At 38.3% G+C, this 138,776-nt stretch overlaps 4 protein-coding genes and 1 long non-coding RNA gene across 17 annotated transcripts in view; 2 read left to right on the top strand and 3 right to left on the bottom strand.

The window, feature by feature from the left end:
• Window positions 1-20,441, bottom strand: part of YAP1 (Yes associated protein 1) — an 86,573-nt gene extending 66,132 nt beyond the window's left edge. For 3 of the 8 annotated variants that reach the window (XM_027677354.1, XM_027677348.1, XM_027677349.1), the window contains exons 1-2: window positions 19,839-20,438; window positions 16,578-16,825 (exon numbers count right to left, since the gene is read on the bottom strand). In XM_027677354.1, the coding sequence (XP_027533155.1) occupies window positions 16,578-16,825; window positions 19,839-20,162 (572 nt within the window). In that variant the 5' untranslated portion in view covers window positions 20,163-20,438. Of the gene's footprint in view, window positions 1-16,577; window positions 16,826-19,838 lie in introns of all 8 variants that reach the window. The other 5 variants (XM_027677352.1, XM_027677353.1, XM_027677351.1 and 2 more) reach the window with 4 other exon arrangements.
• Window positions 20,442-20,972: 531 nt separating this feature from the next.
• Window positions 20,973-42,085, bottom strand: CFAP300 (cilia and flagella associated protein 300). Of its 2 annotated transcripts, XM_027677355.1 has the most exons (7): window positions 41,942-42,085; window positions 41,346-41,427; window positions 39,665-39,737; window positions 34,298-34,464; window positions 31,937-32,109; window positions 25,602-25,668; window positions 20,973-21,351 (listed from the first exon to the last, which is right to left on the bottom strand). In XM_027677355.1, the coding sequence occupies exons 1-7, from the start codon at window positions 42,049-42,051 to the stop codon at window positions 21,220-21,222; spliced, it is 804 nt and encodes a 267-aa protein (XP_027533156.1). In that variant the 5' UTR covers window positions 42,052-42,085; the 3' UTR covers window positions 20,973-21,219. The 2 variants fall into 2 exon arrangements, with proteins under 2 accessions (XP_027533156.1, XP_027533157.1); XM_027677356.1 differs by lacking the exon at window positions 25,602-25,668 and having other exon boundaries at window positions 20,977-21,351; window positions 41,942-42,076.
• Window positions 42,086-65,044: 22,959 nt separating this feature from the next.
• On the top strand, window positions 65,045-72,080 carry LOC113964735. Its single transcript, XR_003533276.1, has 3 exons — window positions 65,045-65,161; window positions 70,432-70,507; window positions 71,839-72,080. It is a non-coding gene; the product is annotated as an uncharacterized LOC113964735 (long non-coding RNA).
• On the bottom strand, window positions 69,273-104,960 carry CEP126 (centrosomal protein 126). Of its 3 annotated transcripts, XM_027677358.1 has the most exons (11): window positions 104,857-104,960; window positions 104,048-104,173; window positions 95,980-96,125; window positions 94,471-94,576; window positions 90,656-90,851; window positions 80,043-82,170; window positions 75,923-76,047; window positions 75,550-75,637; window positions 74,829-75,038; window positions 72,364-72,427; window positions 69,273-69,494 (listed from the first exon to the last, which is right to left on the bottom strand). In XM_027677358.1, coding segments are annotated over exons 1-11 (3,285 nt in total). In that variant the 5' UTR covers window positions 104,952-104,960; the 3' UTR covers window positions 69,273-69,493. The 3 variants fall into 3 exon arrangements, with proteins under 3 accessions (XP_027533159.1, XP_027533158.1, XP_027533160.1); XM_027677357.1 differs by lacking the exon at window positions 69,273-69,494 and having other exon boundaries at window positions 72,360-72,427; XM_027677359.1 differs by lacking the exons at window positions 69,273-69,494; window positions 72,364-72,427; window positions 74,829-75,038; window positions 75,550-75,637; window positions 75,923-76,047 and adding an exon at window positions 78,757-78,861.
• A 112-nt stretch (window positions 104,961-105,072) lies between these two features.
• ANGPTL5 (angiopoietin like 5) lies at window positions 105,073-120,952 on the top strand. Of its 3 annotated transcripts, none has more exons than XM_027677717.1 (10): window positions 105,073-105,347; window positions 107,347-107,436; window positions 108,408-108,453; window positions 110,189-110,336; window positions 111,301-111,404; window positions 111,985-112,078; window positions 113,025-113,125; window positions 117,265-117,385; window positions 118,381-118,566; window positions 119,770-120,952. In XM_027677717.1, the coding sequence occupies exons 1-10, from the start codon at window positions 105,181-105,183 to the stop codon at window positions 120,087-120,089; spliced, it is 1,377 nt and encodes a 458-aa protein (XP_027533518.1). In that variant the 5' UTR covers window positions 105,073-105,180; the 3' UTR covers window positions 120,090-120,952. The 3 variants fall into 3 exon arrangements, with proteins under 3 accessions (XP_027533518.1, XP_027533520.1, XP_027533519.1); XM_027677719.1 differs by lacking the exon at window positions 105,073-105,347 and adding an exon at window positions 106,159-106,380; XM_027677718.1 differs by lacking the exons at window positions 105,073-105,347; window positions 107,347-107,436 and having other exon boundaries at window positions 108,310-108,453.
• The last annotated feature ends 17,824 nt before the right edge of the window (window positions 120,953-138,776 follow it).

Raw genomic sequence — 138,776 nt, forward strand, 5'->3', positions numbered from 1 at the left:
GTATTGGTGTACTTGGAAGAATCAGTGTGTCACCCTAGTCCAGTTTCTATGCAAAAGGGAGGTGGTAACTCTACACAGATGGCTGCAATAAAACTTGAAGTTTACAAGCCAGACAAACACAAATGCTTTTTAGGTTTTTTTTTCCTCCATGTGGGTCATTAAGAACTCCTTTTCCCCATTATTTTCTTGCTGCTTGTGAAGTTCATATTAAGCTACACATTAATGCATGGGTTTATTTATTAAAAAGAAACCGAACAGAAAACGCCAACAACAACCAGCCCCCCAAATCCCCATCTAAACCAAAGATTTGTTATACCAACTTATCTGTACTTTTTCCTCTGTCCCCCACTGATGTACCTCACATTCAGAGCAGAAGACTGGCATTTTCAGACGATCTTACACGTTTACTACTCCATTCAGTGAGATCTGTGCTTCCATAAAGAGCACAAGCATGCACATTCCACAACAGAAGATGCTGATCACATATCTACAGGAGCTCAAACACAAGGGTTTTTTTGTTTTGTTTGGGTTTTTCAAACCAAATACCTCAAATTGTAATTTTAAGAGTGAAATTTTGTACACTTTTTAAGCCAACCTCTTGAGGACTGCAGTCAATCAGCTCTCTGAATTTTAGATTAAGAACTGTTATATTTGTTGAGCATCTACTTAGCTAATATGATGTGCACAAAGATTAACTGAAAAACCTTAAGGTCCTCTTTTCTGTAGGTTCATAATAGAATCTGAATTCAAGACAAGAATGTTATGCCTTATTAATGGCTTACTCTTGGAATGACTGTTTAATATTCACAGTGAACTGCTTAGAAAATTCACTCAAGAATCAAAAAGTAACATTTCAATAAAACTTTTAAAAAATGTTTACATTGTCTCTCCTTTAAACGTAGGTTTATCATTCAACTTAGTCACTATAAGGTTCATCAAAATATTGTTTGAGTACATCATAGTATAAGAGAATAAAAACAGGCATCAGTTAAATCTAAAATATATTTATTGCAGACAAAACAAACAGATCAAATCCTGACTGAAGCTGCCCAGAACAGAGCAATATAAAATCCACCTATTTGTCTACAGGAAATGGTAACCATATGATTTTGAACTGCAGAGAATGGTATTGACAGCAAATGTGAAAAATAAACAAATTATATAAAATACACACAACAGACACTCTCCCCCCAAAACCCCTAACCAAAAACCACACCCTATTACATGACCAACAAGCTGCCCCTCTAAATCCCCAATCCTTTTCAGTATATCCCAAGTGTAAATGAAAAAGTAAAAGAAAAGGGCTCCAAAATTGTATTTGGTCTTCTAGTAAAATATTACTAAAAATGTGAAGGGATAAATAAATAATATTTATTAACTGATTGCATAATTTACTAGTTCTGCTAAAGGTCAGCAATATTGTACAAATTATTTTAAAGGCTCTAAGAACATAAAATATTTGGTTTATGATTATATTGAATTTTAGATGAACAATACTAAAACCCATCAGAAATGCTTCATGGAATAGTGGCTTGTTTTGACAAAAAAGTAAAAACAGATTCTGATGTCAGATGGAATAACATGCAACTCTCTTCAGTGGCATCACTGAATTAAGGCTTAATTAATTCTCAGGAAGTGTCTATCTCTATTTTCTCCTCTGAGCAATCACACCATGACCTGGGTCAGAGAACAAATCCAACTGATAAAATATCATCACAGAGAAAAACTGATGTATGGCTTATGACAAAACTACACAGGAACTATGCCAGCAAAGCTTCAGCTACAAAACTCAGAGAGGCTGACCTAAAGTTTATAAACAGAGCTTGCTTTTACTCTTCAAACGCAACCTATTATAACATCTTCAACTTCATCATGCTCTACTGTCTTCCCATGACTTTACTTATTCACACCCCTTGTGCCATGACAAGTTGTCCAACAACTGACTTACAGGGAAAAATTAAGAATAACTGTAGCAATAAGAGCCAGGGAGTACCACTGCTGACAAAAAGTCTGTATCTGTGTATCAGCTCATGTTATAGGCACACTACTGGAATCAGCTGGGAAGTTAGCACTCTAAGACTTCTTTCCAAAACCAAACTACATTAAAAGACACACTTTCCCAATGGAAGTATGTTTCTCTCTGTTCTATCTACCTCTCTCTTCTTGTTCTATCCTGTTCAGAAACCTGTAATTACAGTACACTGAGAGTACAAATATGGAGGATGACTTCATAGACAAGCAGCAATTTCTTCTATTTGAATAGGATTCCCTGCTATTATGACTTAACACTCAGTGTACAGATCATTTAAGGAACCATGTCATGTGCTAGCTGAAAAGCAGTTACTGTACTGCACATCCAGTAGCCTGTCACAGCTTCATGCAAGTTAAAAGAAATTGCATAAATATGATCACAACTGTAAGCAAGCAATAGCCTAGAAAATTGATATACATCAACCAGGTATTCCAGGAAGGCAAATCGCTGGATGAATTACTGAATACATGCAAGACTGTAGAGTACAGCACAGTCATTTGGAGAACTTAGTGTAAGATGGTACATGGGATGTCACAACACAGGACTAACTTATGCATATGAAACAGACTGAGAAACTGTGGTGGGTTGACCCTGGCTGGCCGTCAGGTGCCCACCAAAGCCACTCTATCACTTCCCTCCTTAGCTGGGCGAGGGAGAGAAAACATAACAAGAGGCTCATGGGTTGAGGTAAGGGCAGGGAGAGATCACTCACCAGTTACCGTCACAGGCAAAACACACTTGATGCAGGGAAACAAGTTTAATTTACTGCCAATCAAATCAGAGTGGGACAATGAGAAATAAAATCTAAAAAACACCTTTCTCCCACCCTTCCTTCTTCCTGGGCTCAACTTCACTTCTGATTTCTCTACTTCCTCCTTGACAGCAGTGCAAGGGCACAGGGAACGGAGGCTGCAGTCAGTTTATCACACCCTGTCTCTGCCACTCCTTCCTCCTCAGGGGGAGGACTCCTACTCCAGTGTGAGGTTCCTCCCATGGGACACAGTCCTTCACTCACTCCTCACGTGAGTCCTTTCCATAGGCTGCAGTTCTTCATGAACTGTTCCAGTGTGGGTCCTTCTCACAGTCCTCCAGGAACAGGCTGCTCCAGCGTGAGTCCCCCCACATGGTCTTAAGTCCTGCCAGCAAACCTGCTCCAGGGCTCCTCTCTCCATGGGGCCACGGGTCCTGCCAGAAGCCTCATTCAGGCATCCACCTGCTATGGCATGAGATCCTGCAGGGGCTGCAGGTTGGTCTCTGCTCCACGTTGACTTCCTTGGGCTGCATGGGCACAGTTGCCTCACCATGGTCTGCACCACAGGCTGCAGCGGAATCTCAGCTCCAGTGCTTGAAGCACCTCCACTCCCTCCTTCTTCACTGACCTTTGTGTCAGTATAGTTGTTTCTCTCACATATTCTCACTCCTCTCTCCAGCTACTGCTTTCTGTAGCAGTTTTTGCCCTCTTCTTAAATACATTGTCCAAGAAACGCTATCACTGTCAGTGACGAGCTCAGCCTTCGCCAGCAGCAGGTCCATCTTGGAGCCAGCTGGCGTTGGCTCTGTGAGACACAGGGAAAGTTTCTAGCAACTTCTCACAGAATCCACCCCTGTAGTCCCCCCCCCACGTGACCAAAATCTTCACATGCAAACCAACACAGCAAGTTTCTTCACTGCTCTTTTTTTTTTAATCCTAAGAAAGCTATCTAAAGCATGACATTCCTTTTTTTTGGCTAGTAGAGAAACTTCAGCCCATTTACAAAATCAGTAGGTGTGAGCTGTCCATCAGGAGCAACATTAGATATTTTGCTCTGCTGCAAAGAAACCAGCTTCTGAAGGAGTATATTAATAGGAAGGGAGGGTGTGGTTATCTCCATCCTTGGAGGTTTTCCAGACTTGGCTCAACAGTCAATTCTGACTTGATTTAGCTTTAGCAACATTTGTGCTTTAAGCAGAAGGTTGGATGGATAACCTTCACTAAGTATTATGACAGCTAGATAATAAGAAAGACACCAACAGCTGTGTTTATGAAAAAACATATCTAGATCACCAGGTAAATTCATGGTCCTTTGAACTTCCAGTCAGCTGAAGATCCTAACAATCCTGAAGATCCTATGCACAATTAATTAATCAGCCTTGACTGGTAGGAGAAGAAAGCTTCCACTAAGCTAACCACTCAGGTGTTTTTCAGACTCAGACAACTGTCCCTTATTATCCATTAACTAATTGCTACATTTGAAACAATATATACAATATCACAAAATCAGTTACAGCTGGTTGACAAACTTTCAAAAAATCCTAACTTTGGAGAGCCAAATACTTTTCTTTCGGTTATTGAAGTGTTGTGATATGTAGATATGCTGCACAACACAGGAAATTATAGTGTAAGCATCTGATACTCAGATACTAGGAAGTGAAGCATGGTATTGGCAGAAAAAAATTTGTAACAAAACTTAGTAAATATGAAATTACAGTTCCAAAACAGGGTTGAGATGGACATTCTTTCAGCATCACTGGAACTGAGTATATGAAGAAACAAACCATCTTCCAAATATGCTGCCACTGCTTACTTCCGTAATCATATATCCATTCAATTAAAGACCTGCATACATGTGTACTATCATCCACAACATATTTTGTTCTAGAAATTAACCTCGCTTGGATTTTTTTTAAAACACATACACATCATTTTAGCACACCAGCATACTTCCATGTTGTTGGAGCAGCTCCCAAATATAAGCAGTAAGCAAGTGCAAATAACCTCTCTCTTTCAAGGTGAATGCATCAGCAGAAGTATTTGCATCCCAAAGTTCATACAGAAGGCTCAACTTCTGAAGACACAGCAATCATAGTAGACATTAAGTTCCAGAAACCAATGACCACAAGATCTGATCAGGAACACCAAGTATTGTTGGTTTTTACAAAAAAAAGAAAAACAACAAACGACATGAACAGTTACCAATAAGAAATTAAAAACAAGAAAATACACCACTAGAAGAGAGGAATTAGCAGCTTTTGCACCTGAGGTAGGACTCTGGTCAAATTCCACAGGGGCCTATACACTAGGATCTATCTAAGAAGGAGGAGCGGCAGCATCACAGTTTCCCAATGATACAAATTTGCTCTCAGTCAACTGCTAACTGCAAAGATTTGGGGGGGAGCGGAGGGGAGGCTATATAGAGTAGAAAGACAAGCAGCAGAAGGAATAATTTGAGTATTTTTTAGGTGAAAGGTTCAGAATGGCAAATGCTGGAAAAAATTCCTAACCTTTCATTTCCTAACCTTTCATTTGAAAAATAACAAAAACTGGAAGAGGTATGAGTTAATGATATGAAAAAGAAGGGTTGCAGAGATATTTGAAAAAACTTTCTATCCCAGGAAGACCCAACAGGTTAAGATTCCTCAAGTTTCAAAAGAAATAATTTCCCAAGGAAAAGATATCAATTATGAGCAGAACAAATATGCACCAACTATTTATTGTCACTTCCAAAGTAAGAACTGGGCACCACTGAATGTAGCTGCTGAGAGCCAAGCTTAGAACAGATGAAAGGTGCTTCTTCACATAGCAGACAAGACAACCAGTGAGACTCCTTGTCAAAGCATGCAGCAGATGCTAGAAGTTTCTGTGGCCTCAAGGGGAGACAGCACAAGTCTTGGAGGACAGTTGTAAGAGTTCTCGGAGAAGAATATCACATATGCTTGCCCTGTTCTTGTCTTTCCAAGAAATTTGCTCAAGACCACTACCAGCAAGCAACGAGATACTGATCTGGACAGGCACTTGGTTTGAACCAGTATGGGCAGTTTAAAGCAATGCTGCTAACAAGCTCTCTTACAAAAACAAAGCTGGCATTGCCCAGCAGCTGTTAGGTTTTAAAACTGAACATCTTATCAAGAACAGCGGATGAAGACTTAGGAAGAGTACAGCTACTTCTACTGCCTCCCTGCTGTCATTATTCCTATTTTTCATCTCCATATCAACCTCACATCATCATCTGAATTTTTTCCTTCAACTGATCATTGTAAGTATACTTGAGACGTGTTACTCAGAAAGATAACTATATGAAACAACACAACACTATCATCTGATCGTGCAGTTCAGCTTTGCTGTAGGATCCACTAGAGCTGATCTAGAATGCTGGGCAGGAGCATGACCTTAACAGCCTAATAGCTTTGACAAATAAACATTTTCCCTTGGCAGAAATGTTGCCTCAAATGGTAAGCAAGATTTATACCAACCTAAATGGAAAGCTACCAATCCTAATGAAGTGCAAATGAAAGGGCTGTTCTATGAAGCACAGTGTGACAGCACCAATTGCCACTGCACTGCAGTCTGTATATATTAGTTCAGTAGCACTTTTTGGAGTAATCAGTTTGATTAAGTAATTGCTTACAAGAATTTGCATGTTACTTATTTTTCTGCAACTTACACGACACACAGATTTTTAGCTGGAAGTCAGGAATTGAACTGTATTATATATAATAAAAGAACACCTTTTACTAAAGGTGTATCTTGCAGTTTGACTAAGGAAGAGAGACAATATGTGCATATTCACCTACATATGGTAGGTGGAGCTGGAAAATTTTAGTTGACAGTGGGTATGTAACTGAATGATTACATTCAGTTCATATGTACTTCATATCACAGCTGCTGGTAAGGGCAACAATGATCAAATATATTTATCTATAGAAATCAGAGATAAGTTAGGTATTTCAACTAGTTAGGAAGTAAAAGAAATGTGCATTAGCAATATTGTACGTTTGCTTATGTCTTTCATAAAAACAATTTTACAAAGTTATAGGCAAATTATGCACAGATCCTGGCAAAGCAACAAGCATCAACACCAGAATCTGCTTATTTCAAATAAATTTCATACAAACATATATGCATGTTTGCATGCACAAAACAAGAACTCAGTGGCTTCTTGTAAGGATAATAGACTTCTTCCCATAAACTGATTTACATAAAATTTATCCATTATAATTTTCACTTTATTGCAACTCCTTCAACTATTTGGTAAGTTAGCTGGTACCTTGGCTTGGAAACCATTTAAAATCCTCCCCCTTACATTTCACAGAGCAAGCATTTGAGGACATTTTGAAAGGGCAAAGCTTGGCACAAACCAGAGCCTACACTCCTACTCCAAAAGGACTGCAGAGCGAAGGAATCAATTAAAGTTCACACACAATCTCTGAGTTGCCCACCATCACAGCATAAACAGGGTTCAAACTGTAGCCCTCAGCAAAAGCCACACAAATAGTTGCACCAGAAGAAAAAAAACCAAACCAAGTCTCCCTTATGTTCCCTGCTCCCTATTCCAATGCAACCTTAAAAACAAAAGTTGGAAAATGGGTACCACAATTATGAAACTGAATTAAGATTGTTTTCCTGAAGATATTACCACATACAACTGAAATTTAATTCATTAAGAAAACAATGAACTGTACAAGTTCCTCAACAAATTTGTATAATACAAAGCTGATCATGTCAGGACCCATCTGACAGCATAATAAAAAATGGGGACAATTTTGAATTGCAAACTATTTTTTTAAAGTATGTAATTAAGACTTCCTTTGACCTTGTTAACAAGGATGCTAAAATGTTAATTCTTAACTAACTGTTTATGCTAAGGTCTGTTTCACATTTTCTCTTCCTTATGCATAACCAATGCCTAACTTATCAAGATGGTGTGATATATCCAACAGTTTTTCTTCCCAGTTATTAGTCATTATGGGAAGAAGAAGGGAAAAAAAACAAAAACAAAACCACACAACAACAAACAAAAAGCCCAACAACAAACCCCCACAAGCACAAATATTAACAGTTCTCCCAGTACTACAAATCTGAAAGTTCTGCCCTCTGTAATATAGTAATTTTTTGCTTCCAAAAAATTAGGTCTGCTTTAGAATAGTTTTAGAGTTAGAATCTCATAAAAAGTGAAAACCTGACATACCAATTATGAAAGGGCCAGAAGTGATACACACAAATAGAAATTAAGTGTGCATGCGTTTAGGGACAGAAGGTATGAAAATGAAACACAGTTCCACACTGTTGGTTACATAATTATGTCAACAGCAGCATAACAAAAAGCTCTCAAAAATCTATCCATACAGTAACTAGAACACAGGCAGTTTTAGCTTAGTCAGGCCCTTGTGTACAAAGCCCTGTAACCATGGAATGTGCTATTAACTGTTTTCACTGACGACTGGAAGGATTTAAAACATTTTATTGTTAAATGAGTATAATTCATCCTGACCCAAAGACCATCACAGAAGTCAACAGCGACCTAAACTCCAATCAAACCACGTTTTTCTACAAACATGTTTTTCATATATATATATATATATGTATTTTTCAAATACATATACAAAAATGGCCTATAAAGTTGGGCATAGAACACTCTTCCAAGTAACTTTGTAACAGCCTTTTATACTTCCGATCACATCTTTTTAAGTATATATCATTTCAAACCCTTAACTCATGCAAAGCTGCTCTCAGAATGACAAAGATTTTGTAAATAAAAATATCTACTGAATTACAAGTTCATTGGACATTTAGATCTATCAACTATATTAACCATACCATCAACATAGTTAGAAAGCACAGAAAGAAATTTCTCTTTTACTCTGTATTTCACCATTCTAAAGAGACTATATAAAATGCTGGAATCAAAAAAATTGCAAAGGACTTGTCAACCAAGATTTTCAAGTAGGTACAACAAATTAGAAAAAAAATAACTGAGAAGTGAGAACCACTTCAGTCGCATTTCAATTGCAATAGGTAATCAGAAAGGGAAAGGCATCCTTAAAGTAGCAATACTATTTAAACAAATCTGTATAGTGTGGACAGACTTTCAATCAAGTTCTCAATAAATCAGAACTCATTGAAGATAAAACAGCAATAGTAAATGACCTTTAGCTGACTTTCCTATAAAACAGTTCAGCAGAAAAAAACTGGCTTTGCAACCTCCGTGTAATAATCAGTAACTACACTGAGCCACTAACACCGATCTAAGTTACCAAACAGCATGTCAGAGACTCAACAAAAGGGATCTAGTCTTCCACTATGATGCAGCAAAGTCTCATTAGCCAAATTAAAGCAAAGTCCAAGACTGTTTTCAAGACAGCTTTGTTTCCTTGGCAACTGGCATGACTGACAGGCAGTATACTGGTAAAAGTCTTACTTTACAAGGCAACTTTATATTATTAGCTTGATTTAGCCAGCAATTTAGGAAAGCTAACTATACTTGCCTGAAACACAGTCTGAAGTAACTTAGTTAAAAGCCAAATAAAACACCAGCAAAGTGAATCCCAGAAAACAGACTCCAAGAAGCACTTCAGGAGGCCATGAAACAGCAACACAGCTTAGTCACACCTAACAAAAACTTTTGTTCTCCAAATAAAACTCCAGGGGTTTTTTTTACCAAAAAATAGCTATGAGGTACCATTTTCATATTAAAGACAACTTCCCCCCATACTGCAGACTCCTATTCAAACGCTTAACAAAAAATACAATTCATGTGGTAAATTTCCCAATAGAGACTGACATCAAAATGAGGTTTAACAAACTGCTTGGGAGAGTATGTACAGCGAGTACATGGCATCTACCTGTTAACATTCCAACAGACAGTCTTCTCCCAGGAATTTGTTTCCCATTATGCTAACCCCCATGCTATCAAATTTTCCCTATGGACAATTCTGTCTCTCTCTTGGGTAAACTACATGGTACCCTGACCATATCCCAGGGGCACCTGCCAGAGAACTGCTACTCACAGAAATCTCCTGTAAATTTCCTGCATTCAAGGAAGTGAAATTTTCTTTAGAATTTACATGAGAAACTGAGTCATGTAAATATTGGCTTTAACATAATCACTCACAGCTTGCTGGGGGCGAAAAGGAAAAAAAGAAAAAAAAAAAAGAAAAGAAAAAAACCACACTGAATAAAAGTGAACAATGTTTACTCAAAAAGTGACAGTTCCACAAATAAATGCAAATATGTTGGAATGTATGAAAACACAAGGACACAAATTAATAGGGGAACCGAGGAGCTATCAGTTTTGAAAGGTTAAACTAAATCTAATTACATCATCTGAATTTGTTCCCAGCTACGAAGATAAACACATGCAGTGGTCTGGTCACATATAAAAAGAAGACAAACATCCCTAGTTTTGGCTGGCAGATCTCTATTGCTGTTTACCTCATTTTTGTTTTTTTTCTTTGGTTGGTTGCAGAGGGGAGGTGTCAAGAGCCTGAAAGAAATTGCTGGTAACTTAGACTAGTTATAACAGTTAATCTTCTACCTCAACCCTGAACAACACACCTTGGTCTCCTGGGCATCGTCCCCTAAGTGCTTAGGTCTGATTTGTGAAAATGTTTCTTTGAGAGCAAACTAAGAACTCTGCTTTAATTTTAGATGTGACCCAATTTAGGTCCTGCAATTATATATTTCGGCATTACCAGTGCTAATAAGTTACTTTCTCTGAGAGTCTAGTCTAAAAATTGATAAACTGAGTGAAAAATCCACTTTACTTGCTGTGTCAGCTTTTAAAACTTTGTAGCTGTTGTGCCACAATTGCAGAGGGAAACTGAGCAAACTGTAAATGGAGGCTTTATATTTAGAATTTTAAAGCTACCCTTTTTTTTCATTTCCAGAAAGGAAAGATAAGACAGTGAGAGATGAAATTTGTAAAAGTGGGTATGATTTTATTTACATATGCCACTGATCAGTTCCATTCCATTTATCCATTAGGAGTTTTTTGCAAAAAAATGGTGGGGTAGTGCCTGGTCTTACTTTCATGGGAACTTTCAAATTAACATCGTTTTATTATTTTACTGCTTTCTGTTGAGTAGGAATTTCCATGATGTGACTGATGGGTTACAGATTACCCTATGCTACAAATCAGATGACTACTAGGAAACACACAGTTCTTTGCCATCCTCAGCATGCAGAAGAAGAAAGGCAAAAGGATAAGAGTTCAGAAGAAGTACATCTTGAAATATCAAATTCTTGTTTGTCTTTGGAAGAAGTCAAGACCTGAGAAAACAAAAGTGGTTCCATAGCAGTGTAATTGCACCCATGGAGCTTGATGCTAATACTTTAAACCAAATATAACCTGACAAAATATTTAATATGCAGAATGGCAGAAGCATCTCTTTTTAAACATGAAATTCTGATTAAACCCGTATCCAAAGCCTCTTATTACTGATCAGAGACTTTGGAATTTTTCGTTATAAAAGACAAGTTAATAGATCTTGGTCACAGTTATTGCTTTCAACATAATGCAAAGTTTTCAGATCACCAGTAAGATAAAACTGATCTCAAATTTGAGGCAGGAGATAGGAAAGCATTGCTATAAAACAGCATGAAGCATTCACAACACATAAACTAAAAATCAGGCATTATAAAGCACAGAGAGTATTTTTATGAGAGATACATGAAAGACAAAATCTGTGGGAAAAAGAAAGATACAGATCAACAGCTAATTTAAAAAAAAAGTCCTAGGAGATAATTTAATTATTCCAACTAAGTGCCAGAGATTCTATATTTTCCCCAGTTCTAATTTCTTCTGAAGATAATAAATGTCAAGATGCTTATAAATAAGAGAAAAATACATTAGCGAAAACCACAAGATATAGTTCTGGTTTACCTGAAATCACATCTATAAAACATCTATTAAACTGCTTTTGGAATTAGCCTTATAAAATCACCTTGTATGGTAGGGTATTGAATGGATGGATACCATAATTTACAATTTTTCTTAACCAAAATAAAAACCAAACACAAGCAAAGTACTGTGTGCAATTGTTTTCACTGATGCCCATCTAGTAAGCTGACTGCAAGTTCTCTGAATTCATACTGGGCTGAGAATGTACCTTCATCATCCTCCGAACTCAGTCTCAGCACTAACACGAATAAGGCAGGTTTGCCCTTATTCTTCCTTGGCCCTTTTAAAAATAAAGAAATCCTCAGTACAACTGCAAATTCCAAATAGCTTGTGTTACTGTTCTTTCATAGGACTCTTCGAAGTAAGAGACAGAAGGAAAAATATACACTTGGTAGTACTATGACTGTCTTCCAAGACAAAAAATCCCCCTTAAATTCCCAAAACTATATTACAGCACGCTTTACTTCAAAAGTGTTTTAATAATATTTCTTTTCTTAAGCTATGTTCCAAAACTGACAGTGCCCATTTTTTTCATGGCTTTTTTTGGGTAGATCTTCGATTTTACATTTAACAGTCAAATCAATATAAAAATGCAACTAATTTGACATATTACAAATAAAATTTAGCAAACAGACATCTTCAACTGCTTTTCAGTACAAAAAGCATGAAAAAGTGGAGAAATCCATCAAAACCAGTGGTTGCAGTTTTGGTTTCCAACAATACTGCTATTTTACTGACCAACTAGAGTGAATTATAAACACAAGAACTTACATTAACTGATGAATCTGAATATGCATTTCCCCAATAAATTAAGGTATTCAATAAAATAAGTAACTGTGGATGCAGCTTTTCCAATAAACATCTTCTGTCCTTGAAGACTAAGATTACTTTGGTGAGGTGTGGAGGAGGAGGGGAGCAGATGATATTGGTGTAGTGGGTGGCTCCAGTCAGGTGCAAAAACAGGATGAAAGAGAAATTTAACAACAGCACTGTGTATTTTTCATGTGTGACATGAGGAAATAAAAAAAAAAAAAAAGTAAAAGCACAGCAACAAACTTCCCAGTTGTCTTAAACGATCTGATTTCATAATGTCCAAAGCCATACCTCTGCATGGAGCGCATAAGAAATGTGTAACAGAAATCTATTTTTAAGGTTTCTGCCAGATGGGTAAACACCTCAAACACACCCACAGATACTAATGAAAACCACCTTGGCCTCCTTCAGGAAGTCATTCAACACTTCATAGGAAAAAAAAATAGGAAGTTGTTGATAAACTGCTTGCAAGAACTACTTCCTGTAGGAAAAATAATTACAAGACTTGCTTGCTGGACAATCAGTTAACTTTTCCTCACACTACAACATAAGAAGCAGTATTACACAAGCTTTGTAAGAATTAAATGCATAACTAAGTTAAAATGATACAAGAGTAACTCTAAAATTAATCAAAACTTATTTTTCTTTCAGCAAGTAGTTGCCTGCTACTCCCATGGCATATTATCTTTTGCCTAGAGAGCGATCCCCTATCTTTTTCCATAGTTCACCAAAATGTCAACCAGCAGCTGGCTAACAGGAAGTGGTTAAAAAGCAATGCAATTGACATCACCACACAAACCAAGCACAGCTTTTAATACTGCATGTTTAAGAATGGGCTAAAGCTACCGCACAGCAATGCTGGGATGAGTCAGATCTGACCAGTTACTAACTAGGCAAGTCTTAACTGATGAGTTCAATTTAAGGAACAGTATCAATAAAAAAATAGGATTAGTTTTACCAGCTGTATAGTAGTGGCCTTAACTCACTGCTCGAAATCATCACTAATGGAAAATTATACTCAGCAGAACTGTTCATAACAGTGAGATGAACATTAATGAGTGGAATTCTGGCAAATCATATGTTGGGCATTCATACATAAGGGGGTCTATTCATCTAGCTGACTGACTAATTTATAAAAGTAGCTCTGGTTCAGACCCTACACTACCACTCTCACCCTCTTTTAATATTTATGGATATGTGGGGCGTGTACATAAAATACGTGGCCAAATAACTCTGTGCATGTATCTGCGTGTATATGCATACACACACACACAGGTGATTAAATGTTTTCTCTCCCACATACACTACTTTCATTTCTTTGCACAAACTACTATGCTTGCAGTACTTGACCCATCGATTAGTGGAAGTGACTGTAATTACAAAGTGTATTAAGTATGATACTCAATTTTATTTTATTCAGTTTGCACCATAGTATATTATGATAACTATAACCATAAGGCTTACTGACATCTGGAAAAAATATAACATTGTTACCTATTCTGCAGAGATCTGTCTAGAGCCTGGTTACCAGACTGTTCATGGAGTGGTTACAGAACAGAGCAAATGGAAACAAAAAGCAGTGCAGCCAACCCAAAAAAAAAAAAAAAAAAGCTGAATACTTGGAAGAGACACCAGAAATCTGCATATGGTAGAAGGAATCACTCTAAATGTATTTAGAATCAGAAATTTTAGTATTCACATTTCAAGCAAATGTTTAAGGTATAACTAAGCAAGATGTTAGTTTTTAACGGGCTTGTAGATCTGAGATAGAACTTATCACTCAACACTGAAAAAACCTTTTAATATACAAACTTGCTACTCAAAGCTAATTCTTACATTTCTTTAGACTTCCTACACATACAGAGCAAACGTTTTGCTAATACTTGAAATGATTTTTACAAATCTTCGTGAACTCCAATGAACTCGGTGGATCTCACCTGTAGATAGCGTTAAGCAACCTTTCAGGAACAACACATGTTCTTCAAGTGTGAACAGAGCCTTCTGAACTGTCCTCATTAGACTCTCCCATACCACAGCATCACCCAAGGAAAGCCAAAAGAAAACAGCCTATTACACTGTTTAAAATCTCCCAGGGTCAGCATGTGACCCAGCAGGGAGAGGTTCAAAAAGTACAGCCTTTATTTTTCTTCCTAACAATATGGTTTGTTTCCACTCCTTTCCCCTTCAAGACACATCCTTCACAGCTAGCAGCTCTTTCAATCATTTACTTTGGACGTCTGCTTGAGAACAAACGATCTTGCTCATGCAGATGAGTTTGCCAGACTTGTGTGTACTTTCCACTCTCAGGCTCTTTATTGTTCTTGCTGAAACCTGACCCTTTGAAATGGATACCAGGACACCAAGAAAGGACAAAAAAACTTGCAGAAAAAAGGAAAAGATTTTTTGCGGCAATAATCGAACTGCAGAAAAAGCTTTCCAAGAACACATATTTCACTCTGCTTTCACCTGAATGAGCATAATTAAAAAAATTTATTACAAGAGCATGAAGACGTTTTTTGTCTCTTAAACTGTTCCATTTTTCTGTAAATTTGACAGCATTATCAAAAACAAGCACTTGTGGCAGAAAAATTTAAAAATCAAATATCTATTTTTTGTGCTTCATAAGCTGCTCTTTAAGAGCTCTCACTAACACAGTCAAAACAAAGTTTGCTTTTCATTTCAAAACAGGGTCTGTTCTTTCCTCAAGGTCCAATGAGCTACAGTTCTCAAACGGCATAAACTTACACAGTTCAAAAAAAACTTCTACTTGTGCCTGCTGCAAAGTTCACATTCTAGAACATGCTGATTTTTTAGAAAATATCCCACCTTCAGGCTCTATAGCTAATGCTTATTTTCGTGCTTCTAATAGAGAATGATTATTTTCAAAAAACAACCTTCCGACTCAAATGTCAGACAACTACTGCAACCTCTTTTTGGTTAAAAAAAAAAAAAAAGCTAATTTCTCTGCATGGAAACACCACCCTTACAGGAACAAAACACATTTTTAAGAAGTTCTGCAAGTTCCACTTTCATTGCAGACAATGTAAATTTGTTTTTGAAGCTACAGACTCAATTACTTCAATCAGATGCACATATAAATGACAATGTCTAAGCAAGAAAGGTAGGGATAAAGATGTTTTTCTTGGCTGAAACAAGTTTTACATAAGTAACACAGTGTTGCCTATCCCGGCCCTGAAAATGACATATAATGGGTTATTAGAGACTTGCAGTTAAATAAAAAGTTTAAAATACAATCAAAATATTTGAGGGCAAATTATGGTCTTGGTGGGCACACTTTCAGAAAGAGAAGGACAAGCTCCTGCTGTTTTAGAAAACTGCGCAGAATAAAAGAAAATGCTCTCTGATGGATTAGGTGTCAGATGGCTGGCATGTGTAACCTCTCTTCAGTTACAGAAAAGGTGATACTAATTTCACTGTCTGAAAAAGCTACAGCTGTAGGAACATGAAACAGTGTTACAAGTTCTGTTAATTTCCATTTCACTGCAGGAAATGTAGAGAAGTTACAGACCCAAATACTGCACTCAAACACATATATTAATTTCCTCATGAATAGAGAGTAGGCAAAAACGTTTTGATTGTATATTTACACAACTGTTCTAAATCAAGAGATAAGAAGTCTTGATATACAGTCACTAGAACAGTTTCTAAAGTTACTCTATATTTTTACATCTGTATTATAAAAATAAGGTAAAATGTATCTTGACCTGCATGACAACTCTGACGAGATTCAGCAAATCCAAAACTCACGTTGTTTAAAAATCACTACATGCGCTTCACTGATTTTTAGTAGACAATATAACCGATAACATTCTTCAGCTAAGATTAGGGTAAGATGAATATTCACAGAGTATCATAAAGTTTTTAGAAACAGCAGAGTTGATATTGGAGAAGTACGAAAGTGGTAGGCTCTCCTACTTAAAATTAGGAGCATATTTTTAGAAATACATATTTTAAACACAATGAAACTTACTAAAATTCAAAGACTGTAAAAAAAGTATAAAATATATCCCAACAAGCACCAGATATACAGCTAACTGAAAAGAAATTTTACTTACTTAAGAAAGTATCTCTGTCCAGACGGTGTCTTAGCCATCTCCCAGCCTGGTGGCAAAGGTACATCATCAGGGATCTCAAATGAAGACTGGCGGAGATGTTGAGAAGATGGAGCTCCAGGTCCAGTCACTACTCCAGAGGGTGTGAGCGTCCCTGGAGAAACAGCTCCCAGCTGCAGTGATGCTGGAGAGGAATGAGCTCGGACATGCTGTGGGGTTAGGGCTCCTGCTGTCCCTGCATCAGTGCTAGCCTGCCAGGAGTGAAATTACCCCATTAAAATTCTTATATTTCAGCAGAAATGCAGCTGTCAAATGACATTTCACTTTAAATGAATCTTTCAGGAAAAATTCGTAAGTCAGTCATTCTAAATTCTGCTTATTTTCCAGTTGCTGCTGTTCAAGAAAGCCTCCAAGTAGTCTGGTTAATTAGCATCACAAAAGCCCTAGTGTAAGTCAAGACCTATTACCACTAAGTATGTGCTAAGCGCCCTTAGTTTTACCTTGAAAACTACAACTCTTACTCCTTGGTGCAGGGTTCAGAAAAAAAACTGCCCGCAGTCAGCAGACCTCATACACTATTGAGTGCTTCATTACTGGACTGCACCCACTCACCACCATCACACCCGCTTTCTGCTGGAGGAGGTAATTTCCCACTCTTCTTTTGAAAGAGGGGTGTGGGGGTTCAAGTACACCCACACACACCCCCTCTGAAGGCTTTAAATGATTACCCAAACAGAAAAGCAATACAGAAATGCCAACTGGCAGCAGTGAGTTCCAATGGAGGAAGACTCACGAATTCAACCACAAAGAAAACATATACGAAAATACTGAACACAGAATTTCCTAGCAATCCACGCTTTCGAGGGTTTAAAAAGTCTGTCCATGCTTTATCCAAAGCAAAGCTTCAGGAAATGGTTGAAGCAGTCAATCAGAAATGACTCACAAAACCATTCACTTGAGCCATCAGTTACAAGCACAAAGAATGTCCTTGCCAGTAGTAAATACAGATCCACCATCGAATAGAAAAGGCAGCTCTGAAGACTTGATTGAAGTAAAAATGGCTTTTTAAAATATATTTGCCAATTAACTGGTTTTATAGATACAGCAGAACAACATGGATACCCATAACGAGATGCATGTATCAGCCCTTGTCACACCTCTCTACACAAGGTATTGCACCATATGTGAGGTCCCACTTACACACTCTTATGGAGACTGACGATTCTGCTTCACTCCATCTATATGCAAGGACACGTGAACTTCCACGTATTCAACTGGAAACGAATTAGCTTGCATTTACATTTAAACAAAATAGGCTAGTAGCAAAATCAACTGAATTTGTGGCATCTTGATTCCTGAGAATCAGGGGAAACTGCAGAAAATTAAAGACCTTTTCTTTAAACAGAATGCTTTTGTGGCACAACTAAACAAAAAGGAAAGTGAAAATAGTCTTATTTTAAAAGTTCACAGTGAAGTAAATGATTCTTTGGCTTCAAGTTTATATTTTAACAACCGCCGAGTGGTACAAGGAACAGTGATCCAACTAAATATGCATTACAGATGAAGAGTAACAGACACAAGGAAGATAAGGCTAAGCTTAAAAGTGCAAGCTGTAGGAACATCACAGACATTAAGTGCATTTCAAACACGATAGCTATTTAACTGCTGTTACTGTATTTAACAAGACACAACACCAAGTGTTAGATGAATGTCTACCTATTCAGATTTGTACACAATGGAACTGCGATAAGATCTGCACAAGTTGGAAAAAGACTGTACATAGAATCCTTTTTCTTTGCTAGAATTCAGTATGTTATTAAAGGTCTGCAACTCAGAAGCTAGCAAAATTACAGAAGCAACTCAGCTCCACTCCTTTCAATTTTCTTTTCAGTCTTGCTGTATGAAGGCCAGACTGATTTTTCGAGTATTTGGAAAATGAATTAACTCCTAGGCTGGGAGAGTACGTGCCAAGGTTCAGCCTGGAATGAACTTCAGAAGTCAAGTTATAAATCCTTCAAAACAGAAGTTTAATAATGGAAATGTTGACAGACCCTTAACAACAAGGGTAGTAGGCACCAGTCCACACAGCGAGTTTCACTTTTACTGGCTACACAGATAAAGTGACAATAGCCAATAATAAAACCTATTTTATAGCTTAGCAACAAAGTTCATTACTTAATAACACTCGAGTAGGTAGGCAGCCTCCTGCCAAAAAATTGGTAACAGCGGCCTAAACGTTAACTTTCAGCCGTATTTACACCAGCATTTAGGTCTTGGCACAAAGTCCCTCCGCTTGAAGACGAAACGCTCCCGGAGGCCGAGGGACGACCCTGCTCCGTATCCCCCACCGCGCTCCTCCTCGGCCCTGCCCCCGCATCGCCCCTTCCCCCCTCGGCCCTGCCCCGCCCCGCCCCGCCCCCCCTTCCCGGCCCTGCCCCGCATCCCTCTCCCGCTCCCTCCTCGGCCCTGCCCCGCATCCCTCCCTCCCTCCCTCCCCCGGGCTAGCACGGCCGAGGCCCCACAGGGCCGAGTCCAGAGACTCCCGGGATGCGAGAGGTGCACCCGGCCGGACCCTGGACGCCGTCAGACCTGATATCTGGCTCAGTTTGGAATTAACTTCGGATGTGCGTGCGTCTATATGCGAGAGGGTTAATTCTACTCTACCCAGCGCAGTGCCGAAATGGTGGAAAAGCCACATCCATATTGTCTGACGGGGCGGGGGGGTGTAGGTTTGGCACCGCCTCATCACCCCCCGCTCCACGGAAGGCAGGGAATTGGACCGCAGAGAGAAATCCTCCCCGTCTTCCAAGCAAAGCGTTTTCACCCTAGTTTTATGGGCTCATCCCCACCGCCGCCCTCCCGGCGAAGCCGAGAAAGCCAAGGAGCGGATGTGGAGTCCGAGGCCACGCCGGACACCGGGACGGGGCCAGCGCCCGCCCGCCCGCCGCGGTCCCGGCCCCGATCCCCGTCCGGATCCCCGTCCAGGACCCAGCGCGAGAGGCGCGACAGGGGCCGCACGGCGCCCCCGCTCCTGGGGAAGAACCAATGAAGGGATGGGGGGACAGACTCCCCCGGCGGGCGGCACAGAGCGCCCCGGCAGCCCCGGCCGGGCGCCCTCCGCCCTGCTCGGCCCCGCAGATTCCCGGCCCCCTCCCCCACACGCCTCGCTCGGGAGGAGCTCGGCGGCGGCGGGGAGAGGGAGCTCGGCCGGGCCGGGCCGCCCCCCGCCCGCCCGCGAGCGGCCCCTCCTCCGCTCCCCCTCACCTGGCGGGAGTGGGCCTTGGGCTCGGGCGGCTTGAAGAAGGAGTCGGGCAGTTTCCGCAGCCGCATGGGCAGCGTGTGCGGCACATTGGCGCCCTTGGGGTTCATCACGGCGTTGAACAGCGCCTCCAAGTCGGTCTCCGAGTCGCCCCGCACATGGACGATCTGGTGCCCCGCCGGAGGGGGCCCCGCGCCCGGGGGCTGCACCGCGCCGGCCGAGGCCCCCGACACCGCGCCCGGGGGCTGCGGCGGCGGCTGCTGCTGCTGCGGGGCCGGGGGCTGCGCTGCCTGCGGCGGCTGCTGCGCTTGAGGCTGCCCGGGATCCATGGCTCCGTCAGGACCCCCCGGCGCTTCCCTGGCGGGGCTCGACGGCTCAGAGCCCGGATTCCCAGCCCCGCATGCCCCGCTCCCCGGGCCGCGGCTCGTCCTTCTGTCGCCGGTACTTTCTCACCCTTCGGTCGGAAAACCGACCCGGCCGCGGCAACTGGCAAAACAACTTTGACCGTGCGGCGCTTCCCCGAGCCCGGCCCAGTCCGGCCGGCGCCTCTGTCCCGGCGGCGGAAACTAACTCACACAACACACCAAACAAAAGTTCGCAGTTACGCCCGCCCGAATCACTTACTCTCCGCCGCCGGCCCCGCCCCTCCTGAGCCCGCCCGCACCGTATCCGACAGAGGCAGCCTGTGCCTCGTCGCGCTTCTGCGCGCGCCCGCCCGCACCGCCTCTCGCACGGGAGGCTCCCGGCGCGGGAGCCGCTGCCCGGGACCCCCGCACCCTGCGCCGGACCCGCACCGCTCCCGCCTCGGACCGCGTTCGGCTCTCACCCCTCCGCCTCTCCCTGTGCGCCCGCCTGCACCTCTCCCGGCTGCCGCCCGCCCGCCCGCGGCCGACACGGAGCGGTGCCGCCAACCAGAATTTTTTTCTCCCTAACTTCTATCCAACTTCCAAGAGGCCGCTCCGCGAGGGGGTGGGGAGAGGCGGCCGTGCTCCCCTCCCCCTCGGCCCGAAACGGGGCATCGGCCTGGGACATCCCTCCTCGGATCGGCCCCCTCCCGCGCTTTCTCCCGGTCTCGCAGAGCCTGCCCCGCAGTTACGCGCCGTGGGTCTGTGAAACTGGCTCATGAAAGGGACGGGACCTCTAGGGAAATACTTTTTATTAGATAAGACGTGTGAAGGGAGGGGGGCACTGCCAAGAAAACAGCGTCAAGAACTATAAATACAGGAAAACTTTTGTCACTAACTCCGTAGTAACATCTGAGTAAACGTGAAGCGCTTCCGAGCCTGTAATCAAGGAGCACATCGTTCCTCGTCAGAAAAGTATGCATTTTCTACCTGAATCCATGCAGAGAGAAGGCTACCTCCATTGTAAAACTGGGGTTTATAACTAGTTAGCAAATACGCCTCCACCGAAACAGTGATACAGCGTATTCACGTGTCGCTTGCAGGGATCCACAATCAAGTAGGCAAAAGTCTGTTCGTGGCTTTTGCTTGAAGGGTAACATAGGCCATTAGCATCCTGCGAGGAAGTAAAAAAAAGAAAAAACAAAGCAGTATTAGGGACAATATGGATACCCATGAGAAAATTAAGAAAATCTGAATGAAACTGATAATTTGTTCCCATTGTAATAGTTTATTGCATAGCAAAACAGAACAAATACACCGTAGTTTATTGAAACAACATTATGTCTCCATGAGAATCCCAACACTACAAAATGCACAGTAGTTCTGGCTGAATGTTTCAAATAACCTTGAGGTAAATGTGATATTAATATAAAATATAAAAATAAACATGTAAGCATGTGTTTACACAATTAGAGCCCAAAATACAAATGATTAAATTTACAACAGCCCTATCATGTTTCCTGTGAAAGAGAAAAAAATCAGACTCTATATTAACACATAAAACTGTTCCATCGTTATAAATTTTTTTCATTTAACATTTGCTGATGTATCTGTTCAGGTTCAAATATTTGCATTTATGCAAAACCCGCATTACAGCTCTTATTAACAATTTAGGACAGTTATTGAAAACATTTTGTGTGCCAGTCCTCAGAAAGGGTTTGAAGGGAGTCTAGGCACCTAGCTCCAAAATACTCATTCTGAAAAAACACTTTCAGCTGACAATCAGCACAGGAACTGGGCTCTTCAGTTTAACATCCTACGTCTGTATGTCAATAAAAGCTTCAGTGTGACAGAGCAGCATAGTTTGACACATACTTCAAACCCAGTAGGGATCCAGAAGTTAGATGGGGGGATTTTTGAAGAGTTGATTTTTTTTATTCAGTCAACGTGGTAATTGAACATCTGAAAGATCAATAAATACGTAGGGACACTTATTTTCTTTTAAAACATGTAACAGTTCCCTCCTGCTCCCCAACACCTTTATGCAAGAGTTGAAGAGATGTAAGTTCTGTTCCACTTTTTTTGCCTGAGGGAAATTGCTATATTGCATTTATTGCCCATTTTGTCCAGGAAAATTTTAAATTCCCAAACTATACCAGATTAGGGTCACATGTCTCACATTCTTTTGTTGAAGCTTCCTTTGAGTCTTCCTTTGCATAAAATAATCCATCTCAGTGGTTAAGGCAGTCAGGTTAGAAGGAAAAGTTTTGGGTCCCTGTTTCTGCTCCAAGGACCATTTGTGAATTTTATCCATTAGCTGTTACTGGCACCCCATTTTCTCCTGCTATTTCAAAGAGGATGAACCCCCTGGTGTCTTTCTTTGGGGGATTATTCAGACTCCTGAACCTTAAGTTAAGCTAAGCAACACCATAAAAGCACTGTTTAAGACAGGTAGAGATTTGATAATGTTTATTCACAGCATTTTCCAATGGTAGTCAAATGCCACAAGCTAAAAATAGTATTCTATTTTTAAGCCAACGCAGCATACAAGCTCTGTAGCTCCAATTGTAAGATGCCTAACTCTCTTCAGGTGTTTTTTAGGGATACATATGTAACAAACACTGGACTCTCAACTGCAAGTAAGGAGAGGAAGTTTTAAGATTTTACAGTGCTCATCAGAATGCCTTTGGAGTTTGATCCAAAAATAACCTAAGCTCATGCACAGAACTGAAGAAAAAAAAAGTAAGAGTAGACCAACATGAAGATCTGATTGCTAGTTAAAATCGTTTCCCATTGCTACCAAGGATCCCACTCCTGCACTCCTTATGGAATCGACCGATGCCAGTTGACGTTTTGGCTGTTTAAAGGCAGTGTTAGCCCACTAAAAATTTTTTCAACAAGAACAAAAACTAATTAAGTTCTGGTGATAAGGCATCTCAAGAAACTCCAGAATATACCAAACTTGGTATGAGGAAAATAATAAATATAACTTAATTAAATGAAAAGGGGTTTAAAATTTATTTTAATTAGTAAAAGAGGTCATAAAAACCGTAAAATACTTGAGCATAAAGACTCTGAAATTTACATTCATGCATGTACACAATTTAAGAACCATACCAATTCCATCTGCAGTGTGGACTTTGGTTCAGACATCCAGGGGGTGTAATGATTGATTTATTGATGTACTGTATTTTTTCTTTGTAGCAACACAGATAATCAGCTGATGATTTAAGAATACATATGCACAGCATAATACAGAAATAAAAATACTGCTGAACATTCTCAAAACTGTATAATTTAATAAACTTTTTTTTAAAAATACTTCTTGAATAAATTCTGCATTATGCTGATTTCTAACACTGCCACAGTTTGGGTTCAGGTAAAGAAAGTTCAAAAATATCAGTGAGCATCCCAATACTTTAGCTGTAACAGCATTTCATTATATGCAAAGCCCCAAAGCTTTCAAGGGTATTTGGAGTTCAAGAGAGTACTTTGTCACAAGATCTAAAATTATTTCTCTTGTGGTGCCCAGGTCTATCAGGTTTTGATGCTGAACATCACAGCTGCTAATCACAGCTCTACAGACATTTATAACTACACCTTAATACCTTGAACTATTTACATCTCTAATAGTGTGCTTTTTTAGATATTGTTTCCAAAACACAGGCTTCTTAGCCACATCTTAAAAAACAAACAAAGAGGAAGGAATGGTGTCTGGATGGTGTTACGTAAAGTTCTTAATTCCTCATTCCATTTATACTTGTGCAAATACACATGTATATTTATTTGTTCATTTGTTCATCTTGCAAAAATATGTGTTCTTCTAACTTCTTGTCTGCAGAAGTCTTTTACCAGAAGAGCTTTTTAAAAGTTATTTATTTATTTATATCAGGCTAAGAGGGTAAGTCCCCTTCTTCCAGATACAAAACAAGAAAACTGTCAGCTCAGCATAAGGATTCTAATAACACACTCTACAGTTACTTAGCAAATGAACTCAAACTAAATCTACTGCAGAAATGTAGTTATCTCCTTGAGAGAAACTTTTCATCACAAGCATAAGACATTTGTGCTCCAGTAAGTGTCCTTCCTGTAAGTGCCGAGTTGAATAGTTTTGATCCACACAGCCATCAAACAGTCTAGACATACTGTTTAAGCCTTTCTGTATTCCAAGAGAAAATTCTTCAGGATGTTCTTACAAACCATAATTTCAGAATTCTTCACCTCACAAATTTTCAGAATGCGTAGCAATGCCCAATTTTCCTCCAAGGCTACAAGGAGCATAGCCTGCTCTGCATTTACACTGGATTTTCTTCTGTCCATACACATTTTTGTTTACAAAAAGTTGCTTTTTTTTATTCCCTAGTGGTACTTAATGTGTGTCTAAGACAGTTAGGGGAACTCTTTAATGTCACCCATCTACCTAAACATAGAAATCCGCAAAGTTCACATCAATGCACTTGATTCAGAGGTGGGTAAAAAACAGTAATAACAGAAGAACATTAAGTTATCAGGGGTTTGGTTTTTTATTTTATTTTTATTACAGTCTGCAACGTAGTAGAAAGATAAATTTTAATACACCCAAAAAGTGTTTCTTTTCGAAAGTCTTTATGAATCACATATAGTACTTAAAGGTGATGACCCACAGATGAACAACTGTGTTATTGTCAACCTACAGGGAAGTTTGTGCAGTCTGATATGACATCAGTTACTGCTGTTGAAAGGGGGTACATTTTCTGACATTTAATTATTACATATTCTGGTTACTCAAGAAGAATTTGAAGTAGTTAATTCTACTGTAACAGATGACAGATATGCTGAAACTGGTAAACATGCAGCCAGTTCTCAAACTTATCTTGATGGTAAATATATGATTTTGCAAGGGAAACAAAGAGGAATGAGACTTGACAAGGGAGGGCAAAAGAGGTTAGCAGTCATGTCCAGCCTTTTTGTATACTACACTTCCTTGCAGTCTTTAGAGAAACAGATGCAATGCAAGCTATTCAGAAAGCTCTAGCAACGTTTCTGAAAACAGAATACATGAAGTCAGGAGTGCATTCTTAATCCTTACTGCTATCTCAAGTTTTATTATTATCTAAGCCCAGAATTACTCAGATCTTTTTTTTTTCCCATAAACTAGTTTCTGGATGACTATTATGACTTCAAGTGTAATCCAGTAAGCCTATTTTTAGTGAGCTACCAAACAAAACTTTAGTTAGTAGTTACTGATGAAGAATTAGTATAGAGGACGAGAAGGCAGGATGAGATCAGGGAGAGAGTTCATGAATAAAAAAATGACAACTATGGGAAAATAACCCATTACAATGGAATATTATGTTTTCTTTGTCTTAATTTCAATTCATTATTTTCATGCTGTGCATGTAACTTCCAGTAAAATCCTGTATCCAAAACATTATTAATACTTACATATGCAGACACTCTGAAGACTGTAGAAATAATACGTATTTCTTTTGTTTCAGGATTCTTTTGAACACTGAAATACAGGGGAATAATATGTACTTACTATACACTGTAAGTACTGATGATTAGAATCTTTCATTTATTAAATACATTTTAAACACTGCGTCCTCACTCAAATTTTATGAAGGTCAAATTCATAGTTAAAATCAACTTATGTCACATTGACCATGGAAAGGTATGTGGCCATTGCTAGATAACGTGGCTATTATGACATTTTACTGAAAAATATTGAGTATATCTAGTCTGAAACTGACTTGGTTTTAGATATATAATCACAGAATATGCCATGCTGGAAGGGACCCACAGGGATCATTAAGTCCAACTCTTAACCCTGCACAGGACCATCCCCAAGTCACACCATGTGACTGAGAGTATCGTCCAAATATTTCTTGCACTCCGTCATGCTTGGGGCTGTGACGACTTCCCTGGGGAGCCTGTTCCAGTGCCTAAGCACCCTCTGGGTGAAGAACCTTTTTCTAATATCCTACCTAAACCTCCCCTGACACAACTTCAGGCCATTCCCTTGGGTCCTGTCACTGGTCACCACAGAGAAGAGATCAGTGCCTGCCCTTCCTCTTCCCCTCATGAGGAAGTTGTAGACTGCGATGAGGTCTCCCCACAGTCTCTTCTCCAGGCTGAACAGACCAAGTGACCTCAGCCACTCCTCATACAGCTTTCCCTCAAGGTCCTTCACCATCTTTGTTGCCCTCCTTTGGACACTCTCTAAGAGCTTAATATCTTTCTTATATTGTGGTGCCCAAAACTGCACACAATACGAGTGAGGCCAGTGCAGAGCAGAGCGGGACAATCCCTTCCCTCGACCGGCTGGCGATGCTTTGCCTGATGCCCCCCAGGACACAGCTGGCCCTCCTGGCTGCCAGGGCACTGCTGACTCAGAATCAACTTGCCATTGACCAGGACCCCCAGGTCCCTTTCTGTGGCACTGCTTTCCAGCCACTCATTCCCCAGTCTGTATGTACATACAGGGTTGCCCCATCCCAGGTCCAAAATCCAGCACTTTCCCTTGTTGAACTTCATATGGTTGGTGATTGCCCAGTCCTCTAATTTGTCAAAGTCACTCTGCAGGGCATCCCTGACTTTGAAGGAGTCAACAGCTCCTTTGAATTTTGTGTCATCTGCAAAGTTGCTTAGCATCCCTTCCAGTCTTGCGTCCAAGTCATTTATGAAGAGGTTGAAGAACACAGGGCCCAAAATGCAGCCCTGCAGAACCCCACTACTTTTCACAGTTTTCAGCTAATAAATCACAGCAATATTACCCAGACGTTGATGACTCCAGTATAGTTTACATTTTGATAGCTATGAAAAATTATGCAGCTAACTATTTTGTAAAAATCTTTTCACATATTCTTTGAGATAGAAACCTGCAAAGTGAAATGCATCTTAGTACAGACCACAAGAAATAGCAGCAGTACTGGTGAAGAAATGCAGTCTTTAGCTCATTTTTAACTAGTATGTATAGTTTAGGATAATTTTTCTTCCTTTGGAATTTTGTATACATAGTCAGCTATGCAACTTAGGATGGGATTAGTTCCGAATTTTTATATTTCTAGTCTGTGTTATGAAGACTGCTATTTCTTTCATCATGTTTAAAAAAAACCACTGAGATATCATTGCGAAGAATCCAGGCATCTCAACATATTTTCAATTTAAGTATTTTTAATTTGTCATTTTTCCTCAGCTCTGCTTTAAGTGATGTTACATTTCTTCAGAAATTAGATCATGTAATTGCTATTAATTTATCTAATTTTGCAGGTTCCTATTTACATTAACTCACTATCGAATAGTTGAGGCTTATAACTTCCATACTTACACACTTCCAAGAAATGCATAGCTCAATACCTGCCTTGTCACAAAAAGGTTCCATCCCTGGGAAAGGTCCCAATGTAGACAAGTTACTAGAATGTATGTTAAACACAGGCCAGTGAATCACCACACCAGGTCCAAGCTGTGACAGCAGTCCCCTATTACCAGTGCTTCGGCAAAGCTTTTTTTTATAAGAGCAAGTGAATCCCAAATCAACCAACATCACCTTTGTTGATTCAATCTCTCCAGCCAATAAAAGAAATTGACTCTGCGATTAACTGACTTCGCCTGTGAGTACTGACGCAGTCATGTTTGAACCCATACTGTGAAGATCATCTTCCCTGTGGCGAGTCAGTAACAAGGCTTTCTCAGAACCTTTTGTTGCATCTGATATGTTGATATACTCAACAGTGGATTGAAAAGCATTGCTGAAATTGGTACTGACCCCAGCTGTCTGCCTTCCCAGCCCTCCAGAGATGACTGTCCCTCGCAGGGACAGCTCAGCTTCTGAACCACTGCCGTTTACAGACCAGCATATTAAGACAAACTAACATAGATGTCAGTTTATGCTAACATACTAGGCTGGAAACTACAGCATTTCAGAAACTGTTTAACCATCTCTGTGGAAAGAGTGACAACTTTCAGAACAAGACATAGAGAGTTAGTGGGGTTATGGCTTTCTACCATATATTACCACCCCCAGTTACTCTGTCTTTAGATTCTTCTCTGAAAATAAGGCTACAACTTTCTGGTTTCATATATCTAGGATGCCAAAGTAAGAAGTGACAAAGAATAAGTTTTTCTATTTATTTCACTGCCTTGAGAAATCTTCTCCTTGTGGTTAGCTTCCTGTAAGTAATTTTTCAGAATGAGTGTTTATTTCTAGCACTTTGCTTATTTTTTTAAGGCAAAAAATTGTGTCTATTAAAATCAGATAGATTCTTCATTTGTTGACTTGAAACAAACCAGGACATTGCCTTTGAGCAGCGCATTTGCCCCATTTCTTTTTTTTTTCCCTAAAGGGTTTTAGAAAAAACCATGTTGTCTTCTTGAAGAGGACAGTATTTCCTTAAAAAGTGTTAATAGCCCCATGTTCTTGCGAATTGTAAACGTCTAAACTATTCATTGAATATGGTAGTTCATCACTTTAATGTGCATCTATTCTATTTTTATGAAGAGCAAACATCTTCATGGTTTCTCAATACACTTTGGGATTTATTTATACCCTAACCTTACCAGCAGTATTTTATTAGGCTCTCCAAGCAAAATGAACATCTTAATGCTTTCACATACATTTAATTCATTATGGGGGAAAGGGCATGGAGATGGAGATGAAGCAAGGAGAAGAAAACACTGACTACAATATACCACAGCAGCTGTCACCACAGACAGACAGAAAAATCTGGGGTTAAGTAGAGAAGACAAAATTTATCAACAAAGATTCATAGACTTTATTTTAATTAACAATTTTTTGTCGTTTAAGTATATTATTTAACCAAATCAAAATACTACAAGAAATTTTGAAATTATTTAGGTTACACAGGATATGACACTAAACACTAGAATTTTGGATGAATTCAACTGGTCACAGACTATTTATGAATGGATTAGTAGCAGACTACAAGTTGTGCATTAATTCCTCAGTAAGAAAATATCACTTTTTTTGCAAAGAAGAAAATATCTGCCATTTAATAATTGTATCTGGAAGTCCCTAGCTGTGCTTGTAAAATATCTGGATCTCCTAATTTCTAAAAGATTATTGCATTTTCTCATAATAAAGCTATACACACAGAAATGCTTTAATAAAACGAAATCTCAAACCTTTTGATACTATTTTGAATGCTAGTGCCTTGGAGTCAGAACTTAGGAAAGGCCAGAAAAAACTGTTGTAATAAAGATAAGTAAGGAAAAGGCCTGCTGCTCCTAGCAGTAAAGACACTTCTGTGTAACTTTTCAAGCCAAGGCTCTTTTCCATAAGGAATACTGTTACAGGACTGAACAGTGGTAGTTTATACCTCTATAAGCTTATTGTTATTGGTCTGAGTTCATCTGTGGCAGCTAATTTTTCAATGCACATCCCCTAGCAGCTAATAATTATTTTAGTATCCATTTGTTTTTACCAAGCCTTCTTAGCCTTCAAATATAAAAATTCAAAATTAAACCTTAAGGAGAGTAGAGTTTACAGAATTTTTAATACCACAAAAGGTTTTTAATATCACTTTAAAAGAGTAGAAAGTATCCAATGCGACCATAATCCAAGATGAAAAGAATTCAGACAGAGGATAGCAGTTTAAAAAAGAATTTAAAGGACAGTTAGTATTCAACAGGAATTTGAAGGTGAACTCTTTGGGAAATAGAATTTAAGCAATTAATACTGTCATTAGCAGTTGTTTACTGAAAATAAAAGGCTATGAGCAGGTAATTTTCATTGTATTATTTTCTGGTGAATTTGTGCAAAAATGAAGTAACAGAGTGCCTAGCATGGACTAGAAATTAGAAATTAAGTCAAGACTGTCATTAGTGGTCATCTTCACAGTCTTTCAGTGGCTTTTTCTCTCTTAAGATGGTGGAAATAAAACAGCAGCATCATTTTGGTAAACTGGGGACAGGGGGAAATAAGACCAAAAAAAGACAACCGTGATTGTGAAGGGGGAGGGAAGGTCTCAAATGTCAAGATCAAAAACTTCTCTCATGGTAGTGACAGAAAACTTAATATCAAAGGACAAAGAAAAAGATTTAGTTACATTTTAAATTTCTTTTTCAACTGGTATTGAGTGTTAACACCAGCTCCTCTGGCAGTGAGAAACCAGCAGACATTTATAGGCACAGAAATGAAGAGACACATGGTAGATAAATATTGAAGATCAGTTATCTCACATGAACTGAGTAGATGTATTTCAAAACTTCGGAGGATAGAAAGCAATCTGCCAACTGAGAAAAAAAAAGACCAAAAACAAACAGCAGAGGAATGGATCTTGAAATATTTTCTCCTAATATTGTATAAAGGACAGAAGTAGCACACAAGAGGAAAATCACAGAAATATATAAACGGTCAATATGTTGAGGATACAGTAAAAGTAAACCTTGAAAGCAGGACGAAACTGTGGGAAGATCTTGGCAGATGCTCTTTTTTGTTTTAAGTAACAAGACCTACTTGACATCCTTATCAAATTTTACAGCATAAAAAGGAAAAAGAATGAGAAGATGTTTAAGGAGATAGGAAGATAAAGAAAATGAGTGTCTTAGAACAGAACTTGAACATATTTAGGATAAAACAATTCAACAGCAAAGGGAAGCAGTAAAGGGAACGAACTGATTGGATTTGCACTTTGTCCTAGATCAGTTCAACAACACAAGAGCAGAAACAGCTGCAGGCAATGCAGAGTCAACTAAGGCCCAGGATTAAAGTAACAAGCAGCTTGATTCAAGTGCAGTGAGCAATTTAAAAGAAAAGGGAGGGTAGCGTTGAAGCATCGATGGATGCTTTTTCTGTCACATCTAGTACTTCTGAAAAACACACTTGATTTCCATCTATATATGATATGAAAATACAAAAACTAATCATACTAATAAAAAATTTAGTAATATCTTTGACAATCTCTATATTCTCATTGCTTAACTAGGAATGAGTCTGCATAACCTATAACTACATTCCATATCCCACTAACCAGGGAATAAGAAGTTTTGTCCATCGGAGAAGTCAGCATATGGATATATATCAAAACAAAATTGCCTTTTTATTCTGAATTTGAATGTCTGATCAATCACTCTTAATTTCAAGGAAAAGAAACCCTCACATAAAATTCCAAACAATTCCATACACCAGACCTAGCAAAAAATATATGTTAGTCCACTGTGTCATTTTAACAGCCAGATTCTATCACCCTTAGCATTACACTGTGAGAAGTGTATTTGCTGAATTAGGAAGGCCAAAATCCAACTGTATTACAAAAAAAAATTAAAAAAAAATCAGCAGGAATAAAATATATACAGAAATAAAATTTTCAACTAATTATTTCAATTTCTAAATTCTAAATCAAAAGCAGTCCAATGGAAAGTAGTCTAAAACTACACAGCCAAGACTTAATTGTTTATATTTTATCAATGACAGTGGGAATACAACCTGTTTCCAGTACCATGCCATGTTTTCAATAGATGATTACAAAAAAAATGTATCTTTAAAATGGCAGTGAATTATAAACCATCAATGTCCATAAATGTTATATAAAAAGAGTTCTTATGTGGGACAGATGTGATTAAAATTGCATATATTTTGCCACTGAACTAATACTGTTGTTACATGGTATTTTGATGGTTGAAGCCAAATAAGCTTACAGGTGGATTAAATAACAGCCCCATTTTTGAAGCAGCAATGCACAATAATTTACACAAATCGACACAAAGTATCTATGCACAGTACATACATACATGGTTGTATAAAACAGAATAACTCTTACCTCACCAAGTCTTTATAAAAAGCTTTCGTAGTTTCTAAGTATGGGTCAACTACATCTTCAAACTGGCAAAGAGTTCCTCCAATGCAAAAATGCTTAAAAAGACAGAACAGAAATTCCTCGCGATCCAATTGACTGAATAAGTCATAATGGTCAGAATCCTCCAGAAGCAAGACCTTGTGGAACAAGAAAAAAACAAGGAAGTCAAATTGATAAAAATTTCTTATTTGAGATTCAGTTTATAAACAATGCAACTACTTTGCTGTATGGCACACAGAAATTATGCCCATACAAAATATAGGAACTAGGGACGGAAATACATATTCCTCTATAAATCCTTCTTCCAGTGATGCAATTATGTTCAAAATTCTTACACAGAATATAAAACAGAATCACTGTCAGATTTGTGCCCAAAAGACATAAGGGAATATTTTTCACATCTTGTTGTTTCACTGATTAATTATTTGTCATGCTAGTGAAACAATCAATAATCTGAAAACAATCTAACTATATTTGGTGTGTGAATCACTGCCAAACAGTTAGGTTTTGGTAACTTTGCCAACACTTGCATTTTCACTCTTAGATTGACACAGTTATTTCATATTTGTAAAAGAATCCTGAGGATCTGCCAGAGGAGATCGCTTAAACTCACATCATGCTTTATTGCAGACTCCAGTGAGCCTTAATCTGTAGGCTGGATTAACCAGACATGCTCTCCAGCTGCCTCTATGCGTCTCACCTGCCTTTTGCTGAGATATTATGTGAACACAGAGGACTTGCTAAATTAGTCCCAACACTGCACACTGTAAATGTGGACAGGACAATCCCAATGGCTACAAGACATTTGAGTCATGCCAGCCAAACTGCAGATGCCAGCCCAGGCAAACTGGTCAAAGCTAGACATGAGCCTACTGCTCTCTGGCCCTCTTTATAACACAGCCTGAGTAAAAAGGGGTCAGGGCAACAACTGTTCTGGACGGCCACTTCATATATATCCCAACCCCCTTCTTGGCTGAAGCAAGAGAAGACATGGCAAGTAGGAAAGAAACATGGAGCCTTGCAGCTGAGGTCCACCCTCTCACACCAGGAGACAGTTTGGTGCCCCCTGCAGTCTTCTGTCTTAGAGCCCTGACTAATTTAATTTGAAGTTTTGATGTAATTCCTGGAAGATTTTGACTCTTATTCTTTCTGCTGTCTTACTACGAGTAGGAATCCCATTTGTTTCAAACCAATGTGAAAACCTCCATTTGCAAATGCTGACACACACATCCCTTCCATGGGAAGGAAAATGGGAAGACACTGAAACCCCAACGATTTCTAATTTTAAATGTTGCCTCTAACTTTCCTACATACAATATACTTAATTTTCAGAAAATATTTCACATGTACCCAGCTTATAAATAAATACATAGTATTTTGAACTGCTAGGCTACAAACCACATCTGAAATTTAAACATGAGCTTGAGTTCTCACCTTTTCCCAGAACTTTACAAGACAGACCAGTATTTCAGGCCACATCCTGTAACCAGTGTCACTGGTTCAAATACATTGCCTTCAAAGGATTTGCCAAGTGCAAATGAGTGCAACTCTATAATTATTAAGTACTTATGCTGATTATATATACAAGGAAGAGCAAAATCCAGTTCTCCCACACTATGCTTTGCTAATGCTAAACAAACTAAAGTTTAAAAAATTGGTTTAGCTTAGTTTATGAAGTCAAAAGAAACACAATAAAAACATACATTGATTAAGAAGGTGCCACTGTTAGATTCTTTTCCAGAATAATCTGCTTTCTGATACCTCCACTACAGTATAACAAAGTTTTTACATTGCAGGCCTATTCAGGAGTTATATTTAGTCCTCTTCCAGTGTTACACTGAAAAATAATTTCCTTTTTCATAGTTTCCTCTTTGTTTTAGTGAAAATTTATGAAGATGACTTTCTTTAAATGTCTTCACATACGATATGGTCAGCACCCCTGGCCAAGAATGCTTCAGGATGTAGCTATCAAACTTCATCATTCAACTTCATCAACTACCTGGAAGGCTGGGTGAACCTACAGCTCTGAATATCACAGGACCTTCCCTTTGGCACCCCTTGTTTCCCTCTCGTAAGCAAATGAGTATCTGCATTTCCCCACATACACCCCCAAGCACTGACTACTTGAGACACAGGTGGGCAGAAGGTTTTCCCTTTTTCTCCCAACTAAGAAGGAAAGAGGGCCCACCTGGAAAATAGTGCCTGCTTTCACACATTTAGGCAATGTAGCACCTCAATTGTTTCTAAAACATGGCTATCAATGTGTCCTTATGGTACCTAACAGAGTATGAAAAATTATAATAAATTACTCATTACTATACTGACCTTCCTTAATTCATCAGAGATAAGAATATCATCATAATAGTCATCGTAACATTTCACAATATCTCCAGTTTCTCTAACAACTCCTTCACAGTACAGCCGATCAAAAAATGACATGGAAATCTGTGTACAAGGTACCAATGTAGCTTCAATTTTTGTTACTTTAGAACCTGGAATATATAGGAAGCTGGTTGCATGTTTCATACGCTTTAAAAAAACACAGATCACATAAGTATGACTCAATCACACAAGTACGACTCAATCACACAGACCTTCAAAAAAAGCCAAAGAAAGATAAGAAAAAAACAAGTGTAAAGAAAACATTAAATTCATCTGAATACCACCTTCCATTAAGGCTCATGTGTTTGCTCCCTCTGTCGGTAAATACTATCAACTGAAACTAGGAATAGATGGAACACTGTGAACCCAACATCATGTTAGACCACACCCTTAGAAAAATCATATTCCACAGCTTAACCCTTAAAGAATCTAAGGACAGCTGCCAAATTTGGCATGATGAAGTACAATAGTCAACAGCTGCTAACAGCACCCCACAATGTAAAAACCAAAATGAACAGAGCCCCCAAAAATTTTTTATTTGTTAAGTATTATATCTGAACTTTTTGAAAAGCTTTATTAACCAGCTATTTCAGAAAATGAAAAAGGTACTCTGAACGCTTCCTGTATGAATCTGAAGTATTATCTCTGTGATCATTAAATGCAGGGTATATTTTTCTATATTTTTTTTCCCTCTGCTTGCAAGTCATCCAAGGCCAGTCCTGTTGCTCATAGACATCTGAACCATTTGAGATGCCCTACAGTATTTTCCTTAATGAGGTATCAGTCTAGAAGGGCACATCTCTATATACAGTGTTACATCTACAAATCTGTATGCATGGTGTTGGATAACTTATGGCACCTTAAATAGCATTAGACTCCATGTTTGAGAAGCTTTGGACTCAGTCCAGTTCTCTCTACAGTCCAAGTGTTCAGAATATATTCTCTATCCATCTCGCAAGTCCACTTGAACACCCTGCAAAGTGCTTCTGAACAGGAGAGGGGAGGAGTGCATGAGTGAGATGCAACACAAGGGCAGTGTGTCTGAGCAGACAGAATATTCATAGCATTCCAGCTGTCCATGAGTTTACTCTTATCTATTCTCTTCTGTAGGTTCCCTTCATGGGAGACTGGTCAACATCATCACAGTGTCAAAAGGCTTTTTACCATACAATTAAAGATAAAATTTAGTTGTGTCCTGACAAACTGACCTAAAGGATCACTAAGGACTACTATTTGGGAAATGACAGTATTTCAGGAACAGAAACACGCCAAAAAGGGGTGTATGAACCAGGATGCTTCCAAGAGCACCTACCATTTCATTTTGATCCTCATTTTCACAAGCGTAGCATAACCTAAAATTTCTCTTGCCCACGCAGTTCCAGAAAGCCCTTGGGATTTCTGCCATGTACTTACATGGAGACTATTTATTCATAGGTTAAACGTAGGATTGGCATTTTAATATCTAAACGCAGATAAACTGTACCACCTACCTGATCAACACTAGGAAAAAAATTAAAGAGAAGTTACAAGTTGATGGCTTGAAAATGTGCCTACTTGAGCTAAAATACTGACAGGAAATTTTATAATTATTTTACCGGACCAATGTGATGTAAAATCAGCTATAGACGTTTAATTGCTTGGCTTCATGTCTACAGATAATGGTTATGAAAAAGAGTACCTTTTATTAAAGAAAAAAGGTTTAGGACATTCTCCTACCTGTTCACGTAGTGACTATCAGACAATAATGAAATTATGTAACCAAAAACACAAGTCAGAAAAAAACATTAATTACAGCCTCACAACCTAAGAAAAAAACCAAACTTATTTATATTTACTTATTCATCCTTCCTCCCACCCCCTCACTTCCAGCTTCCAACTTTTAATTATCCAGCTTCCTTTCACATGGATAGACTTTTTATTTTATAAGGGATTTAATATGAGCCAAATCAGCCCTTAACAGGCTGATTTTGTAAATACCTATGAATTAAAAACTGAGTCAACTAATAAAAATAAGATGTTAAATGACTTGAGAAAAAAGAAAAATCTTACATTTTCCCAGTTATTGAGCTAATAGTATAAGAAATTGAGCTATTTATAGGCCTCAAATCGTAAGGATTTTTCTAGGGGAAGGGAAGGAGACACACTTCTGCTCTGAAAAAAGATTTTATGAAAACTTTGATCAGGTAAAAAAAATCCAGAGCTTTGTAATCTATTGAGTAATTCAGAAAACTGAACTATAAATGGAAAAGTTTAAATACACTGGAAGCTCCTAGTTTCCATTTGAGAGGTGAGATTTGAAATTGGAGATTCCAAATTTCCTGGAAAAGAGTGACCAGTTTTAATAATGCTGTAAAAGTGAGCAATAAAATAGGAAGAAGAAATGCCTTGACAACACTGCAAGTGGAAAACAAAGAGCTGAGAAGTCCTGAAGTCGTTTAAGCTTCTTATGACAGCCAGCTCTGGAGTATCTATAAAGTGCTGCCAATATACTTTTACATGAACACGCTGCATATCTAGTAGGGGGCAGATAAGCCCTGAACTAGGTATATTTAGAATTCCTCCAAAATCTAAGACGGGCTTTTACGTCAGAAAAACATCTTGCAATTTACTATTTACAAAACAGGTTATATATACTGCAAGTTCAGTGCTTAGAATTAAAAATAGGCTATTTCAAAAGTAAAAGGTGCAGGTTGACAATTTATAGGTTCAAATGACATCTACATTTTTTTTGCAAGTTATAACTTATAACTGTAGTCTAAAATATTGCTGATTTAAGATTATAACTCAGATTTTAAAACGCCATTCCAAAGACAGAAATGGTTGAAGCTTCAAGTACGTATGGGAACTCAAGAATCTTTTTTTAGGTAAATACTAAATTTTTATTTAAACAAAAAGACCATAACCCTACCCCTTTGAAGATAAGTTTTCAAGTGTTAATTGAGCTTAAGCAGATACAGTCTTGCCTCCCCAAGACTGCTGACAGGTGCAAGGCCAGCAATGCATTCAAGGAAAAACTACTATTTAGTTCTCACTGCAGCTATTTCAAACACACAAGACTCAAGACATAAATTGGTATGCATCAAATTTGTTCCTTTAGCTGCTTCTATTTTTGAAATATCAGAGTAACCCATGAAGAGGTGGCTTAAAGCACATGTCAGAACTATCAGGTACTGTGCCATGCAGCCAGGAGGGGAAAAATATCCCTACGACAAGAGGCAAAAAGTGTGGTGTGAGAATAGGACAGTAAGTATCTTTCTGATCTGATCAAGCAGACTAGAGAACGTCCTTGTATATAATTTACCTAAAATGCTTTATTTCAAGCACTGTTAAAGCTGGAGTCCTTGAGACAATGTATAATTATGGATTCTACCAGGAAAAAATAAATTCTTAGTGAAAAGGTGCAAGGGGACTACATCCTCGAAAAAGACAAAGTTATTATGAAAACAAACACTACTGTTATATTGATGATTTTTATAATGCTGACATCTTTCTGTGGGTCCATAAATACTTGCTGCTCAAGCTCATGGAGGACAGGAGAAGGGAAGTTTCTAAGGATCTATCTAGACCTGACTTATATTATGCATCCAAACTATTTCCCCCCTGAAAAAAACCTCTAACATTTTTGTTTGCAAGAGAATAAATACAGTATCTGAATCAACCTAGACTATGTAATTTTTCCTCAGATTTTCTAAAAAGAAAAATAAGTCCACTTCCAGCATTTTTTTAGGAATAGGAATGTGTTTTTAAAAGAGTTACTCCACAGTGATAAGTAAATGATAAATCTGGATTCATATATCAGCATGTCTGAAGAAGAAAATACTAGATGATGATTTTTACCTCCTCCCACTCACAGTAAATTCTTACTATACTTTCAAAAAATGCACATGAAGACTAAGTATAGAAAAATGAGCCAACATTCCTCACCAAAAATAGGCAAAGAATGGGAAGATGAAATTTTAAGAGCAAATGGGGTATACCAGCTGTTCAGGATTTAGAAAGGGAACCCTTCCAGTCCTTAGAACAAAATGCATTACTTCTGTACAGAGGAAGACTGAGCAGAATTGGGAGTTAAGCTGAGATACTTGGCAAGTGACCCTCCACTTTTAACATAAGGTATGTAACCTACTGACCTTCACTGCAGGGACTGGCAAGTCGTAGGCTAGAAAGATAGCATAAAAAAATTCTTGCCTAAAGCAGGAAAACGTTTACCCAACAGTTTGAAATATATCTATTTTTTTTCTGCTTCCCAGAGTGAGAAAGAGGTACCTGAAGGGGTACTTGAGATATTTTTTGCATCTTTTTATTTCAATTGTTTTAACAGTTGGATGTAGTGTTTGGAAAATGGATTTTGACTGAACAAAAGGGTGGCAATGTCTAGTGTCATTGTATATAGTGGGAAAAATCTATGCCAATTTCAGAGAGCTGAAATGGAAAAGTTAGAAAATTCCCAAAGCTCCATTAAATATTTACACACAGTAAAGTATTTGCAGACAAACCAAAAGAAATGAGGACTTCTCACTACCCCCTTTTAAAATATTCTTATTATGGAAAACCACTTCGGCAATATCAGAGATCACATTATGCACAAAATCCCACTACATTATCACGTGCAATTGCCATGAAATTTTGTGTCATTTACACAATGAAAAACACATTTCAAAGTGGTGCCATAAATTTGCTATTTGATTTTAGCCTTTCTGCTTTAGTGTCTCATCTATATCTATAGACGTAACTGAGTGTTTTAAGTAGTTTCTGATATGGTAACAAAGTAGAAGTCAACCTCATGGCATGACGGCACCTGGAGCAACCTATGACATGGGGCTCTTCTGCACCTCAATCACCTCTGTTGTGCAGACAGCAGATTTACACGAGCTCAGAGGTGTGCTCTACCTAATCTGCTCCTCTCTCAACTTTAATTTGTAACAAAGCAATACTCTCAGATCTGTCCAGTAAGGTTGTTGCATCTATAGAAGAATGCCTTTCTCCAAATATTATCTGAATAATTAATGTAGTTGATTTTGTCTGGATATGTGGTCAGGTCAACTAGATGTCACAGACCATTCAGAAACAGTTCCAGGTGCTTGGTTTATGAATGATGCAGGGATCAAGGGAAAAAAAAGAGTAAAATGTGGCAATTTAGTAACAGACAAGACAAGAATCTTTTCTTTTAGTAAAAAAGTCGTTCTTTAAGGTATTTGAACCAGGTGAGAATACACATATATGAACTGTCGTTATTAGAAAATGGCAAATTAGAGCAAAATAGTTACAACACAGACTTTTTTAGTTAAGACTAATTTATTCTAAATTTACCCAATGTAGTCCACTGTCCTGAAGCTGACAGCAACTTTAAACTGGAGTTCACATTTTGATCATTAAAAAATGCCTATAATATTCAAATAAGAGAATACCAGTTAATGAAATGAAACACAAAATCATAATTTATAGTAGCTTGAATATTTTCAAAGCAAATTACAAGGCTCCAATTCCAGTAGCAGATTCTGTATGATCTTTCAGTTTGGATGCCACCAAATCCATGCTTTTGTAACTTTGTGTACCAGTGTCTTTTATACATTCAAGATATCTTCAGGTGCACATTTATATATGCAGTATTAAAGTTTTACAGTAAAGCACTTTTAGTCCAGGAATACACAAAAAAGCTGTACGAAATTCTTGGAGGTACAGAAAATTGAGGAAGAGATGAGACAGTTCTATCTCTTTATGCAATGTCATTGAAGTTAAAAATGAAATGCTAAGTAGGATTTTAAAATTTGCACTTTTTAAATAAATTCAAAGCTTTGAGAAGTGTAGAGACACAAAAATTATTAAACAGACACAGAAGAGATCTATAAGTTATTGATAGTGTGGAGAAGATGTTCCACATTAAGATTTGAAGTATTCGATCTTATTATCACTTAAGAAAGGAGACATGCATAGAAATGTTGGTAGCTGGAAAGTTTAAATGATAGATAAGGCAACTGAGAAAACCACACTTACATACATGTATACAAGCAGTGTGAATAATCATTGAAGGACCTGCTATGAAAATGATAGATTTTTCAGTCTCTGCATCACCAAATCTCTTTACCACTCCTCTGGGATACAGAGAGATCAGACAATATAATGTAATGGTCCTTTTTTCCCCCAATTACTTCACAGCTATTCAGATTTCATCCACTCATAGTGATATCTTTACATTTTTGATTCAAGCACTGAGAAGGCAAAAAAAAACTTCAAAAATTTGAGGTTCAATAAATTGAAATTTTTATCAGTGGGAGATGAAATATTGGTGCATTTCTGTGTGAATTTCTTTAAAATAAAAAGAGGCTAAATTCTTTATCCAGGATAACAATATAAAGTAGACATATAACAAATTAAAACCACAGGTTCTTTTGTTTGTTTTTTTTTTGTCTGCAAATTGATGCACAGATTTGATTTTGCAGACAAGAGAAGTGAAGGACACAAAATCAGCATGAGACTTGAGTCTCAAAAAAGCCAAAAGTCCAAACTTCCAGTATAAAGCAATGGTATCCATTAATTTTCAAAAAATTATATCTCCAGATATGTGGTGCACATGCACATCTAATTGCACGGTGTATTTACTGTGACAAAGCCATAGCAGCTGTGAGCAAGGGTACCACCTGTGTGTACACTGTTTAAAGTCTCACCCTGGGTGGACCTCCCAATATTAAATGCTGTGGCCAAGATCAGCTTCAGTTCAGATTTCCATTCACGGGAAACCTGAATGACTAAATTGTTCCCTCTTATAGCAGAGTAACATTAGTACAGACTAAAATATTTTTACTGGACAATACAGTTAACTCACAAAGTAAGACTTGAGCACCACACCCAAATCACCTATTTTCAAGGAGACAGTGAGCAGGCCAATAGCATGCAACACTGCTACTATGTTTGCTGTTATGCAGTTTTCCATTAGTTATAATTTTATGGGGGGAAAAAAAGTCATTTTAAAATACAAAGGACTTAGAACTACCATAACAAATTCATCCTTTTGATAGGGCTTAAACTGCTGGTCAAAGCTGAATGCTTGTGCTGTGATCCTGCCTTGCATGGACCTGAAATGGAAAAATGAGATTAAATATTCTGCAGACATACTAAGAACTCATTCACTCTGCAAATTTGCCTAAGTTAACCACATAAAGCCCTATTCTGACCAATAATTGCAGGGGTTTGTTTGTTTTGGTTTTGTTTTTCATTCTCAGTTATAGCAGCTTCCCATCCCCTCCCCGCCCTCCCCTCCCCACTCTGGAGGGCTCAGGCTGCATCAGAGCAACGCTGCGAAGCTGAAGTAGATCTTGGCTCACTATGGAAGGCGAGGACAGATGCCTCGCACCTCAGAAGGAGTGGTTTGCGTGCCTCGAAAATATCAAGAAGACTTCAGATTAAGAAGTGAGGGAATAAACGGGGGGAGAAATTAAAAAAGAAAAAAGGAAAAAAGAGAGACACGGATCCGCCGCCACCGGAGCGGGAGCCCTGAGGGCGCGGTGAGGACTTCAGCTCTCAGCACCGCCTGCCTGTTCCCCGCCGCCCCTAGCCAGACGCCTCTCGCAGCGGGCTTCCCCCTCCCACCATTTGAGGAGGCGGTCCTCGATGTCCCTGTCCTGCAGGCAGGAGAAGGATTTCTGTGACAGGGCCCGGAACACGAAGCCCGCCCCGCCGCGCCGACCCGCGGCCGACATCTTTCCGCGGCCTGGCGGTTGCCGTGGAGACGACGTCGCTCCGGCGCGGAGCTCAACCCCGCTCACAAGCGTTCCGCCGCCCGCGAGGGCTCCCGGGCACGGCTGTTCCCCTTTTCTTTGGCTTTTACCTATAAAATCCCCTAATTCAACACCAGCCTTCTCCCCCCTCCCCTCTGTTCCTGTCTTTGCGCCAAGAAAGGCTTGCCAAGGGAGAGCCCAACAGGCAGGGGCCGGGGCTGCCATTGCTGCCTCTGCCAAGGCCACCCCAGTAACATAAGACCAAAACCTATTAGGAAAAGCCTAAAGTTATGAATTATGAACCTCTAATGAATCAGGGTTGCTTCTTGCTTCCCAGGATGCTGCGCCAGTCGGGAATAGCAGAGCCGTGCTTTTGAACTCTTCCCAGTCAAAATTAAAGGAGAGCATATTCTTACTTAAGGAAGATATTTCTTAAAGTCTAGTAAAGCAAGGGACACCTTGCAAAGTTTGGGCAATTTCCTGGCCTTTGCAGGGAAAGCAGTGAGAGTTTAAGGTTGCTGCACATCTCATGCTATATCCTTCAGCAGCTCACCCCCTCCAAAACCCGCCTTTGCTTTACCAAAGATTTCCAAAAAATGGTGTTTTCCCATTAACCTACTGCTCAGGCTGAACAGCAGCCCCATTTCTTAGGAAAAAAAGAAAAAGGAAAATAGAGAGAAACATGGACCCGCCATCACCAGAGCAGGAGCCTTTGAGGGCATGGTGTCGACTCCAGCCCTCCAGCACCTTCCTCCTGTTCCCCCCCCCCACCTCTAGGAGTGGTTCTGTTGGTTTCTAATAAAAAAAAATTAATCACATTCGATTTGATTAGAAAGCAGAAGAGGAAGGTGCAGCATGCCACGACAGCAGGGAGCCAAGATGAAACTGCTGCCACACACACCCTGGTCTCATTGCCCTCTAAAAGATGTCCCACAGATTTAATTTGTAAGACATGTTCATCAAACAGGCTTGTACCAAAGGAATCCAGAAGAAACTGATATCATAAGCCTATTAAGGAGCCCTGTTTTAACATAGTTTTAACATAGTTTTAACATAGTTTCACTACATACTCACTACATTTTCTAATAGTGCAGCAAGCTGCAGTTCAGCAGATCAGATTGCTGTGTAGCAGTTACGTAGGTGAGATTTAAGGAGCCATTCCCCTGTATCTTCTCCATTCTGTTTTTTCCAAGTTCCCACACACTTCCATTTTTTTTGCCTGATAAATTTTGCTTACACCTAAGCAATGATAGAAAATAAAGCAACGGTATACTTCAAGATGTTTAAATGGTAGAGATAGTTCAAGAGGGGATGAAGAAAAAGTGTGCCTTTCTTCTCAGTTTTTAAATATGATGTAGAGTGGAGGCACCAGAAACAAATTACTGTAACCTTATTCTCAACGCATCTCCACCTACTTCAGCACTACCCCATCTGTTAAATTCCTCTTGCCACTAATACTGCTAGCCAGAGATTAAATAGCCAAAGTGAAAGAACTGGTTTGGGCAGGGAGTGATGTGTAGCAACAACTACCAAACACATAAATTCTTAATTTCAAATACAGATTTAAAAAAAAAAAAAAGGCAAAACCTTAGGTCTTTGTGGGCAAAAAATTCTACTGACTTTAGTAGGGATTTGCTCTGGTTAAAGTGTTGAATCAACTAGCACATGCTTAAACCCCACTGAAATCTAGAGCGTTTAAACACTTTGATGAATCAGGAGAAAGGAAATGAGCAAGGACTTCAGGATTGGCCCAGAGGGATCAGGACAGGAAACTCTAAACTGTGGAATTAATTTCTTTAAAGCTGTGCCATTTACCTATCATAGTTTATGATTCAATAGTTCCAGTTTAAGCAGTACACAACAATAAAAGTTAAACTGGGACTTTCAGTTTAAATACTGACCTCGTTATCCTCTGATGTCATGAACAACAGCCTGAAGTAGAAAGTCAGGCACAGTACTCTTTTAAACACAGACACTAAACTTATTTTTTAAAATGTTAAGGATTTTGTCTTTTCACAGAAGACATTTGAAGGGTGGAAAATATATTTTTCTGCCACAGAATGAAGTCTGGTAGGTATATATTATTAAGCAATAGTAGTCCCTTCCTTTTGAGCAGACTGATTTTCAGCATTGTTTGTTTTTCACATATTTACTTATGTGTGATTTTGAAGAGTTTTACAGTCCTGAATAATCTGTAGGCCTTAAGTGCAAAGCAAACAAACCAGCCTTTCCATGGCAAACAAAAATCAAATTACAGAGGACCAGCCCTGTTGCACCTTTTCGAAGTGCATCAGTCTTTAAGGCAAAGGTCAGCTGGTGACAGAGCAGCAGCCCATTCCAGTCAGGGAGGTAGTGAAGAACCTGAATGGCAGCTCCTCCTTCCCTCCCTCCTGCAGAAGTCTTCAGCATCGCTGAGGGATAGTTAAGCCACGTGAATTAGCCAAATGGAGGAGGAAAGGGTAAATTATCAGTATATATATTAATCTGTGATATAAATTAGCCTTTCCGGTGTTAAAATACTATAAGATAAGTCTGATGGAGAGTAAATTAAAGTCCACATCCTGCATCTTATCTGTAGTGAGGTCTAAAACTACCCAGCATAGAAGGCACTGTGAAGTTTAGCTCCTGCAGAAGATTCATGGGGTATCAATGTCCAATTCTAGGCACTTGCACTGATAAAAGACTCCAGGTTCAAGTCTGTGAGAGAGACAGAAGCCAATTAGAAGCTAAATACAAATATATCTAAATCAGTAAATAGAAAAGTCTGTAGAATATCTGAATTTCCCCCTTTCTCCACTGCCACCTCTAACGTTACTCTTCAGTAATTGAAGGCTGCAAAGCAGAAGTCATCGTCTGTTCTAAGACAGGCTCTGGATCCTCAGGCGAGGGCAGGCATTAACACCTCTGGTTGCAGAGAACTTCTTTTCTTTTAAAACACAACCAATGGGCTTGTGATGGCCACGTTCATACCATGCAACTGGAGGCCTCACCCAGGAAGACGAAAATCTGGATTTTAACATTTTTAGGTATGAGGAAGTCCAAGCTCACAGCTTTTATATCAGAAGTGCCTCAACTACTAGGGCTGTTGTCACATCCTCTGAGTTAACCTGTCATTGTCCTAGCAAGTGTATTTCTGGATCACAGTGTCAGGATCCTGCAGAGACTCAGCAACCACTTTTTTCTAGTGGTAGGGCTGCTGTACTTGAGGCCAGCTCTACTGTGACCTTGGATCAGACAGTAGGGCGGGACAGAGCTGCAAGGAAGCTCAATGGGACCCTCATCCTCTTGGCTCGGGAGCTGCATTTCAGACCCAACTGTTGTCTCAGCTTCTTGTTGTAGCTGTGTGGTCAGCATGCTTGTGCCTGGCCATGAACCTATTGGTTCTGAGTCTGACCTTAGACTCAACCTGTCTCATCTGTTTGGACTGGTCTGGTGATCTGGACTTGTGGTTGAATGTGGTCACTGCCACCAGACCTGCTTTGCTGGTTAGGGTGCTGCGGGATGGGGCTGTGTCAGGGACGGCACTGCCCTACCAACTTTGCTGTCACCCTTGGCTGCCAGCTCAGCCAATTTTACAGAGGAGCCCTCTCTTGCAGCTGCCTGACACACAGTAGCTGGTTAAAAGGTGGTTATGTTTATGGCAGATTTGTCCATGTTGTCTGTTTAAGTTTAATCAACTTTATATATATGAGTATTCCATTAATAACCTCTCTTTCCCAAGGAAGTGTGGTATATTGCACTATTATGAGGCTTAATTCAAAAAGTGAGGCAAATATAGATAATTTACAATTTGCAAGTTTTTAAAAGTATTTAGAGATAAGTAGTAAGGAAAATATGTGAGGATAATTAACAGAAATGAGTTTAGGTATCAAAGCAACAAGCTATGCAATGCCTAGATTTCCAAAAAGAAACATGAGATGATGGAGATGCACAGCTAGAATTAGAGTGAGGCCTAGGAAACTCAACACAGTGTGTGTGAAACCATCCAGCCCCATCTAAGAGGGAGACAAAGAGGATTCACACACTAAAGTCTCATCTCGCCATTACAATTTACGTTCTCCCCTGGAGATTCACTGCCTTAAAGGTCTCCTTCAAAGGCTGGTGGCTAAACACCCTTTCTCTGAATCAGATATGGGTTGCTGTTACTTTTAAACCCAGCAGAAGAAAAAAAGGGTTTCTGAGCTACTAATCCTCTTTTCAAGCAATACAGGAGTTGTTCATATGCACAAACAGCATTTGAGATGCCCATTTTCAAAGTTAAGCTTTTCACCTTATGCTTTGAGATTTCAGTGCTATACCCCCTTTGTTCTAGGACCACAAGCCAAACATGCACTTGCACACATAGTTTTCCTACACAGTTTACCTACAAAAGCTTACAAGGTGTCCTGGTATTTGTGTCACAGAAACTGTTTCCCTGTGAAAAAAATAAAGTTTTACTATAGTAGTTGGAGAACATAAACATGAATTTGTATCTCTAACTTCTTGATTAGGAACTCTAGGAAGGAGGGGACAACTCTTGGCCTGTTCAAGTTCCAAAATGCCATTTATTACTTTTATCCAGTGACTGCCTGGCTAATATGAAATAGTGAAGTAATGTTGGATTTAGGCATGCAAATTCTTCAGAAATTTTATTTTAAATGTTTTTTACTTATTCTGGTTAAATTTTTTCCTTATTATTTGTAGACAACTGTGTAGCCATACTGCAAGGTGTCCTGTTACAAATTCCTTTAAAGTGTAACAGTTCCTCTCCCTCTGTGTGCATGAATACAGGCTACCCAGCCACTGGATGTGCTGTTTTTCTCTGGACAGTGATCTGGGTATGTTTAGGAGTGACTGAAGGTCTAGGTGCCAGAAGCTTGATTCAGTTGCTTGAACTTGGTGCCTGCTACCATTTAAAATCCCTCAAGGGGCTGGAACATGACACAAGATCTAGAGGAGACCTACGCTCCTCCAGACTGGTGGCTGGAGGTCAGGTGGGTATTTCAAATGGCACTAGACATAGAGGTGAGACCTCTATGTGTTTCAGCTTCAGAGACTTAATTTTAGATGTCTACTTGTAGGTTTTTACAGGTCAGCCAAGTTCCATTGTCATCAAGGGAGATCAAGATGTAAATTTATTTGCATAGAGAGGCATTTCAGATGCCCAGGGTATCTTTCAGATTGTCCCAGATACCTATTTTCTGTTTTTCTGGAATGGCAGCTAAAGGCTGAGTCTACTCTTAAGTCATGATATCTGCCAGCTCCATAAAGGCCATACTCTACTTTGTCTCAGATGGATCTAGGTTGCCACGTAGAAGCATCTGAGGAATTTACTGGTTTAGATATATTTGTATTTAGCTTCTAATTGGCTTCTGTCTCTCTCACAGACTTGAACCTGGAGTCTTTTATCAGTGCAAGTGCCTAGAATTGGACACTGACACCCCATGAATCTTCTGCAGGAGCTGAACTTCACTGTAGTGTACAGTGCCTTCTATGCCGGGTAGTTTTAGTCCTCATTACAGAAAAGGTGCAGGATGTGGACTTTCATTTGCTCTCCATCAGACTTATCTTCCAGTATTTTAACACTGGAAAGACTAATGAGTCCCAAGTCAGTACTGTCCTTAGAGGCAACAGATTTATTCAGCTGATGAGATGTCTACCATAAGGTGAGCTCAAAACATCCTAAACTCCATAATTGAACTCCATTGAATGTATGATTGCATGTGTACCTGAAGTACATGTTACATGTACACATCTACCCATAAGGCACCTAAAGTTAGGAAAACAGGGATGAATTCCAGCTGTGGAGGCGCTGACTGAGTGGCTGAAAAAGCACAACTGTTCCTTCTATTGTAAATTTACTATCTAAAACTTATTATCCCTCTCAGCTTTGTACACCTTACTCTTCACTCTTGACTGTTACCTTCCCAGCAGCATTTTGTACCTCCCAGTTTAGCCCCACTCCCCCATACCTATGAGCAGATTACAGCTATCTAAAGGATCCCATCTTCCTCCCTCCCTCCTGACTCTGGCACATTATATCTAGCCTTGGGTTACCTTGTCCCTTCTGCTGCACTGATCCTCCGGGTTCTTTGCATCCTATGGTGTTCCCTGTGCCATGGCGTTGGTGTCTCACTCACAAGTCCTTCACTATACATACCAAAGCCACTTTCATTACAAAGGGAGGGCAGAAATATCACCACTATGTTTTTCACCACTTTTTTTTTCTTCTCTGAAAAGGGCTAAATACTATTCCGGTATTTAAACAGCTTCTTTTTGTTTATTTTGTATCAGTCTGCTGAAATACAGATGGGTTCTAAGCAGATCACTAGTGTATACTCCTTGGGTGCTTATTCTGTTAATTATTCACTTTGATTTTTTTTGGCTCTTCTTATTATTGCATGGGATTTTACAGGGTTTCCATTTGAGGAGTTTATTAAAGGTTTCAGGGAAGGAAAAGGAAAGCTTCATTTCAGAAGGAAACTGGGTGTGGTTATCCAGCATGATATATTTACCAAAAATATTGTTAAGGAGACTTTGGAGAAATGTGTATGTGTTGAAATTAGCAAGCAACAAGCAAAGACCTGCCTGCAGTATTGATTTTACATTGAGAGGGATGCAGCAGTGACAAATCTCAATGTAGCTTGGCACACATGGTTTGAAATTAGGATATTTAGGACCCACAGAGACCTTGATTTCCCTCCTCCAGTGCATGTTTACTAACATGTGCCATGTATGCAAACTACGCGTCATTATACTTCATCTTGAAAAATTCGCTGAGTGGAAAATCAAGGTGGTCACAGCTGCTGTAAAAGTCGAGAGCTATGAGGCACTAAGCCTAACTCCATTGGTTTTTTTTCTCATCCAGAGGGGGAGGTTAAGGCAAGGAGGGAAGCTATAAATGTGTAAGATTTGGAATTTACCACTATTGCCTAACAAGACCTCCGTCTTTGACGTTAAAGTCAGGTTTTTTCAGGGCTGGCAGGCAAAGCAAGTTCTTTGCTCTTTTAAAAGCTGGGTAAGAGGTCATGTGACTTTTGCTTTCATAAAAATAACTTTTATTGCAAAATCAACTTACCTTTGTCTGCTGTTTTTACTGTTTAAACAAAGCTTATGAAGTGTTATAAGATAAGGTACCCAAATGTCATCTTCCATTCAGTCTGACAACCATCCTTCATTGCATAATTGTGAATCTTAATCTAGGCCACCTGAGAGACTGGCAATCTAAACCCTGATTCAGTCTGGGAGGGTGGAGAAACTGCTCTGGTTTTGGATTTGTTTACTAAAATTATGAGGTTTTTGCTGAACTGCAACTGTTCTTTGACGTTTATAGAACACCTTATTTGTTTGGGAGCTTATTTTAAACCATTAAACTGGTCTGAATTCCTATGCAGATTTTTTCTTACTGTTGTTTTCAATCATGTAAGGAAACCTAGTTTATTATATTCTTTCTAGAAAGGGGAGGAAAAAATGAACTCCACTGTGAATTGCTTGTTTTGGGCTTTGCAGAACTGAAATCAGTTCCCAATGTGACCACAAAGCTTTTACTGGAATTTAAGCAAGTCATTTAACACTAGACCAACAAAAGGCATAGAAGGTAGTGTTGTTGGGCTGAGATGTCCATCAAAATCCAGATTCTAAGTTATGTGTCTGAGCTACCTCTTCAAAAAGCCCCACTTTAAGCAAAAAGATGCCTAAACTAGCCATAAGGAACCAGTACCTGACAAAAGGAGAGGTTCCATATGAACTATGAGAACTATGGCATGCCCTTGAATTTAAGCTTCCCTGATTTCAATTAAATATTCTGGCTCCTAATTTTACAGTAATTTTTATGCTCTTCAGCCCAACAACTATTACACTTCTACCCAAACAGAGACCTTTTCAACAGTGAGACTGATGGAGACCTGTCCTATACTGCCCTCTGATCTGGAAGTTATAAAAGGTGATACATGAATACACATTTCCTCTATGGGCAAAATCCAGCTTTACCCACACAGATGAAAGGAGAAGGGTGACACAACCACTGTCTCTCTTGTTTAATGTAGGATTCTATCTGCCAGGACACCTCAGGGAATGCTCACTGAATTGAGCTTGGGAAGTAACATAAAAGAGGAAAGTCTATGCTTTGAATCCTGATGCTATTTAGGTGTAGGACAGATATTCTGTGAAGTCAAGTTCAAGGTTGTTGTAGGCTTATTCACAAAAATAAAGAAAACACCAAGAAAAGGGGTTTTGGGGGAGATTTTTTTTCTTTTGAATTTCCCAGCCAACTATTTTGCTGTTTTCCTCCACAGTTATGATATCCACAGCAGCCAGTAAACTATCAGCCAAGACATTTATTTCTCAAGGTGGTGCCTGTACCTCCTGCCATGGGAAAGACGGAGATGTTTCATGCAATTTGACATGCTCAATGTGAGATAAAGGTTCTGCCAGAGAGCTGGTGATAATGGGTTCCTTGCTAAGCACCAGGCACTGTGACTGTCCTAGTTCACCTCTACAAATTCAACTCTAGGACAGACAAACATCTCTAGGGACCTAGGGATAATAAGTACATGGGAGCAGAATGGCATCCATGTAAATGTGTGAAGCAAAGGATTCTTGTTATTCTACTCAACATAAGAGACAGACAATAGCAATCAGGACTAATTGAAGAGTGAGGGTAGCCTGTCAAGGATATCTATTTTGGGTGTATTAAAGCAGCACAGCCTGAAGTCAAATATAGGGTCAATTTAGGAAACACTGGTGGTGTCAAAACAAAACTGTTGCTCGATTTGAACAAAAACTTGACATTTCTACATTTTCTACAAAAAAATAGGAAAAACAGGAAAAAGGTAACCATTTTGGTTTAAGTTCCAGGATTTCTGTGGTTAATTCAAGGCCATTGGTGAATCTGGGGCTTTTTGTCAGTGTTGCAGAAGTCTGCGGGGTTTCCATTGGTCAGGAAAACCCAATGGAATCTCCCAGGGCAGAGCTAAAAATCCAAAACTTTGGTTCCACAGGTTATGATGGAAGTCACCAAGTGTCCAGGTTTCTCCCTCAGTGCCAAGGTGAAGTTCTCATTAGAGTTAGAAATTTTAGGCTCTGAGAACAACAATATAGAGTTTAGGAGTCCAGATCTACCTGCACAATAGACCTATCTTGAATTCACAAACCAAGGAAGACCAAGCTCCTGATTATTCTACCAACCAGTAGTTTTTTTGATGACAGGAAACTAGGAGGGCTTTTATGCAGAATTTTGCATGAGTTTTGGTGAAGTTCGTTTTGATTCATACAAATTGAGATTATCTAACAAAAACCTGCTTCTCCAAAACTTCCAGTTATACTACAGAATGAAATTACATATCAGAGAATGTGATTGCTATGTTATCTTTGCAAACTCTTCCTCCTTGATCAGCTGGTGATTTTCTTCTCTATTTTCTCTTCTAAGCTTCTGTGTGGTTTGCTGTACCGTGTTAAATAGTGATCTCCTGACAGTAGTATGCCTCAGAATCCATGTTGAAGGAAGAAATTCCTCTCCTCAGATGAAGGTCCAAGACTGCAAGGAGAGTGTGGAGCTCTTGTTTATGGGCATGAAATGCGTGGCCTAAATATTGTGTGTGTCCTCCAGTAGGAAACCAAATCAGAGAGCTCATCACCTTATCTACAGATGCCAGAAGATAAGAGGATATGCACACTAGTTTGCTTCTTTAATTTATCTTGTGAGAATAAATTTGCACCTGCAAAGTGAATAAAACCTATCTCCGATCTGCAGCAAGTAGAGCAGGATAGTGTTCTTGCAAGTGCAAAATATTCTTCTAGAATCCATCCTTCTGCACAAGGTGTTTTCATCTCCTTTCAGTCCTCGGGTCTGCAAATCATGCTGTGTAGTTAGAAGGTCAGCATCAATTCTGGCTTCCCTCTGACTCCATTCTGAAAGAATCAATATGAAAGAGATCTTACTCTTAGCTTTCCAAATTAGTGCGCATGGCTCAGTTACTAAAGCAATACTGTCCCAATGAGGAAATGACAAACTCATTCTGAGTTATGGGCCAGTTAAGAGTCTCACTTATTTATTATTCTGCACAGTTTCATTTGAATACAATGATATGTGTTTTCTTAAAGTGTTTCCAAGAATATATACCTTTTACTTGCAATAAGAGGAAGCCAAACTGAGCTACAAACTAGGTAAACTGATGGAACCCAATCCATTCCATCTCCTGCAAAAGAAACTGATTTGTCTTTTCTGTTTAACTGTTAGATGAAGAATGAATAATCTGCTTTCATTCCTTAGCAATGAGTCTGAAAGAGAAATGGCAATATTTTGCTTTTGATTTTAATATTTTCTGTATTTCAATGTTTAAATTAAAATTATCCTTCCTAGAGCTTCAGCTAAGAAGTGATTTGCTAAAGTTTTCAATGTACAAACTTCATAATCAGAAGTCCTGGCAGAAGGATGTGAGCTTTTCTTCTGAAGGTTGCATGATTTACAATGCCTGATCTGGCTCAGAGAGGGAACATTGCCATTTTCTCTAATGCTGCAGTTCTCTTCCTACTCATGTTGTAGTTCAGCTGAGGAATGTTTAGACTAGAGTGGTAAATGTTTGAGTGTTAAGACCCTCTTAGGAAAAAAAAATGGATAAGGGACATTTAGAGAACATTTAGAGAAATAACATTTGGAGAAATTATTTATATAACAATAGACCAAGAGATCCTTGCCAAAATATAGATTAATTGTGCCAGACATGTGCATACAATAAAAGAGTTTGTAATCTGAAGGAGAGGTGTAAAGGGGTTTAAAGCCTGTATCCAAGAAACAAGTAGGGAAAGGTTAAGGTGCTCTTAATAAACCCAAAAAATCCTTCAGCGCTTACAAAGTCATCTGTTAAATGCACTCAGAATTGTATACAATCTGATGCTTTACAGTTCTACCTAGAGATCTCCACACATTTCAGAAAGCATTGCTTAATTTTCTAGAGAGCTTGTCAGCATTTCCTTATTTCATAAGCACAAAGAGATACAAAGATTTTTCCAAAAGACTTTTAGCAGAACTTCTGATGCCTGATAAGCCTGGAATTGGCTATAGGTTTTCTTGTTTGATTGTTTTGTTTTATTTAAAGGTAAATTTAAGTGAATGCATTAACAAGCTTTGCTACTGTGCAGTTTTTGTTTAGGTTTGGTTCTGTTTGGGGTTTTTTTTGAGGTTAGTTTTTTTTTCTTTCCTTCCTAGCCATTTGTCTTCCCCATTTTAGGTCCCTGAAAATGTTTCAGATGCTACTTCCGCTAAAGTTATTGATGTCTGCCTTTGTTTCCAGAGCAGAAGGACTGGAGACATCCATCTTATTCATATGTGAGTATCTCAAGCTGCAAACTTATCACTCTTTGTGTATAATTAGGTTTACAATATTAATACAGAATTTTACAGAATATACTTTTAAAAGTTAGATTTAGAACACACTGAGAGTTATTAAGGGAACAGCAGAGTATTTAAGGAATAAACAAGGGATCTCAGGAAGAAATTTTCATAATGATATATTTATATCTATTTATTTGTCATAAATGAGATCTATGATGCCAAATGTCCTGTGAACCGTAATTCTAGCAAATTATCTGGCTGTAAGGTGCTATTACTGATGCTATTACTGAAATTTGGTGGGTCAAATCCCATGGCTGGAGTGCAGCTACTAATGAGTGCAGGCTGTTCAAGAGGGGCAGGCAAGGAAGGAGGGGCAAAAGGGTTGCCCTCTACACCAAGTCGTTTGTGTGTGATAGAGTGTGAAGAGATCTCTCTGAAGAAAACCCATGAGCAGGCTGAAAGCTTATAGGTAAGAATTAGAGACTGAGACAACAAAGGACACCTTGTGGTTGGTCTCTACTTCAGGCTGCCTGATCAAGGGAAGCCTATTGATGAAGCCTTCTTGCTCCAACTACTGAGGGACAATAACATAGACAGTGGAATCAAGTATATCCTCAGCATGTTTGCAGATGATACCAAGCTGAGTGGTGTGGTTGACGTGCCTGAGGAAGGGGATGCTGCCCAGAGGGACCTCAACAAGATCAAGAAGTGGGCCGATATGAACCTCATGAAGATCAACAAGGCCAAATGCAATGAGCCAGCAATGTGTTCTCACTGTCCAGAAAGTCAGTCATATCCTGGGCTGCATAAAGGGCCACACTGCACAGAAGTATTCAGATGTTAATAGAAAAACTTCAAACTCATTGGCTTCAAGTTCCCTAAGGAAACTGAAAACATAGTCAGAGTTAGCTTATCCCTGTTCATTATTCAGTTAGCAACCAACTTGGAAGGCTGGCACGCTGTACCTCTTGCCATTAGGGGAAAAACAAAGTGAATGTCCTTCCTAGGATCATGTTTATTTTTAGTGCCGTTCTTTATTCCACACATTTATTTTAGCAAAATCAACATGTTGACTATGTCTTAGTGAAGCCTTGATAGTAAACGTGAACACTCCCTGCAACATTATCAGAACAGACAGATTTCTCAGACTCTCATCCTGTCATTGGACAAAAGCCCTCAGCTAGACAATACAACTGCTTGATTTGTGGGAAAGGCAATGTTAAGAGCCGTAAATTGGCATTAAATGGAATCAGAATTGTTTGCTCCTTTTCATCCCATTGAACATACAGACTGTTTGGCTGTGTTTATACTGCTGAGTTGATTCAAGCTGAATAGCACTGACTGGCTTGTGTCCACACTCCACAAGGTCAACTCCCTCTACAACTGACTTCTCTCAGTGACAGCTGAAGTGCTCCAAAACAGAGTGAAGGAGAGTACTAAGAATTAAGCAATGTGACAATAAGTGTGAATACCTGATCTCATTACTTGGTCCTCTTTGGTTTAGCAGTATAGATACTCCCTAAAGAAAAAATATCCAGTTGCTGTGAAAACTTAAAAACAAGCAATTGGAGCACCAGTGACGATGCATCCATTAGATGTGTGAGTCTATAAGGGTATGTGTCGCAGCCTAGGCAGAGGGCTCTTCCCTAGGACTGTCAGTAATATTCATGTCTGGAGAAGCAAAGCAGAGACCTGCCTCTCAAGATCATGGTCACAGCAGTCATGGATCACAAAGAATTCTGCTGAAAGCTGAGCTCACAAGAACCACATGCACCTTGGTATAGCCTAGGCAGCTGTACCTGCCTGCACCCAAGGGTTGGTTACCCCTTCTGCATGTATGTACACACACACACACATACATATGGGAGACAAAATTTATATGCCTATACATAGGTATACAGATAGATTTATGAAATAGAACTAGCACTTCTCTTGTTTATATAAAATAAAACCACATTGTGCTATGGCACTCAGTATAATTTTAAATTGCTGCTAAGAAATCTTCCCAACAATGGAGCCATTGATTTGAGTATGGTCCTTTTAAGATGTTGCCCTGGGCTGCTGTTGGAAAGCTGCTTTGCAGGCTGCAAGATATATCTTTTTGTTGTGTAACACCAAGGGTGGCTTAGGACATGAGGCCATCTGAAATACTGGTTAGTCTGGCAGAAGCCAAGCCCTACATGAGTCACACTTGTACTGTATCTTCATGCAATGTGGGGGTGGGACACTGGCACACACTATCTCCTACTCTCTGCCTAGTTCTTCCCAGCCCATAAACAACTGAGCTTGCGCCAGAATTAAGCTTGAGGGTGAACTAACACTTAAGTAGCATCGACAATCAGGAGATAACACTCAAGCACAGAAATCCAGCAGACACCAACAAGACAGTATAGATGTACTGTATGTTTGCTAAATTTGAAATCACATTTTTCCTGTGTTAAAACTTCCATCTAGAGTAACTCAGATCTTTGTAGTGGAGTTAGTTAGGTTGGATTGGAAAACTTACTTAGGTAATACTGAATTTCTGCCTTGAAATGTTGAGTCCAGAGACTAGAAAGGTGTAGTATCAAAATTCCACTCCTGTTAAATATTGAACATGCTACTCTAATATATTGATTTCCCTTGATATGCTCACAAGGTGATATGATATTGAAAATACAGCTAATTATCCCATATTGATGGCCAGATTATCTTTGTTGAAGTTAAACCATGTTCTAGGCATATGATCTATCTGCATGATGGAAAACCTAACCCCCATTCACAGAGCAGTAGGTCTGTGCCTATGTATTTTATTAGACTCCTAAACCACCTCTATAACTACACTGGAAACATTGTATTAGAGAGGATGTGTTTGGGCACTGACCTGTTAATGGTCTGTAAAGTTTAACTTGTGGCATAGTAACTGTCATGGTGTGGCACATTCCAGCTAGTGCTTTCCCAAACAAAGTCCAGGCCCAGCTCAGGGCTTGGCGTAGTCCTGGGACTTTTCCCAAATGCAACATGAACAGAGCCACCTGCTCAGGTGAGAGGAGAGTTTCACTGTGTGGTTGGAAACTGTAGTGTGCCACTTGCTTTGGGGGGCAGAGAATTGGCTCTTATGCATTTTATTTACTGACAGAGATGTAGTCAAACTGATCTATGCAGAGCCAGCTTAGCTTCTGAACACAGTGTGCTGGTTGCACATTAGGAATTAGGATGCAGAGATTTCAAATTTCCTAATTTTAGATTTGGAAACACATTTTTTCATTTACTTGTGGAATCCCAACACTTCAGTTACTCGGATAAAGGAGAATTAGCTGCAAGTGAACAAAGTTGTATCTACAGGAACACAACCATTTTGGCCAAAATATGCCATAGGTGCCTATACATTGGTGATAATCATGTCTGCATGTTCTACATCCTTTTGTAGCTATTTTTGGTCATCTCAGCTTGAGATCTAGTTTTTCAAAACACATCACAATACACCAAGAGAAAAAGTGAAGAAGTCAGTAGACCTCTTCTGAGTCTGCCTACAATGGCATGCATGTCATCTAACTTCTACACAGCTTTATATCTGAGCTCATCTGTAAGCTCTCTTTCAAGTAATTAGAAATGAATAAGTAGTTTTAGGGACTGATTAATCTGTCCTATTTTAGATACATAGGAACAGGTGAAACATACCTTAAAATTGTCTGTTTCTCTCCAGTTGTTATAAAGGAATCACATGGCAATCATCTCACATAATTTCTGCACATTTACAGGAGACATACATAGCTTCTAATTCCTCAGTCTGCAATGGTGCCATACAATAATTTTTAACATTTTCTTTGAACTTTCTGAATAAATCCATACACAGCAGCAGCAGTAGTCAATCAAGCCATAGCTTTTGCTTACGTGCAGTCCCCCCATGGTGGTCAGGCAGTGAAGGGTAGGGCCGCAGACCTGAGTGGGATGTAGGTGACACATGGTGGCCCAGGGAAGGGGGATACCTTGAGGGCCCTCCTCAGCACATGGAAAACACAGTGGCCATGGATCTGGTGTGACCTGGGCTCTGCTACAGCTGCAGCTTTATGGCATGTTAAATCTCTGGCTACTCAGCTGCCAAAGGAAACATGAGCGGCCACAGTAGTTGCGTTCTTTATAGGAAACGAATAAGCACCAAAAGGCCATCTGATACCCCACAGGCTAATGTGCGAGTACTGTCTTATTAAGGACAAAAGAGATATGAGGAACCATCAGATCTAGTACTCTGGCTTTTTAAAATATATAAATAACTCTGTCTTCCCTAACCCTTCAGTTTTTTAATTCTTCAGAAGAAAAAAAAATGAGTAACTTTGAGACTTATTTTGTTTAACATACCTTTCATTTAATAGTACTAGAAAGATTTTAAAATGCTGTATTAATTATGGGCCAGATGTTGTATGCAGGGACAAGCTAAATTGATAGGACTGTTCAGGGCTATAAGTGCTGTGCCATGAAGTTGTGTGTTTGTAGTCAGCTCTCAGAGGAAGGGTAATATGGCTACGTACCCCTGAATGAGAACTTTGACCCAGACACACTGAGAATATCTGTGTGATTTTAAGAGTTATGTTATCTTTTAAAGTATTTTCTGCAAAACTTCTGTAAAGGATTTACACTTTGGTATTCAGGAACTGAACTAGACATTTCAATTGGATTCACCTTGATTTGCTGCAATGTGCTCTGTACATTTATTGTTCTTTTCGAGTGCTGCTCAGATGCTTTTGTACTTGGTTTATAAATAGTACCTGAGATTTTAAAACCTTTCCAAAAAATGTGGACACAGAATTTCCATTAAAATGAACAGGAACTTTGAACCCTATGCCTTCAGGTGGCACTAAAACTTCTGAAGCTGATTTGGACTATTATAATATTGTACAAATAATTATTCATCTCAGTATATTGAATACTTTATTTCACCTTCTTTCCTTGCAAAATTAAGAAAAAAATAAAATTAAAAAAAGCACTTCTGATGAGGCAATGTATTTGTTTTAATTTTTGATTTTGATCAATAGCACAAAAGTCAAATTAAAGTATTTTGCAGAGACTAGTGCTACTTTTCAGAATCATCTTGCTTTTACATTCAAAAGAAAAGTAGTCTCCTGCTATGTTTTCTACTTTCCTAGCTCCATCCAGTAAGCCACAAAACTCAAGCTTTTTCTTGGCTTCCCATTGCAGAAGACACCAACATAAAACTAGGTATGTAATGATACTATTAGCACCATATAATAATAGATGTATCCAATATAGTATATATATACTATAATCCTTATTACATATTTTTATATACTAATATAAGAATATTGAAAAATAGATTCCATAATGCTCTCCTCCTCATGGTGCACACCCCCAAGATTTTAAAAACATGTGAGTAACAGATTCTGAGACATGAGCATCTGAGTTACTAGGGCCATCTGACTCCCCACATGGCATCTGATCTATTACACCTAATCTATTCTAGAATGTAATCATACTTACACAAATGGCCATTTGGATATAGTGTCTCACAATAATCTGCTTCATCTAAACTTTAAATCAAGAAATTTTGTCCAGTGTACAGTTTCATTTGAAAATCTTTGGCATGACCAATAGGAAACTTGAAAAGTGCTTTCCCAGAGGAGCCTGTTTGCATAAATCCTATGAGCCAAAGGGTCACTTGCAAAGAGAGATGAAAGAATTTTAGTATTTACTGCTCTTGGAATAACTGAACGCAGATGACAGGACCTCAGAAAATAGACCCTTGAGGTGTTCTGCAGAAAGATGGTACTGACTTTCTTCCTGCTGTGCTGGTGTTGGGTTGAAAGTACAGTTGTCTTTTGTGTGGGGTCTCTGTTACTCCATTAATGGCAGATGAAGAGCAACTTAGAACTGGTCTTGACATTTTTTTGTATATTGGATGAAGAACCGAGATGAACCACTCTCAAAACAATTTAAGCACAGTTTTCTGTACGTTATTCAGGCAAAGTTTGTCCTGATGATGTTCTCATCATTTGGGTTGCCATAATGCAAAACTGTGGTGGCTTACAAGAAGGCCGGAGAGGGACTTTTCACAAGGATATCCAGCCACAGGCAGCCATAAGACAAAAGGGAATGGCCTTAAGCTGAAGTAGGGTAAGGTTTAGATTAAACAGATTTACTGTGAGGGTGGTGAGGCACTTGCACAGGTTGTCCAGAGAGGTTTTGGACTCCCCATCCCTGAAAGTGTTCAAGACCAGTCTAGATGGGGCTCTGAGTAACCTGGTCTCAGACCATGGCAGGGGGTTTGGAGCTAGGTGGTTTTTAAGGTCTCTTCCAATCCAAACCATTCTATGATTCTATCACATTGGTACAGAATCTCTCAAAAAATATGTATCCCATAGCATTCTCAGGTGAAAGAAGAGATGGGACTAAGTCTGCTACAAATGCCAATAAAAAATAACACAAAATTAGGGGCAATATACTCTGTCCCACTAATATGCATGAGGGACAGTTGCATTGGACCCTACATAGTCAATAAAGTAATACATTTAGACCACAGCTGTGCTGAAGACAGTTCAGTAGATCTTGCTGTTGAAATTACCATGTGTACCCAAATGGTTTGTGGCAAGCTTTGCACCTTGCTGCAGAGTCTCCTAGGAATGGTACTGCTATAGCTAGCTCAGTTTCAAACTTGTCCTTTTCTTCCCTGCCTGCCAAAACTTGAATCCAGAAGTCTCTGCCTCTGGCCCTGCAACCATTTTCCATAGGTATTGGTGTGGCAATGGATTTAATGACAATATCAGAGAAAAAAAATAAAAAATAGGCCTAAACCAAAAGTAAAACAAGCTTATTTTAGCTGCAATCAGAAATTCTGGAGATATTAATCTATGTAGCCACCATTGACACATCTGGGTAGCCACTGTCTTGACATGCAGTGCCAGGAGCAGTTTTCTTGTTGGAAATGGTACATGTCAGTGCTTATTATAGTGCCATTTCCTCTCCTTTTCTGTCATACACTCATGGTCAGAAGAGCAGAAAATATCTACCAGATCCCTGACAAGATGAGAAGGTGAATGGGTATTGAGAATGGGATGCAAATCTCCAGAGACGGGGAGGATGGACAGATGAGGTCTGTGACTCCTTAAGTGGCCCAATGTTGGGCAATGGTTTGACTTGGTAATCTTAGGGGTCTTTTTCAACCTAAATGACCCTATGATTTAAATGTGCTATCAGACCTTGTGAGCAAGGGGCCTAATAGAGGTTCAACGGCACTGAGATTGGAACATGTGGCTGGACCATTGCAAAGACAGGAGACAGACTCAGGAGACAGCTGTTCATGTATTAGAGTAGGACATAAGCTCAGTAAGATTGGAGAAGTCTTTTATATTCCTTTTCTCTGTCCTAATTAATTGAATAATGAGAAAGTACAACTGCTATGACTATTGGTATATCTTAGAGATACATGTTACAGTGAGTAGAAGCAAGGAATAACTATTTAGTTCTCTGAAGAATATTAATCTCTGGAAAGATTCAGCATGATGTGCATGTATCTAAGTGGACAAATAATTCCATGACATGTGTAGAGGTCTAATGCCCGGAGCAGTCCTCAGATAGTGAGTTTGCCATAACAGTTTGCTCTTACCAGCAGGACCCTTTCTGTCAAATATACCTTTTTAAAAATCAAGGTGTGGGAATCTAATAAAGTGGCTCTTTTCATATTGATTTTGTCAATACAAAATATGATTTAAGAAGACACATTGTGGAGCTTGATTCAAAAGCTGAGGCTAGAAGCTTTAGCATAACCTCCTCCTGCACAGCCTCAGCCCTGCTTTTTCCACTCTGGGGCTAGGTCCTCAGAAACATGAGCAGTTTTCAGGGAGGAAGCTGGGTGATCCTGCTGTGAGTGCTGCAGTTGAAATGTGTGAATGGTGATGATAGCAAGAAGGGAAACTCAGAAAGGAATTGAAAACTGTTTTTTTGCTGCAAAGATTTAACATTGGTTTCATTGCTTTAAGCATTGCCTTGTCAGATCATTGCCCTCTGACAGAGCTTTAGTAACTGGAGTTAAACAAACTGTCTGGATTGTGTCTTCCAGTTTTTCATAATAAAGGAAGTGAAAAATGGTAGAAATCAATTGCACTTGGACAGGAAACTTGTAAAGAAGAACTTTCTTGATCGAGAATAAGTTTTACGGAAAGTGTGGCTGTTGTGGGAGATAAAGAATAGTTAATACATTTGGGGGAAAAAGAAGAATGAAATGTTCACATTTTTCTGTCACTTAACACCAAATGTTCAGCCCAAGGAAAAAAAGTATGGATTAAGCAGAAGACTGCCAAAGTTAGTTAAAGTTTTTCGTTCACATATTGCCTAGAAAATGTCATTCATTCCTATCCTAATTATTCCATATTTGGGCTGTCTGGCATTCAGTAACAAGTCATTAGCAAAACAGACAAGCTGCTATTGCAGTACAATCTGAACTCCTCTGGAAAAAGCTTGCAAAACAATGAAGGGTACAGAAAACATGAGCAACATGTTCCAATTTTCCCAGTCTCACCAGACAGAAAAGGTACATGATATAAAGCTAAGATAACCTGAATCCATTTGAAAATGTGTTTTAAAATTAAGGTAACAAATTCAGTTCAACTCTTCTGTAACACTGAGGCCAGGAGTTGAGAGTGTGTTGTATCATTTCTTTTAAACTCTACTAGGAGTTCAGGCAGAGGAGACCAAATAGAAGGTCTAGGTACACTTTCACCACAGGATTTAAGGATGATTGTGGCTGTTCACTCAATATGCAAAGACTCAGTTGTTTTGTCTTTTCTGGGGAGAAACGTGTCCCATTGTCACAGCGCAATTTGAACCTACCAAAGACGTTACTGTCAATCTTTACAACACCCACTTTCCTCCATGCTCCTGCACTGCACAGCATTACTCTCCCTCTTTCTATATGTAATCTGGCCGATCCAAGTTCTTTGCAACAGGAGATGTTATTTAGCAGCAATTTTCCATGATGTGGAGCTGGCTGCCATCTGAAGGTTTGCCTGACATTTCTGCTGCCCTGTCTCCATACTCTCAGGTGTTTAATATGATGTGGAAACTGACCATCAAATTTGGCATTGAGTGGCCTCTCATCCGACGTGCATCAGCTGCCTCGGAGAACACAGCTCACAGGAGTATTACTACAGCACTCAACATTTGATGGGACTGTGAATAACAGGCTAATTGCACTGTGTGCTTATTTATACCAGCAACAACACAGTAGTTGGTGCAGGTGAAATTGGGAAGTCACATGTCTTGATAATGACAAGCTGTCCATGTTTCACAGGAGTATGAGAAAGTGGTGATGACAGATGTGTGACACTTTGAAGCCAGATGCCTCCTGTATTCCAGATACGCTGTCCTTTAATCTCCTAAGAGTCGTGCTGGATTTTGCTGTGCTCTGTGTGACTTCATCTCTTGCTGTGACACTCCGAGACAGCCTCCTGCTGCGGAAGCAGAACTGGTCCGCAGGCTTCAGAGCTATGTTGTCAATACATGTGGATGGGCCAGTCTATTTTCTAGCACTGTGAGTGGTGAGTCTGGAAAAGAACCTCCATTTTCTTTTTACTGGTGGTCAGTCCAAATTGCCTGGCAGGATTATTGAAATATTGATTAATGGGATGTGCAATGACTACTAGGCTGTCGATGAAGAGCAGGTTCCAGGCCATGTCTTTATAACCTTTCATTTAGCACAGAGGCTCTAGGGCCACAGGAGGGAAAGTAGCTCTCAGGATGTTATTGTTATTCCACCCTCTAATGGTTCTTCTGTACTGGAAGAACATTCTTTTGGTGATTATGTATGATTTGCAAATAGTAAGCATCTTAGAGTGACTCAACCATGAACAAACATAAATATGTAAAAAGGCATTTTAAGCCATGTCCCCATAAACCTTTACATGTAATAAGCTTGAATGTGATGTTTGATCCACTAATCATTCTGAGACTTACTAAGGCCAGAAACATAAACATTAGTTAAGTGCAGATTGAGACTGCTCTGTATTTGACTAGCTATTTTCCTGAGAACTTTCTGACCTAAGTGTGTGACAGAAGCTTTCTTTTTTAAATAACTTTATGAATGTTTGCTGGCATGGCAAACCAAAGGAACAAGATACAATAGCCTCTTGGTATAAATCTCTGTTAATGAGATCAGGACTAGAAACCTCATTGTTCAACTCACATTCTGTCTGAACGCAATCTGCTTCTCAAATTATAAATCAGGGGCAAGACACTGTACCATTGTGTAACCCTACACCCCAGCTCTGGAATGTTTCCTAGTCACAAGAGGATTGTCATCATTTCAGTTACGAGAGAACTATCTAACAGGCTTGGGCCATATTTGGTCTACAAACCCCCTCCTTGAATGAAGACAAATACCCCCCACTTGCAGCAGGGTATTTTTTGTAGCAAAGATACAGAAGCATGCATTATAGTGTGCCACATCTTGGAATCTAGAAACAAAAGAAAAAAGCACTGTCAGAAGCAGTGCTCATTACTAAAGATTAAGAATATGTTTATATATATTCTATATATCTCCATCCCTCTAGAAAACAAACCCACATATGTGTAATAAGATCATAGAATTGAAAGGTTTAGTTCTGTCTGCAAAGGCTCATCGTGTGTGCGAAGCCTCTGCCATCCCATAACACCTCACAGCACATTCTGCTTCAGAAAGAAAGATCCCCTCTAACGATCTTAGTCAGAGAGAGGGACTTAGTCACAGGATGCGGATGGTGCAGTAATTTCAAGAGCTCTGAAGGACATAATTGCTTCCACATTTTCATTCAGCTTTCTAGCAATCCAAGAAAATGGGGAAAGACCTACTATATTTATTACTGGCTCAGAAGCTGTATAGAAGATCCCAAGCTCACTCATCAGCTCCACCAAATGTAACTCATTAAACACTTAACCTTAATGCACAACCTTTCAGCCAAGTCACCTTTTGTCTTTGGTAGGACTCAGTCTACAGGAAGCGGAAGAGGTTCTCCCTTAGTACCCTGTGCTCTGTCTCCCTAGTTCTTCCTGCTGTTCAGAGCAATATCATGAAAAGCCTGTGTAAATACTCATCCTTCCCATTAAATCCCCACTAGCTGAAACCTCCCTGTGCTGCTCTCAGCTACTGAGAACATCTGTGTTGGTACTGCCTCAGCAGCTGTGCAAAGCAGCACCACATAGCTCTGTTCTCCAAAGGCAGACCATGGGCATGGGTTCACTGGACAACACAGAGATCAGTGCTGCAGTATGAATAACCAAGAGAAAATAACTCCAGCACACTGACCATATGACCTCTGAAGGCTGTGTTCCCTAGTGCCAAACCCTTTGCCTACAGCTGAAAACAGAATTCAGGCTGCTTGATTGTGCAAATTTTGCTTTTTATTAGACAGCCAAACTGAGAAATCAGAAGGGGAAATAATTTCCACAGGCAAGAAATTACCAAATTGGTAAAAGTGGACCTAAAACTAAACATTTCACATAGCTTTTGACTAATTGGATTAAGCTAGTCTCAAAACCTTACCTTGAAGTGAAAAGTCACATTTTTATATACAAACAGAAATATTTCAATTTTTCTGATTTTTTTTCTTTGATCAAAACTATAAATATGAATTATTTCAGGAACATTTCCTTCTTTAGAAATATATGTTTTCATTTATTCGGTTTGCTTAATGTCACAGCTCTTCAATGACCATCAAATAACAGACAATGGTCCATTCTATCAGCATTTTTACCTAACTACAGGATGGCACAACCTTAAAGAAATTCAGGATCTTTTAGATTCTCATCATGGCCCAAGTAGGAAGATTAAATATGAACAGACATTGCTAAAAATTGGATTAACAGCATAAGAAAGTAATTTTTTTCCTTTTTCCCTTCCCTTCCCTTCTCTTCCCTCCTCTCCCCTCCCCTCCTTGTTTTTTTCTTTCTATTTTTTTCTTTTTCCTTTCTGTTTTTATTTTCTTCTTTGTTTCTTTTTCTCTGAAAGAGCACAAACTATTGGATACAGATTAAATAAAAATGTTGAACAATTGCTTCCTTCTCCAAACAAGAACAAAATTAATATATACAATTAATAGAGACTTTATATGTAGATTTGTGTCACCCACAGCGACTTCTGTTGTCTGGATCATGGCCACCATTGTTGCTTGCTTGGGATTTATATTAAATATTGAAGGAATCCTGCAGCTATGATTTGAAACACAATTCCAAAATTGTCATTCCCATTTTGTCTGCAGAATTTGACAGTATCAGTCATGTTCTCCTCCCAGCAGCAGCGCTTTACCACAGCTGCTGCCACACAACTCAAGACTTGTGTACTATATACTGGCCTAATACAGGCAAATGCATATTTTGAGGGTGCACTTTAGTCTCAAATGCTTTGAAGCACCCTCAGTCCTAACAGCCTGTGGTTGTACAGCACAGGAGTATTCACTGCTGCAATTCTACACACACTTTGGCTGCCCCTAAACAATGTCATAAAGGTTTACTTGTGCCTGTTTTGGCTGCAAAACCTAGTGTTTAAAATTCTTGAGGCATCAGTTACAGGTGTCAGTAGTGGCTCTGCAAAGGCCTTCAGCCCTTCACAAGGCTACAGTTCTGTTAGTCTGTGAATTTTGTAGCTACAGAAAATGCTTTTTCCCCAGGAAAGCAAATTGGCCAGGAGCAGTGGCTGGAGAAGGAAGGTCTCTTGCTTCTCCCAGCCCCCCTCTTCCCTCCCATTACCACTGCAGCTCTTGCCACCACCAAGACATTACCAATGAGCATAGGCAAGGACCCTGCTGCCTTATGATCCTGGCTGGCAGAAAGTTCCAGAAGAGAATGGAGAACCAGAGCCTTGTTCAGAATCCCCAGGCTGCTGTGGCAGCTCCAGCTGCAGCTCAGCCTATCCCTGTCTCGCTGCCTGTCCCTGCCAGCATGGAGGACTTGTCATAGTCCCCATGTGTCTGCAGCTGCACCCAGCCCTCACATTCACAGCACCATTATGCCTGTCACTACTGCCTCCCATGCCAGCAGCAGGCCTCAGGTCTGTTGGCTCCTGCCATCCTAGAACCTAGCTGCAAGTGCTGGAGTGGATGGTGGCTATTGGCTGTGGTGCCCTCCCAGATGTGGAGGTAGATAATATTCTTCCTGGCACGGGAGGCTGCTGCACAGGTGATGGAGAAGAAGGTGGACTGTGTCAGAGGCACTTTCACGCCCTGCAAACCCCTGATGGGGCATAAAGGTTGCGTTAACATCAACCTCTTTCTTCTAACCCTGGCCTTCTCCTGGCAATGTCTGCACTCGGGAAGCTGCTTGTCAATCACACTCTAATCACACTAACTGCTCTGCTGCCGTTTGCAACCCATTTGGGACATTCTCCCAGGCTACTGCCTTGTATGAGCTGATGGCAAAAGACAATGCTGCGTGTACACCACTATTGTAACTTTTCCTGAGTTAAGCTGTAAATGGGTGTGTCATCACATACCACACACTGTGCCACAGAAGAGCTGTGGAGCTGCCATCTCGTGCTGAAATCTTGCCTTTATTTGATATGGGAGCCTTACTGCTTGCTTGCAGATGCTTATTTTTTTGGGACCATTTCCATGTCATTCTCTGTAAAAGTACCAAGGTCTGCTTGCACCTGAAACCACGGGTGTTCAATCAAGTTGAAAGTCAGAGACGTAGGTACAAATTTAAAGAAACTTTGTGGGTGTTTTGAATTTAGGCTCATACTGGAAACCATAATGTTAAATTGGTTTTCATACTAAATTTTTATCACAGGAACAATATGGATTAATTTATTTTAAAAAGCAGTTAAAATGGTAGGTGGAGTGAAGGTACCCAAATTTTGTATGTTCAGTTCTACACCAAGCTTGTTGGTTTTACCATAGTTAGTTTTCTTTATACTTGAAAAATAAAGTTAAGGCTTTTTTTTTTTTTAAATTTTGTGTGTTGCATAGAAAAGCCTGGAAACACCAATCAGAAGAATAACCATCAACTAATTGGAAAAAAGGACCCTGTTGGCTTTTCACAAGTGCTCAGAATCCAGATGCTGCCCCTGGGCCCACTCTAGTAGTGCAAATTCATGATGCCCAAGAGTCACACTGTTCAGTCACCTAAACAAAAACCTATGCTTCACTATTGTCAAAAGAGCCAAAGTCCCCTCAGAAACAAGGTTATCATCTTTGAGTTGAAGCCTGTAACCCTAAATAAAAAAACTAAGTTGAAAATCTTTTCCTAGAAACGTAAATGCAGGCAACCTGTTTTTGAAAGAATGTCTCCACGTAATTGAGGAAGCTGACTCATGGTCTTTACTTCTGCCACCTAAACTGATTAACAGGAGTAGAAACCTGGTTAAGCTGGTGCTCTGGCTTGCTGACTATCAGGATGGCTTTTGATCCATGGTCTCTCGTATTTGGATTATTTGCTCTCCCCTCTCTTAATCTCTGTGGGGAAACCTTCCTCTGCTATTTAAATATGAAATTCTCACCATACTGGAATGTCACAGGGTACTGCTTACAAACAGAGATGTCAGGGCTCAGTATTTCAGTGCGAACCAATGTTGAGTTCCAACTCAGAAGGCCCTTTGTTTATTTTTTTCATGTCTTTTGCTGGAAATTCTACAAGTATTTGATCACCTAAGACACCGTAAGTCCTGTCACACATCAGAATTTTTAGACATGTGGACTTCAGCTATACTTTCCCTTTTCTGGCAGCAGTGTCAGTACAGATGGCAACAGTGATTAAAAGACACCAAGTTTCTTAAATTTTTATGATTAAATACAGTTTATATTAAGAGGCTCCAGACTGAAGTCAGCCCCTTTAAGCCTGTCAGATTTTTCCTCCAAAGATGTTGGAATGCCTAGCTAGAGGAGAAAGGTTATTTATTATTTATTATTCCATTCTTCAAAACATTGTATCAAAAAAGAAATCAATCTTTCCCTAAACATTCTTTGTAAAATTTCAGCTGCTAACTATTATTTGCATATGTAGCTCACCTTAGTCTTGGTTGACACAACACACCAGCAGGTATCTCTAATCCCTGATAAACTGTCCTTTGTTACTATGGCACGTTTTTCTCTTCTCTTTTTCTTACAGGTTGGTTCCCTCCTAAGCAATGGCAGCACTTTTTACAGATAATGGTATGATGATCTTGGTAGTGTGATGGGGAACAATAAAGTTTTAAAAATACTTTTGCCAAATAAACATTTAATAGCTTCTTTTGGGAAGATGCATTCCACTTAGAGAATACCAGTATTCCTCGGGGGGCATGTTCCCATGGTTGCACTGTTATGGAGCTCCTTAAATAAAGCTTTCCTAAGTTTCCATACTCTTTGTTTCAAAGACTAGCAATGACACTGTGTGGGGTGGAAGTCCCATTCTTCCACCACAGCTCTGGTGGAAGTATGGGACTTAATTCCTCAGACAAACCCTACCCTACCCTACCCAATTCTTACTGTATACTTCTACGACCAGAAAATCAGGCATCTAAGAGGGAGTTATAAATCCAGAGATTTAGTAAATTGCTTTTATTGCTTCTTGCAGCTAATTATCAGCCCAGAACTTTTTTCAAAAAAAAGTGTGGATATGGCACTTGGAGACTTGGTTTAGTGGTAAACATGGTAGTGTCAGGTTGGACTCAATGATCTTAGAGGTTTTTTCCAACCTAAATGATTCTGTGATCCTATGATTCTGTGAATGTTTATCTACTTTGTACTGAAAGAGCAGAGGAAGAGCAAACAGAGGAAGTTAAAAAGTCACCATTTCTTTGCACTTAACTAACTTCACAGATTTAGGTATCGTGCTGGTTAGGGCCTTTAATCTAGAACTGGTATAACAACTCAGGCAGGTTTTTTAAAATTAATTTGACAGTAAAGTGCAGAATAAAACAGACAATTATCTTAAAAATGCTTGCCAGCCAACTAAATTCGTTATTTGAGTTTTGCTTTCTTCTTTATTTTGTTGCTAATTTTGTAGTGTCAAACAGTATAGACACTGCATATAAAGCACATAAAGCTGCAAGATCCTGTAGCAGATAATGTCAGTGTCTTCTGCACATTTGCAATGGATTGCTAGCTGAGGCACTCTGGCACTGCTCTGAGGCCATTGCAGGGTTCACCAAAAGGGAGAACATGCATTGCTGAATACTCTATAATAAAAGGGAGAATAATGAGATATACATGTATTTAAACAGAAATGTGATTATGTATAACATTCAAGAAATATCATTTGGTGGTATCATGTGATATGTTTTCCATTGTATAAACAATTGTGTACCTTCACCTGGATTTAGAGGTCGGTATTACAGAGTACAATGTCCTTCACAGAAATTACTGAGTGAATATCCATACTTTATTAGAGTGCTCTGAAACGAGGAGAGCTGAAGCAAGGTGTTCTCTCGGTAAGTAAAAATTCCAAATCCCAGTGTTTCTCCTATCATAGTTGATGAAATCTCATTCATCTGTACTTTTTCTGAAGATGGCTACTTGTTTGACAGTTCACTCTTATCACTAAGAAGAATTTTAAACGAGTGGCTGAGATCTGAATGTTTATCTGCAGTTGGACACCTGTTTAAATGTTTAAGTATATATTTGTAGGGAAAGAAAGGTCTTAAATGTCCATCAGAGAACTTACAGTTCCAGAGACTGGACAGCCTGAGTAATATGTAGTGTTTATATCTTATTTGCGAAACAAAAATTTTGTAGATGAAGAATTAGTGGGAGAAAACTTTGTCACGGACCAGCCAGCCAAGGAAAAACACATTGCTGAGAGGAACAGATTTGTTTCCTGGGATTTTTGTTTGTTTGTTTGTTTTTGGTTTTTTTTGTTTTGTTTTGTTTTGTTTTAATGTAGGACAGACTATGAAGAAAGGACCAGAGAGCAAGCTCAAAAATGTGTTAGTAAAACACAGTTAGATCCAATAAAGGTAACTCTGCTGAAAAATGCAAAATTTAAAAGATGTTTCGCCATAAAACACTAAATTTATAAGACAGGAGGCAGAAGAAAGGCAGCTGAGATTCTAAGTCACGCCTATTACTGAGGTTCACAAGAAGAGACGTAATGATGTACCTGTGGTCTTTTCACAGTTCCACTTCAAAACCAGGCAACCATTTTGAATTTACAAGCTAGGATAATTCCTGGGGTGTTTCAGTCTCAAATTCAGTAAGTTGCAAAAGCCTTATTGTAGGGAACGTGTCCCGAGGTGCAACAGGTAGGCACCGAAGCTAGGGGACATGCGTAGAAACAGACACTCATATTGGTTAAGAGTCATGTGGGAACAGGGTATAAAGGACCGCGCGTTGTTTGAATAAACCTCTTTGTTTACCATCTCACAGGGAGCGTGACATGATTTCTTTATTATATAAAGGCAGCGTGCACACGTGCACGCTACATCTGGCGACCCAGGTGGGACCGAATCTACATTAGATCAGATATTTTAAACCTGTACCAGGTATTATCGGTGGATTTCCGGTTATCACTTTAGTTTTATAAAGTGGGAGTCCTTTACCGAAAAAAACATAGACATCTGTAAACGTTGCCTTGGGGTAGACCAAGGAACGAAGTTTAGTGAGCTCAAAAAAGTTAGGAAAGTGCACGGAAATAGGAAGAAAGAAGAAAGAAGAAGTCACCGAGAAATCGGACCGGGCGGGCACCGGAGAGAGAGTGGAGAGGACCAAAATAACATCGCAGCGGTGAGTGAGCTGAGAGGCAGCCCAGGAGGCTAGAACTGCTCCCTGACCGGCAGCGTGACCGCAGCCCGGAGCCCCGAGCCGTGAGACGCGCTGAAACCGCGGGGAAGCCCCTGCCGCCCCACCGCCGCTGCCGCGGCTGAAACAGCCACGCGAATCGGCGCCGCAGCTGCCCGATACCACCCCAGCCACGCCGCCCGGACCCCCGCTTTGGCTGACTGCCTAGCAGAAAGCCCGCAGCTCCACGCCACCCGTGAGGAGTGGCTGAGGGAGTACAGTTGTTTAGCCTAGAGTAAAGGAGGGTTAGAGGGGACCTTATTGTTCTCTACAACTACCCGAAAGGAGGTTGTAGCCAGGAGGGGGTTGGTCTCTTCTCACAGCTAACAAGTGACAGGACAAGAGGAAATGGCCTTAAATTGTGTCAGGGAGGTTTAGATTGGACATTAGGAAGATTATCTTCATGGAAAATGTTGTCAAGCATTGGAACAGGCTGTCCAGGGAAGTGGTGGAGTCACCACCCCTGGAGTAGTGTAGGTGTGGCACTTAGGGACATGGTTTAGGGAGGGACTGGGCAGTGCGGGGCTCACTTGATGATCTTACCGATCTTTTTCAACTTAAACAGTTCTATGATTCTAAGTATATATTCATGCGTCTATAATTTTTCTTCAGTATAAATACATACTAAAGGAGAAGACCAATAATACAGAATTATAAATACTAACTCTTGCATCATAAACTGAACATTTGAAATGTAAATGTTGTACTTCAGACACTCATCTACCTATTCATTTCTTTGCATTCCAGGCATCATATTTGTTTCAAACTGACAAGATCTAGAATATACGAAACAAAATACAAACACCTATTGAAGAAAGGTAATACCTGTCACTTATAGAAAATGGTATATCTTCAGGTCAAAGTAAGAATTCACTGCAGTAACAATTATTTTATGCATTGCCATGCATAATTACCCCTTTCCTCCTTGTGTTATTAAGAAATACAAATTATTTATAAGTTATATATACTTCAAACAGACCCTACTAAATTACTGTTCCTTAAAAGTTCTTGGAACTTCCTGGAGACACTTGGCAAGTGCCTTCAGATCCCAAAATGAAAATGAGACCAGAGGATGAGGCAGTCTGTTAAAGCCTGTTTACAGTACTATAAAGTTTATATTTTTGGGGGCTTTGTTTTGCATAATAGAAATGTGAAAATATGGCAAGCCAGATGAACAGATTGATGTCAATATTTCAATTCTATTTTTACAATATAAGCCATAAGTTCACTTTGTAGGTATTAAAACTGAACACATTTAAATTAAATACTTACCAAGGAGTGCTTATCTGTAAAACATGTGAAGCAAATGGGTTTCTGGTAATGGCTTCTTGAACAGCTAAAAAAAGCACGAAAGTATATAATAAATATTACATAAACCAAATACTTTAATAAAAATAAGATTCACAGTCAAACATTCAAGACAGAACTTTCTGAAGATTGTGGAAATGTAGTTTAATAGCACTAGTTCTATTTCCCCTATTAACTGCTGCTGAAATGTAGGCCATATCTCTATTCTTAAAACTTGTATCTAGATATTATATGAACAAAAGATTTAGTGTCAATAAAGAAATCTAAAGCTAGAGAAAAGAATGCCAGGTACTCTAAGCTGGCAACAAATATTCCAGGTGTAGACTAGTTAGTGACTGTTATTCATTAAAAAGACCACTATGAAGGTACACAGTTTTAGTCACTTAATTTTTTAACATATGAAAACAAAGACAAAAAAAGGTGTGCAGAAAGGTCACAGTTTAAAAAAGCAATGTACTTTTATGACACATAAGTACATACAACCATTTACTTACTGATTTACAGGTACCTACTTACATGTAAGTCTACCTGTAGAATTTCCCAGCTTCCTATTACCAATTTTAATCTCTAAATAATTGGGCAAGGTAATTAAGTTTCCCAGATACATATATATCTGTATGTATTACACTAATTTTCACAGTTACTTCATTTGCAATCTGTTAACTCCTATGACTCTTTGTTTCTTTCATATTCCTAACATACTTTTCTTACAGTTTTCCTGTTCACACTTTGCAAACTTCAACATTCTGACTCCCAGTTCTTTTGCTGAATTTACCTTTCCCTATATTTCTTTGTAATTTCCCTCTTATACGGCAATTTAGTTTCTACATTCGTGTATTTCTCTTTTCATATCTACTTTCCTAACCTGAGCACACCATACTAAAACACCTCTCTGGTAAAAAATGGAATTCTTCATTTCCATTTGCCTGGAAGCAATAACCGCAAGTTATGATATAATGAAATTCGGAACCACTGTTTGATGGAGCAGGAATTGTAAACTACAGCTGCAGAAAATTTGTAAACAGTTGCAAAGATCTTTTATTCTGCTGTGCAGTTTATAGGAAACTAAAGCCTTTTTCCTTGAAGTCATGCAATCTACCATGTGATGTAAAAATGTATGGATAGTGTGCAGAAGCTTAATAAGCTCTGGTTAGTTTGATTCCAGGCAATAAGGAGGTATACTTGGGTAACTTGATCATGAAATGGTGCAGTGCAGAAGGAAAAGTAGTGGAATAGTAAAATGAAATCAGTGGACTTCAAAAAACTCTTATAAACTCAAATAATTGACATGTAAAATCTTGTATGAAAAAAGTTCAAGGAAAACATCAAATTCAAGAGAGTTGGCAATTCCACAAACAGCACAAATGGCAAGCAGAAGTTATTTCAATCATATGAGAAGTCAAACAGTGAAGAGAACATGTAGACTAAGTCACTAGTTCCCCACTGATTTCAAATACCAAAACTATGCTAAACTAAGGAGAGCTTTTATGGAAGACATGTATGACCCCATAGGTCAAAGCAAATCCTAACCATTAGATAAAGGAACAGACCCAAGAAGTAAGTTTGTTCTATAACTGTGTTAGTTATCATAAGATGGCTAATGAAAATGTTAACTAATTAATCACCGGGGAAAAAATTATCGAGAACAAGTATAGACATTTTCCCCACATTCTTCAGCAAAATGGAAGCTGTGATTGGATAGTTCATATAAAAAGCACCAGTATAAAGCAGGTAAGAAATCAGCCTGGCACAGAGAAAGAACAAGCTAGAGAATACTTAAGTAAGTTTGACCTTTTTAAAATGGTTGCACAAGTGATATTCACTCAAACATTCAGATTTATCTGCAGTGATGTCACAACCCAGTATTTGTGACCTTTAAGAATTCATGGAGAAGAGGAACATTCTAAAATACTAGAAGAAAATGAAAAGCCGTTCATTATAAAGGGATAAATTTGCAAAAAATATCTGATATATCATATAAAAGGCAATTATTTGCAAAAATAATTGCAAAAAAATCAATATGGATAAAAACAGATTCCCAAGTGAGGCTGATGCACCTGATGCATCTTGAAAAAACATTTTTGACAAACATCTGTTGCAAACAACATCTACAGTTGGGCTGAAGGTGTCCTCCAGTCATATTTTGAATCGTATTTTTGACCAAGAAAAGGTCACCATTATTTTAAATTAATCTCACTGACTTCAAGAAGGGTTTCATGATTTTGATCTACTGTTTGCTAAATTCAGTAAATAATAACAATAACAATAACAATAACAATAACAATAATAATTTCTATCACAGGATTCCTGGTTTTAATCCAAATAAATCTATGGCAACAAAATATAAAGTTATTTAATCACTTGATTTAATGTATCTTGATGTATCTTGATGATACTTGATGTATCATCTTATTTATTATCCAACTTACTTTGTAGCCTTTGATTGAGACAATTAAGAGACTGGAAAATCCTCTGTTCTTCTACTGAGAGTGCACTCATGCCTGGACACGGAGCTCTGTTAAGCAGTGAGGGCTGTCTGGCTGGCTGCACACTGTCCATAGCTGCCAGGATTTCACCCTCCGCAATGGGTGTATTTGCTAGTTTTTCTGCCATTAGAAACTGAATAGTGCTTTCTGAAACTGAAGAGATTACAGGGGGAACTTCAAATGAGAAGAGCTCATTACATTTAAGTAAACTGCTTGTTTTCATGACTATATGTCTGTGAAACACATAAAATTGACATTGAAAGATCAATTGGAAAAATCAAGAAACATGAGACATTAGAAAATAAAATAATTAAGAACACTAATTCATCTTATAATTGGCACCAGAGCAAGTCCTAATGAGTTTGGAAATACGTAATAGTAGCAAGCAATACCTGTCCATATCATACAGTTACGTATGACACGTACGGCTACAAACAGGCATGGAATGAAAATTGAATACATGTTGTAATGCATTTATAAAACCATCCATATCATGATAGGGTTATATATTTCATTTCCAGGAAAAAAAATTAGGTCTAGATAACTACCCTTTTCAGCTTAGAATCATTGATGTCAAAAGGCACAAGCCATGTTACACAGTGCACGTATTAGGTCATTCTACTTCATGTACAACCAAGAATTGAAGTGAGTTGTGTTACTATACCTTCCTCAGATTTATAGATGTTTTTCATCTTTTGTACTGGATCAAATGCAGATGGAACAGGACTCAGCTGGACAGTACATAACGAATTCTATAAAAAATATTATAAGAATATTTTAAGTATAATTTAAGGTAACCACTACCTTCTGAATATGTTTTATTTATTATTTCATTTTACCAAATGTTTTGAAGTGCCAAAGTATTAGTGTATACTAATTCAGTGAGGTATTCTGGTGAGGTATTCTTGTTGTTAGCAGTGACAGCAAACATATTGATTTAAAATTGCATGACACTGAACAAATCTTTGATATTTCTAAAACTCTTTCCATTTTGAAGATAAATAAGCTTTTTATTTTTTATAGGATTTTATATTAACCTGTGCATGATGAGTAGGCTCCCATCTTTTAGATGCTACATTTTGTCTTCTGTGTTCTGAAACAGCTCTGTGTTTATTTTCATAGTTGCCAAGAACTTGATTTTGTCTTGTAACAGGAACAAAACCTTAAATAACATGCAGACAAAAACAAACCAAAAATGTGTAAAAACATAGTAAAGATAGTAGTAGCAAAACTAATAATGATGAGTAAATATCTCTGCCCACCTTCAGATGTTTACATCTGATCTCATTAAATATATTTTCTTAAAATGAAAAGAGAGAAACAGGCACTTTTAAGGCATTTTTTACCTCATGTCAGCATAGGACTATGAGATACAGGTGTGGATTGTATGTGAACATAAGCAGGCTAAGTGAAGCCCCACTTTGAATCCCAGATAATAAAAATGGTCAGTACAAGGTCTTACCAAATAAAAAGGAGAATGAAAGCTGAGCTATGATATAAAAAATACCAAATAATGTGCCAAAAAGTAATGTTTTAGAAAATAAACTTTATTTAAAGAATAATCTTGAAGTCTAACTGCCCAAGACAGTAAATGCCTGTTGACAAGTTGCTGTAATGTATATCTTAATGGATTCAACTTCTGTTAAGATTACATAGCAGTTTGCAGAAAACGAGGTAGTTCACACAGTTTATTTGATTCACAGAATCAAAGAATGGTAGAGGTGGGAAGAGACCTTTGGAGGTTGTCTGGTCCAGTACCTACACTCAAACAGGTCCACATACAGCTCCTTGCCCAGGACCATGTTCAGACGGCTTTTGAGCATCTTCAAGGATGGAGACTCAATAAAGTCTCTGGGCAATTTGTGCCAGTGCTCAGTCACAAAGTAAAAAAAATTGTTTCTTGATATTCAGAAGGAAACCCCTTTGTTTCAGTTTGTGCCCTTTGCCTCTGGTACTTTCAGTGGGCACCGCTGAAGAGAGCCTGGCACTGTCCCCTTTGCAGCTTCCTTCCAGGTATTTATAGACATTGATAAGATTCCCCATGGCCTTCTCTTCTCCAGGATGAACAGTCCAAGCTCTCAGCCTTTTCTCCTAGAAGAGATGCTCCAGTTCCTTTACCATTTTCATGGCCAGTCACTAGATTTTCTCCAGCACATCCATGTCTCTTGTACTGAGGAGTCCAGAACTAACACAGTACTCCAGGTGGGGCCTCACAAGTGTTGTAAGGTTTAAAAGTCATGGGTTTAAACCTTATTTCTATAGCTTGGGATTTTGTAGTTAATCTTACTAATTCATACATCTGTGTACTAATTGTAATGACAGTACTGTTGTATAGCATTTTCCCTCAGTCATAGAGGTCTAACCTAGACACTGTACCTCAAATCTATTTCAGTTTTGTCTGGTGTAGCAATACATTTTCAAAATTAAAGCATCAAGTTTCAAAATTAAAATTATATTCTTAATAAAATGTTTATGCATACAAACCGGAGATGCAAATTAGCATTTTCATGGGCAACTCAGGAATCTTCATACCCAAGGAGATATTATATTCTCATTTGTAAACACAGTTACTAGACTTGTAAATGTAGTTGCTTGATTTATACTTGGGAAGATAAATTACCTCTTTATTTACATAATAAATATTTACATGTGCAGTTTAATGTACAGTTCATGATTTCACCAAGAGATCTTTTACTGATTCTAACAGAATTTTATTTCTTTTGTGGTTATTACAGTGACATTAACAAAGCAGAATTCCTACCATTCACAGAAAAAGAAAACAATTAATTGATACTTGAAGCATATTTGAAACTAGTCATCTGGCTGCTGCCATCAATAGTAACATGGGTCACATTAGATTTAAAAGGTTGCCATTTATTTAAGTGCAAATTATTGTAACATGATGCATGGTGCTGAATAGCACCTGAAAAGAAAAGGAAATGTTATATTGAATACGGCAGAAAGTTAAAAAAAAAAGAAAACAAAAAGAAAACAAGAGACCCCTGGTTATATTAGTGATCACATGATGTTTTTCAGAAAAAAATAAAATTCAAACTTGCTCTATGCATATGCATCAATACTTAATTTAATTAGTTTGCAAGACATGCTAGATATATGCCAAGGAAAAGATTCCTTTGAGACATGTAAGACAAAATTATAATAAGCAATAGTATCTTTAAGGGAACAAGATACTAAGCAGTCTACAGCTGTTCAACCATAAGCATGTAATTAGCCCCATATTTGTGACAGGCTAAAGGTCAAACACATTTTTAAAGCCTTTTACTGACTAAACAAGAAAGGTCTTAAAATAATTCTAATATCCAGCTACAATATAATATGTGTCAGCAGAAGATATACAACTGGAAGCCTGGAAGCCAAATTAAATTAAGATCCTCATGGATGACGATTTTATTTATTCATCTTGTTCTCACTTCAGGTACATTTGGCCAAGCATTGCAACAAATCACATTTTCTACAGTGTCTTCACAAACCTCATGGAACTCTGCAGATATTTTACTTGAGAGCAATGCAGTATTCAATCTCACAACAAGCACTTCAGGACAAAGACTATGGTGTCTATGTGAATTGGTAGGCAATTGAGCAAATTACAGCAAGTCAGTAAGAGTTATCTAGAATATTTAAAATAAAGAAGACTTTCAAAACACAAAATCTAAGGAGATACTGAGAAAGGGCAACCCACCCAAATTTATTACTCAGCTCTTTCCCTGAAAGAGCTGGAGGTATGTGACATTGGGAATGTAGCATTTAAAGCTGCAGTGAAGACAGTGTTAGTAGTGTACACAACTTTGACCCAGTACATTTCCTGATTGATTGATCTGATGTGCAGATAAGGACATCAAAAGGCAAGAATCTCTGCTGGAGGCAAGGCATGGTAATGCAAGTCTTCATTCATTTCCAATGTAAAATCAAATAGGTTAAGTCACCCAGATCTTAAATTCATCTGTTTGACTTTGAACTGGAATAGACAAGCAGATAGCATTTTTCATTTCCCACCCCTACTTAAGGCCAAGAATATTCACCTGCCTGCCTTACATTACAGAGCTATTTTGAATCACTTCATAGTTAAAACTATATATTACTAGATAAATGTAGATAAATGTAGATAAATACTAGATATATGTAGATAAAACTAGAAATGTAGGGGGGTTTTAAGTTATCTGAATTAATTATTTTGCTAGAAAGTATTTTTGAGTTGCATGGCCAATCCTTGGGGTGATTCTGGTACATGAAACAGTTTGAAATGCTGCTTATACTTGAAACAGGTTCTACAGTTGCAGGAACTCCTGCTGTAGCCCTCAATAGGAAGCAAACCAGCAAACTACATAGAAATTATAAGCACAAGGATGTCACCAGTGCCCAAGGCACAGAATATAGATAGGTTGCACAGGAGAAACAAGGCAAATCAAAAAGCATGAAATGTAATTTGAAATGTAAAAACTGGGAGATTAAAGTTTATTCACCCAAAAATTTCTTATGCATCTTTCCTCTATCTTACCAGTCAATCTCTTCATCAAGGTTAATTTTTAATGAAATGCAGGATTGTTTATCAAATTCCTTAAAATTCTTCATAAATCAGACATACTTAGCAGCAGAGCAAAGTTTGCTTGGCAAAAGCTCTTTAATTTTAACCTACCTTTAATTTCTTTTTAAGCTTTAATTGTATTACTGGGAATAAGTCTTAATAATTTTAGGCATTTTCAGTGTCAACATTTTAAAAACACTGTAGGTCTACACTTCTTGCACTCTTATGTGGCAGTGACTGTTGAACAACAAGCTATGACTCTTAGTTACCTTGTAAAACTTGCTTGTATAAACTTAGTCACTTCCTCCTATATCATTATTTAGACCACCTGTCACATCTGCTCATTAGTCATGAATATAATCTCAGGGAAAATACTTCCTTTTCATTTCATATTGTAGAGAGCTATTAAAAATGGGGATCAATGTTTGAGAGGCCTCTGGGCACCACTAGAATAGAAATGACAATGACAAATGGTGAAAGCTTGTTAAAACTGGTTGTATTGTGTGGATGGATGAAAGGTTGGATGTTTCAACTGAAAACAAATTCATGATGTAATTGAAGAAGACTTTTGTCTGAACATCCCCCCACCCCACACCCAGAAACATGACTCTTACCAGTAGCAGACTCCTTTGCCGCTCGGGCAGAATGTGCTCCATGCCAGGAGGTGCTTGTTTTTCCAGCTGCTGGGATATGATGGAGATGTAATCCATTTTCTGCATTAACAGGTCTTCTCTCAGTGCAGGTTACTGAATGATTTTGACAGGCGCTTGCCTGAACACCACTTACAGAACAAGTATTTTTTGCCCAAGGTTCATATTTGGCTGTGCTGCAGTTGAGTGGAGAGATCACAGCGGCCAAGCCAGAACAACAAGCAATGTTCTCACTGTTTTCTCTACCGTTCCTATTTAAACCCCAATTTGCTAGCACAACATGCCTGTCATTTAAATCATTCCTGCCAGTAGTGGTAGCTTGGAGGCTTGAAGGCAGCAGTGACTGACACCCAGGGCTGGCTGCCTTTTTGACACTTCTGTTTCCTGGCAGAGGTGCGGAAGGCGGGTGAGGTGTTAGCAATTTCCCTGGAGCTTTTTGAGTTTCGTTGGCTCCAGTGGCTGACTGCAGTTGGAGTATAGTGCCTCTTCTCTTGGGCATAAAACTTGACTGGGCTCTTACAAATGTTTCTCTTCCAGTTATTTTTGCCTTATTTTGCAGTTGATTACCTTCATTAATTTTAGAATTATTGCTATATACTGAGGGTTTACTTGCTTCATCTTTTGACACCATCCAAGCTTTTTTAGCAGAAAAGGATTCAGTAGACATAAATATATTCTGAGATGTGCAGTCTTTATTTGATCCTTCAGTATTAACACTTGGTTTTGATATATGAGAATTTTCCTGATGATTTTTTATGAATGTGGGGTTTGAAGGTTGAGCAACAATACTTAAATTAGTCTTAGGAGAATTATTTGCAGTTTGAACATATTGCAGCTTTGAAGAAGATACTTCACTGGTGCTTTTTTCATAGCATTTTTCATTATTTCCTGTTATTATCTGGTCAATTCGATCACACCATCTTAGCTTCCTATTGTATTTTTCATTTTCTGCACCTTTCTTTTTTATTTTTGCCAGTTCTAAACTGTCTCTGACAGATGACATGGATCGAGTTCCAAAACTGATCCCATGGTTCATAACCAAAGTTTTGAAAGGACTGGGTTCATATTTAGAATCCTTCCTTAGGATACTTCTGAATAATTTTGCTCTTTTTCTTTCAAGAATATTACTTTTAAGGGTTTTGTCCTGTGCAGGAATTCTAGAATTGAACTCTGTATCTGACACCAGTGACATAGTTTCAATTATATTTCCCTTTCTTTCCTCTTTGTTATTCTGTTGCTTAACTTCCAACCCAACTGAGGCATTTGGTATGTCCTGAAATAAAGATGTTCCTGGAATAGTATCATTAATACATTTAATATTTTCCTCTTTTGTTTCAGTCATTTTTCCTGAGGTATTTTCTAAAAACTTTGTACTGATATTTTCGTCCTTTGGTAATGTATCAGCTGTGCTGGGAATGCCAGTGGAACATCCCCGATTAGGAAATAAGATTATAGATGTTGCAATAGGTTGACTGGATGCTTGCACAGATATAGTTCTCTTCTGTGGGGTCATTTTAAAACTCTGATCTTGCATCAGGTCCTGAACTCTTTCTCCTGGAATAGAATCAGGGCTGTCCCAGGCTTTGCTAGGACTGAAAACAGGATGAGGAGTGGCTAATGTGCTAGCCATTCTAGAAGACGGCTTGCTTCTGTCTTCTATATTTTGCAGAAGACTAAATGTATTAATTACAGAGCTCTTTTGCTTATCAGAGGCAGAGAACTCTGAAAGTTTTTTTCCAGATCTCTTAGAAGCAGATGATTCCTCTTCTGAAGTGTTCACATGTTCAGCAGGAGTTAGAACATTATGTTTAGCTAAAAGATCATGAATAGGTATGTTGTGGTAGTGTTGTGAATCTGCATTTCTCAGGCAATTATTTAGATGCGCATTTTTAGAAGTACTTTGATCTATATGAAGTAAGCCATTATTCCTAGTCTGGGATTTTTCTGGATCATACAGGGCACAGTCACACTGTGCAGTCAAAGATGATTCACTCGGTGTTGTGTAATTTCCACTTTGTCCTCCAGCCTCAAGACTGTCAAGGCTTGTCAGGCTTTCTGAATCATCTGTTTCTTTGAGTTCTTGATGAAAATTCTGAAATACAGGCACAGAATTGGACTGTTAGATTTATCAGAAATGTGGTTTTGCTGATACTAATTTTTCATTAATGAGAGCTTAGACTAAAATACAAACAATATTGAGCCTGATGTTTTTATAACTTGGGTTCACATCATCATGAGTGTTTCCATCAAGTCAAAATTTACCTGTGTTAAGTTGCAAAAGAAAATGATGTAATTTGGGAAGAAATTTAGAGGAGAGAGCTGCATAATTCAACAAATTTAATCCTTAGTAATATATGAATTCTGCAATATCAAAAAAGGAACTAGATTTATCTAAACAACAATACTGTTTATGGATTTCCCTATGATACAGGATGGCTTCCATACTCTGTAAGGCTTCTAAGTGAGTTTACAAATTGAAAGAGAATCCATGAAAATGCAGATTTGATAGTGGATCTGCCCAAACTGGAACTTTTCCATAATATTAGACTGAATAAGTTTCTTTTCATACAAAGAGCCACAAGTGATGAGGAGTTAAGCCTTGTCATGGCAAACACAGAAAAATCTCTTAGCTATCATAACAACAGCGACTAACAGCTCCCAACCCCCCAGTGAAATTCCTTGTTCATGTCTTTCAGAAAGAAGAAAGTATCATCTGATCTATGAGGACAGATCAGGTCTAAGAGCCTAAGGGAGTCCCATCTACTCCCCCAACCTTCTCATCAGATTTTAATGGAGTGATGAATAAGAGAAACTGGTGCCATCTGAAACATTCGTGGGACAACTTTATGTATGTACTGTACAAGCATTTTCTTCATTATTACTTCTCTATCCAAGCACTGAGATGCTGACATCATTGACAATATATACTTTTTTAAGTACAAGACTTCAAAATACCCATAAGCATAAAGGATAACAAGCATGTCAACTATTTTCACAATCTCATACACTCACTTTCACACAGCTCAGCAGCAAAGTGATTGTTATCACTTTGTTGGAAAAAACTGGTGTGAAAAACTAAGAGAAGCTGAATTAGATATGCAGCTTATGCAATGAAATTTTTTTTTTTATTAGTGACTTTAAATGGAAAATGATTCAAGTAGCAAAATCTGTTAACCTAGGTAAGTGAATATATATCCCCTGGCAATAACATAGAATTAGCATTTTGAAAACTCACCAAAGAATACATAAAATTCTTTAGTGAATAATAATAATATATTTTTGTAGTAAACATTTTTTATTCTAATAAAATTGTTATACCTTAATATTGTATGGTTTATAGTTGTACAAATATATTAAATTGCAGAATAAAAAGCTTAGTAAGTCCTGAAAGATTTTTATGGTTGAATTAAATCTTATCTTGCACTATATGTTCAGAGGTTGGTGCAGTCTTCCATTACAGTTATGATCTGAGATAAAGAAACTAAATAGAAGAACAAAGAACGAAGTGTAGGGAAAGATCCCTTTAGGGAAAATTTTCAAACTAAAGCTATATAAACCAGTGCCTTTCTAATAGAAAAAAAGAAATAACACTTTGTTAGTTATTTATTAACTTTTATGTTTGGCTAAATTATATTGTTAACCTCTGCTTGAACTTCACCAAACAAGGAAAAGGCATTTACTCAGAGTTTTCTGTATCAGGCCAAATTTAAGAACTAGCTTTGAAATTTTCAGATGGAAAGAAAAAACAGTAAAAAGAAATTATAGATGTTGAGCTTAGTCCTTGTCTAATTTGGAAACTGCAACTGTATGGCAAAATAAATATTTTTAAAATGACAAAGTTAGAGAACAGAAAAATTTTGTAAGGATTGATTTAAAAAGTACTCTTTCTGATAGCAGGTCAGCTTAAACTGATAAATCTGGAGAATGCAAGAAAATTTGCAACTTTTAAAAATTAAGATTAAGAAAAATTCTACCTAGTTGTGCTCCAGAGCACAAAAGACTTGATCCTTCATTATATATATAATTTTACTCTCCTTGTAAAAAACCCAAAATCTCAGTTGAGGTAACATCCAGAAATGTTAGGAACTAAGGAATAGAGTCCTCCTTTAAACACATACTTACTTTTACATAGTTTATGCAAATTTAGGTAATTTTTTTTTAAATTTTACATTTATTTTGTTGCAGCATACAATTTCATCCTTTCACACATTAAAGATGCTTAACATTCTTATTGAAATATTCACATATTTCGTTCCCCATTTTAACCTACCATGTAATGCAACTGAATGTCATGTTTCCTCACAGAAATGTGTAACCAGAACTACTTCTGTAGACAAAAAAAAAGCACTCGACAATTATCCATTTTAGTGATCAATAAGTGCAGAGAAATGAACCTGGAAATCCCAATCATTTAATTTGATTTAATCTGTGAGAATACTATAGGATGACAAGGAAACAAAACGTTCATAGAGTGTACTATTTTTTTATTTTCTGTATTAGCACATTGTTTCTGTTATATAAGTACGATGTATTGCATTGCCTGTGGCCTGCATTATCTTGTGTTCTAACATTTGAAATCTAACCCCCCTCTGTCCACATATGTGGTATTCTAGGAAAGGGAACACTTCCGAGGAGTTAAAGAGGTCACTTGTATATCTTAAGACTTAGAACAGCTGTGTCAAAAAATTTCATTTTAGTAAAGCACTAAAACAAAGAGAAAACATGAGCCTAATAAATCTTTCATAAAGCAAATGAAACATTGTAACAAGTGAAATTTTAAGTGAACCTGACAAGTGAATTTTCTGCCAAAGGACTCTGTCAGAACACTATTACACCAAAGAGCTGCTATATGTGTATTTGACATGTTCTGCAAAAGAAGTTTTGACTGTTTATCATTCCAGGAGGTGAATGGGAACACTCTTCTGAAGATAAATGCTGGAAAAAATGCTACCTACACTGAAGACCCAGGCCCCTCACCTCTCACACTACTTACTATTTTGATAATTTCAGGTGCTTTATTTTTACAGATATTCTTTGCTTATTATACATATAGATATATATAATGTTATACACCTAACTGATTCTGAAGTAAAAGACACCAGTGGACATACAGATACAAAACTACCTCTCAAAGCCAGTGAAGTACCTAAACACCTTCATTAGTTTTGAATTTACCAACTATGGAATAGGAAAGTCCATCAAAATTAATAATCTCTTTTCCATATGAGTTTGGCACTACTTTCTCAGAAGACTTGGGCAGACTCAAGAGAGCAAATTCCACTAAGAAAGGATTCTAATGCTTACATTACACAAGAGATCCATTCTATTGTGCCAGACCCACCAAAGAAGCTATAGAGGTGTAAGATTACCAGAGAAAATCTTATCAACACTCCTGTCTTTCCTAGTCTAACTCCTAGGTGCCTGATCTTCCCCCAAGCTACCTAGAATACAGAAACTATATATATATGATTCTATGAGTATTTAAAGGGATCTGATTCACTTGTTTGAAAATCATCACAGGATATTAGAAATGCAGGTTCAAACTTGTAGGGATAAAAAGAACTAATGTTTCTAATTTCATGGGCACTTGGGCAATTCAGTAAGCCATACTGGTAGAGAAGTTTAAAAGAAAAGTGATCTGAACACTGAATGCCAGGGTGCCAGTCTGACTTCCACTTTTCATTAAGTCCTGAGGTAAATGTACGTAATTGTGTAGGAAACAGATTTTCAGCTAAACTTGTCTCTCTCTTGTTTTAGCACCTCAATACTCAGAGTGCTGTTCCTCAGGTACCCTGTTCCAGGTGTCTAACCCTCACAGACTAACCTGGTCATTCAGCTCCAGGAGTGGAACTCATAATGCTAGGTTTAAATACTATGAAAATTTGTAAATCATTCAATGTTGAGGCACTGTGCACCATAATGCATTAGTCTCTTTTTTTGTTTCTAACCCATTAAGAAATTTATGCACCTGGTGAGCAGGCACCATCTACCCCACAAATTTGTCATGTAAAAATATTATGGGACTGCATAAATGAAAACCATCATAAGGCAAATAATCATGGAGAAAAATTTGGCATTCATATGAAATATTAATTGTAGAAGTTCTTAAGTGCTTAACTAATAATCATTTTAATGATTAAGTTAACAGATTTGAATGAACTGAAGCTGTAGCATCAGTAAGAAAGAATAAATTAATACTGTTTGACTAGTACACACTTCTCAAAAGAGTCACAGTGTGTGAATATAACTTTTAAAATAATCTCTAGGTCAACTGAGAGACTACCCTACCAGAACTATCTAATTTGCTAAAACACTTGTATACATTTTTGTAGCCTATGACAAAAACATGATTTTTTATTTTAGCAATGTAAATAGATTGTAAAGATGGAACAGTTTTTAACATGTTCCCACTCTATCTTGTGCACTGCACAGCAGTAACCAAGGCAGAAGGTGGATTTATATAATGAACTCCTAAAAGTCAGATACAGAAATACTTTCAGAATCATAGAATACCCTGAGTTGAAAGGGACCCACAAAGATCACTGAGTCCAAAACCTGACTCCACACAGGGCAATCTAAAAGTAAAATAAATGGGTAAAATAATTCAGTCTAGAGATACATTTCAAATTGTTTCTATAGCACATGTGAATTTTGGATTAGTGAAATAATGTGGAAGATAGCTGTATATCGCAATATTGGTTGAAAGCCAATGAAAACTGAACACCTCTGATCTTGCCAAAAGGAAAATAAGGAGGGAAATCATTTAAGTCCATCACAAAATTTAAGTGATCAACATAGAAATGTTAACACTCCCATTTATAAGTAAAAAGTGGCCAATGTTTCTAGATTTAAGGTGACCATAGAAACCTATTTCAAGTTGTTGACTGGTGTCTACAACATCTAGTCTGACTTCTGTTTCAATGCCATTTTATCATAACCCTCCCCTTCAGAGTCTGTTTTCCCACTAACCTGCCCTGAGCATTCTACAAGTCCCTGATACTCGACAGAGACCCTGTACACAGGCCCTCCTTTTTTCCATGCTGGTCTTGTCTCTGCCTCTGAAGAATTAGACCAATACCACATTCCTTGCATAAGGAACCTTTGTTTAAGTCATTCCAGTCATACTACAGTTTTTCCATCAGTTACCTAAAACATCTCCATTTCATAGACACTGTCCAACCTCAAAAGCACAGTAACACCAACAGCTGACAGTCATACAGGTCAACTCAGGCAAGGAAGGCCATGTTCATACCTATGCTGCTTCCACTCAGCGAAACATCACTTAGAAAACACTCTTCGTTATTTCTCAGATACTTATGTGATTTTACACGTCACACACATAAACACACACAGTACAATAAGATACAAATTCTTCTTGTATTAGAGATACTATAAGAATAACCTTCTGAGTTCGTGGTTTGGATTGCAAGTTCTATGTTCCATCCCTATTTCAATAAATATTGAAGTATTTTCTTCCAAGGGGAATGGAATCCATAGAAAGACTGATACTCAGTACTTCAATGGCTGGACAATATGCTTGGAAGAAAAGGAGAGCCAAGCTAAAAATCCTGCTTCAAATCAAGCAGAAAGGGATTTAAATTTAGATTTCACAGATATCACTTGAGTAACCTAATTATGGGCACATAAAGGATGGAAGAGGAAAATACAACCTCCATGTGATAATCCATACCTATTTTGTCTGTGAATTAGCTCTTACTTCAAGTATTTTGTTTAAGAAGTGAAACAAAGAGGTAAAATGTTATGCCAATCAGTTTGATTCCAACATAATGTATTCTTCTGGAGGAGCCTAGAAATATTGTACTGACCCAAACAATGTTGTATGGACACCAAATTAAAGAAGTGACCAAAAGAAAAAGACAAAAGATACGTGAACAGTATTATTACTAGTCACAGTTGAGCCATTTTAATGGGAATTTTCTAAATTATTCAGTTCAAGGCAGGCACCAGAAATGAAAAATTTGGACATAATCAGTTAATAATTTTGAAAAATGATAAGCACTTGGGACTAATGTCTTCTGGTGAAAAGCTGCCTGCAGGTTTAGCCAAAGACTATGCTATTAGCTCCACCTTAAAGATTTTGTTTATGCATATAAGAAAACCAGGAAAAGACTGTGCAACAAATCCTTTTTTTGTGAATGAAGTTAACAAAATTAAATTCTTCAAAACAGAACATACTCATGAACGTATAACAAATAATAATTTGATGTACTGGCTCAGATGCAACTGTTGCACAGAACAAAATCTACTGCTCTCAATATTTTAAGCAAAATAATTTTTTGAAAATGGTAGAAGGGTCACTAAAAACCTTGGCTTACTGATGAATCTATACAAATTTTTAGGGATGTAAAGCAGGGAACACAGCAAATCTTGTAGTAAAGGTTTACACAGAACTTTATTCCCCTGTAGGAAAGTAAAGAATTTTAGGAATCTCTATAATCCTGCTGGGCCTGTAAAAACAGAAACAAAGAGAGGTCAAAGGATCTCAGCGGATAGTTAGATTGCAAAGCATGTGCACAATGAAATACTTTACTTTCAGAAAGGCAAGCACTGTTGAAATGACTTTGGACAACAGGTAGGAGCAAGACCAATGAAATCTATTCATTTCAGTAAGAGTATTACAAATAATTGTAAATTATAAATCTTACTAGTAAGAGTATTATAAATACTATTTCACAACACAGGAGTTCTCAATGCACATGCACACCAGCAGAATCCAAATGTTAAACTTCCAAAACTCAGGTCATGCAACAAGGACAATAGCTTTCTTGACTTTTCATCTTAACAGACTCCAAAACATGCAATTTCAAGAAAGAAAGAAAGTCCAAATGCCTTAAGTATAAATATTTACATTTTGAAACTATTTATCAGAGGAAAGAGCCTGAGCAACCCCTAGTGGTAGCAGAAAAATACATTCTGGAAAAAAAAAGCCAAATTTTCTACAGGACCAAGGTATTTTCAAAAACACATTAATTTGTGAACACAAGTTTATATACAATGTCCGAAGTTGCTATAACATTTAGAAAAAACTGCAAATAAAAAATTATTCATGACTCATGGCAGATTTTTCCTAGTATTCAATTACAAAGTGATAACTGTGTTTGATAAAATACGCTACAATATATGTCTTACAATATATTAAGAAGAATCTTTTTATACATTTTTTCTCAAAGAGAATGCATTTTATTTTCTAATTCTAAGATATCCTAATGCAATTACTGCCAAATTCAGCATCATCATTTAGAGAGGGATTTGCAAGCACTATACCAATGAAATGCACAATGTGATACTAATTAAAAAAAAAAGCTTAGACCTCTTTGTATTTTGTTTTAAAGTGGTTATCTAGAATTCAGTTTTATTATCTCTTTTCTATAAATTATCATTTGCTCTTCCTTCTTTTATGCTTGGAAAAAAGAAAGGAAACTAATCATTGCCAGTACAAACTATACTTTCTGTCTTCTCAACCTTTTTGAATCTCACTCTGAGTGAGATTTTCTATGTTAGCCAACAGCTGCTCAAGATTTTCATAAATAACTATCAGAACAAAGCAGATACAAAGGCAGAGATGAATGTTCCTGAAAACATCCATATCAAAGTATATTCGAGCTCTATACAGTCTTTCAAAAGTTATCCATACACATGTATTTAAAGAAAAAGCTCTTACTTTATGGCCACCAATGATCTCATGCCTCTAGCCATCACAAGTATAGAGGGATGGTGCTTCACAGAGTCCAGGTCATTTCAGATACCACGACTCTGGATATCAGTAGATGTTTTATATATATAAAAGAAACATATAAAAGTATGTCCTCTTCTTTCCACAAAATGTAATTTGGAAGACAATATTTCCAAAATCAAAGACATTGACAGACCTAAAATAACACTTAAAAGTGCAGTAATAAGAAATCACTTTCGAGCTCAGTTCTTCTTGATTTTCACTGTTTCTAAGGTGAGTTTTGAAACTGATTCTGGGTCCAAAAATCAGTTTAGGCAGAAAGCTTGTTGCTGGAACACCTGCAGCTATTCCAAAGATGACAAAAAAAGGGCCTCAAGAGACTGGAAGTCAATCTCTTAACAAACCACCATGCACTGGGAAAAAAAATCAAGGAAAAAAATCCCCCAACATTTGACCTACTACTACACTGCTATAGCAGTAGCTGAGCTGTAGCAATAGAAAAGCAGAAACTTCACTGTGCACTGAAAACCACCAATTTAAAATTGGAGGTAGCACAAGACTCCTGTGATAGACTAATGACTTGCAACTTCAGAGCCAAGAAGTCTGACACACAAATCTTACATTCAAAGAAAAAAAAGACAACATGACATATATATTTGAAGAATTTGTGAAAATATTCTTACAAATATTTTTAAAGATCTCTGACTTCTTACTGCAAAAGATGTATAATTTTACTATAAATAATCTATTGGTAAGGCATAGTATAGCTGTGTTGTCTACTTGGTAAAGACTGCTTAACAGACCTTTCATTTTTGTCACACTCAAGAAACTTTCTGTCACACTTAAAAAGCATCATGTAATGAATCATAGGAAAATATCATACCTCCAAGTTGTTCAGATGCTGTTTTTCAAGGAGCTGTTGCATTTCTTTCAGATTTTTATGGAAGAGAAGTTGGTGACTATCCATGTTTGTTCTACTGCTCTCTTGTATTGGTTTATCACAGCCAAACATTGCTGACATCTGCTTCTGATGGAAAGAATCATTTCTAGATGCTGATGAGGATGTATCATCTGTGGTGCTTGATGCAGACAAGCAACTTATTACTTTATCTTATTTTTATGTGTCAACAGTACACTTTTAAACATGTCCTTTTCCGAAAGTATATACCGCCAATAAATGCCTGGCAAGTGAAGGACAGGCATACTACATGTAACTACAGGTGGTGCTGTTAGTACTAACTAAAAGTGTCCAACACTTTCCATTTTAAGACCTCTCTTCTGTTATTTATAAATAGTCAGACTTTTCTGATTGGGTTGTTGGGTGACTGCCTCAGGCTGAACTAACATGGAAAATGTCAGCCAACAGTTTGGTAATTTGCAGAAATGGAACATGGAGGGTTGTGCTTTTTTAAAAAAAGAAAAAAAAAAGGAAAATAAAAAAAACAAGGAAAACGGGCTTTGTTTTTTCATAAAGTTGGCTTATATAGTCATGCTGTCAGGTGTTCCCTTACTTCAAAGAGCAAGAAAGCTTTGTAGTATGTAGAGACCCCAAATCTACTGATGATGTGTAATGTCAGTATTGTGGTATGTTAAAGAATACGTATTTGATGCCTGAAAAAAACCACCTTCGGAGTAGCTAGTGTAGCTGGCTTCTGTGACCAGGGTGGGCCAAAATTAAGGCCGAGGAAACCACAGGTTCCTACAAGATGAGAATTAACAAGAACCATGGAACAGGTTGACACCCAGGAATGAAAGAAGTCAAGAAGCATGCAAAGCCAAATGACAAGGAAAGTGCAATTAGTGACCAGGAAGGCAGGGAGTTTGTAACAAGGTATGTTCAAGAACAAAAAGCAGATGGAACTGGAATGAAGCTGGGTAAGATCACTAGGAATAAGAACCAAGCTTTGGAAAACAAGAAGCAAGAACTGGGTTGATATCAAGGATGACAAAACCAAGAAACAAGTAGCTTTAAGCAATAAGAAAAGAAGGCCTAAAAAAAAAAGCAAAAATAACCCAGATGCCAAACCCACAGCTCGTGGGTAGATCAAGCTTTAGTATTCTGGAAGTATAACTATTACCAGGTTGCCAGCTATGCTAGGCTGTCTAGGTGGAACAGTTAGTGAAGGACACTGATCCTGTCTTTTGGCTCCAACTTGGTTCACGGGCGTTAAATGCCCTTAGTCTGGCATATCCAAAGTGGCACATACAGTTATCTCTCAATAGATCCATCCTTTATGTTTTCACCTATGTTTAATAGAGCCATAATCCTTGCAATTGATTAGAAAGCCAAGGTTATGTCTTGCTGCTTTAGGATCAAGTATTTAATGACGGACTTCGCAGTGCTGAGCTAACAAATAGACTTGATGATCGGAAAGGTCTTTTCCAATCAAAACAGTTCTACAACTCTATGATTTTCTTTGTTGTACTCCACAATGATTACAAATGGTGGTAGAAGCAGAATAGATCTTGAAAACAGACTATCAGTATAAACTTTCAGTGAAGTTACTAGTAGAATGGGTATGCCTTTACCTAAAAGCAGAGATCCAACAAGATTTACCAGATAGGGTAACGACTTCTCGTATTTATTTACAGAACTCAGAAAACTGCATGCTCTATTCTTTTGTATGGCAGATAGCATCCCTATCCCAAAACTTTCTTGTCAGACACCTGGCCCCCAAAAAATCTGTTTTTGCTTTTCTCCAAGAGGAGTTAATATGTCTCCATTGCTCAATTTATTTCTTTACACTTTTTTAAACACAGACATTAGGAATTTTAGAACCTTTTAAAATTCACTGATATCCAGTTGGGTCTACAGCCACATTTATCTTGAATACTTAATATAGTATTCATTTCTACCTTTGAAAGGTGACTGTCAATGAATTCTATATACTCTGTTTTTGAGGAGGGTAAATTCTAAAGATAATACAAGATTTTTGGCTTAAGTGTTTATAGAATTGCAAGGAGAAATACAGAAAGGTATCTACTACTTCATCTGAGTTATTTATTAGCTGACCCAAAATTTCCAATTAAAGAGATTACAAGAAATGTTTAAAGCTTTAAAACTCAGAACTGGTGAGCTTTGAAGAACCTTCATCTTTGCGAACCTTCCCAAAACACTCTTCTGTTTTAACTGTATTAAGTGGCTTGTGACCTGCCAATAGGTCATAGTAGATTCAACTTTTAAACTTTTTTCCTGCTGAGGTCACTTATTTTAAGTTTTTTTCTTTGAGCAATTACCAATTTCGAACTTATAAAAGTATAATTAACTTTGAGATTCTTAGCTCTCTCTCAAATTTGGTTACTAGGGAAACACAAGCTGTAAAAGAATATGAACATATAAATTTAATTTCCTTAGGAAATCATATAAAAATGACATATAAGATTTTCATTATGAACCTGAAGATTGTGAAAGGAACATACTATCATTATTACAGGATAGTGAATATTTAAAATTTTACAAATAAAAATGGAATGACAGCACTGTAAAAAATGGTAAGTGGTTTGAAGAGGTCCTGAGAGACCAAAGCAAAGCACAAGGAGCAATTTGAAAAAAGATGAAAAATAAAGAAACAAGTGACAAAGGCTGGGGGTAGAGGCACTGAGCTGCTATCCTTAATGAAGTCCATAAGTGAAATGAGGCAAACCATCAGGAACCCTGAGACACAGTTTAGAAACATCTACTTTTTTTGCCATAAATGAAAACTTAAGTTTAACAGGTAGATTTCTTGCTTGTTTCTTTGTTTTTATGGCTGCAATCTTCCTATGAATGTTGACTGGCAAACAGCATGAGTGTTTAGCTGTAGAGTTACAAAATATTTTCTCAATCGATCAGTTTATCACACGCAAAGGTATTAATCAGCAGTAGCTATGTAAACAAGCTGAATATTAGTGCCACAATGAAGAACACACTGAAGCTCAAAATTAGGGAGACCCTTTTAGACAGAATTTGTCTATTCTGAACATCTGCACAATTTATATAATGCAGAAAATAATTATAATAATAATAACAACAAAAGCAGCAATAACAAAAATAACCCCTTGAACTGAAATGTTAAAGAAATAAGAGATTAGGAAGGGGATAATCAGAAGGAGTATGAAATACAGCAGCTAGACAAACTACGTATGAAGAAACATTCTGTTATAAGTCAAGGTATCTTCGAAAGAGTGCTTGGGCAGAGCGAAAAGTATGCAAATCAAATTGTATGTGATATAAAATAAAATTATAGGATAGTCATGATACATATAGAGAATGAGAAATATAAAGGAATGACAGCTGGAAAGAAGATCCTTGCATGAATATATAAACTAAAGTATCCTTGAATGTCAGAAGGAAAAACATCTGGATAAGAATAAGAAATCATCTAGACAGAATACTTTATAAATCACAGTATAGAAAATGGTTTGATAATCATGGAAATCTGAGTCAGGCTATAACTGAATGGAGACTGGGTTAGTGCTGACTATTCCCAGAGTTCTGCTGAAGGGAAAAGGTGTATGTCACCTCCTCTACTGTCTTACCAAATGGACACAAATAACTCAAAGAAGTTGCATAATGTTTCATTGGAAAAGTTCACAGAAATGCTTTCTTTGCTATGAGAGAAATATCCTACAATTTCTTAAAGAGTAATTGTCTCCTGTTTATTGAATACACAGATCAATTTACTTCCTTTGATCATCAGAGTAAACAGGAATGCTTACCTGAAGTTGATTTTGTTTATCCTTGGGAAGGACAATTCTGATGTTAAAACTGATCCTTTAAGTTGTTCAAGAGCTTCTTCTAACTGAGAAGATGCTTCTGTCTGGACTAGAGGGATCAGAGTTAAAAAAACACAATGGAAAAAATATTTTTAAAATTGGAATAATTCACCATAAATGGTTTGGTTAAGTTTCTGAAGTTTGGAAGCCTAAATCCAGAGAGTTACAATAAACAGAGTGGTATAGCATTATTAGTCATGCTAGAGAATCTCGAGTTCCTCTGAAACAAAATGCCAGTCTATTTAAGTGTTTAAAGTTACACATCTATTCATCAGTTTTGCTCTTTGTTTTCAAAATGCATTGTTGAAAAAGTAGGAGGTTAAAAAATCTATTTTTTTTTTACATCATGATTATTCTGCTCATGCACTAAGCCGAAGTTATGGCTTGCAGATATTTTACAGAGGCCAAATAATCCAATCAGTGGAGAAAGAAAGAGTCCAGACAGGCACAAGTTATTGCCTCTTTCAAGTAAGTAAAAGTAGGGTAGAGAGTAACTTTTTGCTGTAAAAGAAAACCAAGGAAAAAAAATTATGATTCATTCTATTGCTACACACACTGTACTGTCAGTAGGGCTATGAAGAAGCCCTAAACCAGTACTTTTCTATTTTGTTATTTTAATCTGACATTTGATCTTGAAGTAAGAGACATTACCTCACAGTTGGCACAATTGCAGTTGGGAGAGTAAATCTGCTAAAGCATACCTAAGTAATAGACCATATCTTAAGAGTTTGAACACTGGAAAGTTGACTGGAAATCAGACTTGGCCAATGCTGTTACAAACTTCTGCCAATCTGCACTGATTCCAAGAAAGCAGGAACTGAGCTGCAGTGTTCGTTACTTCCCAGCAATGAGAGAACAGCTTAGAAAGTGGACTAATTCAGAAAAAAAGTTATGTAACACATTAATATATGCTAGGACTGCTTTTACTTAATGATAAACAAAATGCACATTCTTGAATATGTCATTTTCAGTGGTTCAAAGAGGGGACCATTACTCGACCCTAGTAACTGTCAGTGGCTTTGTAACACCTCTCACCCAGCTGTGAAAGCACAATACTGTAAGCAATAAGCACATTGTAGTCAAAAAAGTGGGGAAAACCCAGGAAGCCACAATACCCCAAGGAGGCGATGTACTTACTGTCACTGGAATATAGAGCAATATCTCACAGTATAATTTTTAGGAATAAAACCAAAACTGTGTTTTTAATTCCCTCTACTCAATTGTCATATGTATCAGATCTGAGCTTGTCAGTTGTTTTGCTTTTATGAATTCAATGAATTTGAGTAAAGTTAATTGTTCCGTTTGCTTCAATTATATTATACTGATAGACTAATAGGAAGGGTTGGACTAATAATGATCTCCAGAGGTCCCTTCCAACCCTAACAATTCTATGATTCTGTGAATAGAAAAACACTTGTATTGTGAATAATGATTAAATTTTAGTTTACAAACCTATTTGTTTGTGCTGAGAAAAAGGCATATGAGCACGCTGGAACTTCTCAGTTGCCTCCTGAAGTTTAATTTTCCTTTGCTGGAGAACTCTTTGTCTAAATCTTTGTTCTTTTTCTTTTTCTTGCTTCTGTCTTTCTTCAAAGGCTCTGTATGTAAGAATCAGAAGTAGATCATTCCTATGTTTTCGAATTACTTTTACAGAAATATTAGTAACTTCCTTGCTTACCAACTTGCCACTTTAGTACAAAAGCTTGCTTGTCCATAAATTAAATGCCATTAACTTCAGCACAGCTGGACTTTTATAGTAAATGGGGCAGTGGGTGGGGAAGAAGTTACAACATATTTTTATTTTCTAGCCTCAGCCAGAGATTTGATTCTTTTTTATATTTGAATTAACATGCAGACTCGACCAGTTGTTGTTACCAATGTTACTTTCACAACAGCCTGTACATAACCACCTAAATGTACCACAGTGAGCAGATAAATAGGAAGCTGAGCAAATGCTCTGTGTGTGTGCCTTTCAAAAGCTGTTGAAGAAATAGTAACAGTTTATAAGTTGTTATTTAGAAATAACACAAAGGAACTACAGGTTTTACCTGCAAATATGCAAGAGTTAGTTTCAACTTCTAATTGTTAAGAAGTTTCCTGAAAGACAATCAGATAGCAGCACGAAATGGGATAAAATAGTAATGTGAAACTGTAATTGACAGAATCAGTTGTTAATATCAAATATATTAAACATGTCCTTCTACTACCTGGAAAGAAAAGCAGCTCTAATCAAAACCAACCATCATCACAAAGGTTTCCTTCAGTAGGCACAGCCTTGATGAAGTTATGTGGAATTTTTTTCCTGCTGACAAAATCATCAGCTTTTACTGACAAACTAGCTCCTTAAGTGAAATATATCCATTAGACATATTGACACAGTGCCTATGTAGGCAAGCCATATTTAATGGTTTTAAACTAAAAGATGGTAGATTCATACTAGATATAAGGAAGTCATTTTTTACAGTGAGAGTGGTGAAACACTGGAACAGGTTACCCAGAGAGGTTGTAGATGCCCCATCCCTGGAAACATTCTATTCTAAATGTAGTAATACTGTAAGAGTAATACTCTTCAAGTTCAACTTCCAAAGCCTGTCATGCAAGGCAGCTTCCCATCTTTGAAGTTCTCTGTGTATTAGAAACATGATTTGACAGGTCACTAGTACACTAAGTAGGGTCCCACTCTTAGCCAGCAGTAGTGGAAAGAAATGTTTAGCCATATGTTCTTCAGTTCTCTCACCATAATAAGATATCACCCCATAACTTTAATCACTTGCAGTTGCTTCAAACATCTTCTTGCTTAATGGAGCAAAGCTGCTGCTTAACAGAGCTTCTCCTTAACTCAAGCTATTTTAATGATTCTTCCCTTTGCCTTTCGGAAAAAAGTTCAAACTGAAATATTCAACTTGAGCCTCCCTAGTATCCCTTCAAAGTGCTGACTGATCACCTGTGAAAACAAACAGAAAAATAATTTGAAATAGGTACTTTTTATTTTAGAAAGTCTAAAGGTTGTAACTGCACAATAGTAAAAAAATAGGAAAACTGCCAAATAATTCCCAAGTATACACTTATACAGGAATATCTACTTTAATCCACTTGGAAGCCAAAGCACAGCAGAGAGACACATAAAGAACTTTCACTGTTTTGAAAACTTACATATACATGGCTGTCAAAATATGTTTTGACAGCTAAAAAGTAGAACTAGAGTTTATCGACCACTTTCAGTAGTCCTGTATTTCACTCACCTTAAAATCTGATACAGAAATCTGCAATGTTTTATATCTTTATCCCGACTAAAGAAATAAAAAAATCATGAGAGAGGAAACAGACTTGCTTATCCTAGTAAGTACTTTAAACACATTCTTCATGATGTCCTGAATATTTCTAGAAGCCAGTCAAGAAGGCCTTTAGTTGAACTGTAGTTGTTAAATTCAAACATGTGGGAAATTCTGCAACTTTACACCTGGAGTAATTCCAGCATATAACTCCTAAAAGGAAAAAGTGAATTCTGACAGAATTTTTAGTTATTTTTTAAAATGATTTTGGATATGACTTAGTTGCACTCTTCCATATTCCTAATAACTGGCATAAAAAAAGGACTGTTGTTCCATATAGCTGGGAATGAGCAAGGCCAAATGCTGATGCAAGAGATCTTTTTCACCACAGCTCATCATGATCATTATTTGGTTTGGATTAAGACATGAAGGAGAAAAAAGGATCTTGTTTTAAATGTAAAGAAATGCATGTAAGATATTCAGTGAAGCCGGCATCATTAACTTCTTGACCTCACAGAATGTAAATTGTGACACCCAGGTGCACTATGTAAAATAAATAATTTTACAAATGCACATTGAAAAACAGTTAAAGCAAATGTTTGTTCATGCACTCTCCTTAAGCCACCAGCTTAGGTTCATATCACAGATGTAACATTGGCAAAAGAGTATGGCTTTAAGATGAAGAGTTAGCAGAAGAATTTCCTGACTGGTGTTTTTTTAACCCAATTTTTCTGTCTACTATAAACAATCCAGCGGTACAGCAATTTTTGAAACGGCTGCCAAAATGTTTATAGTGAATTTGGAATATGAAACTTAAAATATTTAGCTGTCTCAGATATACAGACATTATGTGGAAGGCATTTTTATGTTAAAAACAGCATGACTAGATGGTGGAGCTATTTCCTGGTTAATTTTACAAAATTGTCTTCACAGTGAAGTGATGGATGCTACCTTCCCAGGTGGACTAAATGCTTACTATTGCCTTGGATGAAAATAATAATAAAAAAGAAGAATATATACAGTGCATATAGAATGCTATGAAATGAACCTTTTGATACTGAGTTGATGTTATTCATCCGTTGGTTGCCATATCACGTTGCAACTCAGTGCACAATGATTTTAAAATTGAGGTAGGGAGGTACTTGTATAGTCAATGAGTACAGCAAGTGCAGGAAAAGTCTAGAATGGGGTGTCACACTCAAAATTCCCTTCATGGGCAAACAGGAAACACATATCCTTAAAAAGATCTGTGCACATTGCCAATAAATCAACTTTTTCCTCTAGGTGAGATGCTTACCCAGACCAGGAACACATATTAACCTATTTCCTCATCTTCTTTGGTTATCATATGCTGAATACAAAAGTGCTGTAAGGGCTTCAGATGGACCAACCCTTACAATGCTGTAGGGGCTCACAGAGGCCTGTCCTCCAAAATGCCCAAAAGGTTCACAGGAGAGCTGCCCACACTATATACCAGTTGTTACACTACATATCTTGTTTATAGGCAAAAAGCAAGCACACCTTATATAAAGACAAGCATTTTTTTCTGTTAGCATAATTTAAATCTTAAGAGTCTAATTATTATTAATCCAGCTATAATTGTTAATTAAAAAATAATAATAGTTAGAATACTTCTATGCAGAAAAAGGTCAATAACAGTGATAAAACAGTTTGAACTGTTACTCACACATTGAGTTTTCTACCCCTTTTCCTGATGCTCATGCTTGCATTGCTTCTAGTTTCATTCTGGTGGTGCTAGGGTGTTAGGGTAAACTGGCACCATCTGGAGTACCAGATGTACAGTACCAGCAGGATGTTCATGTTATTGCTTTCTTCTTCCTCACCTCAGGATCCACTTGGAATAATTTTTATATTTGCTAACACACTTCTACACCTTTGATCTATCTTCACCATCTATAGCTCCACAAGTACCTCCAAAAATACTCCATACATGGTGCCTTTTATGTATATTACATACTATTCTTCTCTTTGTTACCTCTAAAGCCTCTAAAGGTTTGTCAGATCTAGTTCTGCATTTTTTTAATTGAGTATTGGTGAGTTGTTTATAGCCATGGGGTCTACAGTGCCAAGCCTGTGTGCTGTCCCTTACTCTTCCCTGCCTGTACTCCTCTGTGCCGCATCCTGCACCTCCAGATATCAAGGCCTGCATTTCCCTGCACTTCATCATTAGTTTAGCATCATAAATGCCTCATTCTCTACATAGAAAAACTACTTGTTAGTGTTATCTATATAAAACTATGGTCATACCATAAAAAATTACACAAGGCAAAATTAATTAGCTACAGACACCTGGTCAATTAGAGAAACTGTTGTTACAGCTAAACCAAGTAAAACAAAGCTGCTGTCAGGTCAAGAAAAGTTCAGAAAGAGCAAGTTTGGCAAGCATCTGTCCCAAGGCCTTGCAAATTCAGCCATTATTAGAAATGGCAGTACTGCATTTCAAGTCTACATGGTTATAGTGTTCACCTACTTTTCACAGTTTCATTCTGATGTAGAAAGCAATACAAAATGTATAACACTTTGTTTACCAAGTGCTAGCATTGTTCTCTTATTTCCGGCTCTAGACTGCTTTTCATTCTCTGTCAACAACACTGATGAAAAATTTAAAGAGCTTTTATTAAATAATCAATGTTAATCAGCCAGTAGGTGGAGCACAAAGCTTGTGCACATGTTGAAAATTAAGTATTATGAAAAAAATAGTAATGAGAATAGATTGGAAACTGATATAAATTGGGAAAGCATTCCCTTCCCCGATTACAACAGATGGATAAGCTATTGCAAGGTAATTCAAAACGCTGAACCAAGATAGCTGACTGTAAGGTTTATTTTAACATGCACATAGATAATTGCATTTCCAGAAAGAAAAAACTACCTGTAGCCAGTAACATCCCAGTAAAATGAGAGGCACATTTTGCACTGAGCAATAACAGCAGGAAGTCTACAGTCCCCAGCAAAACTGACAGCTGGTATTTAGAAAGCAGTGCGTCATATAAACACAAAAGATGATATCCTATTAATTTACATCAAGTATGTGCTTAGTCAGTAGCTCTTATTTCCAGAATACTGTTATTTAAACAAAATATGTCAGCTACTGTCCCAGTGAATATTTAATTCTTAATCTGATCTTGAAATTGCAACTTCACCTATCAGTGAGACAATAAAGAAGTTACTTTCTTGATACTCAGGCAACTCATATTACGGTTATCCACAGGCTAGGGGTTTTTTTTCTGTTTTGAAGCATTGTTGTTAACACAAAAGTAAGAAGCTTGGTCAGTGCAAGAGATGCAAAGAAACAGATGGCATCAGATAGGCTGAAAAAGGTGTGTGACTTAAGTTACTGAGACTTTTCTTTCCAAAGTTATACCACCCCTTTTCCGAGCAAGTGATGTTTTTGTCTTTTACTATTAAAGCAATAACTGAGCACATCTTGTAGAAATTGAGTATTTTTAATGCTGAAGCTGCTGCATTTTAGAGGTATTGACAACAAATCACTACAACACTGTGAGGGAAAATTGCATTATAAGTATATTTAGGAAATTCATTACAAGTACGTGATGGTTAGTGAAACAAAGTCTTAACGGAGGCCAGTACATAGTGTCGAACAATACAGGTCATTACTGGGCCTAATCCTGTTTAACAGCTTCATTAAACATAGAAACATAGAATCATTTACGTTAGAAGAGACCTCTACAATCAAGTCCAACAACAAACACAGCACTGCCAAGTCCACCACTAAACCATGACTTTAAATGCCTCATCTACACATTTTTTAAATACCTCCAGGAACAGTGACTCCACCACTTCCCTGAACAGCCTGTTCCAATGCTTGACAACCTTTTTCACTGAAAAATTTCCTAGTATCCAACCTAAACCTCCCCTGGCACAACTTGAGGCCATTTGCTCTCATCCTGTAGCACTTGTTACTTGGGAGAAGAGACCAAACCCCACCCTGTTACAACCTCCCTTCAGGTAGCTGTAGAGACAGAGGCAGTCTCCCCTGAGTCTCCTTTTCTCCAGGCTGAACACCCTTGAGCTCTGTCAGCCATTCCTCATAAGACCTGGGCTCCAGCCCTTTCCCCAGCTCCACTGCCCTTCTCTGGACACACTCCAGCACCTCAATGTCTTTCTTTTAGTGAGGGGCCCAAAACTGAACACAGGATTTGAGGTGCACCCTCATCAGTGCTGAGTGCAGCAGGACAACCACTGCCCTAGTCCTGCTGGACACACTATTGCTGATACAGGCCAGGATGCCATTGGCCTTCTTGGCCACTTGGGCACACTGCTGGCTCATGTTCAGCTAGGTGTTGACCAAAAATTATCTGGATGATGGGACAGAGTGTACTCGCAGTAAGTTTGCAGATGACACCAAACTGGAAGGAGTGATTGATACACCAGAGAGTTGTGCTGGCATTCATAAGGACCTCTACAGGCTGGAGAAATGTGCTGACAGAAACCTCATGAAGTTGAACAAGAGGAAGTGAAAAGTCCTGCACTTGGGGAGGAACAACCCCAGACATGGGGGCCCTGCTGGACAACAAGTACAACAGGAGCCAACGACAGGCCCTTACCTTTACATGTGTAACAAAGCTAATGGTTCTTGGCTCATACACAGATTTGAGACATGACCTGGTGGTTGATTAATTAATTCCTACCTGCAAAACTGTCTGGGAAAAATATTCAGATTCAAGGAACCTTTTATTGTCAAACTACATTCCTCCATATATGCAATGACCCTTAGTTTTTAATTATATTTCACAGCTTATTAAAACTGTATGCACTTAATACCTTTCTAACGCTAGATAGCTAACTCCTTCTCAGACTTGTCACACCAGAGTTCCATTTGAACTGCTTATTATGCTAATAGTTATGCCATTCTCAATTATCACAATTTGAAACAATTTCATTTTATGAATACCATACCTATAATTTTTAACTGGCTCACCTGAGTAACTTGGATTTTTACTGTGTTTCTTAAGGTTGCAATGAAATACATATGGAAATGTATTTATGTATCAATGAGTATTAGTTTAACTACACCAGTCTGTCAAAACTATGCAGGCTGTCTGGTATTTGCTTTTACATTAGAGTATAATATTTCAAGACCAGTAATACAATAAACAGTGTTCATCTGAGATGTGTAGTGTTACAGTGGTACTGTTCTAGAAAACTAAATTAGATATTTAATTTTTCAACTGAGACTCAGTTTATTGTCTGCAAAGGCTGTGGGTCACACATTCTCTTTAATCACTCCCAGGTGATTATATTTCCTCTTCCACTTTTCTTCATATTTCAAAACATATGTTGACAGAATATACTGTCAAGCTAAAATGGCACTATAAAAAATATACACCACCTCTCTTAGGAGTTATGAACATATGTCAATAAGTAAACATTGTACAACAGAAATCATCTGACACAGGAACTGTGGGGGATGAGTGTTAATGAGTCAACACGAGGCAGAGGACGCTGGCCTGAGGCTGGGGACTGGCAAGGAGGAACTCATCTGCCTCTACAGAATACACAGGCAAGTCTCCTGTATGTGTGAGCACAAGTCCAGTGTGAGGGAGAAAATCTATTAAAACTACTTACAGCACTTCACTGAAACATTTCGGTGTCTGATTTACTTAATCCATTTGTCACAGAATATTTCATGGCTTTGCATTCTCATGTATGCAGAAATACAGACTATTCAAAGATCTGTTTAAAATGTCAGTACAGAATAACTTTATTATAAATATAATCCTGTACTAGAAAGATGTTGCTCTGTGTTTATTGGGAAGAGGGAGCACAAAGCCCCACCACGAAGGGGAGGCTGTGCATCTGTTATGCTGTGCAGACAGAAAAGCATACACTTCAGAAGGAAACAAGAGTTTCCAGCTTCCTGGTCCTTTCTGTACATCTGAGTGCATTTTTCACACATCCACTGAAGCTAATCAAACCCAGAAGAATACTAGAAATGCAGATCAGAGCCACAAGACAGATGTGCTACTTACTTTTACTTTATACAATAAGAGGTGACTACAGTGAGTTTCCAAAAATTAGTGAGTAAATCAGAATATTGTTCTTTCTATATTTTATTTGTCCTATAGCAAGAAACTGGATTTGTGAAACTTTTTATCCTAGACTCTGCTAGACCAAGGTGAACATGCAAACAGTAGAGATATATTGAGCTGTCTCAAGGTTTTGACTTTTTTTTTTAAATCTTCCACCAAAGGAACCTTAGTTACCTTCTTCTTCTGTTTGTCTCTATCAAATATTTTTGCGCCTTACTCCGATGTAATTTCTGATCCTCTTTCAATGTCCGACGTTCTTCTTCTAAATCCTGTTCAAAATGAAATTTTAAAGCTCTATCCCTAGTATTGTGTTAAGGACAATAGAAACTGGATTGAATAGCCTGTTTGATTGACTTTAAATTTTTGATTGATTTTTATATTTCCCCTTTTCGGGAAAGGGCAAACTTTATTGATGAGATACAAAATGCTGATATGCCTTTTGACTAAGGATACAATAGTTGGTCCCATAATTGTATCTAATAATCATAACTAACTTTATGCTTATCCAGAAAAGAATGTAATTGCATATTACTGTTTAAAGGGATTTTAAGAGAAGCTTTCCACTCATCTTTCATGATGATCACCAGCTGAAAAATCTCACCTTTATTATGTTCATTTGAAGGGACATATTTCTGTAGTTATCTAAATCTGTAACATACGGATACATGTACCACAGGGAAAATTATTCAATAGCAAAAACACCCCCCCACACACATCTAGAAGAGCGAAAACAAGAAAACCCCGAAGCTGCCTGAGAATTCGAATTTCCCACAGCAGTTTAAAACCCACGAAGCGTAAGTTTTAATTTAAGGCCACCCCTGAGGCGGCCCCTGACCGAGGGGCGGGGCGGGGGCTGGGCTGCCCCACACGGGGTCCACACGGGCCCCACACAGCGTAGCCGACCGCGGGAGTCCGCCCGAGGCCCCGGCCCCGGCCCCGGCCCCGGCCCCGGCCCCGGCCCCACACGGCTCGCAGAAGGATACCCAGGGGCGCTCCGCCTCCCTCCTGCGCGGTCCTGCGGGGCGCCGGGGAGGTGCTGCCCCCGCGCCGCTCCGCTGCCCTTCCCGCTGGGCTCCATCCCGCGCCCCGGGACCGCGGTCAGTGCCGGGCCCCGGCCCCAGCCCCGCTGCATCGTGGCAACCGGGGACGCCGCTTCCTTCGCAACGGGGCGGGGCCGCGGCGGGGGAGCGGGAGGGGGGAGCCGGTTTGGCTGGCGCTGTCTGTGCTGTCTCCAAGCCGGGAGCAAGGGACAGGGCGGGCCCCGGCACCGCCTCGCCTCGCGGGTCCTTGTCGGTCCCCGTGCCAGGATGGAAGCCACGCTTGGGCACCTCGCTCTCTCCGTGCCTTCCCATCCCATCAGGGACACCGGCGCTGGACATCGCGCTGCTGTCCATCCCCTCTGGACCGCGGTAAACCGCGCAGTGCCACTTAAAAACCCGAAACGCACCCGGTATCCGAAGGAAAACACGTCCTCGTCAGTTCCGTTGCCGAGCTCTAGAGCTCTCTGAGGGTGCCTCTGAGACTTGTTGATAGTAAAGACTTGGAGTTACAGCATAAACCTTTTTTTTTACCACAGGGTAAAGTCATAAGAACAGCAACTAAAAAGTAAAATTGTATAAAATTTTATAGAAAATATTGAAAAATACATTAAATAAAGTTACACAAAGTAAAAAACAAACAGTAATTTGCTCTTAAAAATGCAAAACTTTTTTTTTTTAGGGTTGTCTTGGGATATTGCCCTGCCTTGGATGAGCTGTCAGCAACAGGCTAAATGCCTTGGTGATTTCCTGGCAAGACATTTCTTGGCTGTTGTATTTCAGCTTAAACCAATTCTTCCCTTTTTTTTTTAAATTTTTTTTTCCACTGTGCAGCTGTTCTATGTCTCTGACTAGGAAGGTAAAAATAGTACTCGGCATTTGTAAAATACTTTTCTCCACAGACACCCCGTCCCCCAGCCCCCTTCCTCCCTATTTGTAGCACAGCTTGTGAAGTAGGTGTTACTATTGCCATTTTACAGTCAAGATCACTGATGGTCAGGTCCCCAAATGTGCACAATATTTATAATATCGCAGTTACCACAGTTGAGAAATGACCCTAAAATGGAAGTCTTTCACCTCTAGTTCACAATACTAGCCTCAAATTTGCCACCTCTTTGCCCCATCTGCTCAACTGTGTTGCAGGTAGAAAAGTGGTTGTCACTTTACCACCATATGCTTTCCAACCCACATAAACTTTTTAAAATCCAAGTTTGCCTGATAAAATACACTGTTTCATTTATACTTTCATTAGCAGAAGGGTTTATCAGTATGGAGAACTGAGTCACCCAAGCAAGACTGAAGCAGAGGTGGGAAAAAACTGCAGAATTTGAGCCCATGGCACATCTAGGATATTCAAGTTCATGATCAACTCATGCTGGCAGATTTGAGCTTCTTTAGATTTATTGAAAATTTTGATCTAATACAGCACAACTTGCAGCTTCACCTTAAGATACTTTCTGAGATTTAGAAGTAAGAAGAGTTGTTATATATCTTTCTCTCTTTCCCTTCTTTACGTTTTTCGTACATTTTCACCATCCTCCTTTATGGTTATTGGATAATTCCTCCTCATGGGTAACCTCACATCTTTTGGACTGTGGGATAAGAAGGTGACTAGCTGAAGACCTGTATTTTTGAGACATATGATTATTCTGGGACAGCAACTAGCCTGATCTTAAGTAGTTACAGAATGGAAGGTCCAGCTCTGGCAGTTGGTTTGAAAGAAGTTTCATTATTTTACTCTGGGCTAGACACTGATATTTCAGTGAAGGATAAAGATCAGATCCTAAAACTTTGTGGGAGGGATTCTGAATTTATTACAAGTCTTATTCGAAGGCTGCAGCATAGCTGTGCTGCTGCAGAAACACATTTTTCTTTCCTTCTTTTTCCAGTGGGGGATTAATTTGCTTCATGCCCCATTCCTCCAAGTTGTACACGTGACTGCATGGGAGAAGAAATTCAGTCAATATTCTCAGTGTTGTAACCATCCCTTCCTGAAATTTGTCCCCTCTGCCTATTTCTGTGCATAGAAAGAAGAAGAAAAACTTTTTTGCCCCTCTTAATGTCATGTATAGATAACCATGAAAATCTTTTCACCTTCCTGAGATTGAACTATGAATCAAAACTTGTGTCTTCTTGAGAGAGTATCAACTGATGCACTAGTCAAACTCTTGTAATTTTCATATTGGAAAACTATGATTTTCCATGTGGTACTTCAGAAAAAAATAAAAATGTGATTTTGAGAGGTACAGAATAATGAAAGTTGTTTAGAATTTCACAAGAAGTTGAATATGGTCCTCTCAGGTACATGTGCTTAGTACCCTTTAGATATTAATTTTAAAGAAAAAAATGGATTAAAAAACTGAATTAAATCTGTATTAAACGGAATTAAAACTGTATTAATCCTCTGCTCCCAAACGCTTTCAAATCTCTTCATAGCAAAAGCTATTGTGTATTCCAGCTTCAGAAAGGGATGGAGGTGAACCACCTTATCAAGACAAATTTGGAACATTATCTGGATCTACCAGGGTAAGGTGCTGTTGAACAGTGTATTCTGAATATTCTTTTCAGTGTGTCTCCCAGTGGTACATTAGAAGCTGAGATTTCATTTATTCGGCCAGAGCACAAACAATTTAAATTCTTTAATAATTTTTTTTTTGTAAAAATATCAGATCCAGTTTTTAGGTACAAAAGTAGTGGACTTGGGTGTGTGAAAACTGTTAGTGCCTCATAGTGGTAATTCAGTTTATGTGGACTACATTTAATTTTCTTCTTTTTCGGGCCATTCTCTTGTTCTTTGACATTCTTCAGGGATCAAAATCATTGTACTGAATGATTGTCTCACTCTCAGTACCTGTGTTCCTACAGGTGGTCTCAGACCACGAGACTCCTACTGTCCCCCCAGTAAACATTTTCTATGTAATACAAAGTACTAATTTAAAATAATGTTTTTCAGTTTTCTATTTTGAACTTGCTTTTATGACATATTCCAAAATTGCCTCCATGCCTGTCCTAATGCACTACCACCACAATACAAACACCTTCATTTTAATGATAAAAACCTTTGTAAAATCTTGAAGACATCAATTAATACTAGTTTTTCTTTTAAGTAGCCAAGACCACTCATGCCAAATATATACCAATGCTCAAAAGTAGCATATAAGAAAATCTGTCAGAGTTTGTCAGAATAAAAATATATGTGTTTGATGTGTCATGTAGAGGTGATAAGCAGTTAATTTCCCTCAGGATGCAAGAAGTAGTATATAAATTCTACTGTGCAGTTAAAATGTGGTTTATTAAATCCAGGCAGTAAAGGAGTGATGTGTTGGCTGCCCTTTGTGCTGTAGACATTCCCAAATACTTAGCTCAGGACTTCATTGTGTACAGTCCTTTCCACAGAAATTTGAAACGTGTTTAAAACATTTGCGTTTCTTCAAGTAAAAGATGAACCACCACTTTAGGGTAACTTCACTGATTTGTCTTAATATTTTTTTGTTCAGTATAGGAGAGACTGTCATAAGTAATGGCAAGCATTGTGCATGTAAGGTAAGATTTTCAATTACTTTGCTTAGAAAAGATAATGAATGTAACTGAATGATTTCTCAGAAAAGTGACAGATGTTTTAAAGATGTAGATTGCCTTATTCAAGATAGATATGAAAATACAGAAGAATCAGTATTTTCAGATTCAGAAAAGAAACTACATTGAAATCGTAGGACTTCAGGATATTAGAACATTTTTGTGTTAATGTCCTTTATCACAGCTCAGTTGTTAGGTCATATTTTTAATCTCATCTGCATGACTCTAAATGCAGAGTAACTATTGTTTTTGGCAGAGTCACAGTTTTTGCCTGAATTGCTGAGTTCAAACTTAATCACTTGTTTCATGTTGGCTTTTGTTAAAGATAAATATTGATTAAAAATATGTGCTTGAGAGTATTTAATTGAACATCTGGTGAGTAGCTGTGATAACATCCTGGAACAAGCCATAGTTTCAAGTGATCTATTTATAAATTTTAAGTGATCTGTTTATAACTCTTACATAACTTTTCCTCCTTCACTTTGTGCTTATTTCACAATTAAAGAAACATATTCCTTTATTGTCTACCATTTATTTCCAGATGCAAAATGCAATTATACTAGTAATTCAGAAACCTTTTTTGTAAAATCTCCTTGTTAAGTTTTTATGTAATTTTTAGTTTTACTTTTTAAAAGCAAAAATCAGGAGAAAACCTGTTCAGTGCTTTGCCAGGGCAGTGCCAATACCAGAAAGAAAAAAACTGAAGCAGGAAAGAATAACTATGTTGAAGATATATTCAAGTCCAAATAAGTTTTCTTCTTCATTAAAATCTTGAAATGTCTAAGAACCCTATTTACATTTGAAAATACATCATATGAAGATACTGCAAAGGGTTTGCTGAGATTATGGAGTCAACAAACAAAGACTCATATGAAAATATGTTGTTTAGTCTTTTGTCAGTGACACATATTTCAGGAATTACTTTTAGCATTTCTTTAAGTGATGACTCAGAGGCACTCCCTTATTTTATGTCACATGGCACCATAGAATAAAAACTATTAAATAGGAAAATATTATTTTAAATAACATTAAAAAGGTGTAACTACTTCTACTAATGCTATTATTGTTACTATTTCACATAATTGTGTGCCCATGAATACTGTCTCTTTATTCTTTCTTCTATAAGAACATTTAAAATGTTTTTGTTGTAACGCTGAGTTTGTCTTTAAATCTGCTCGGGATTTCTTAAATGCATAGGTTAATAACTTATGCAAGTATTTCCCTGATCAGTGTCTGAGTAAATAATTTAGGGATTTTCAAGAGTAAAAGTATTTTGGTAATATCTGATAAATCCAAAAGCCTGCTCCTTTCCAGTGAAAATACTCTGTTAACGTTGTAGATGTTTGTTGGGTGTGGTGATTTCTAAAATGTGAGCTTCTGAATTGCAAGATTTGCACGTTCCTGCTTCCGGTTCACAGTGCTCACAGGTAGAATACCTCACCAGAAATGTTGGTGGTATTTTTTGCATTTATAGAGGTTATTCTTTACCCCTGACACTATCTTTTTCTTGTGAGGTATGGCTAAGCAGAAAACACCTAATCGGTTTTGGCCTCAGCTTTGTCAATTGTTGCTTGATCAAGCTTTAAAGAAAGAGGTTTTGAAGGAAGATCTGTGGAGCAACCTACTTCATTTTGACAGGATGAGCTATTTCATATATGCTTTATGATCAATTTATTTCCCCCTGCATTGTTTGGTACAACAGGACACAAGGAATGTTGGCGCTGTGGAGGGACCACTCAAGGCAGAAGAGAAAAATAAATCTGCAGACATTTCAAAACAAAAAGAACCATGCCTTGTACCATGTGATGCTCAAGCTAAAATTTTACGAGGGGAAAAACATTACATGTGCAGTATGTACTCATAAAAAATACTTTTAGTGATGAGCTATGCAATGTCATGCTATGCAATCCTCTGCTATGCTATGCTATTCTGTACCAATTTATCTTTTAATCTTCTTGAGCACATGTGACAGCCTTTGACCCTGCTGCCCAAACTGGGTATTTTTCAGAAAATTTGGGGTGCTCTGTTTTTGGGATGCAGCTGATGTGACAAAGTTAATCATGGGTGAAGACAGGCAAATCCAAGCATCAGCACAGCTCACCTCGTTCTGTGTTACCCTCTGAATGCCAGTATCTACCTCCATTAGAGAGGAAGAGCAGGATGTCTGTCCCTCATTTAAACATCATAGCTAGGTGTGGGGATGTTAAGTGGGAGTTAGCCAGTTAGTTTGTTAGTTAGTTAGTTACATTACCTTTTATACATGCATACACAGGACACTCTCTATCACTGCCTTGACAAACTACACAGCAAATGATATAATCAGCCTCAGAAAACAATTGTATAAATTCTTGGTTTTCCCATATGATTTTTTAGCATATGTTATTAATTATCTGTCCAGATGATGATGATAATGGTTTTATTTTTAGCATCAGGGCAAAAAACAGAAGTAGCACAATGAATGAGCAAACGTAGGATGATAGGAAATCTTATATATATGTCTTTTACCATTTGCATTTATATTTCTGTGATATCTGTTAACTGGTCATCCAATTTGCCCAAGGATAAGATGAAATTCTTCTTCAAAACATAAGAAGAGCCATCACTTCTTAAGATGTCTTTACTGCAATTAACGAGTCTGAAATTTTTAGCATCTTTAGCCCGTGGTCTCTTTACTACTTTCATTTCATTTTCAGGTGCCATAAGGTAAAACACCTTCACTATTCACATAGATATCATAAGTAAGTGTGTTGTCATTCGGTCAAGAATAATTCTAGATTTATGATAACAAAGTGGATGAACATATTTCTTTTGAAGGAAATTTGCAGGACTCTCTTGTTGAATATGCAAGAAGTACACAAAAACTGGTAAGAGACATGATGGATGATCAACAGTCTTCTTTGGACTACCTTTCTAGTCAGGTACTTTTTTCTTTATCATAAACATTTGTATTTGTTATTTCTCACTACAGGTGTTGTCTATCTGAGGAAAAATAAATATTACTATTGTCATTAAACCATTAGAATTAGAGACCCTATCACCATTCTTTGTGCCTTGGGTAGGGTGTGAGTTCCATTTCCATGAGGAGTGATAAGCACCATTTGTTTTACAACTTAGTGTCATACATGGCAGTTGCATAAGTGAAGGACTATTCACTTATGAATAGTTGCCATCTCCAGTCCTGTTGTATTTGTGCAGATAACATATTACACTACTGTTAGCTCTGATAGTATTTTACAAGCACTTTGCATCACTCAGTATAGATAAAAAGCTTTAATCAAACTGAAGGACTTTTTTTTGAATTAACCAGAATTGTGCCTAAAAATGATTTTGGATGAAAAAAGTAAAAAAGAAGATCCATTTGCCTAATAAAGGTACTATTTACTAACACATCACAAAAACAAACTTCAGATTATATTTACTAGGAGTCAAAAAAAAAATCTTTAGAATGTAAAATTCCTCATTGCAACCTAATTAAAGATCTTTTATTTGAATTTGCAGGTAAATGAACTCAAGAACAAACTTGTTCTTTTGAATGCAGTAGTTTTGAGAAAGCATCTGGATCCACTTCCTTACAAAGCAGTTCAATCTCATGGTAAATATTTTTCAGATATAATCTTGACACCTTCCCTTTTTACCATTGTATCTTGACAAGAAACTAATTAAAGCAAAGGTAAGGAATTGTAACATTGACATTTATCCTGTGTTAGTAGTATAAAAGCTCTGGAAACTTTATGAGCTGTTTAAAAATGTTGTCATAAGTACTGCTTTAAATAATTTGTAACTGACAATTCCAGGCATCCTGTTTAGCATATTGTTGATTTTTTTGCAAAATACAAGGTATGATTATCTGTTAGTGAGTAATCTGATGTTGCTAAATGGCATGTTCTTTTGCAATGAAATAAAGTGTGCTCTGCATCTGCAATATCCTTCTTCAAATAGAATGTAAGTCAACTGTTCACTGGACAGTTGATCTTCTTTGTAGTGTCCATCCAAACTAAAGGAAACATTATGTCTAAGCAGCCATGTTGGTTGTAGAAACTGCTTCTTTGAGTATATTTAACAGGTACCTGGCTTAACATTTAGAGACAAATGGTTTTTCATGTATACATTATGATGAAAAGGCTTTTACAAGTATAAATAGGCATGTCTGTAGGAAAAAGATACAATTTCCCAGAGAATGTCTTTTTCTCAGTACAAGTGTTGTAAATAAAATGTTAAATGTTATAAATAAAATGTAAAAACTTGTAAAATTACCCAGATACATAATCTTTAATTTCTGTATCATATCTGTTAAGATTAGAAAGAACTTTCTCTATGCAGTGTAATTTATATTTACTTGTGAGCTTAATGGAGATCAGAGAATTTGAATTTACAAGATAATTTTGTGACAAAACATGATTTTAAACTTTGCATGAGAAAAAAATGCTATTTTAAATCATTCATATGTTACCAAGAATAGTAATATTTCTGTGCTTAATCTGTATTTAAAAAAAAATACATTTTACTAATGAATTTCATAAAATACTTTTTTTCTCTAGGTTTGGACTGCACTCATATTAAAGATACCATTGGTTCAGTTTCAAAAACTCCATCTGGTCTGTACATTATCCATCCAGAAGGATCAAATTATCCTTTTGAGGTAATACATTTATCTCTCAGGATAGTCACAATTTGCTTGAGAATATGCACTTGTAATATTTTTATTAGATTTAAATTGTTTTCCTTGACAATTTCTCAACAGATGAATAAGAAATGTAGTAAATCCTCTGCATATGTCTGCCATTCCTATAATTTTGACAAGTTTCTCGTTTTCTACAAAGAAATTTAATCTCTGTCGTAGGAGCCCATTGTCAGTTTTCATATGCAGTGAAAAATGTACCAAAGAGGAAAACCCAAGGTACTTTCCAGCACCCCTTTTGGACATTTAGAGGTGCTGTTCTTTTCTATATTAGAGATGGAAAACTGAAGAGCCAATTGACTGATCCATTTGGCCTCTAAAATAGGACTTTTGGCTTTTTGAATTATTCTGCTGTATAGCATTGCCTTCTCTTGCAGTGTGACTCCACTGATGCTTATAGGCATCTAAATATAGAGGCAGATGTACATTAGTGTGAGGAGCAGGTGCTTAGCTCTTAACTGAGTATCATTATAACCCAGTCTTGAGGCAGAGAGGCATCTAAAATTTTAGTTTTCATATCCATTTTGCAGGATATATATTCTTAAGACAAACTGCAGCAATCATGTTTCCTATCACCACCTGCACTTTATGTTATTGCTGTGAGTTATGGTGTTCATCTAGAAGAGAATTTTGGGTTATAATCCTCAGACTCAGGGCATTCACATCCATGCAAACACAAGGAATATTTTGTTTTATGTCTTTATTTCTGTTTCAGGCTGTTCTACCTAGAGAAGGCCTTACGTATAGTGGAAAAGCAGATATGGCACTTTCAAACCTTTAACTTTGCAGTACATGCTGGAGTCATTAGCTGTTGAAACAGAAACATGACATTTAGGTCAACTAATAAATAGCAAAGTTTAATATCTAACTTTATAGTCTTCTTTTATATATAACAAAGGAAGGATGAATCCCTTTACCTCTAGCCAATTGCAGTCCTTCAAAATGCTACAGAAAAGGAGATCAAACTGATTAAGAAAAGGCTTCAGAATTATGCTGGGATATAAAAAAAAATAATAAAAAATGGACTGGAACCCCCGATACAAAAACCTGTCATTCTCTCTCTGCAATGCAGTCAGCTCAGGAAAACAGTCTGTAACTCATCAGCAAGTTCCTTCCATGTAAAAGAAAGGCAGAGACATGTTGCAGTGTTCACAGAACAACCATATTTATAGTATAAAGAAAATGCTGTCTGCCTCACCCCAGGATGAACCATAGCATAAAGTGCATTTGTTTCAGAATTTCTTTTAGATTGAGGGGGATTCCACTGAGGAAATATTCATACCTTACCCAAATTACTTTTCTCGAGAGATGGTATAATTATGTGAGAAAAGTGATTTCTCAGTTCACTTTTAGGTTTTGAGAAATAAATCTGAAATGATAAAATTTCTTTTCATTCAAAATATTTTTGCCACTTTTCCACATTTAAAGATACTTCCAGAATCTGAAAATCAGTTACATGAGTGGAAAGGTTCTTTAAGGAGTACAAGAAACAAAAAAGAAAAATCATAATAATTTGATTAAAAGAAAAAGGTCAAAATAAATAATGAGAAGAATATCTGCAGTCGTGAAATGAGTGTCTCATTTCTTGTCTGGTACATGTTGCACAGAAATTAAAAGACAGGGCCAAAAAATTCTCAGAGAAAAATATGTAAAATATGTGTTCTATAAAGAATGTTATTTTAAGGAAAACTATTTTATGCAAATTCTTTCATGTGTGGAAGCATAAAAAAGGTACAGGGGAAATGATAAATGAACAAAAATATCAAGACATTGAAACATTAAAACATAAACAAGAAATTATGATACACTTTTTAGAGACTAATAGCCAAGAATTCTGATATAAACAATTTATTTCAATGAGGACCTTTTCAGCAATAAGCTGCCCTTTTAATGTAATGGAAACTAAATGAAAATGTGTTTAGAATCATTTGCATGAAGATACCAGTTAAATGAAAAAAACAAATATTAAACAACTTGATCCTATTCTCATGTTTTCATGTTTAAAACCTCATGTTGTCAAAAGTGAGTATATATTTTGATGCTTATCTTGGGCTAATTGAAACCTGAATTCCAGGAGCGATAAAAATGTCCAGTTTCAGTGGTATTGGCAGGTTTTTGGCACCTCAGAAAGTTAATTTCAACTGGGCTTTTGTCTGAGCATTTAAACATGAGGCAATTAAAACCAATTTCACTTTTGGAAAAATTAATCATGATCAATTTCTGATACATTTTTCAATTACTGAAATTATATCAATGATATTTGTAAGGTGGATCAGACAAATTAAACAGTTGTTTGGAATATACCTTTTATGCACACTGAAGATGGAAAGAGGAGAAATATTCAGTGGAAGCATCCTCCTGCTCATTTAATTTAATTTGCACCTGGCACAATCATGCCCCTCATACCTTGCATGATATGAGACATAGAGCAAACTGTAAAGTCTTATAAGGCTTTTCAATTGCAACATTTCTAGCCTATAATCAATTAAGAAACTACACAGCTATGACTGTATTTCTCGCTCTCTCTCTCTCTCTTTATCTATCTATCTATCTATCTATCATCTATCTCATATTTTACTTAGCTGCTGTTTGTATTGGTGCTGTATTTAACTGGCTGATGACCTCTCATGTAGAACCAAATCTGCTCCTTCTGAGAATTATCAACACTCCCGCTGAGTTATATTGGACTGAAGATTGCTGTTGTGACCAAGTGGGCTCCTCTTAGTATTTCTGACTCATAGTCAGAGGAGTAGCCAAGCATGCAATTATCTTCTCAAGACAGCAGATGAGGCAATGGGATTATTTTAAATGACTTTTAGGTATTTGCATTTAAATATTCATTTTGGAATCTTCTGTATTTCTTTTCATTCCTGTTCCACCCTCCCTCGGTGACTGAAATAAGCATATGATTCTCCAGGGAATAAAGGCCACAAGTTTCTGTCATGCACATGACCCTTACTATGATTCATTTAGTATTTGTGTTGAAAGGATTGCCCAAAGCATCCAATGGCACTGGCTTACTTGAAGATCTAAGATTCCCCAGGTTGTATTAGACCACATTGCAGCTCTGTCCTGTTGCTTTCTTGGTGTTCATTGAGAGGATGTTAAGTCACAGAGGCTCTGAATGTGATGTCGATGCATTCCTGCCAAGGAACAAGTCTGGTTTCGTGAAAAATATCTGGCTAGTACAGGCAATGGGGGGGAACATATAACACTCAGACTGTCACAAATTTTGCTGAGGGTTAAACTGACTTACTACTAGATTCTACTTTTATCAACTGGCTAAGATTGCAAATCTCTCTTTTCTGAAATATGTTTCTTTGTGTACTTTTCCTGTAACATCAACAAAAATTTCTTTACTCCATCATTTGTGCATCTGCTTAATGTTATGACAGCCAATGTTATATTCTGAACTTACTTTTGTTATCACAAGTAGCTCCATAGCTATAAGCATTTTCCAGGTTAAGTTTCCTGATATTAATCACATTAGGAGGCACTTACCAATGAGCCTCTATTTTTAAACACTGATTGTGTATAGTATCCCTAGAATTACTTCGAACAACTTAGGTGGTGTAGTGTCTAAAAGAGTGAGAAACAAAACAGTCTTAAAAACATCTTCCTCCCCCACCCTTCCTTCCTTCCATGTTCTCCCTCCTCCCCCTCAGTGGTGCAGCAGGATGGGGAATGGGGGTTATGGTCAGTTGTTGTTTCTGTCACTGCTCAGAGAGAGAAGTCCTTCCCCTGCTCCTGTGGGGTCCCTCCCACTGGAGACAGTTCTTGATGGACCTCTTCGTCATCAGTCCATCCCTCAGGCAGCAGCTCTTCCCAAACTGCTGTCCCGTGGGTCACTCCTCCATGGGGTGCAGTCCTTCACGAATGAGCTGTACCCGCGTGGGTCCCCCACAGGGGCCACAAATCCTACCTGGGAAAAACCTGCTCCAGTGTGGGCTGCCCTCTCCACTGGCTGCAGGTCTCTGGCAGGACTCTGCTCCATCTTGGGCCCACCTTTTTTTAATTAAAATGTTTTCTTCATAACAGCTCTTTAAGAGTGCTTGAAATCTGAATCTGAGTCCTGAAGTCATATCTATGTCTATTTTTAGGTTTTTTGTGACATGGATTTTCGAGGAGGTGGATGGACTGTGGTTCAGAAAAGAACTGATGGAGTCATTCCATTCCAGAGAACATGGTCTGAATATCTGGATGGATTTGGTGATCTTACTGGTATTAATTTTAAATACTCTAAAGTGCTTTGTATCCTACATTTCTGCTGCTTTTATGTGAGCAACATTCCACTAAATTGTGTAGGAGTTTTAGTAGTATAAAGTTCTTGTTTCTTAAAAGTCTTATTTTTACGTAAGTATTTTTTATCAAATCTGTTGTATGATTTTCTCAGTAATGACTATGACCCCACTAGAGCCTTTAGCCATTGCTGTCTCACAGGAGGTGTTTAACATATGATATTTTCTGCCTGAAATAATGTGTAGATTGTATTTCCTCTCTTTTCAGATTAAAAAAAAGTAGCCTTAGTTGGTTTGAATCACATTTGCAAAATATTTCCTTAAAGGAGAGAAAAATCAGTAATATTTCACCACAGGACAAGCAAAGTTGGAATGGAAACATTTCAGTAGCTAATAACAACACAATTGTGATAATAATTTTTTATTTCCACCTTTCATCCAGCAAGTCTAAACCCATTTGCTTTATCAGAAGTTTATCTGGGATTGCAATGGAAGCACACAGCTTTTCTGTATAAAAAGGAAAGCTCATATGGGGCAACAAGTGCCATTTACGGAGGCAGCAAATCCCGAGAATAGGGTTTGTGTTTTGTTGTGTTTCATAGAATGCTAACATTCATAATTTCTCAGTACTGCCCTTAGGAATGTTGAATTCCGTTTATGCAAGTGGATCTTTAGCACATCCATTTTTTTGTGGTTTTCTAAGATATATTGCAGACAAATGTTTGAAATCTATCATATGGACAATTTTCTAAAAAGTATCATAGAGAAAAAAGACAATGCCCACATCAAATTCTTTCCATGGATTTCCTAAGGAAGTAGGAAGATTACTCTGTTCTTTCATTAGTCTTTTAAAGGAATATAAGCCTATCATACAACTTTTATTACATTTGGTTCAGGAAGAAAAATAGAAAAGAAAGAACAATAATTTTTTCTTTTACAGTTTCCATTTCTAGACTATATATTATATTTCTGTTTAAGGGGAATTTTGGCTTGGACTAAGGAAGATTTTTGACATAGTAAATCAAAAAGCCACTAGTTTCAATCTTTATGTGGACTTGGAGTCAGAAAATGACAAGCATGCCTATGCATCATATGATGGATTCTGGATAGAGGATGAAGCATGTTATTTTAAGATCCATTTGGGGCATTATTCAGGAAATGCTGGTAAGAACTTCCTTCTTTAAAGTATTTAAAGGTAGCTGGTCCCTTTCTTAATATGAAAAAATGCATTCAAAAGAGTAATAACTAAGATAACTTAAAAAAAATTCTTTATAATGTGTTTTTCTCTGGCGCATAATGAACATTTATGCAGATAAATGGTTGATGATATAGCAATTTTGGTTATGCCAACATTAATCTTTACATAGTAAGAAATCTCTTTATCACTTCAATGTCCTTAATGGAGTAACTGAATAAACTCTTCTTTAATAAAGATGAATAAAGGAAGGATCTTTAACAGATTCAAGTCCATGAGATATATATAATAAACAAGGGATTTTTTAGGTGTTAGTGTTTATCTATCTAATGGTACAGTTCTTTACATGTCCATTATCTAATCCCAGATTTGCTGATGTTAGTGGAAGTCTTCCTGATGATGCTTTGGTTAATTCAGAGGTGCCCAGACAGTCATGTACAAAGGGTAGAGAAAGAAATTGAGTGAACCAAAGTTGGTTTACAGTGTGTAACAGTTACTGGGTGATACATAGACACAAATTAATTTACAATTTCAGACCTCTCTTAATAGCTAAGTGTGCAAAGGTTTTCATTAAGTATTGCACAATGTCTTACTGCTTTTTTCTCTGTTTTTTTTTGTACATGTTTAGTAATACGCAAGAATGTTCCTTATTACCAATGAAATAGCTATTCTCTAAAGGTGTTGGTGCTTTACTCTACCTGTATTTGTAAGATAGTGTATTTGTATTTCTTTAGTAAGACAACAGAGCCAATAATCACTGACCTTTGAGTTTTAAAATTCCATCTTTTCTCATTAGTCTCTCTGGGACTTTGGACACATTACTGGAAAATCTTATGTTACGACCCTTTTTGTTTCCTTTATCTTTTCTTCCTCTGTCTTTGAGGACAGAAGCCTTTACCTTCCATGATAGTATGCATTGCTAAAAGCAACAACAATATAAAGATGTTGTTTCATTGAATTTCAACTTCTTCCATATTTCTCAGTATTTTATTCTTTTTCTTTCCTTCATTTTTAACACTTTGCCTGCTCATTATCTGGTGCTCTTGAAACGTTTTTGAAGAATTCTATTTTTCTAATAAATTCAGAGGAAAAGTTTGCAAGATATGCAACAAGTAAGAAATGTTCTTCCATAAATAATTTTTATATCCTTTTGTTCTATCTGTTGTGCTTAGGTGATGCATTTAGAGGATATAGAAAAGAAGATAACCAGAATTCAATGCCTTTCAGCACTTTTGATGTTGATAATGATGGATGCAGGCCAGTGTGCACTATTAAAGAACAGCCTGTAAAGAGCTGCAGTAACTTCAGTGATAGCACTGGATGGTGGTTCAGCAAGTGTGGCCTTGCAAATCTTAATGGTGTTCATCGCTACACAGGTAGATTTCTTGCAACTGGGATTCACTGGGATACATGGAAAATGAAGAATAAACCAGTCAAAATTAAATCAGTTTCAATGAAAATTCGGAGAACCTATTATCCATATTTCCATTAGCATATGAAAATAGAAATATATCTCTTCTGGCAATTATGTGGAATAATGTATCATTGCAATCATAAATACCTTTCATCTTCACTTGAAGAGTTCAGTCAAAACTTTATTAGATATTTCTACAATACAGTTACTAATTTTTATTGGGAAATGTCAGCATTTGTAGTGTCCCCGCTTGAGTAAGAAGGTCCTAAAAAGAACTGGGTTTTCAGAAAAAAGATTAAGCTTAGTTCTTGTCAGCTTTTATTCAACTTTTAATTTTATTTACTCTTAGGCAATCTCAGAACCAGCAGAAAAAAATTATAAAAAGAAGTGTAATGATGACCTCTGAATGTGCTTTTTCTATGCTCTCTGCATATCTGAATTTCTAAGAAATCGCAGCAAAATTTCTTTTAAAAACCTATGTACCTGGCACTTCCATCATAATATTTTGGAAAAATATCTTTTCTTCACCTTAGGTTAATTTTCCAGAATCAGCTCTCCTTTTTATATTCTTTATGAGACAAGTTAAAAATTGTTGCAATGTATATAGAGAGTTCAGTATACCCTCAGGTCCTGATTTTTATACAAGTAAGGTTGATACTGAGATTCAAGAACTATGGTCTATTTTGTATTTTATTTGCACAGTCAATGTGTTTCATAATCCGATTTTTACTCTACCATTGTCTATTTTACAGTTCACTACAAATTAAAAATTTTTTTCAAAGAAAATGCATAGCTTTGGAATTTTAATTTTTGGATATATGGGCCTGATCTTATGTTTTTCATTCTGATTGTCATTCACTTTGTGAATGATCATATGGTAATGAACAAAACCAATTTAAGTTGTATAAGTATGTTTAAAATGGTTAATTCTTTGAATTTCTGTCAGTAAAAATAAAATAATATCAATAAAAATGTGAATATTGTCAGTACAGCGGTTTCTGGAACCTGGCATCTAATCTGCAGCAGCTAGGCATGGTATTTCTCATCTTTGCTTCAGTTTCAGTAGATCAGCTCTGTAGTAGCACGTGGAATGAAAACAGTTAAAAACCCTGTGAGTTTCCCCTTTGCTATTTTTGATTTTGACCAAACATTAATACAGTGAGCAGAAACCATCATCAGTTCAGAACCTCAGTGGTTTAGAACTTCTTCCCAAAGATATACGTAGCTATAGGAGGAAATGAAGCTTTTCATAGGGTATGTTACAAGCTTAAGAGAGAGAAAACATTCCTCTTTTCTTCTATGCTTTAGTACTAGTCTTTAACAGTTGGATGTAGAAAGTTGCTAAAAGCAGAAGGCTTCTCTCTGCTAGAGAGAAACTGGGGACTATCCTTATCGGGGGAGAGGGGCTGCAATAGAAACAGGGTAGGAAGTAGCTTGAGGAAAAATATCAGAGGCCCTGTAGAAGGATTATGAGAAAGGAGATATGTCCTGCTCTTGGGGGAGACTGAATTTTCTGAGCATGGGGTGATTTTGTTGTCAGACACTGTAGTCTTTGAAATTAGAGGTGAAGAGATTGTATGTAAACCCTGTTTAGCCCTCCCTCTCACTCCATATTTATTAGGAATGCAATCTTTTTGAATGGCAACATGGACCCAGCAGACCTATAAAGGTAGATACTAAAATGAAAGAGCTTCTGCACCAAGATTAACGGGCATTAGAGCTTAAAAAGAGTACTAACCCTGGCTGCAAGCCTGGATGGTGTCATTGTATTAGGGCTCTTATGTCAGAGAGAGTCCTCAGGCAGCAGTACAACAATCCTACTGGAGAATGCCAGTGGCTAAATTTCATGAAAATTTAATGGCTTTAATGAAAGCCTCAAACTTTGATGGTGGGGCCCCTGTTCTGACAACCAGGTCCGAGTCTGCAAGCAGAAAGGAAGAGTCTAATTTGGGATTCTGGATGCATAGAGCTATATTCTACTGACACCCCGAGGCTGCTTGTGGCTTAATTAGAATCCCTGATTAAAAATGAAGGTGACAAGTGAAGATTGCAGATGTGTGCTGGCAGATACTACCACGATTAATTATCAGGTTTAATCTCCCCATTGCCATCATTGGTTAGATTAGCTGGCAGCAAGTAATCGCAGTGGAGATGGACCTGGAAAGATAACTAAATCTTGAAGGATCTTACTGCAAATAGGCATTGGATCTTTAAATTAAGTCAAATTGAAAACCTATACAAAAAATGAATTGAATTCACAATGTCAGTGGTGGGGCGAGGTTTTGAATTTTACTGTTCCTTGAAAGATAAAAACATGTCCAAGACTATTTGCAGACACTTGCTTTAAACTCAATACATATGCTTTAATACCATTAGGTACTGCTCTACTAGCAAGGTTGCAGGTAGACACTATGTTCCCTGTGGCTTAGAGTTCTGTCCCTTTGTAGATAAAATGAATTTATTTTGCCCCAGGATTGGCTTGTGTCTTTGTTGTGCTGTGAGAGCTGGATCTGCAGCATTAACTGCAAACAGGATGAAGTCCAAATTGCAAATACTAGTCAGGTTTTAACTCCTATAAATCTTCCAGGTATGAGTTTTCAATGTAATATTCTCAATCAAAAGATGGGCAGAGCTTTAATTCTTTTTTATCTACTAGTCATGATCACACTAAATGCTCTGTGGCACCAAAACAAGTAATTAGATAATAATTAATATAATTTAATATAGTTTAATGATTTTATTTCCTTTCATGGAGGTTTCTATGAAACGTTGTTGAGCATAGGAATCTCTTAGTTTTATTATCATTTGGATGTTCTGAAATGTGAGTATTGATTTAGTCTAGTTTTGTTTTAAAATTTAGCATGTGCTTAGAAAATCAGAGTGCTAGAGATTAGTTGGCAGCTTGCCTATGCAAATCTGAAATACAGCAATGACAAGAGAACATTTTCCATGTGATAGATGGCTACTGTCTTCAAAGGTTCATTCCATTTTCACTCTAATAATAAAACATCTGTGAAAACAAATTTTTACTTAAACACAGAGAATTTACAAGAATATTAAACTGTTTCAGAGGCCTGTGTTCCATATTTACAGCTGATGGTTCCCAACTACCACACATAAGATTTTTGTGGCCATATACTTACGACCAGTAATCAGTTGGTCATTGCCCAAACAGTCTTATTTTGACTATAATATAAAGGAACATGTAGGGTGTACCATATTAAGAGAAACTGATTGAGTGTTTCAAATAAAGAGCATCTTGGTTTAAATGCTCTTAATATCTACTCCGGGAATGATACTCTAAGCTATGAGAAGTTGTATTTAAAGGACATGCAATCTCTCATGTTATGCAACTGCATTTCTTTCGTTTTCTTTTCCCCATAGTAGATCTTTAATTTGTAAGTCTCAGTTTGGTGAACTCAAATTAGTTAATCATTTGACCTTTCTGGTCACAAGAAACCTTTCTGGGGACTTTAGTTTTGTTTTGCACCGCTTCCCCTGGAGCATGCCCTGCATTGTCCCGTTGTCAACCCAAAAGCCAGCAGAGACAATCCATTGGCATGGAAGGGGTACTTTGTGGGATTTCTGTTGGCATGGCTGCACAGAGAATGTAAGTTATTTACAAAAGGGGTACTGGAAACATGCATACATATTTCCAGGCTGGGTATTGATCTGCCAGTTGTTCTAATCTATAAAGACAGGCTGCACTTCATTTTGCAGCTCATTGTAAAATGAGTTAAAATTGAGGAGAGGAAGGCATCCTTGGCTTTCAGCGGATACAGGTTTTGCTGACGTCCTATGTGCGTTGACCAGAAGTTAAGTTGTTACTGTACAACATGCTCTAATGCATACTTCTTATACCAAACAGTGCAAATGACACTGTATTCTGCAGGACTGTCCAAAGATACAATTCACATGAAGAAAGGAATGGTTCTTTCATTACAGAAAGTTTTTTTGCTCCATCATTTCAAATTTTCAATTTGTGTGTGTATGTGCGTGTGTGTAAAAATCACACACGTGCAGACAAACCTATGTACATTTCTAATGCAGTTTTCAGTGAGACAGAAGGCTGCTAAGACCAGTATCAAAGACACTCCCAACTATTTATTTTCCACGTGTTTTCCTCCGTTGCCTCAGCTTTTCCCCAGCCTCATCTGGTCTGACAGTTTCGAGTTTTGTGATTGCAGCGGCTGTTCTTGGCAGGGGGCTCACAGGCAAGGCTGCCTAACAAAGACAAGCTCTCAGAAGCAAATATCAGGCTCAGCTTTGAGTCCAGAAAAGCTTTGTTATAACAACCATTCAAAACTGACAGGGTTGTTTCAGGTACACCCCTTTTGTTCCCTGCCCAGGGGCCGAATCCCAGGCGTTTCCAGACCCCAGCAGGGCCGGGCCTGCGCTCAGGGCCGCGGGCGCCTCGCGGGGACAGCCGCCAGGGGGCGCCAAAGCGCCGGGCGCGGCGCGCGCTCGTCGCTCGCGGCGCCGCTGTGCCCCGCCGTGGGGCGGCCCCTGCCCTTCCCACCTTCCATGAGATCCTACCTTCCACTTTCTTTCTCCTTTCCCCTTCCCCTCTTTCTCTTTTTCTTCCTCTTTCTCTTTTTCTGTTTCCTTTTCCTGAGTGTATTTTGCCTACAGTCTCCTCCAGCTGTGATGTCACATGTTACCTCCCTGCATTGCTCAGCCCAGGACGGATGGGATGGCAGGAGGCACAGCATGTCCTGAGCTCCCCTTGCAGCCCAGAACTGCGGTCACTGGTGTTTGCTTTCCATGCGAAAACCCTCAGGGCATGCACTACCTGTCAGGACTTCCGTGTACTGTGGTTTTCACACATCTTTTTTTTTTTTTTTAATATTTTTGTACTATACTTTGTGGGGAATTTTATATTTAGCACTGGGGAAGAGGGGCTCATGGCAATGAATCTTTGCACATAAAACGTTTGCTAAAGACAGTAAAAGTTTGCATGTATTCCAAAAAGACTTGGATGGATTCATGGAAGATTAATGTATAGAACCATAGAATCATTAAGGTTGGGAAAAAACCTCCAAGATCATTGAGTCCAGCCATTAACCCAACATTCTAAGGTCCACCACTAAACACATGTCCCTAAGCACCACACCTACACATTTTTTTTTTCACACTTCTGGGGATGGTGATTCCACCATTTCCCTGAGCAGCCTGTTCTAATGCTTGACCACCCTTTCAGTGAAGAAATTTTTCCTAATATCCAATCTAAACCTTCCCCTGTGCTATTATGTTCACAGACACTGACACTAGAATAGGAAATGCCTGCACCAGAGATTTCTGAAGGCTGAGCCTTGTTTTGCCTTGATAGCTTCCACAGGCGTCTGCTATAGGCTCCCACCAGGTGTGAGGCTTGCTTAGATGGACCTTTGGATGAAGATTGTGTAATGGGAATGTGTGGGGTGGGCAATCTCTTTCTGTAAGTGCGCAGAAGTTGCATTTATAGAGATAGATGTGAGAAGGACTTCCTAGTTAAGGTGGGATGGATAAGCTTTGGCTGTGGCTTAACGTCACTGTGCTTAACTCCTCTTTGTGCTTGGGTGCCTGCCAGACCCTTAATTCCTCTGATGCACCTGGGTTTTCATGCAGAAGTAACACATGGCACTTCCTAGGCAGGCGTTAGAGCACACTTTGATCAGGTGCTGGTCAGAACGCTTGTCAGACCAGGACTTCTGCATTCACCATGTACCCACACCTAAGTGTAGAGGGAGAAAATGTTACCCTCTCTGTCCTTGTACCTCTTTTCCTGGACCATGTACAGAAACATAGCTTTGTGTGTCTCAGCTGAAACAGGGATGGGGAAACTATGAGATATACAGGAAAATGAAGTAGATGTTTCCAGTCTTAGCTATTTTGTGGTATGTAGCTGCAGACAAAAAATGTCAAAATCCAATTAATTTTCTACAATGAACAGATATAAAATAGAAATTATTTTTTCTTCTGTATTTTTTTTGTTGCAAAACTAAATATATGAGTTATGACACTGAGAACTCATCACAGGAACACCAGAGTGTTTAAAAAATAAGGTTCCATTTTTTATGTCTCCTGCCTGTGACAACAGATTCATTTTTATATTTGCAGCTATTTCTGCTGCATAATATTCAATAAGGTCCTGGACTGTTGCAAGGTTAAGTATTTTTCAAACCTTTCTAGCATTCTGATTTAATTCTGATCCTACCACATAGATTGGCAGTCCACTAAAATGCTGAGAAATAAACAGAATTCAGCAGGCCAGAGTACAAAAACTAAGAAGGTCCAAGTAATATAAAAGAATAATTTATACAAAGCCTGTTAGCTAGTACAATTTTAATAACTCCTTTATTATTAGGAAATTGCAATCAGAAGAAAAAGCACACTCTATTTTCTAGTGAAATATTTGAAGGAATTCATCTCTGTAATTTTTTGATTTTGCTTTATGTTCTTTTGCTAATACCTTTTTAGATGTTTAAACTCTCTTCACATCCTTTCTGTCCTTTTAAATTAATAATTACAAGATATAAGCAGAAATAACTCCTGAATTCTAATGAAAATGAATGATTGATTAGTACTTATCATTCTAAAACACTGCATTGGGTTTGCATGTTTCGGTTTTGCTTGTGGGGGGCTGCAGGGAGACTACAGGCGTGGCTTTGGTGAGAAGCTGCTGGAAGTTTCCCCCGTGTCCAGTGGAGCCAATACCAGCCGTCTCCAAGATGGACCCACTGCTGGCCACGGCTGAGCCCATCAGTGACACTGGTACCACCTCTGGGATATCACTGTGTTAATACAGAACCTGCTGTTCAGTATTCATCAGACCCCTTGTAGAACTTGAAATTTTTTTTGATTGAGAATTAAAATCAGGCAAACTGTCACCGAATTCTGTCAGACAGCCTGCAGGCAGAGAAGAGCGGAGTGAGAATACGTGAGAGAAACAGCCCTGCAGACCCAAAGGTCACTGGAGGAGAAGAGGCGGGGGGGTGCTCCTGCAGCCCATGATGCAGACCATTGTGAGGCAGCTGTGCCCCTGCAGCCCATGGAAGTCCACAGGGGAGCAGAGATCCACCTGTAGCCCATGGGGGACCCACACTGGAGCAAGTGGATGCACAAAGGAGGCATTTTTCTGAAAGTTGAAGTCTCAGTTTAGGACCCATGATTAGTCAATCAAGGCAAAAGATCTTTAGCTGAAATATTTAATTAAATTTGGTATCAGACATATTGGTGCAAGGTGTTCCTTCGAGTTGCACTGATTCAGCTATGTTATAAAGTGAAATCTCTATTGAGTTGAATGAACTGTGATTAAGCTTCTTTACAGAAGTAACTATAAAATAATTTTAAGCTCAACAGGCTCTATATTTGTATTGACTCTGAAGAATGTATATGCCAAGCTTTAATTTCATGAGTTTGTGGATAACTTCTAAAATGTTACTTGGAGAAAGCCTTGGCTTAATTTATTTTCTGTTTGGTAATGACAGAACACACAGTTGGTGTGGACACAATCAAATATACTTTTATTGAGTAGTTGATGCTGTTCATTGTAAAACCTCTGTCTTTTCCTGCATTGCTACTTACAGACTTACTGAGACAGTAATTGGATATATGACTTCACTAATAGATGCAGTTAATGTCGTCAACAGCAGATATAGTCCAATTGTTTACAAACCTGCTTTCTCAAATTACATCAGAAAAGGAAATGCTCAAATTCTAGATTCGACATTTTCAGAAGCCACCCAGGAGCAAGGAAACTCACAAATATGCTTCACTGCCTAGAGCCAAATATGTGCCATTCCTGATTAGAGTTATGGGGAAAAAAATCTGTGCAATATGGACTTTTCCTGCATGGAATTTTTCTAAGTCAAGGTTATGAAGGAAGGATATATGAATCTGCTTTAGGCTTGCTTCATGGTGCCTGACAAAAGTTAGTCTTAATTACTAATGCAAACAATAAAGGCATCAACTGAAGAGGCACATAAATTACCTACTGTAGAAATAATCCGAAACTGATCAGGGGCCACTTGCCCCTGACAACCCCCAACTTTCAGCTCTCCTGGAGAAGTCACTCCTGAGTGGAAACTGGGAAATGGGGACATGCTGTTGGGATGGTGAGGAAAACCAGGGAATGGGGAGGCTGAGTCGTGCCCTCTTTTGCACCTTTCAAGGGTGTCCTTGACTGTCTCCCTGATGTCACGTTGAAGGCACCTTGCTGTCCCGAGGCTTTGCATAGGCAGGACATCCCAGGGCTGCAGAGTCTCAGCAGGGGACCTGAAGCTTGCAGACAAGTCCTGTGGCACTCATGGGTACTGTGCCCAAGGCACATTGCATGGCAGACCCAAGGCTTGCTGGCTGGACTTGATGTGGGACAGATCAGATGAGTAGGTTTGGGGAGCTGCAGGCTGGCACCAGGGCAGAGAGGGGAAGAGACCCATGGAGCAACACGTCGGTGACGTGATAGAAGGAAAACACTGCTGACAGTCCAAACTCCTGCTGCAGAGTTTTTTATTCATCTTTAAATAACTTCAGAGCTGCATCTAGATTTTGTCAGGAATGCAACGGAGCACCCCGCAACAGCAGTGCTGGGGACTGTGGCTGTGTGTAGGGCCGGGTTCAGTGCAATGGTGATGAACACCTCTTCCTCTGCCACCCAGAACCTGCATCTGCCATTCCACATTGGATTTGCAGGCTGGCTGGTGTGTCAGCTGGGAGTTTCCATGAGCTTCTTAGGGTCTACCTACCATGAACTACTCATGGCAGTTCTGGGTTGGGATGGATGCTCAGTGCACAGTCAACCTACAGTAAACTGACAGCACGATATGATGACTAATTTGGAGCATTTCTTTTCTCAAAGGCATTCTTTTGTCTGTGAACACTCTGCTAAACACGCTTATGTCCACTATATATAGCCCATTGTATGCTTAAGATATCCTGATAGTGTTACCCTTTTGGTGGCAGAAAAGTTGTCTGTAAGTTGTTGCTTAAACAAGATGAAATTGTATAGTCAGTGTAGAAGAGATGTTGCTGCAGTCATGCTGATATAACACTTCTAATAATTTCCTCAAACTTGTACCTAATGTTGTACTCAGAAATTTCTATGAATTCTGAGATAACTAACTGTATTTTCTGATACTTTTTTTGTGAGATTCGGAAGTAGAGAAGGAGGAATATGTTATACCCAAACAATGTCTGTATTTATGAGATGACTCTTCCATGTGCTTGTGTCTTCATTTCTTGGAAGAAGTGGATGAAGACATTTTGTCACCAGGTTTCTTTTGACCTGCCAAGTATTTGAGTTATCTGGGACTGTGGGTCAGTTAGTGACACTGTGATAGGCTCTTTCTTGAGTTTACATTTGCTGAGAACAGAGATGCCTTTTGATATGGCCTGCTATGAAAGTGCAGCCAGCAAGTACAGCTGCAGACATCAGTGACCTGTGTGCTAAAGAAGTAGGGCAAGAAAGAACAGCATATGCCCAGAAAATGCATTGAAGCCAGCAGAAAAAATCAAGTCTATAAAAAATAAATTCTTTTTGTGAGGGTATATTAATAAGCAGATCTGCAAGCATAACGGTTTAGGGAAAAGATTTGTAAGAAAAGAAACTGAAATAGTTGGCGCGATCTTAGACAATAGAAAAACCCAAAGTCCCAGTCTTTGCTGGAAGCACAGTGAAGGTCAAGGATGTATTACTTTGAGCCATAGGCTGAACTCTCTCCAGACAGATGCTGGAAAAGAACACAGTGGGGTTTGTGCTTGTCCTTTCACTGAGCATGAAAAATACCTGTGAAAAATATTGGTCACTGAGGAAGCTTTGCAGAAATATGTACATTTGGGAGTGACTCTCCAGTTACTAGCTAGCAGATTTTACACCCACTTTTTAGCTAGTCTCTGCTGAATTGAGATAGAATCATGGAATCATTACATTTGGAAAAGACCTCTTAGAGTACTAGTTTTTATTTAACAATATTAAATAGTATTAAAGTGGATGGCTTATAAACTCATATATTTACTTCTGCATGAGTTAATCAGGTGCATGGTCTGATAATGAAAGAAAATCTAGTTCATTTAATGAGTTCTGATTCCTCAAAAGCCATGCAAACTGGTCTTTTGCTATTCTTGTTTTTCTGTTTTAGTTGGATCCCTTGTAGAATTTATATTTATTTTGCCTGGAATAAAAATCAGGCAAACTATTGTCAAATTCTGTCAGATAACCTGCTTACCTTTTTTGAGAATGGATACAATTTTGAAGACTTTTAGTCCCCCCGTATTTCAAGATGTATTGAAATGTAATACCAATTTGTGGTACGTAGATGCAAATTAATGAATCCTGTTGATTTAAAACACTTTTGCTTGATAAATGCTGTTTTACCTCTCCGGTTAATACTGCTAGAATTTTACCATCCTCTCATAATATAGCTGTTGAGTTTACCTGAAGCCAACTGCATTTCTACACAGACGCTTATTTGTTTCTGCATCGGGAAATTGGAATGTGTCTGCATATGTATGTATCGTCATCATGGCTAGGCTTCGCGAACGAAGATTTGGGAAGGGCTCTACCCACGTTTGTTACAAGCGCGCTGGTGGCTAAAAAGGCCAATATGAGACAGGCACGTCTGGTTGCAAAAGGCACAGCAGAAAGACTCCTTAGGTGGTATATTCTGCAGGGCATGATTCTTTCTGGATTGTCTTTTCTCCTCAGGAGTGATCCTGCGTGCGTTCTCAAAGGAAACAGCAGCGTTATATATGGTGTGTCTCCAGGCCTCCTGATTGGAGGCCAGAGTAGACCAGTTATGTTGATCAATATGGCCAAGGCTGAGATGTTGTTTCAGGGAGTCCTTGTATATATGTATGTATAATATATGTATTTATTGTATACATATGTGTATAATGTATGTACGTGTAATGTGTGCCCAGCAGATCCAGGAACATATTTTTGAAAGCCCTGTGAACCTGGCAGTTGAGCCAACTTTCAATCCACCTCACTGTCATCCATTTGTAGATATAGTTCCTCAGCTTGTCTTGAAGGGGACAGCGATGGAAAAGATGTCCAAAGCACTGCTGAAGTCAAGATAAAAAACATCCATGGCTCTCCTCTCATCTAATGAGCCAGTAATCTCCTTATAGAAGGCTAGCATCTTGGTCAAGCCTGGTTTCCCCTTCTATGCATCTTAGAGAGTTGCACACTCTTCTAGATGTTCCAGAAAGGATGTGAATGCTTCTCCCATCATCCTGTCTTCTTACCACTTCTGTATTTGTGTACATATGCTTGAGGTCGGCCACTGTCAGCCCTGTTTTGCCAGTTTTGGGGTCTCCCTTTTCCATGACAACTTATTCCCTTTGCTTGCTAAGCCAGGCCACCATGACCTCATGCGATGATTCATCATCTCCCTTCCCTGTCACTCTCAGTGTATAGCTCCCATCTCACAGGATACTCCTGAAGCAGTGCAAATCTCTTATGAATATCCTATTGGAAAAGAGGGGAAGAAAGAAAAAAATTACGCCTCCTGGATGGAAAAATAGAGAGCCTTGCAATACACTGAAGAATGTAATCTTAGATTAAGAAATGGGTGGTTTTTTGAGAGAAAAACTTCAAAACCCATTTTAACTGGGAGCAAAGTATGTTTTTCTAGAGTTCATGATAGTCAGTATTATTCTAGAAACAGGTCTGCTGCAGAAATATGTGATTATTTTTGCTGCTGGACAGACAGACCTCAGCTGATCCATTTGGTCCATTTGTAAATTGTATAAGGCTTTTTTGAAGAGGCTGATCTTTAGAAAATGTCAAGTTCCTTAGATACAAAGCCCAAAAATATTGCATAAGTTTTCTATGGCACATCTATGAAATAGCGATCATTTGAGTCCTTTACAGCTGTGAGTGTAGTGAGTTAATTAAATTCTTGAGGGACATTTCCTTGTTTCTGAATTTGCACACCCATGCAAGGATTTTCTTCAGGAATACCGAAAGCATTTTAGGGTGTTTGTTTATTAGCTGAACCTCTGTACATGGTTTTCAGAGAAATTGAAAAAAAAATAAAAATGTGTTTTACTGCTGGGGAAGCATAAATAAGTAAATTTAGTGGAGTTGGTCTGATATTTTTCTGGCCAACAGTTTTCTGTTGAAAAATGCTGGGTTTAGGAAGCTTTTGGAACCTTGTTTGTTATCTTGTTTTGTATTTATTTGCTGGTTTTTCATCTGGGTTCTTCAGTTGCTCTTCAGAAGCTCAGTGTGACCTGAAGTCTGGGACCCCACAAGAGATCTAAAAATCTCCTTTGACATGGGGAGTGGGACCCTACAGGTGTTTGAGAGGTGGCAAAAGGACAGCAGTAGAAAGCAGGCCCTGCAGCACCTATTCTACTCCAAGGAAGTCAGCTGTGACTCGGGAGCAATCAGCTGAGAGCTGAGACCAAATAAAAGCCCTGCTCCCTGTATACACCTATGCTTGGTGCCAAGCTCCAGCTCCATGTGCTGCTTTCCCCTGGCAGTCCTGGGGCTGGGGTACAGGGAGCCAGCACTCTTTTGTGCCTTCCCAGCCAGTGCTGCAGAAATAGCTTTCCCCAACAGGATATTCTGAAATGCTGACTTTGCAGTTTCTTTCCAAATCAATTTGACCCCACGTGCCACCCACCCCCACCATTTCCTGTGGAAGAGGACTGGGGGGGGAGAGGCTGAATTGGGCAGAATAAGATTTGCTAGAGCTGCATGGAGATATCTGGAGGGGGGAAAGAAAGGAAAACTGATGGCCATTTTTCAATTTACACAGGGTCAGGGAACTCTGCTTTCTCACATATGTCATATTTATCTTTGACCAAGCATACTCCCTTAAAATGTTTGCATTGGCATGAAACTAAATCTGTGAAATAGATACCTAGCACATATAGGTCCCAGGTGGAGCTCTCTTCATCTCTCTGTCTCCACAGTGCTGTGACAGAAGTTGAAAACATCTGATCCGTACCAGGAGAATAATCTCCTGCTTGTAGCTGGCCTTTGCTCTTTTGTCAAGTCTTTCTGGTTTGTTTCTGATCTCATCCTGTCCATCAAAGCCAGTCTCTGTGAAAGGGAGATCAGGAAGTGCTGTCTGGAGAAACAAGTCACAGGTGAAACGTGTATATTTATGTCAGCAAGGTTTTTTCTTCCAAGGTTATTCTCCTGCCCCCAATCTCAATATTCAGGTACTCTTCTGTATCGTCTCAAAGTGACTAGCACAGAAACTGGCTAATTCTGGATGATGTCCACTTTAGGATTAACATAATGGAGAAGTCCCTGCTCTGAGCTGCTGATGGTCTCATTTGAACAGATAGAAGCCAGACCATCATAAGGGGCTTATCATGAACCTGACAGTCCAAGGAGAATCCTGAAGGCAAAACAGGAAATTTTAAGGGTTCTTATAGAGAAACAGAAAATTACCTAATGGATAGGGGCCATCCTGTGTGTTCCACCTGTTGACAGAAAACAGGTACAAGGAACAGAAGAAGGTGCAGAAGTGTTGAAGAGAGGACTAAGCAGAAGGTAGAGGTGGAGAGAGGTGGAGGATTTCCTTGCACTACTTTCATAGCAATCATCACGTGAAATATAAGTCTTTCTAACACACTAATTTAGTTTTGCAAAAATACTGTTATCCTCATTGCACATATTAAGGACTGAGACCTACAGAGATGTCTACTAAAGACTAAGCCTTTTCAAAGTACTTTGTATTATATAACACAGATGGAAATGCTCGTTACTTCAGAAAAACAGACCCTGGGGTTGCTTGTCAGGTATCCAGAAAATAAGAAACATGCAGTTTAGATAGAACTCATGAAAATCTCAAAGTTAGTTATGCATAATCAAATTGTCATTCAAGGGCAAGTTCAGGAATAAATCAAGGGCGATCATTGAGCTGATCTCTAAGACCAGCTTTACTTTTGCTCACTCAACATCTGTAATGTATGAGTCAAGCTCTTAAAAACAAGAGGGGCTGCAGTGCATACCTGGCCTAGCCTTGGTGCCTTCTCCCTCCTCTGCCTTTAGAGAGGGAGTCTCCTCTCTAGAGAGGAGGGTATCTAAACCAGCCAGGAGGAAAGGTTTTTAAACCTCAAGAAGAAAAGGGGGAGGACTTGAGTATTTTTCTCCCATGTGAGACTGACTGGAAGTCAGAGCTGGAAACCCCATCCCTGATTTGGGTACTTTAATTGTGTTTTAGATGACTAGCTCATTTTTTGTTTTCTGAATGGCAGCTGCTTTTTAGGTGGTGAATCATCAAATCATAGAATCAGCTGGGTTGGAAGGGACCTCCGAGATCATCAAGTCCAACCCTTGATCTACTATCGCTGTGGTTACTAGACCATGGCACTAAGTGCCACATTCAGTCCCATCTTAAAAACCTCCAGGGACGGAGAATCCACCACTTCCCTGGGCAGCCCATTCCAATGCCTGATTACCCTCTCTGTAAAGAATTTCTTCCTAATATCTAACCTAAACCTCCCCTGGCACAGCTTAAGACCATGCCCTCTTGTCTAACTGATAGCTGCCTGGGAGAAGAGACCAACTCCCACCTGGCTACAAACTCCTTTCAGGGAGTTTTAGAGAGTGATGAGGTCTGCCCTGAGCCCCCTCTTCTCCAGGCTGAACAACCCCAGCTCCCTCAGCCTCTCCTCATAGGACTTGTGTTCGAGTCCCTTCACCAGCCTTGTTGCTCTTCTCTGGACCTGCTCCAGCACCTCAATATCCTTCCTGAACTGAGGGGCCCAGAACTGGACACAGTACTCCAGGTGTGGCCTCACCAGTGCTGAGTACAGGGGAAGAATCACTTCTCTGGACCTGTTGGCCACACTATTGCTGATCCAGGCCAGGATGCCATTGGCCTTTTTGGCCACCTGGGCACACTGCTGGCTCATGTTTAGCTTCCTGTCAATCCAAACTCCTAGGTCCCTCTCTGCCTGGCTGCTCTCCAGCCACTCTGTCCCCAGCCTGTAGCGCTGTGGTGAAACAAGTGATTGAAGAGCTCCAGAAAGGCTGCACTCTCCAGCCTGAGATGGACCAAGTGCACATTTTCCACTAAGTGCATGATTAAGTTTGAAGATGTACTCAAAGGCAACAGGTCATATTTCATTAAAGCTTCTGTTTCAGCTTGAACTTGGTCACCCAAGAGATTGTTCCTGCTTTGAATATCTGCTGTGTATAGCAGGTATAATAATAATGATTGTGATTCTGCAGTTGAGACTGGTGTAGGTCTGCATGCCTGGAGAAGTAGGTGATCATTATTCCCACACATAAAATCCAGAAGTAAGGTGAATCAGACAATAGAGACGAGACTAGATAAATAGGGAGAGACTAGTAGGGTGACACTCTGGAAGAAGTGAACAAATAAAAATGAGAAAGAATAGGAGAGATTGTAGTAAATATCCCAAATAATTTTCTGACACATTATTTATTTATTCATACTGGACCCTACTTCATTGAAGATAATATTTGCCACAAAGGAGTTGAATGTCAGGGGAATTTCTGTAGAAGAAGAGAGGAACACAAAGTCCTCTAAGCCAAGTTTTGCAATGAGGCTATGACAACCATGTAGCTTCCAAGCAAACACCAAGAATGAGTACAATCATAGGATGAGCTGGAACGTGGGTCTCATAGAAGAAAGAGACTTCATTTAAAATTTCATCAATATAAGATGTTCTATGTAAGGAGACAGAATCTTAGAAAAACATACACCTGTCTATAGGGACGTAGAGAAGGAATACAGAAGAATGTTCTTTGTCTAAACAAACAGATTATGTAATCTGCTTCAGCCTCAGGATAACTATGTGTAATACAGATGAACTTCAAATTCATATGCCTTCAGTCAAGGAATGATACTGCTGACTGGTTGCTTTAATGATGTTCAAGAATGTCCATCTCATTGTATCTGGAACCTGCAAAAGTCCTTAATCCTGCTCATAGAAGTAAATTGTTTCAGGAAAGCAAACAGTCTCAGTGTAGGGTCAGACACTTTATTCTATCATCAGATCAACTCGAGTTACTGTACTTACTAAAAAGAACCACTTAACACGTATGAGACTACTCAGGTACACTGTGGGGAACATCCAGTTGTCCGGGGTCTTACAGGCTGCAAATTGCTTAGGGCCTCACATCATTACTACCTACAACAAGAGCACAGGTCATTGTCAGTTCCTTGGTAATTAACTCTGTGGGAACCTTGACATTCAAACAGTGTGGCGAACAAATTGCTACATCATTTGATTACTTTTTTCTTGCAGCAGAATAGGACAATCTAGATGATACTCAGTGGGGACAGACAATATTTAGCTCTTGGTTGCATCCTGTATGAGGGATTTCACTCAGATTGGCAACTTTCTTATAGGAAGAGCAATGATAAAAATACATGTAAACCTGAATTTGGTGTTTTGTCAGCTGAATTGGCCTTACTGAAAATGAAGTACCAATTCCTTGTGTAAGAATCTGTGCCAGTGTTTGTAAAGACAGAGTACCAACTCCCCAGTAAATATATCAGTAGCACATTTAGACCAGTAAGATTTGCAATGAGAGAGCTTTAAGGAAAATAAATGGGTCATATCCAGCTTTTTCCCTGCCTAAAATTTTATTGTGAACCAGGTGAAGGTAAAATCTGAAGATATCATATATCTGGATAAATACTGGATAGTTCTCTTACTGTAATCATTTGGTAATATGCAACATGGAAATACACAGTGCATGACTCTGAACTTGAGTTTATAGCCATTTAAGTCCATAGTTCTTAGTTTTGCTGTCACAGTTTTCCTATACTGTGAATAATGAAAGAGAATTAACAATACTTAGGGGATCCTACCCTTTGCTTACTTAATCTTACTGTGAAAGGACGTTTAAAATGAGGTATTTTTAAACCTTCAGAAAATGGAAAGATTCAGTCTTGGTGTTCTTTGGCTGAGCTGCCAAAGGTTTACGAAGATTTACTGGACATCCTGAAATTGTACGATTTGATTACTGGTAATGTCTTCAGAATTTTTTTGTGCTCTGATAAAATTTGATTTTCTCTCCAACAATATCCATTGTATTCACCCCACTGTTTTCTTGCTTTTAACTTTTACAACCTCGTCTTCATCAGATTTATGTGCTAAAGACTTCTCTTGATTCATTCTGGTGATCTCACACTTCTATACATTTTACTTAACCAATCAACAGTGTTGGATTGACCACTACCCTATTTCATCATAATTATGATGAAAAAAACTACACTTACAAATTTGGTCAATGCCTTAATGAGACCCCATTTCAAGCTAAGTAGTTCCTGAATATACTGAATTAGTATTACAGAGCATTATTCTTTGCTTTCACTTCCCAACAAGAGCAGCAGTAGTACATTTTATGAAGACTGATTCTCAGTAAACTGGGTAATTTCTGACTCTGTATAATAATGCCTGCTCTGATTTACAATTAATTACTTTGTAGTGTATTTAAGTATCATGTTTTCTCCTGTTTCCACTTAGAAAAGTAGCGCATATAAGGCTAGAAGCAACACAGAAATAGCCATTCTTAACAGATATCTTTGATTCCTCCTGAGGAAATGTTGGACAGTAATTCAGTTTTAAAGAAAAAGTTGCTCCAGAAGGAAATTTTATTTTATTTATATTTACATCTTTTCCTTAGAACTATATTACCAGTGAGTTTAAACTGAGTAAACTCTTCTGTAACATTTTTCAGCTCTTGAAAACAGAAATGTTTATATATATGTATATATATACATATGCAAACACCCAGAGGATATAATATAAAGATATGATATAACAAGAGGATGTAGCTTCAAGTTGCACCAGGTGAGGTTCAGGTTGGATATTAGGAAAAATTTCTTCACTGAAAGAGTGGTTGAGCATTGGAACAGGCTGCCCAGGGAAGTGGTGAGTCACCATCCCTGAAAATGTTCAAAAAAAAGTATATGTAGAACTTGGCAATATGGTTTAGTGGACAAAGTGGTATTCAGTTGAAGGTTGGACTTGATGATCTTGAAGGTCTTTTCCAGTCTTAGGGATTCTGTGACTCTATAAATTTATAGCAATATTCCCATCACAAGTGGAAAAATACTGATGTTACAAAAACAAACATATAGCACAGGATATCTAACATTATTCTTCAAAAGTTGCGCTTTTTTTTCCTGTCTTGGGGAAAGGCGGGAGATTTTAATGCAGAGGAACAAACAGTAATCAAACTAAGTCAGTGTTGACACTGGGGATACTAGTTGTGTCTTATAGATATTTATATGTCCCTCCTCAATAAGGTAACATCTGAATGCCTTGCATTTTTTAAATAAGTTCTTCCTTACCCATAAAACAGAGAAATGTTTTTGTCTACAGTTTATCAGCTGTGAAGGTGAACCACAACAAATAGGAAACACAGGGATTTAGAAGGCTTAAATTCCTCTTAGATCTCTGATTTGAATATCATCTACTGGATGCCCATGGAGGTCATCAAGCCAGCTAGAGCCAAACAGCTAGAAAATTAGTCATGGGGAATGGAAGGTGTTTGACTATGGCCCTTGTAGCAGTGAATCTACCTTGTATGGGAAGCTGTGGTTTGAATGTGTTTCAAAATGGCTTTTTGTGGTCCCTGTGCTTTCTTCTTCCCAAAATCCCCCACGGCCAGTTCTTATCTCTGTCTCAGGAATGTCCTGAGAAGATATCAAGAAGTCTTCTCATTGGTCTCTTGTTAACCCCTTCCTTATTTGGCTGTTCCCTGCCTGATTGGTGTTTTGTAAGACCCCTTCCCTTACATGGTCCCTTTTGACCCTCCCAAGAGCTTTATAAACCCCT

This window comes from Neopelma chrysocephalum, unplaced genomic scaffold (genome assembly GCF_003984885.1).
Source record: "Neopelma chrysocephalum unplaced genomic scaffold, ASM398488v2 Primary Assembly neopelma1_43, whole genome shotgun sequence".
NCBI classification, from domain to species: Eukaryota; Metazoa; Chordata; class Aves; order Passeriformes; family Pipridae; genus Neopelma; species Neopelma chrysocephalum.

Coding starts and splice junctions, on each gene's coding strand:
- CEP126 (XM_027677357.1), bottom strand. CDS start 104,951: ATGGAGCCCAGCGGGAAGGGCAGCGGAGCGGCGCGGGGGCAGCACCTC. Junction 75,039..75,549: donor CATCTATAAATCTGAGGAAG/GTATAGTAACAC, acceptor TAATCTCTTCAG/TTTCAGAAAGCACTATTCAG. Junction 72,428..74,828: donor TCTCAATCAAAGGCTACAAA/GTAAGTTGGATA, acceptor TGCTTTTTTTAG/CTGTTCAAGAAGCCATTACC.
- CFAP300 (XM_027677355.1), bottom strand. CDS start 42,051: ATGTCGGCCGCGGGTCGGCGCGGCGGGGCGGGCTTCGTGTTCCGGGCC. Junction 34,465..39,664: donor AGGACAGTGGACTACATTGG/GTAAATTTAGAA, acceptor TATATATTCCAG/GTTCTAAAGTAACAAAAATT. Junction 25,669..31,936: donor TTTTATAAAGACTTGGTGAG/GTAAGAGTTATT, acceptor CCTGTATTTCAG/TGTTCAAAAGAATCCTGAAA.
- ANGPTL5 (XM_027677717.1), top strand. CDS start 105,181: ATGGAAGCCACGCTTGGGCACCTCGCTCTCTCCGTGCCTTCCCATCCC. Junction 111,405..111,984: donor TGGACTACCTTTCTAGTCAG/GTACTTTTTTCT, acceptor TTGAATTTGCAG/GTAAATGAACTCAAGAACAA. Junction 112,079..113,024: donor CAAAGCAGTTCAATCTCATG/GTAAATATTTTT, acceptor TTTTTTCTCTAG/GTTTGGACTGCACTCATATT.